At 43.3% G+C, this 144,179-nt stretch overlaps 5 protein-coding genes across 9 annotated transcripts; 2 read left to right on the forward strand and 3 right to left on the reverse strand.

Moving 5' to 3' along the window:
* Positions 1 to 10,905: 10,905 nt before the first annotated feature.
* On the forward strand, positions 10,906 to 48,710 carry LOC311128699 (exportin-7). 4 transcript variants are annotated; one of them, XM_084160933.1, is made up of 29 exons: positions 10,906 to 10,972; positions 16,852 to 16,998; positions 17,151 to 17,244; positions 17,335 to 17,416; positions 17,510 to 17,594; positions 17,709 to 17,777; positions 17,902 to 18,006; positions 18,156 to 18,321; positions 18,412 to 18,485; positions 18,571 to 18,690; positions 18,828 to 18,974; positions 19,159 to 19,331; positions 19,415 to 19,608; positions 19,733 to 19,838; positions 22,620 to 22,755; positions 26,105 to 26,178; positions 26,259 to 26,339; positions 26,438 to 26,501; positions 26,609 to 26,717; positions 26,818 to 27,013; positions 27,281 to 27,388; positions 31,929 to 32,011; positions 32,126 to 32,340; positions 32,503 to 32,641; positions 35,040 to 35,104; positions 35,211 to 35,303; positions 45,242 to 45,346; positions 47,002 to 47,129; positions 47,233 to 48,710. In XM_084160933.1, the coding sequence occupies exons 1-29, from the start codon at positions 10,955 to 10,957 to the stop codon at positions 47,324 to 47,326; spliced, it is 3,270 nt and encodes a 1,089-aa protein (XP_084017059.1). In that variant the 5' UTR covers positions 10,906 to 10,954; the 3' UTR covers positions 47,327 to 48,710. The 4 variants fall into 4 exon arrangements, with proteins under 4 accessions (XP_084017059.1, XP_084017057.1, XP_084017056.1 ...); XM_084160931.1 differs by having other exon boundaries at positions 10,929 to 10,972; positions 45,242 to 45,340; XM_084160930.1 differs by having other exon boundaries at positions 10,929 to 10,972; positions 17,712 to 17,777.
* A 1,558-nt stretch (positions 48,711 to 50,268) lies between these two features.
* On the reverse strand, positions 50,269 to 58,580 carry LOC311128701 (protein PBDC1-like). The gene is made up of 6 exons (XM_084160935.1): positions 58,530 to 58,580; positions 58,138 to 58,203; positions 57,895 to 57,954; positions 51,191 to 51,331; positions 50,985 to 51,096; positions 50,269 to 50,890 (listed from the first exon to the last, which is right to left on the reverse strand). Exons 1-6 carry the CDS (start codon positions 58,557 to 58,559, stop codon positions 50,799 to 50,801), a joined length of 501 nt encoding a protein of 166 aa, XP_084017061.1. The 5' UTR covers positions 58,560 to 58,580; the 3' UTR covers positions 50,269 to 50,798.
* Positions 58,581 to 78,354: 19,774 nt separating this feature from the next.
* LOC311128110 (dematin-like) lies at positions 78,355 to 87,686 on the forward strand. The gene is made up of 16 exons (XM_084160082.1): positions 78,355 to 78,466; positions 83,641 to 83,686; positions 83,791 to 83,868; positions 83,960 to 84,031; positions 84,157 to 84,237; positions 84,335 to 84,379; positions 84,730 to 84,826; positions 84,895 to 84,939; positions 85,024 to 85,158; positions 85,241 to 85,344; positions 85,557 to 85,677; positions 85,756 to 85,796; positions 85,886 to 85,927; positions 86,399 to 86,464; positions 86,604 to 86,684; positions 86,802 to 87,686. Exons 2-16 carry the CDS (start codon positions 83,678 to 83,680, stop codon positions 86,913 to 86,915), a joined length of 1,131 nt encoding a protein of 376 aa, XP_084016208.1. The 5' UTR covers positions 78,355 to 78,466; positions 83,641 to 83,677; the 3' UTR covers positions 86,916 to 87,686.
* Positions 87,687 to 87,810: 124 nt separating this feature from the next.
* On the reverse strand, positions 87,811 to 107,819 carry LOC311127356 (serine/threonine-protein phosphatase 2B catalytic subunit gamma isoform-like). Of its 2 annotated transcripts, XM_084159194.1 has the most exons (13): positions 107,205 to 107,819; positions 104,478 to 104,675; positions 104,281 to 104,405; positions 103,370 to 103,481; positions 103,100 to 103,245; positions 102,689 to 102,906; positions 102,460 to 102,554; positions 102,135 to 102,260; positions 101,900 to 101,977; positions 93,582 to 93,666; positions 93,291 to 93,388; positions 91,313 to 91,339; positions 87,811 to 89,668 (listed from the first exon to the last, which is right to left on the reverse strand). In XM_084159194.1, the coding sequence occupies exons 1-13, from the start codon at positions 107,263 to 107,265 to the stop codon at positions 89,502 to 89,504; spliced, it is 1,536 nt and encodes a 511-aa protein (XP_084015320.1). In that variant the 5' UTR covers positions 107,266 to 107,819; the 3' UTR covers positions 87,811 to 89,501. The 2 variants fall into 2 exon arrangements, with proteins under 2 accessions (XP_084015320.1, XP_084015321.1); XM_084159195.1 differs by lacking the exon at positions 91,313 to 91,339 and having other exon boundaries at positions 87,820 to 89,668; positions 107,205 to 107,803.
* Positions 107,820 to 134,460: 26,641 nt separating this feature from the next.
* LOC311127120 (uncharacterized protein) lies at positions 134,461 to 136,565 on the reverse strand. Its single transcript, XM_084158884.1, has 6 exons — positions 136,458 to 136,565; positions 136,293 to 136,355; positions 136,110 to 136,163; positions 135,882 to 135,974; positions 135,333 to 135,641; positions 134,461 to 135,218 (listed from the first exon to the last, which is right to left on the reverse strand). Exons 1-6 carry the CDS (start codon positions 136,554 to 136,556, stop codon positions 134,763 to 134,765), a joined length of 1,074 nt encoding a protein of 357 aa, XP_084015010.1. The 5' UTR covers positions 136,557 to 136,565; the 3' UTR covers positions 134,461 to 134,762.
* Positions 136,566 to 144,179: the final 7,614 nt, after the last annotated feature.

A 144,179-nucleotide genomic window follows, 5' to 3' on the forward strand; every position in this document is an offset into this window, starting at 1 on the left:
CAAACGGGTTTAATCCGGCCCGCGAGATGATTTTTTTGGGGGGGGGTTAAATTCAATAAAATAAACTGCTGTTCCAATTGCGTCCACTGGATGGCGCAATAGCAATTGTGTTAAGCAAGCAAACTGTTTATACCGGGGCAGAGCAAGTAGGTCAAGCACGTGCAGCCAATGAACTACTTTGTTTTGCCCGCGATATTTATTACGGCTTCTACTTTTAACATTATGTGCTTTGGCACCCTCATTGCCCCAATATGTCTCTGTCAAAAAAGAGAAAAGTGGACACAGAGTGCAGAGTGTTCCAAGAAAAATGGTTATCCTATTTAATCACGGAATTGAATGGGAAAGCTGTATGTTTGGTGTGTTCAGAGCATGTTGCAGTGCTGAAAGAATATAACCTTCGTCGCCACTATGTGAGTCTTCATGCCGACAAATATGACAACTTTCAAGGACCACGGAGATGAGAGAAGGTGAAGGAACTGTTGGCGGGTCTGAAGAAACAGCAGTCTGTGTTTACTCACAGCCGAGACATCAGTGACACTGCAGTGAAAGCTAGCTACCTCATTGCTAATGAAATCGCAGTGGCTTCAAAACCATTTAGTGAGGGTGAATTTGTAAAAACATGCATGATGAAGGCAGCAGAGATTGTGTGCCCTGAAAAGCGGCAGGCTTTTGCAAATATCAGCCTGACAAGAAACACAGTTGCAGACAGGATTTCCGATCTTTCAGTGGATTTGGACAGCCAGTTGAAGCAAAAAGTAAAGTCATTTATTGCGTTTTCGGTTGCAATTGATGAAAGCACGGACATTACAGATGTTGCACAACTGGCCATTTTTTCATCCGCGGAGTTGATGACACATTGACCGTCACCGAGGAGTTCGTGGAGTTGGTGCCGATGACAGATACAACGACAGCAGCTGATATTTTTACCGCACTCGTCGGCGCGCTGGACAGGGTCGGAGTGGACTGGCCCGCGCTGTCAGCCTGGCTACAGATGGTGCGCCCTCAATGATCGGGAAAAAAGCAGGCGTTGTGACAAAGTTCAGAGAGAAAGTGCAATCTGCAAATGGAGGACGTGATTTTTTGACTTTTCACTGTATTTTGCACCAGGAGGCTTTGTGTTGCAAGTCATTAAAGATGGATAACGTCATGAAGGTGGTCATCCAAACTGTTAATTTCATCCGATCCAGAAGCCTGAATCACCGTCAGTTTGACAGCCTTCTCAGAGAGAAAGACCACATCTATGGCCTGCCATACCACACTGAGGTAAGATGGTTAAGCCGAGGTGCTGTGCTGAGGCGTTTCTTTGATTTACGAGAAGAAATTGAACAGTTCATGGAAGAAAAGGGCAAACCAGTGTTAGAATTTCATTCCGCAGAATGGATGCCGGACCTTGCATTTATGGTGGATGTTACAGAGCACGTGAATAACTTGAACAAACAGCTGCAAGGGCGCAACAAAGTTGTCACGCAGTATTATGACAGCATACGTTCTTTCAAGTTGAAGCTGTCATTGTGGGAGACGCAACTTGCCGGTGGTGATGCAGCTCACTTCCCCTGTCTGAAAAATGTGTGCGCGACCCAACATGTGGCAGACATGAAGCGGTTCAAAGATAAAATAACGGGACTGTTACGGGAGTTTGAGCAACGCTTTCAGATTTATGTTTATATGTTTTTATGTTGATGTGCTATTGTTTTTAATTGTTTTTATTTTATTTGTATATTTAACCTATTCTTGACTCTGTGGTTCTTGCACTTGTTTGGGGAACAGGATTTCATTATTTTTATCTACATTTCTGCCTGAGAAATGACACCCTGATATAGTTCTGTGATCTGTGATATACTTCTGTGAATCACTGAGGCATTGTGTGTTTGTGTGTTCTTTGTCCTCAGAACTTTCAAATAACTTGGTGTTTTATGATTAATAGTGATGTTGTGCTTTTGGACACTGTCCTCAGGCTCCAGCTTTATGTTTATATGTTTTTATGTTGATGTGCTATTGTTTTTAATTTATTTTATTTTATTTGTATATTTAACCTATTCTTGACTCTGTGGTTCTTGCACTTGTTTGGGGAACAGGATTTCATTATTTTTATCTACATTTCTGCCTGAGAAATGACACCCTGATATAGTTCTGTGATCTGTGAAACAGTTCTGTTAATCACGGAGCCATTGTGTGTTTGTGTTCTTTTTCTTTAGAATTTTCAAATAAACTTGACGTGTTTTATGATTAATAGTGATGTTGTGCTTGTACTATTTTGGACACACTGTCCTCAGGCTCCAGCTTTATGTTGTATGTTGATCGTATTAAAACAAAGAAAACAATCTGAAGTTGTTGTTTTTAAGTTATATATACCATGATTTTTCCGGTCCGGCCCACTTGGGAATAGATTTTCCTCCATGTGGCCCCTGAGCTAAAATGAGTTTGACACCCCTGCTTTAAACAGTTTGGAAAATCATGGCTTTAGAAGCTTCTGATAGGCTAATTGACATAATTTGAGTCAATTGGAGGTGTACCTGTGGATGTATTTCAAGGCCTGCCTTCAAACTCAGTGCCTCTTTGCTTGACATCATGGGAAAATCAAAAGAAATCAGCCAAGACCTCAGAATTTTTTTTTAGACCACCACAAGTCTGGTTCATCCTTGGGAGCAATTTCCAAACGCCTGAAGGTACCACGTTCATCTGTACAAACAATAGTATGCAAGTATAAATACCATGGGACCACGCAGCCATCATACCGCTCAGGAAGGAGACGCGTTCTGTCTCCTAGAGATGAACGTACTTTGGTGCGAAAAGTGCAAATCAATCCCAGAACAACAGCAAAGAACCTTGTGAAGATGCTGGAGGAAACAGGTACAAAAGTATCTATATCCACAGTAAAACGAGTCCTATATCGACATAACCTGAAAGGCCGCTCAGCAAGGAAGAAGCCACTGCTCCAAAACTGCCATAAAAAAGCCAGACTACGGTTTGCAACTGCACATGGGGACAAAGATTGTACTTTTTGGAGAAATGTCCTCTGGTCTGATGAAACAAAAATAGAACTGTTTGGCCATAATGACCATCGTTATGTTAGGAGGAAAAAGGGGAATGCTTGCAAGCCGAAGAACACCATCCCAACCGTGAAGCACGGGGTGGCAGAATCATGCTGTGGGAGTGCTTTGCTGCAGGAGGGACTGGTGCACTTCACAAAATTGATGGCATCATGAGGAAGGAAAATTATGTGGATATATTGACGCAACATCTCAAGACATCAGTCAGGAAGTTAAAGCTTGGTTGCAAATGGGTCTTCCAAATGGACAATGACCCCAAGCATCCTTCCAAAGTTGTGGCAAAATGGCTTAAGGACAACAAAGTCAAGGTATTCGAGTGGCCATCACAAAGCAATGACCACAATCCTATAGAAAATGTGTGGGCAGAACTGAAAAGGCGTGTGCGAGCAAGGAGGCCTACAAACCTGACTCAGTTACACCAGCTCTGTCAGAAGGAATGGGCCAAAATTCACCCAACTTATTGTGGGAAGCTTGTGGAAGGCTACTCGAAACGTTTGACCCAAGTTAAACAATTTAAAGGCAATGCTACCAAATACTAATTGAGTGTATGTAAACTTCTGACCCACTGGGAATGTGATGAAATAAATAAAAGCTGAAATAAATCATTCTCTCTACTATTATTCTGACATTTCACATTCTTCAAATAAAGTGGTGATCCTAACTGACCTAAGACAGGGATTTTTTACTAGGATTAAATGTCAGGAATTGTGAAAAACTGAGTTTAAATGTATTTGGCTAAGTTGTATGTAAACTTCCGACTTCAGCTGTATATATAGCTATTAAAAATACATATATATTCAAATATCTTGCATATCTTAATTTCCATCATTATCAATTAATATGCATAATAATGTTGGCAGTTCATGCGAAGGATTGTTACCTATAACCCGGATTGCCATTGTATTATATTACATTTTTGTCAAGCAATTCTTATTTTAGCAAACAATTATTGTGGTTCATCCTATATTCTCCCTAACGTCCTTACCCCCTTGCAACAGATGTGGGATACACACACACACACACACACATACTCTAACACACTCAACCCCTTTCCTCCACAATCAACCATAAGCTCAGATGCTCAACAGTTGTTACATCCCAGAACCCAACTCAAGAAAATACCTGATTTACGAATGCATATACAGTTATAGCTGTTTGAGAAAGCATGCAAGATTGGCCACACCTGATATTAATTAGTGCTTGTTTCCTTTCAATTGGGGTCTGTTAGAATATACTAAAATGTACAGCTTTGTATGAGGAACAAAAAAAATCCTGGTGGCTCATTGGACTAATTTCATGGCTAGAGAACTGAAGGTCATAGGTTAGAATCTCACTGATGCCGTGTCACAATAAAAAATAAATGTGTTTCCATGATTAATGCCTAAGCAAATTACATTTGTGTGTCCTATTTGTGCTTGGAGTTCAAAACAGTTAACCCAAACTAAGCATTCTCAGAACATTAAAACGTCCTAGAAAATTGTTCAGGGAACCATAGTAAAACGTTCTCAGAACCTACCTGCAATCTAAAAATGAAAGTTCCCCGAACAGGTGAAATGTTCATTTCCGTTTAACAAACGTTCAGTTTTACTGGTCAGGAAACTTAAGGCTTCGTTCCCAGAACCAATGGGAAACCAAAAACATATGTTCCTACAACTTCCAAGGAACCAAATGTGCTAGCTGGGTATATTGACCAGTAAGCGTGTGGAAAAGCGTAGTGCATAAGGGAAGTACCAAAACATCTTGATAGGGGAGGTGCACGCAAGCGAATTAGGAAATGTGGCTATATGGAATACATTATATAGTCAAACCTGCAAAATGGCGAATGTTAATCAGGGACAAAACGCACTACCCTCCCCTGTGCCAAATAAAAACACACACAACCCTCACCAAAGCAAAAAAAAAGTTAGACAGCCCTCCCCTTTTGTGGACCAGCCTCCCCACCCCAGTAAATTTCGAACTATCCCTTAGAAGAGGGGAGAGACATAGATAGTGGTCCTGTAGGGGTATTAAAAACCTATCTCTCTCCTCAGTGGACAGAGGCAGCACTGAAGGATTATGGGGGATTACCAATACTGTATGTCCGTCAATCCTAAAATAACCCTCACCCAGGCCATAAGTCCCTAAAATGACCATACCACAATCGGTTTTGTTGATGTTTGGAGTGTAAACAAACACTTAACGGCAACAGCGAGAGAGGGATGGCGAGAAAGAAAGATTATTTCCCTGTCATCTATTTTATACGTTCATATATGTTTACTTTGGAGAGAGACAGAGATATATATATATATATATATATATATATATATATATATATATATATATATATACACACACAGTGCATTTGGAAAGTATTCAGACCCCTTGACTTTTTCCACATTTTGTTACGTTACAGTCTTATTCTAAAATTGATTAAATAATTGTTTTCCCTCATCAATCTACACACAATACCCCATAATGACAAAGCGAAACAGGTTAAGAAATTCTTGCAAATGTAGTAAAAATAAAAAACTGAAATACCTTATTTACATAAGAATTCAGACCCTTTGCTATGAGATTCAAAATTGAGCTCATGAGGGGGAAAAAACAATTTTGTTACGTTAGAGCCTTATTCTAAAATTGATTAAATTGTTTCCCCCCGTCATTACTCTACACACAATACCCCATAATGACAAAGGAAAAACAGGTTTTTAGAAATTTTTGCAAATGTATTAAAAATAAAAAACGGAAATATCACATTTACATCAGTATTCAGACCCTTTCCTCAGTACTTTGTTGAAGCACCTTTGGCAGCGATTATAGCCTCGAGTCTTCTTGGGAATGACGCTATAAGCTTTTTTGGTTACTACATGATTCCATATGTGTTATTTCATAGTTTTGATGTCTTCACTATTATTCTACAATGTCGAAAATAGTAAAAATAAAGAAAAACCCTTGAATGAGTAGGTGTTTCTCAAATGACTGCCTCGCCTGGTTCACCAACTACTTCTCAGATAGAGTTCAATGTGTCAAATCGGAGGGCCTGTTATCTGGACCTATGGCAGTCTCTATGGGGGTGCCACAGGGTTCAATTCTTGGGCCGACTCTTTTCTCTGTGTATATCAATGACGTCGCTCTTGCTGCTGGTGACTCTCAGATCCACCTCTACGCAGACAACACCATTTTGTATACATCTGGCCCTTCATTGGACACTGTGTTAACAAACCTCCAAACGAGCTTCAATGCCATACAACACTCCTTCAGTAGCCTCCAACTGCTCTTAAACACTAGTAAAACTAAATGCATGCTCTTCAACCGAACGCTGCTTGCACCCGCCCACCCGACTAGAATCACTACTCTTGACGGGTCTGACCTAGAGTATGTGGACAACTACAAATATCTAGGTGTCTGGTTAGACTGTAAACTCTCCTTCCAGACTCACATTAAGAATCTCCAATCCAAAGTTAAATCTAGAATCGGTTTCCTATTTCGCAACAAAGCCTCCTTCACTCATGCTGCCAAACATGCCCTCGTAAAACTGACTATCCTACCGATCCTTGACTTCGGCGATGTCATTTACAAAATAGCCTCCAACACTCTACTCAGCAAATTGGATGTAGTCTATCACAGTGCCATCCGTTTTGTCTCCAAAGCCCCATATAATACCCACCACTGTGACCTGTACGCTCTTGTTGGCTGGTCCTCACTACATATTCGTCGCCAAACCCACTGGCTCCAGGCCATCTATAAATCACTGCTAGGCAAATCCCCGCCTTATCTTAGCTCATTGGTCACCATAGCAACACCCACCCGTAGTCTGCGCTCCAGCAGGTATATCTCACTGGTCATCCCCAAAGCCAACACCTCCTTTGGCCGCAATTCCTTCCAGTTCTCTGCTGCCAATGACTGGAACGAAATGCAAAAATCTCTGAAGCTGGAGACACTTATCTCCCTCACTAACTTTAAGCATCAGCTGTCAGAGCACCTTACCGATCACTGCACCTGTACACAGCCCATCTGAAATTAGCCCGCCCAACTACCTCATCCCTATATTGTTATTTATTTTGCTCATTTGTACCCCAGTATCTCTATTTGCACATCATCTCTTGCACATCTATCATTCCAGTGTTAATACTAATTGTAATTATTTTGCACTATAGCCTATTTATTGCCTTACCTCCATAACTTGCTACATTTGCACACACTGTATATATATGTATTTCTGTTGTATTTTTGACTTTGTTTTGTTTTACACCATATGTAACTCTGTGTTGTTGTTTTTATCGCACTGCTTTGCTTTGTCTTGGCCAGGTCGCAGTTGTAAATGAGAACTTGTTCTCAACTGGTTTACCTGGTTAAATAAAGGTGAAAAAAAAAATAATAATAATAATAAGAAGAAGAAATAAAACAAAAATAAAAAACTAACAAAAATAAAAAAAATATATAGTGTTCTAAAACTTTTGACCGGTAGTGTATATATACAGTGGGGAGAACAAGTATTTGATACACTGCCGATTTTGCAGGTTTTCCTACTTACAAAGCATGTAGAGGTCTGTAATTTTTATCATAGGTACACTTCAACTGTGAGAGACGGAATCTAAAACAAAAATCCAGAAAATCACATTGTATGATTTTTAAGTAATTAATTTGCATTTTATTGCATGACATAAGTATTTGATCACCTACCAACCAGTAAGAATTCCGGCTCTCACAAACCTGTTAGTTTTTCTTTAAGAAGCCCTCCTGTTCTCCACTCATTACCTGTATTAACTGCACCTGTTTGAACTCGTTACCTGTATAAAAGACACCTGTCCACACACTCAATCAAACAGACTCCAACCTCTCCACAATGGCCAAGACCAGAGAGCTGTGTAAGGACATCAGGGATAAAATTGTAGACCTGCACAAGGTTGGGATGGGCTACAGGACAATAGGCAAGCAGCTTGGTGAGAAGGCAACAACTGTTGGCGCAATTATTAGAAATGGAAGAATTCAAGATGACGGTCAATCATCCTTGGTCTGGGGCTCATTGCAAGATCTCACCTCGTGGGGCATCAATGATCATGAGGAAGGTGAGGGATCAGCCCAGAACTACACGGCAGGACCTGGTCAATGACCTGAAGAGAGCTGGGACCACAGTCTCAAAGAAAACCATTAGTAACACACTACGCCGTCATGGATTAAAATCCTGCAGCGCACGCAAGGTCCCCCTGCTCAAGCCAGTGCATGTTCAGGCCCGTCTGAAGTTTGCCAATGACCATCTGGATGATCCAGAGGAGGAATGGGAGAAGGTCATGTGGTATGATGAGACAAAAATAGAGCTTTTTGGTCTAAACTCCACTCGCCGTGTTTGGAGGAAGAAGAAGGATGAGTACAACCCCAAGAACACCATCCCAACCGTGAAGCATGGAGGTGGAAACATCATTCTTTGGGGATGCTTTTCTGCAAAGGGGACAGGACGACTGCACCGTATTGAAGGGAGGATGGATGGGGCCATGTATCGCGAGATCTTGGCCAACAACCTCCTTCCCTCAGTAAGAGCATTGAAGATGGGTCGTGGCTGGGTCTTCCAGCATGACAACGACCCGAAACACACAGCCAGGGCAACTAAGGAGTGGCTCCGTAAGAAGCATCTCAAGGTCCTGGAGTGGCCTAGCCAGTCTCCAGACCTGAACCCAATAGAAAATCTTTGGAGGGAGCTGAAAGTCCGTATTGCCCAGCGACAGCCGCGAAACCTGAAGGATCTGGAGATGGTCTGTATGGAGGAGTGGGCCAAAATCCCTGCTGCAGTGTGTGCAAACCTGGTCAAGACCTACAGGAAACGTATGATCTCTATAATTGCAAACAAAGGTTTCTGTACCAAATATTAAGTTCTTCTTTTCTGATGTATCAAATACTTATGTCATGCAATAAAATGCAAATTAATTACTTAAAAATCATACAATGTGATTTTCTGGATTTTTGTTTTAGATTCTGTCTCTCACAGTTGAAGTGTACCTATGATAAAAATTACAGACCTCTACATGCTTTGTAAGTAGGAAAACCTGCAAAATCGGCAGTGTATCAAATACTTGTTCTCCCCACTGTATATATATATATATATATATATATATATATATATATATATATATATATATATATATATATATATAGAGAGAGAGAGAGAGAGAGAGAGAGAGAGAGAGAGAGAGAGAGAGAGAGAGAGAGAGAGAGAGAGAGAGAGAGAGAGAGAGAGAGAGAGAGAGAGAGAGAGAGAGAGAGAGAGAAGGCAGACATGGCTCTCAAGAGAAGACAGGCTATGTGCACACTGCCCACAAAATGAGGTGGAAACTGAGCTGCACTTCCTAACCTCCTGCCAAATGTATGACCATATTAGAGACACATATTTCCCTCAGATTACAGCGATCCACAAAGAATTCGAAAACAAACCCAATTTTGATAAACTCCCTTATCTACTGGGTGAAAAACCACAGTGTGCCATCACAGCTGCAAGATTTGTGACCTGTTGCCACAAGAAAAGGGCAACCAGTGAAGAACAAACACCATTGTAAATACAACCCATATTTATGTTTATTTATTTTCCCATTTGTACTTTAACTATTTGCACATTGTTACAACACTGTATATATACATAATATGACATTTTAAATGTCTTTATTCTTTTGAAACTTCTGAGTGTAATGTTTACTGTTAATATTTATTGTTTATTTCACTTTTGTTTACTATCTACTTCACTTGCTTTGGCAATGTTAACATACATTTCCCATGCCAATAAAGCCCTTAAATTGAATTGAATTGAATTGAGAGAGAGAGCGAGCGAGCGAGAGAGACAGAGAGAGACAGAGAGAGAGAGAAGAGAGGCTAGTAATGTGGGTGAAAAATAAACATCCATAAGACCAGCCATCTCTCTCCCTCCCCAGCCAGTCTCCTGCTGCTGCAGACAGGTTAGGTCAGACTGGGACTGGACAACACCAGGGTATACCTCTCATCTCACCCACATACCTTCCCATTGAGACATGATGACATTTACCATCTATTATCCTGTAGTCATAAAGCAGGCACTTTTCTTTTTTTTAAATTCAACCAAAGGATTGAAACATAGACTGTTAGAGGGGGGTGTCATCTGGTGGTAAAACATGGAACTGTCCTGGAAATCCATATTCCTGAGAATAGCACTGGCATGACCTCACTCAGAATGATGTTGTTTAGGCCTACTGGTCCATCTGTGATAATATAATAGTGTAACAGAGGTGATCTAAGTAACCTTACCTGAGACCTGAGAACTTGTGTTGGCTCCCCATTGGTTCCCTGAGCTAATGCACAGGTTTTGGTTTAGTTGGTTTATGTGCTTTTTTGGAACCTGGAGAGCCAGGTTCAAATCCTGTCAGTCACACTGGGCACGTAACTCGAATGGATATCTGCAAGAAGAATGAGGTCAAAATGGGCTGAAGTGTAAAGGTAGTTTGAATCCATGCTTGCGTGATGTGTAACCATACCTGAGACCTGAACACTTCAGTTGGCTCTAGACTGTGAAGCAAAGCATTATTAAAGGAAGCAAAGGTTTACAACATTTATGTCCCCAATCCCCAAAGCAGACACATAGCACTGGAATACTACATATCTACGCGTATTTAACTACTATTTAGCATGCAGTGCCACAGTCATAACCCTTTATATACTGTTTGATTAAACTAATTCCAGAACAGAAACTAGCAGAATTAAGCAGTTTCCCTTTAAGAGCCATGTAAACAAAGAGCGGGTTTGCTTTATGTGAGCAGTATTTTATTTTACGCAATTTTTTATTCTGTAAAGTTGCACGGGGTTCCCAACGATTGCGCGACTCGCGAGCGTAAATCCTTAGTGAATGTGAAAATCTGCGCGCATTCACTTTGTCTGGGGGAGTGAGAGAGGAGCATGAATGGAGCAAAATGGCGGATCATGTGCAGGTAACCCCAGCTTTATGTTTTTGTAGTATATACATCCACAATAAGCCTTTGAATGAGCTGTAATAGATATTTAGATATGTTATTTCATATATAGAGTGAATGTATCCCCAAAGCATCCATAAAGCAGTCGCCGTACAGGTTGTGTGTGATATGTAGAGGATGCGGACTGCAGTGTTGACTTGTGGCCTGTCATCGTGTAACGTTAGCTTTCGCCGTTCAGCTAGCTAACTACCTAGAGATGCGGACAGAACAACACATTTGTGTTTATGAAACAGGACGGTTTCTACGGGGCGAATGTATCGCTTGTAGCAGCTAGCCATCTCGTTATTGTGTTTTATCTCGTGCCTTTTAAGGAAGTAACGTTAAACAACACCTTCAACAGATATTTTCAATGGGTAGGCCTATCTGCTAGCTAGGAGAAGATGGGGGAAATGCTTGCTAGCGACAGTAACGTTAGCTAGCACTAATTGGTTAGCAACTCTCACTACAGCCTTCGCCGTCCTGAACTAAAATGTATATAATGTGCAAATGTCATTGTTCGATTATGATTGGCTTGCTTGATCAGACCTCAATGTTGTGCTATTGGTTAGCGAACTAATTAGCTGTTGCTAGCTTACAATCAGCACAAGACATTTCTCCCGCGCTATCCCGTTCGAAATATCATTGAGTTTTTACACGCTGTGAGCTGGAATGTAGCTAGCTAGACAGCTCGTGCATTGTTGTTAGTTGGCTACTTAAACCACACCGTGCATATTTTGCAACCAGAACAATAATGTTCCATTGCGAAACTGACACGAATAGCTAACTAACTCTGGCATGGAGCATAGCATTAACAAAACAGCTAACATTTACCTTGCACAACTAGCCCACTTTCCAGCCAATTCTACATAACTAGCTTGTAGCTGGAATGCTGGCTGTGTAGAGCTGTCATGTGGACGCCTTGTACCATGGACATTAGGTAGCACTTACAGCTGACACCTCAAGCAATGAATAGATTAACTACATTGTACAATGTTTCCCTGTAAATGTACAGCATTATACTGGCACCAGAGTTGCCAGCTTAATACTTTAATTTTGCTTTACAGCAGAGATGCTGTAAAATATTTTACAGTACTATTTCCCATACTGCAAAACATATTACCTCAACCCTGCTGTACATTTAGAGGGATGCTGTAATGTTTTACAGTAAGGAAAATAGTACTGTGAAATGAATTACAGCATCTTTGCTGTAAAGCAAAATTACAGTATTAAGCTGGCAACTCTGGTGAAATTGTCCTTGAAATCAAAATGTAAGATGAACAATACATTTGTACATAAAATGTATTTATTCTAATTGGTAACAACAAATTAACAGAATTGGCAATAGAAGTAACAACAGTTAACACATGTAACCAAATAAGAGCATCATTACAACACTAATTTAAAAACTATATTGGTGAGGGAGATGGAGTTAAAATTGGGATTGGGTACAATCCTAGGTCTGTCAGGGGCAACTATATTTGGGGTAAGGGGGTTCAGAGGCGGTGAAACACAACGGGAAAGTTTGGGCAGGAGAGAGAAGTCAGCGCAGCATCAGGTGATCCTCATGGGGCTCCATAACAATCATCCTCAGTTCTGATTTGTCAGCTCTTCTCACCCCTAGGACAAGCATAGAAAAATACATTAATAGAATGACAGCACTGTGGGTATAAAGACAGGTGACAAGGGACATATCAAGTTGGTGTTGTGTGTGTACTTGCACCTCACTAGAGGTATTCATTCAAACTCAGTGAGCTCTTGGACGAATGGGGCAATGTAGTGGTTGAGAACAGCTGGCTTCCTCTGGGCCACCTTGTCATGCACATTGTCCCATCTTCAGTGTTCATCATCTTGGGTTGCTTCGAACCTACAGCATATATCCAATATAGTTTATGAAATCAATTGAGGCATTGAACAAATAAGACGGCTAGATACACCTGCTTCGAACCCTAGCTAACTAATAAAACATTGGTATAGCCTACACCAGGGCTGTCCAACCCTGTTCCTGGAGAGCTACTCTCCTGTAGTTTTTCGCTCCAACCCCAGTTGTAACTTACTTGATGCAGCTGATCAACCAGCTAATTATTCAAATCAGGTGCCAGAATTTCCGTCAGATGGTAAATGCCTGCTTTTGGCCGATTTAAAAATAAATAAATGAAAAGTCGATAAAATTGTTGCCGGCCAAATTGTCTGGCAGATGGAAATACCAGTTGATGTGCTCCAAAATTGGCGAAGATTTTGTTGATTATCCCTGTTTCCAGTGTACCTGCTGAGAGGGGTTTCTTTCTCCAAAACAGAGTAAAGACCAGAGTCAAGATCGCGCCTTATTGAGGACAAAGTAAAGAGGCTGCAAGCTGCTCCAAGGAGTTGGACAGTTTTGACTTCCCAACAGCAGCGACGCACTTTGACCAAGCCAAGGTCTGCCGCAAATGCAAGTAAATTAGAGGCAAATTATTGTGTTCGTCAGGCCCGGTCCTAGCAGGTCTGCTGCTGCCCTAGGCAAGATCAGCATATGTTGCCCCCGTGTCATGTATAAATATTTGGAATGGATTGATAGAGTCGAGTAATGATGTGTATCGTGTGCAATTGGTTAATTTCAGTTGCGCTTATTCAGTAGCACTTGGAAACGAAACATCGTTGCCAACTATTCACATCGGAGAGTTACAATGTTGCAATCACTAGGCAGCCAACTGCCTATAGTAGGAAACAGAGTTATCAATATGCCACGTATATCACACATTACACGAGTCAAGACCCCAGGATAGTTCAAATTACAATAAACATAACATTTATTAACATCACTCAGTAGAAGTGTAAAAAGAGTGAGATATCATTGGAGCATTGGAGACAAGTGCTTTCATAAATACATGGCTCTGGCTGTTTCACAGGAGCATTGTACAATAAGCTTTCTCTCAATGAACCAGCCTTAACTACATTTGTTTATTTACATATCTAATTTGATTGTCCAACCTCAGTTTTATAATTTCTTCATTTTGTGGCTGTCTAGAGTGGCCTCCTTCCACTGCTGTGGTGCTGAATCGCAGCGGGAGTGGGGCGGGCCGGCCCAGATGTTCTTAGACAGCCATGTTTTGTTATTTATTAGGCCTAATTAAAATGTTCAGGCCTAGACTAAATTAAATTGGAGAGGACTAGATTGTATTTTAAAACATCTGTGTTTTGTTCATACAAATAGCCTATAGGACAGGTCGTTTGCAAATTATATTTTACAGATATTATATTTGGACATTGTTTTATTACTGTGTAGGCAACTTGTTCTTCTAGGCTAAAGGTTTTTCTTTCAATTATATTCGTTTATGATTTATAGTAGGGATGAAGATGCAACTGGCAATGTTTTGCTTTTCAATCAAACCTGTCATGTTAGTATACTTTATTTTATCAAAACTTAACAGGTTAATTTATATTCTGTTAAGATGAATTACAATAATCTAAATGTGATTTTGAGCACTGAGTGGACGCCCTAAGGCGTTACGCACCCAATGCATATGGATGTCCGGTAAATTTCTCAAGTGTCTGGTCAATTTAAATCTTGCCGGTCACGTTGTCCGGCGCCAAATTTTCCTAAGGGAACCCTGTCAGGTGCGCTAGATTAGGGTTGGAAAATGAAAACCTATAGGACGGTAGCTCTCCGGGAACAGGGTTGGAGAGCCCTGGCCTACACAATGCCACTGATTATTTTACCAGATTCACAACCTTTTCCTTTCTTTCTGTGCCACCAAATGTTTACGTACTACTGGTAAAGTGAACAGGTTTAGCTAATACTGTAACATTATGGAACAATGTTTAAATTAACAACGTTGTTGTTGCCGTTCATGCTCTCCCCATTGAGTAGACTATATCAAGGTGACATCTAGATGGCTACCAATATGAGTTATTTATTGTTTAAGCTGCTATCCTACTTGAAATATAATCCTGGAAGAATAAAAAAAAATCCCACGTTAACTACAGCCGGCGACACTGTGATGGGCTACAGCTGCCCAGGGTCGTGAGTACGTCAATCCGAAAAACCTGTTGTGCCGGTAATATGGGTCATATCTTTTGAACTGCTAGAAACAAGGACATTTCTCTATACTAATGGCGAAAACATTATCTGCACTCGTGTGTATTCTCTATTGCACTCAGAAGCTGTTGTACAGCGAAGCCTATCATCATCACAACAATTATTATCTGGGTGATGTTTTTCTAGGTTGCTCAGCAAGATATTGACGAGCAATTTAGAGCAGACCGAAATGGCTTGTGGCAACGTTAGCCAGCTAGCTAGCTTGGTTAGCTAAGAAAACATGCAGTAATTGAAAGTCGGCTAGCAATAAAGATACTTATAAACAAGTCAATCTAGCAGCTGCTGAAAATATTATTCCACTTCACAGCCACTTCAAAAAGATATTTACTAAAAATGTCTTACCCGACAGCATGAGATTGTCACCTGAAACTGAACATTTGAATCTACAGTAGGCATAAGTTATTACTAAAAAGAAATACAGCATGTTAGAGTAATTTTTACCAGAGGCTTCCAATTAGTTAATAACAGTATTTTTCATAATTTTACCCATTATGCAGTCAGTGTTTAATACTGTAAAACACATTTACTGTATTTTACTGTGCATTCTACAGTGTTTCTGTTGAAATTACAGAAAAGTCTTACAGTTTATATCTGCCTCAAGCTCTCCATAGCTACTCTTTGGGTTTATAGTAACCTCAAGCTGTCGGTGACTACTTAACTTAGCCAGCTACACTGCTGATGCAACAGAGTACCTGGCTAATTATTTTGTTGCTAGCTAAGTCGGGCAGTTTATTATGTAGCTACCTATGTGTTGATTAAATTGTCATCACCCCTCCAATGTTGTTAATTCTGTACATAGAAATACACTATTTAGAGATCTGTGGTGTCAGTATTTAGGTAACTTTAGCTTAGCAGGCTCGTGAGATACCCGGATAGATAGCTTATCAATAATTACTACAGATGCATTCGCACTGAGGGATGCACTTGCTGGTCATGATGCCTGACCGTGTGATGTAACTGTCTCTTATTGCAAAGTCATCATGCACAGCACAGCACGACACACACACACACGTGGCACGCTCTAGACACGCACATTCTATTTTGGCCTGCCCAGAACATTAGATCTTGACAGGGTTCTCAGGAACCTGTATGACTTCATGATCTAGCTAGCCCACATCCTTAGCCAGCTATGTACTACACAGCATCAGGACTGTGTAGTCGTAGGAGCAATATTAGTAGGTGTGTGCGCACTGTGTGTGTCAGCAGCAGCAGTGTTGGGGTATTGAGCTCTTATCTATGTGTAGCAGTCCTCTTCTCCCAAGCCATGTGGCACCCACCCTGTCTATACTAGTACATCCTTTACTATATCAGTAGCTAGCATCAGACTAGCTCCGGGATTCTGCAGAATCTGCTCAATGTTACTGGTGGATTTAGTGTCAGGTAGGTGGATGGATTTAGTTAGTATGTTAGTTAGTGTGGGTCAATGGTTAGTTAACTATCTGGTGTCTGCCCCACCCAGCCCCTATAACCACTACTATGTCTGTCTGGTGTCTAGCCCCTGTGTTTCTATCTAACGAGGGGCACGTTCAATAGGGCGCTACTGAATGTTTATTTTGGTCAACTTTCTCCTCATTGTAAAAATGAGAGCGAGGCATGTCTGTTGTGTGGAATAGGCTGCAGTCTGTCTTATTTCTGTCTGAACGTTCTACATCGTTGTGCCGTACTGAACACAGCCCAATACACCTGTCGACACCTATACACCTGTCTCCTGGCTGTTGACATGGGACGTTGTTGGTGCTCTACTCACTTCATGTCTCTCTCTCCCCTGTGTGTGTGTGAGTAGAGCCTAGCCCAGCTAGAGATCCTGTGTAAGCAGCTGTACGAGACAACAGAGACGGGGGTGAGGCTGCAGGCAGAGAAAGCTCTGGTGGAGTTCACTAACAGCCCCGACTGTCTCAGCAAGTGTCAGCTACTATTGGAGAGAGGCAGCGTGAGTAGTACACACACTGACGCTATATCAATAAACTGTTGATATTTACATGATTACTTGATGGAAAAAAAGCTTAGCTGATATTGCGGTGTCTCCTTCTGTCTATGCCTGTATTCCCATATTCCCCTCTCTCTCTCGCTCTCTCTCTCTAGTCTTCCTACTCTCAGCTCCTTGCAGCTACCTGTCTGTCTAAACTGGTATCGCGCACCAGCAACCCTCTTCCCTTAGAGCAGCGCATCGACATCCGTAAGACTCAGTCGCACACATTGCAGCAGTCTATATTCATGCTCAACAAGTCAGTTCATAAGGCTCATATCTGTGTGTGTGTGCGTACAGGGAACTATGTGCTGAACTATCTGGCGACGCGGCCGAAGTTGGCAGAGTTTGTTACCCAGGCTCTGATCCAGCTGTACTCCAGGTAAACCTCTCTCCGCTCCCCTCTCGTCCTCTCTTCTCCTCATCTCTCTCTCCTCCATGTGAGTTATTCTCTCCTTGTGTTTGTCTCCTCCAGGATCACCAAGCTTGGCTGGTTCGACTGTCAGAAAGACGACTATGTCTTCAGAAACGTCATCGCAGACGTCACACGCTTCCTACAGGTACAGACGTGTGTGTCTGTGTTGCCAATAGAATGTGTTTTAGCCAATAGAATGAGTTTTCTTGAAGTAGGTAGTAGTGAGCTGATCGAATCTGCCTGTCTCTCTATCTGTCAGCAGGACAGTGTAGAACACTGCATCATAGGAGTCACCATCCTATCCCAACTGACCAACGAGATCAACCAGGTACACTACCTCTCCTCCCTCTACTCCACATCTCTCTCCTCTTATTTCCCCTTCTCTCCTCTAATCTAAAATGGTGGTGGTGTTGTGTGTGTGTGAGTAAAATCTGTGTTTGTTGTGTGTACAGGCAGACACCAGCCACCCTCTGACCAAACACAGGAAGATTGCTTCATCGTTCAGAGACTCGTCCCTCTTCGACATATTCACCCTGTCCTGCAATCTCCTCAAACAGGTGTGTGTGTTTAGTGGTGGTGGTAGGAGCAGTAGTCTTAGTAGCAGCAACAGCCTGTGTGTGTGTGAGAGAGATTGTATTAACGTGTTGACATACCTATTGACATCCATTTCCAGTCGTTCTTGGGAACTAAACGTGTGTGTGTCTAGGCGTCGGGTAAGAACCTGAACCTGAATGATGAGAGTCAGCATGGTCTGCTGATGCAGCTGCTGAAGCTCAGTCACAACTGTCTGAACTATGACTTCATCGGAACGTCCACAGACGAGTCCTCTGATGACCTCTGCACTGTTCAGATCCCCACCTCCTGGAGATCAGGTAACGCGTTCTCCCATTTCTGTAAAATAGCAGTACGGTGCCACCCATTACTGTGTAGTAAGCTAATCTGTCTGTCTCTTTCTCTCACAGCGTTTTTGGATTCTTCCACGCTCCAGCTCTTTTTTGATTTGTATCATTCCATCCCTCCCTCCCTCTCCCCGTTGGTGAGTTAAGCTGAATGTGTGTGTGTGTCTAGTATGTTCACTTCAGTACAGAATGGGTGTAGTGTTTAATGGTGTGTGTGTGTAGGTGTTGTCGTGTCTAGTCCAGATAGCGTCAGTGAGGAGGTCTCTGTTCAACAACGCAGAGCGAGCCAAGTTCCTCTCTCACCTGGTGGACGGAGTCAAGAGGATACTAGAGAACCCACAGGTATTACACACACACTATTGCATGTTACATGACCCTGTGCTGTGTCAAATGATGTTCTCCCTTTTTCTTGCTGAACCATATCTCTATGATACCACATCATGTGCCGCAACCAACAATGCTGTGCTTGTGTGTTCCAGAGCCTCTCAGACCCTAACAACTACCATGAGTTTTGTCGTCTGTTGGCGCGACTGAAGAGTAACTACCAGCTAGGAGAGCTGGTCAAAGTAGAAAACTACCCAGAAGTCATCAGGCTTATAGCCAACTTTACTGTCACCAGTCTACAGGTACTGTGTGTGTGCGCACTCACCCCGAGCTCATATGCCTTAGTCATGTCACTTGTGTGTGGGGTGGGATGGTATGTTAGATGCAAGCGTTAATGTTCTGCCGAAAACCTTTTCCTCCTTACTGATATATCAGAAAAAGATTGTCATTGTTGTATGTTAACCTTTTACATTGTGTGTGTTCCAGCACTGGGAGTTTGCCCCTAACTCTGTCCACTACCTGTTGAGCCTGTGGCAGCGCCTGGCAGCGTCGGTCCCTTATGTTAAAGCCACCGAGCCTCACCTCCTAGAGACATACACACCTGAAGTCACCAAGGCCTACATCACCTCACGCCTCGAGTCTGTCTGCATCATCCTCAGGTAACTCTCTCTCACTCTAACACTCTCACACTCACAGGTCAAATTGTGGAACTTTGAAACCATTTTCACGTGTTTGGGTGTAGGGATGGGCTTGAGGACCCTCTAGATGACGCAGGGTTAGTCCAGCAGCAGTTAGACCAGCTCTCTACAATCGGTCGCTGTGAATACGAGAAGACCTGTGCCCTATTGGTCCAGCTCTTCGACCAATCAGCACAGACCTACCAGGAACTACTGCAGTCTACCAACTCTAGTACCATCGACATCACTGTCCAGGAGGGTGAGTCTCGCTGTCTCTCTATCAATCAATCAAAGAAATATGTGAAAATATAGCGCTTTTAACAAACATTTTTTTGTTACCACGCAGGTTGCTATTGTTGCTGTATATATTTATATTTCTACAGGAAGGTTAACATGGTTGGTGTATATAATCGGGGCGGTCATTGGAGGAAGAGTGTCCTTCGCCTCCACAGATGAACAAGATGCCATGGACGGAGAACTAGTCTGTCGGTACGTCCACACACAAGTAACCTCACCCTAACCAATACCGCCACCTATATATCCTATTGTAAATATACCTCCGGATTAGGGCTGACCCCATTTAGTCGATTGGTCGATAGGCTGTAAAAAATAATGGTGCAACACTAATAAATCAAATATTATTTTATAACAAGTGCGCTTTCTCCCGCGTTGGATACGGTCGCTGTCCGCGGTCTGAAAAATAATATTCGGTGCGCCGTAGAATTGTTGCCTTTCCCTATGTTGCTATGTGCATAATTAAAAAGTTAACCAGCATATTGGGATTGAGAACAATGCGGCGGAGGCAGCAGCAGCAGAGATGGGGAAACAGCCCTTCCCTTAACCTAATTGTCTAAGAAAATTGAGGAGAGAGGAAGCCCCAATGTAATTAGGCCTAAAATCAATAGCCTAACTGTTAAATGTGGCTGGCTTTATAAATCATCCATATACAGTACCAGTCAAGTTTGGACACACCTACTCATTCGTCCACAGGGTATGGCATGGCGTTGCAAAATGGAGTGATAGCTTCCTTCTTCAAGATCCCTTTTACCCTGTAAAAATCTCCCACTTTACCACCACCAAAGCACCCCCAGACCATCACATTGCCTCCACCATGCTTGACAGATGGCATCAAGCACTCCTCCAGCATCTTTTCATTTGGTCTGCGTCTCACAAATGTTCTTCTTTGTGATCCGAACATGTTGATGTTATTTTAATGGACAAAAACATTGCTTTTCTTTCGAAAACAAGGACATTTCTAAGTGACCCCAAACTTTTGAACGGTAGTATATACACTACCGGTCCAAAGTTTTAGAACACCTACTCATTCAAAGGTTTTTCTTTATTTTTACTATTTTCTACATTGTAGAATAATAGTGAAGACATCAAAACTATGAAATAACACATGGAATCATGTAGTAACCAAAAAAGTGTTAAACAAATCAAAATAGATTTGAGGTTCTTCAAATAGCCACCCTTTGCCTTGATGACAGATTTGCACACTCTTGGCATTCTCTCAACCAGCTTCACCTGGAATGCTTTTCCAACAGTCTTGAAGGAGTTCCCACATTTGTTGGCTGCTTTTCCTTCACTCTGCCGTCCGACTCATCCCAAACCATCTCAATTGGGTTGAGGTCGGGGGATTGTGGAGGCCAGGTCATCTGATGCAGCAGTCCATCATTCTCCTTCTTGGTAAAATAGCCCTTACACAGCCTTGTTGCAGAATGTTGTGGTAGCCATGCTGGTTAAGTGTGCCTTGAATTCTAAATAAATCACAGACCGTGTCACCAGCAAAGCACCCCCGCACCATAATACCTCATCCTCCATGCTTTACGGTGGGAAATACACATGCAGAGATTAGCCGTTCACCCACACCACGTCTCACAAAGACACGGCAGTTCAAACCAAAAATCTCCAATTTGGACTCCAGACCAAAGGACACATTTCCACCGGTCTAATGTCCATTGCTCGTGTTTCTTGGCCCAAGCAGGTCTCTTCTTCTTATTGGTGTCCTTTAGTAGTTGTTTCTTTGCAGAAATTCGACCATGAAGGCCTGATTCACACAGTTCCCTCTGAACAGTTGATGTTGAGATGTGTCTGTTACCTGAACTTTGCGAAGCATTTATTTTGGCTGCAATTTCTGAGGCTGGTAACTCTATTGAACTTATCCTCTGCATGAGAGATAATTCTGGGTCTCCCATTCCTGTGGTGGTCCTCATGAGAGACAGTTTCATCATACTGCTTGATGGTGTTTTTGCGACTGCACTTGAAGAAACGTTCAAAGTTCTTGAAATGTTACGTATTGACTTTTACGTATCAAGTAATGATGGACTGTCGTTTCTCTTTGCTTATTTGAGCTGTTCTTGCCATAATATGGACTTGGTCTTTTACCAAATAGGGCTATCTTCTGTATACCCCCCCTACCTTTTCACAACACAACTGATTGGCTCAGTTTAAGAAGGAAATAAATTCCACAAATTAACTTTTAAGAAGGCACACCTGTTAATTGAAATGCATTCCAGGTGACTACCTCATGAAGCTGGTTGAGAGAATGCCAAGAGTGTGCAAAGCTGTCCTCAAGGCAAAGGGTGGCTATTTGAAGAATCTCAAATATAAAATCTATTTTGATTTGTTTAACACTTTTTTGGTTACTACATGATTCCATGTGTGTTATTTCATAGTTTTGATGTCTTCACTATTATAACCAATTTATTGATCTGATTATGATAGCCTATTGGTCACATGCATGCGATGCTTACATATTTCACGTAAAGAGAGCAAGGGTTGAGGGAATAGGGAATGTTCTTCCTAAACAAAAGAGGGATTTCAGTCAGAAACAAGTAAGAAACTAAATGGCTGAAATTATGTTGCAGCTTCAGCATGGACAGCGCAATAAACACTTGCTGTGCTGTGGTGCCTTTTCACTGCAGTAGGGAGGAGAGCGAGACACCGTGCGCCAGTCACATAGGCACTCGCATTTCTTTTAACACGGTGTGACCATCGGGCTCTTTCTTGAGTCATTTGTGTCTTATTTAATCAAACAGTGTGCTTAAAGCATCAGACAAGCTCAGTGCATATGTATTTGATTTTATTCAAACATATAGGGTGTGTCTGTCAATATATGGGAAAAATAAGTTTAAATGTTTCGACCAATTGGTTGGTCGAAAGAACAGGGCAGCTCTCGGTCGGCCAATATTTGTTGTTGTTGTGGGGGACAGCCCTACTACCGATGTTGCAGCAGATGAATCAATCACAGTGTGTGTGTTGTCTCAGGGTGCTCCAGTTGATGAACCTAACGGACTCGCGGCTGGCCCAGGCAGGTAACGAGCGGTTGGAGTTGGCCATGCTCAGCTTCTTCGAACAGTTCAGGAAAATCTACATCGGAGATCAGGTGCAAAAGTCCTCCAAGGTAAATACTTTTACTGTTACCGCGCACACACACACACTGTTATGCTTCAGACCTCAAACGTGATCTAATGTTGAGATGATCCACAGCAGTACTGTGTCTAGGACAATGTCCCCCGCCGGGGACAATACTAGGCTTGAGCGGCATACCGCATGTACCGTATACCAGGATATTTGTTTTTTCAATACCGTCAAAACTATTTATTTGCAGTTTTTCAATACATTTGAATATTTGTAGCTACTTTTTAAGTTAATACCTGCAGTCAACTTGTGCAATACGTTAGGAGATAAATCAGATTGCTTTCTTCATTTCACCTGTCACATTATTTTACATTGTGAAGCTTTACCGTAGTTCCCCAGAACAGTTGAGCCAGTCACGTGTTTGTTTGTAAATAGCACAATGGGAGAAAGCGAGCTGGTGTCCGTAGTGTTCTATATCTATCTATATCCCTTCAGAAAAGCATGCATCACAACTTTGTTCATTTGCACAATTTCTCTCATTCACCTTCGCTTGTCAATGTCCACACTCACCGAAAATGACATTCGGTAGCTATAATTGTATAACTTTATGAGCTGTATTTGCCTGTCATTGCAATTAGTTTATTTTCGTTTTCACTTGTTAGCATTTAGTTAACAGCGTCTGTGGTTTCGCTATTCGTTTGTGCTAATGTTGTTAGCATTCTGGTAATAGATGCCCAATGGGCTTTTCTTGCGTTCTTTGCGCCCCCTTGTGTGCTATGACGATATGAAAATCTGGACACCGCCCAAGCCTCGACAATACAGTTTATCCAATCCTATTAAATGTTTGACTAACTCTGTTTAATCTCTCCCTCCCTCCCTCCCTCCCTCTCTTAGACTAGTGAGAGTTATGTGTTAAATTTGAACTAGCAGCTCTTTTGTCCAAGGCTGCATTGTCTGTGGGTGTGTTAGTGCAGAAACAGCCTTTCTGCAATACAACTTGGGCTGACTGACTGACTGTTTTTTCTTTGTGCTGGGCAGAGGCTGCAAAATGTGAACAGCCCAGATAAGTGGCATCAGTAGAGCGAGCAGCCCCCCCTTACATGTCTGTTTGGTGTTATAGTAATCCTCCCTTACCCCTTCCTAGTGACATGGTCAGTGTTACTGTTAACATGGCTAGCCAGAACGGTCCCAATGGAAGTGGGGTGGAGTTCTAGAATAATTCATATGATGAGAGCTCTGGAATATCTTGATATTTCAGGGTGTGTATGTGTGAGATGGACCATATGAGTCTGAACTGTCAGAATAAAGAACAATCCAGACCAGCAGGTGATACATACCCCTCTCTATGACACCCCTCACTCTAACCCGCCCGCTACTTAGGCAAACCACCTTCAGCTCTGCTCAACTTAACTCTACTACCACACACACACACACACTCTTGAGTTCACACACTCTCTACCTCACATTTTAATTTGACATTTTAGTCATTTAGCAGACGCTCTTATCCAGAGCTACTTACAGTTAGTGATTTCATCTTAAGATAGCTAGGTTGGACAACCACATACAGTGCATTCGGAAAGTATTCAGAACCCTTCCCTTTATCCACATTTTGTTACGTTATAGCCTTATTCTAAAATGGATTAAATAAAAACATTTCCTCATCAATCTACACACAATACCCCATAATGACAAAACAGAAATACATTATTTACATAAGTATTCAGACCCTTTGCTATGTGATTTGAAATTGAGCTCAGGTGCATCCTGTTTCCATTGCTCATCCTTGAGATGTTTCTACAACTTGATTGTTTCTACAACTTGATTGGTAAATTCAATTGATTGGACATGATTTGGAAAGGCACACCTGTCTATATAAGGTCCCACAATTGACAGTACATGTCAGAGCAAAAACCAAGCCATGAGGTCAAAGGAATTGTCTGTAGAGCTCCGAGACAGGATTGTGTTGAGGCACAGATCTGGGGAAGGGTACCAACAAATGTCTGCAGCATTGAAGGTCCCCAAAAACACTGTGGAGGAAGTTTGGAACCACCAAGACTCTTCCAAGAGCTGGCCGCCCGGCTAAACTGAGCAATCGGGGGAGAAGGGCCTTGGTCAAGGAGGTGACCAAGAACCCGATGGTCACTCTGACAGAGCAGAGTTCCTCTGTGGAAATGGGAGAACCTTCCAGAAGGACAACCATCACTGCAGCACTCCACCAATCAGGCCTTTATGGTAGCGTGGCCAGTAAAAGGCACATGACAGCCCGTTTGGAGTTTGCCAAAAGGCACCTAAAGGACTCTCAGACCATGAGAAACAAGATTCTCTGGTCTGTTGAAACCAAGATTGAACTCTTTGGCCTGAATGCCACGCGTCACATCTGGAGGAAACCTGGCACCATCCCTACGGTGAAGCATGGTGGTGGCAGCATCATGCTGTGGGGATGTTTTTCAGCGGCAGGGACTGGGAGACTAGTCAGGATCGAGGGAAAGATGAACGAAGCAAAGTACAGAGAGATCCTTGATGAAAACCTGCTCCAGATCACTCAGGACCTCAGACTGGGGCGAAGGTTCACCTTCCAACAGGACAACAACCCTAAGCACAGAGCCAAGACAACGCAGGAGTGGTTTCGGGACAAGTCTCTAAATGTCCTTGAGTGGCCCAGCCAGAGCCCAGACTTGAACCCGATCAAACATCTCTGGAGAGACCGGAAAATAGCTGTGCAGTGACGCTCCCCATCCAACCTGACAGAGCATGTGAGGATCTGCAGAGAAGAATGGGAGAAACACCCCAAATACAGGTGTGCCAAGCTTGTAGCGTCATACCCAAGAAGACTCGAGGCAGTAAACGCTTTCAAAGGTGCTTCAACAAAGTACTGAGGAAATGGTCTGATTAGTTATGTAAATGTGATATTTCTGTTTTTTCTTTTATATACATTAGCAAAAATGTCTAAACTTGTTTTTGCTTTGTCATTATGGGGTATTGTGTGTAGATTGAGGGGGGAAAACAATTTAATCAATTTTATAATAAGGCTGTAATGTAACAAAAAAATCTAAGTACATTTTCCTAAATAAAGTAGCTATCAGCAAAGTCAGAGCTAGTAAGGGGGAAAAAAAGTCAAGTGCGTGTGTTAGTTCACAAAGGCATTTTCTCACCTCTACCTCACACACTAATAGACCTCAGAGCTGTGGTGGAATGTACGGCCATGCTGGGGAGATGAGAGCAGAGCTGATGGGTGCGTGTGTTTCCGTCTTTAACCCTGTGGAGATGTATGGCTGGTGTCACGCTGCTAGCAGATGATTATATCATAGTTCTCTCCTACTTTAGCTGTGTAGCTGCTCTCTCTCCAGGGGGATGTTCCAATGGTTAATGATGTGTGTCTGTGTGTGTCCCAGCTGTACCGGCGGCTGTCAGAGGTTCTGGGGCTGAATGATGAGACAATGGTACTCAGCGTCTTCATCGGAAAAATGTGAGTTTACTGCGGTATTGTTACTAGTACTGGTACTATGAAGTAACGACTGATTGATTGATTACCATTTGTGATTGCAGCATCACCAATCTGAAGTACTGGGGCCAGTGTGAACCGATCACCTCCAAGACACTTCAGTTACTCAACGACCTCTCCATAGGATATCCTTTACCGTGTGTGTGAAGGGGGGGGGGGGGGGGGGTTTGGTATTCTGTTATATTCCAGCTCCTGTGTTGTCTCCTTGACTGTGTGTGTGTACATACAGCAGTGTGAGGAAGTTGGTGAAACTCAGCGCTGTTCAGTTCATGCTGAACAACCACACAGTAAGAACCCTGACCTTTGATCCCTAACCCTAACCGCCTGAAACTCAATTTATGCTTCTTGATCCAGTTATTTTCCCGTAATGCCCTTTGCTTTTCTCCTATGTCAGAGCGAGCACTTCTCCTTCCTGGGCGTGAACAACCAATCAAACCTCAGCGACATGAGATGCCGCACCACATTCTACACCGCACTGGGACGTCTGCTGATGGTCGACCTAGGTAGACACACACACACCTATCTACACAATTATCAGTGATTTTATTTTCTTATTTGGATAATTACAAACTTTCATTCTTTTACCTTTTCATGTGTGTGTAGGTGAGGATGAGGACCAGTTTGAACAGTTCATGCTGCCCCTGACGGCGGCATTTGAAGCGGTAGCTCAGATGTTCAGCACCAACACGTTCAACGAGCAGGAGGCCAAGAGGACGTTGGTGGGGCTGGTCAGAGACCTGAGAGGAATCGCATTTGCCTTCAACGCCAAGACCAGCTTCATGATGCTCTTCGACTGGATGTATCCTTCACCTCTGGATGACCCCAGACCTCTATACACTCTCAATCCTGTCCTTTAACCTGACCTTTACTGACCAGGATTTAGGAGGTTGCAAGGTAACAGAATGTTAGGAATGCATTGTCTAGAAGAGATATGACTGTCTGTCGTAGAATAGGGAATCACTGTACCATCACTGTAGCAGAAGAGTTGTGATTGGCAAAGTGTTGTCCTTTACTAGAAGCAGGGAGTGTCATTGGTCGACAGTGTTGTCCTTAACCCCTCCCCCAGCTACCCAGCCTACATGCCCATTCTGCAGAGAGCCATAGAACTCTGGTACCACGTACCAGCATGCACCACTCCTGTCCTAAAGCTCATGGCTGAGCTCGTCCACAACAGGTACATGAACATGCACACACCTCTAACCTGATTGTCCGACCAAGTGCCTCCCCGATTTCCGAGGGGGAAAAAATTACGGGAACTAGAACAAATATATACAATTTCTATGTTGGACTAATGCAGAAATCAAAATGTGCAATGCTACCAGTACCCTGACACTTCTCCCTCGACCTCTAACCGCTGACCTCTAACCCTGTGCAGGGATTAAAGCTGGAAACCTTAATGGTGAAACTGGCATGTCCGTTTGTCATATCACAATGAAGTTACTGCAAACAACGAACAGTTTCTTCCCCTCTGACATCATTGCATGCGTGATAGAACAGCAGTATATGTACTGCACATTTTTTTATAACAATGCGCAACTCTCCCCAACTCTGCTTTGTCAACAAAACAAAAATGATAACAGCCGTAAGGGAGGGGGGAGGGGGGAGGGGGGAGGGGGGGGGGGGTGAATTGGCACTGCTTTCCCAAACTGCGGATTTCATCTTTAACGCCGGTTTCCTGACCAAGCTCCTTTCCCGATTCCTGCATTTTTTAAAATAGGAACTCTGGAACAATAATATCGATTTTCTAGAGTTAGAAAAGTGTATTATGTCACACTAATGCAAAAATACAAAATGTGCAACGCTAGAAGCCTACCTTTATTTAGGATACTCAACACAAAGTCCCCAATAGAAAGAGTCTACATGGCTTCTATAACTTCTATGTACTGCTACATGCGACCTCTCGACGCAGTCACGGTAGATAATTCCCATCCCAAATTGCTCCTCTACAGTTTGTTCATTCAAAGTACTCCCAAACTTCAGCTGTGTTGCACTACAGAGGCTCGAAAATAGAAACTGCAGTTGCTCACTGCTAACAAAATGCCTAATGCATTGTGTCTGCAAAAGTTCTCAAGAAAATAGACATTCACAAAATGTTTCCATGTCCATGTTACACTAACACAAGCGATAGCACTGGCTTGACTATAAGGTCAGATTCACTGGGAATTGATCGACAGCTGTCCATGGTGCTGATTTTATGCTATTGGTACTATTTGACACTTTGCTTGTCTGTCACAGGGAACATGCACTACATTAACTTCTCATTCCAAAATCATGGGCATTAATATGGAGTTGGTCCCCCCCCCCCCCCCTATGCTGCTATAACAGCCTCCACTCTTCTGGGAAGGCTTTAAACTAGATGTCAGCCACAAGCATTAGTGAGGTCGGGCACTGATGTTGGCCGATTAGGCCTGGCTCGCAGTCGGTGTTCTAATTAATCCCAAAGGTGTTCGATGGGGTTGAGGTCAGGGCTCTGTGCAGTCCGGTCAAGTTCTCGACAAACCATTTCTGTATGGACCTCGCTTTGTGCACGGGGGCATTATCATTCTGAAACAGGAACGGGCCGTCCCAACTTTGTGGCAACTGTATGGGAAGCACAGAATCATCTAGAATGACATTGTATGCTGTGGCATTAAGATTTCCCTTCACTGGAACTAAGGGACCTATCCTGAACCATGAAAAACCCCAGACCATTATTCCTCCTCCATCAACCTTACAGTTGGCACTATGCATTAGGGCAGGTAGCATTCTCCTGGCATCCGCCAAACCCAGATTTGTCAGTCGGACTGCCAGATGGTGAAGCGTGATTCATCACTCCAGACAACGCATTTCCACTGCTTCAGAGTCCAATGGTGGCGAGCTTTACACCATTCTAGCCGACGCTTGGCATTGCGCATGGTGATCTTAGGCTTGTGTGCGGCTTCTCGGCCATGGAAACACATTTTGTGAACCTCCCGACAAACAGTTATTGTGCCGACGTTGCTTCCAGAGGCAGTTTGGAACTCTGCAGTGAGTGTTGCAACCGAGGACAGACGATTTTCACGTGCTACGTGCTTCAGCGATCCCATTCTGTGAGCTTGTGGGGCCTACCACTTTGCGGCTGAGCCGTTGTTGCTCCTAGATGTTTCCACTTCACAATAAAAGCACTTACAGTTGAGTGGGGCAGCTCTTGCAGGGCAGAGATTTGATAAACTGACTTGTTGGAAAGGTGGCATCCTATGATGGTGCCACGTTGAAAGTCACTGAGCTCTTCAGTAAGGCCATTCTACACCTGTCAGCAACGGGTGTGGCTGAAATGGCTGAATCCGCTCATTTGAAGGGGTGTCCACATACGTGTGTGTGTGTGTGTGTGTGTGTGTGTGTATATATATATATATACATACATACATATACATACATATACATACATACATACATACATACATACATACATACAGTGGGGGGAAAAAAGTATTTAGTCAGCCACCAATTGTGCAAGTTCTCCCACTTAAAAAGATGAGAGAGGCCTGTAATTTTCATCATAGGTACACGTCAACTATGACAGACAAAATTAGAAAAAAAAATCCAGAAAATCGCATTGTAGGATTTTTAATGAATTTATTTGCAAATTATGGTGGAAAATAAGTATTTGGTCAATAACAAAAGTTTCTCAATACTTTGTTATATACCCTTTGTTGGCAATGACACAGGTCAAACGTTTTCTGTAAGTCTTCACAAGGTTTTCACACACTGTTGCTGGTATTTTGGCCCATTCCTCCATGCAGATCTCTAGAGCAGTGATGTTTTGGGGCTGTCGCTGGGCCACACAGACTTTCAACTCCCTCCAAAGATTTTCTATGGGGTTGAGATCTGGACACTGGCTAGGCCACTCCAGGACCTTGAAATGCTTCTTACGAAGCCACTCCTTCATTGCCCGGGCGGTGTGTTTGGGATCATTGTCATGCTGAAAGACCCAGCCACGTTTCATCTTCAATGCCCTTGCTGATGGAAGGAGGTTTTCACTCAAAATCTCACGATACATGGCCCCATTCATTCTTTCCTTTACACGGATCAGTCGTCCTGGTCCCTTTGCAGAAAAACAGCCCCAAAGCATGATGTTTCCACCCCCATGCTTCACAGTAGGTATGGTGTTCTTTGGATGCAACTCAGCATTCTTTGTCCTCCAAACACGACGAGTTGAGTTTTTACCAAAAAGGTCTATTTTGGTTTCATCTGACCATATGACATTCTCCCAATCCTCTTCTGGATCATCCAAATGCACTCTAGCAAACTTCAGACGGGCCTGGACATGTACTGGCTTAAGCAGGGGGACACGTCTGGCACTGCAGGATTTGAGTCCCTGGCGGCGTAGTGTGTTACTGATGGTAGGCTTTGTTACTTTGGTCCCAGCTCTCTGCAGGTCATTCACTAGGTCCCCCCGTGTGGTTCTGGGATTTTTGCTCACCGTTCTTGTGATCATTTTGACCCCACAGGGTGAGATCTTGCGTGGAGCCCCAGATCGAGGGAGATTATCAGTGGTCTTGTATGTCTTCCATTTCCTAATAATTGCTCCCACAGTTGATTTCTTCAAACCAAGCTGCTTACCTATTGCAGATTCAGTCTTCCCAGCCTGGTGCAGGTCTACAATTTTGTTTCTGGTGTCCTTTGACAGCTCTTTGGTCTTGGCCATAGTGGAGTTTGGAGTGTGACTGTTTGAGGTTGTGGACAGGTGTCTTTTATACTGATAACAAGTTCAAACAGGTGCCATTAATACAGGTAACGAGTGGAGGACAGAGGAGCCTCTTAAAGAAGAAGTTACAAGTCTGTGAGAGCCAGAAATCTTGCTTGTTTGTAGGTGACCAAATACTTATTTTCCACCATAATTTGCAAATAAATTCATAAAAAATCCTACAATGTGATTTTCTGGATTGTTTTTTCTCTCAATTTGTCTGTCATAGTTGACGTGTACCTATGATGAAAATTACAGGCCTCTCTCATCTTTTTAAGTGGGAGAACTTGCACAATTGGTGGCTGACTAAATACTTTTTCCCCCCACTGTGTGTGTGTGTGTGTGTGTGTGTGTGTGTGTGTGTGTGTGTGTGTGTGTGTGTGTGTGTGTGTGTGTGTGTGTGTGTGTGTGTGTGTGTGTGTGTGTGTGTGTGTGTGTGTGTGTGTGTGTGTGTGTGTGTGTGTGTGTGTGTGTGTGTGTGTGTGTGTGTGTATCTAATGCTGCGCTAAACAAAGTCACTACATAAGCAAGTTATCATAGTAAAAACAGTCAATGTTCCCCATTCCCCTGATAGCCAGGCAGCTGCTCTGCAAGGGGAGAGGAGAGCATTCAAGCTGGGTGATATCTTTCAGTCAACGGTAAAATGACACTGTCATTTTCACTAGCTGTAATAACCTCAAAATATTTTACCAGTTGGCCAACAGTGCTTCATAGGCCTACATTTAAAACTATAAGCTACATCAACGAAATAGTAGGATGACTTTGAAATAACTTTGAGTTGATTCAATTGCAACATACAACAAAATACTGTTCGATTCCTGCGTTTATTTCTCAATTTACAGTGGTATAATTGTCAATTTTCCCTCTGCTGATATTATATGCTTTTAGATACCATTTCCGGTTTGATCTAGAATCTCGGGATACCCGGGAAAGGCTTGCAATTTTCTGGGGATTGTTTTTTTTTTTTGGGTGGGGGGGAACATGAATCCCTAACTCTGTTTGTTTCCAGGTCACAGAGGTTACAATTTGACGTGTCGTCGCCCAATGGTATCCTGCTGTTCAGAGAAACCAGCAAGATGATCACCACCTATGGTAAAACATTTGTGTCCTATTGCAACAGTTGCTATTCACAGGAGCATTGTGATTGGCTGGTCAGCCACACAATTTTATGTTCATTTCCTTGGTTCTCCCTCTCCCCTCCTCCAGGTAATCGTATCCTGACCATTGGGGAGGTGCCTAAGGACCAGGTGTACAGTGTGAAGCTGAAAGGTGTCAGTGTATGTTTCTCCATGCTGAAGGCTGTGCTCTCTGGGAACTACGTCAATTTCGGGGTGTTCCGTCTCTATGGAGATGACGCACTGGACAACGCACTACAAACCTTCATCAAACTGCTGCTGTCAATACCACACAGTGACCTGCTGGTAGATACATACACACACACACACACTCGCTCACTCAATCCCTCACAGCTACCTTTTTCTCTGTATATTTACAATGTTCAATCTGACAATGGTTGTTCCAGCACACTTACACCATCTCTCCTGTCTTTTTCTCTCCCTCCCTCCCTCCCTCCCTCCCTCCAGGACTATCCCAAGTTGAGCCAGTCGTTCTACAGTCTGTTGGAGGTGTTGACTCAGGATCACATGAACTTCATTGCTTCTCTAGAGCCGCATGTCGTCATGTACATACTGTCATCTATCTCCGAGGGACTCACTGCACTGGGTAATATATATACACACTGCACCACACAGCATTGGGTAATAATATACAGTGCCTTCAGAAAATATTTACACCCCTTGACTTTTTCCACATTTTCTTGTTACAGCCTGAATTTAAAATGGATTAAATAGAGATTTTTGGTCACTGGCCTACACACAATACCCCCATAATGTCAAAGTGGATGATGTTTTTGAAATGTTAACAAATTAATCAAAAATGAAAAGCTGAAATGTATTGAGTCAATAAGTATTCAAACCTTTATGGCAAGCCTAAATAAGTTCAGGAGTAGAAATGTGCTTAACAAGTCACAATCATTTGCATGATTTGAATGACTACCTCATCTCTGTACCCCACACATACAATTATCTGTAAGGTCCCTCAGTCGAGCACTGTATTTCAAACACAGATTCAACCACAAACACCAGGGAGGTTTTCCAATGTCTTGCAAAGAAGGGCACATATTGGTAGATGGGTAAAAAAAAAAAAAGCTGACATTGAATATTCCTTTTGAGCATGGTGAAGTTATTAATTACACTTTGGCTGGTGTATCAATACACCAAGGCACTACAAAGATACAGGCGTCCTTCCTAACTTACAGAGTTTAATGGCTGTGATAGAACTGAGGATGGGCCAACAACAGTCAGTTACTCCACAATACTAACCTAGTTGACAGCGTGAAAAGAAGGATGCCTGTACAGAATAAATATATTCCAAAACATGCATCCTGTGTGCAACAAGGCACTTAAGTAATACTGCAAAAGATGTAGCAAAGCAATTAACTTTATGTCCTGAATACGAAGTGTAATGTTTGGGGCAAATCCAATACAACACATTACTGTGTACCACTCTCCATATTTTCAAGTATAGTGGTGGCTGCGTTATGGGTATGCTTGTAATCGTTAAGGACTGGGGAGATTTTCAGGATAAAAAATAAACCTAATGGAGCTACGCACAGGCAAAATCCTAGAGGAAAACCTGTTTCAGTCTGCTTTCCACCAGACACTGGTAGATGAATTCACCTTTCAACAGGACAATAACCTAAAACACAAGGCCAAATCTACGCTGGAGTTTCTTACCAAGACAGTGAATGTTCCTGAGTGACCAAGTTAGTTTTGACTTAAATCTAATTGAAAATCTATGGCAAGACCTGAACGGTTGTCTAGCAATGATCAACAACCAATTTGATAGAGTTTGAAGAATAGAATAATGGGGCAAATGTTGCACAATCCAGGTGTGGAAAGCTCTTAGGGACTTACCCAGAAAGACTCAGCTGTAATCGCTGCCAAAGGTGCTTCTACAAAGTATTGACTCGGGTCTGAATACTTCCGTAAATTAGATATTTCAGTATTTCATTTTCTTTACATTTGCTAAAAAATCTGAACATGTTTTTCACTTTGTCATTATAGGGTATTGTGTGTAGATATGTATATGTGTGTGTATCTAATGCTGCGCTAAACTACATAACTCGCTAATCATAGTAAAAACAGTCAATCTTCCCCATTCCCCTGATAGCCAGGCATCTGCTCTGCAAGGGGAGAGGAGAGCCTTCAAGCTGGGTGATATCTTTCAGTCGAAATTGAGTTCAGGTGCATCCTGTTTCCATTCATCATCCTTCAGATGTCTCTACAACTTGATTGGAGTCCACCTGTGTCTCGGAGCTCTACGGACAATTCCTTCGACCTCATGGCTTGGGTTTTGCTCTGACATGCACTGTCAACTGTGGGACCTTATATAGACAGGTGTGTGCCTTTCCAAACCATGTCCAATCAATTGAATTTACCACAGGTGGACTCCAATCAAGTTGTAGAAACATCTCAAGGATGATAAATGGAAACAGGATGCACCTGAACTCAATTTCGAGTCTCATAGCAAAGGGTCTGAATACTTATGTAAATAAGGTATTTATGTTTTTTATTTGTAATACATTTACAAAAATTTCTAAAAACCTGTTTTCACTTTGTCATTATCGGGTATTGTGTGTAGATTGATTAAATTATTTATTTTTTCATCAATTTTAGAATAAGGCTGTAACGTAATAAAATGTGGAAATAGAGAAGGGGTCTGAATACTTTCCGAGTGCACTGTGTGTGTGTGTGTGTGTGTGTGTGTGTGTGTGTACACACAGTACCAGTCAAAAGTTTGGACACCTATTCATTCAAGGGTTTTTCTTTATTTTTTACTATTTTCTACATTGTAGAATAATAGTGAAGACATCAAAACTATAAAATAACACATGGAATCATGTAGTAACCAAAAAAGTGTTAAACAAATCAGAATAGATTTTATGTTATAGAACTTAGAAAAAATACACACATATGCCACATTGGGTCACAAACAAAACATGGTTAAATATTGTATTTTCTATGGAAGTAAGAATGTGTGACTAACGTTTGTGTTATAGATACCATGGTGTGTACTGGGTGTTGTTCCAGTCTGGACCACATTGTCACCTACCTATTCAAACAGGTAACAACTGCCTCCATGTATATCTATAATCTATTCATATGATCTTATACCTGTATGTTCTGTATTGATATGAATGTGAATCAAATGTATTGTTATTTCTATTCAGCTGTCTCGCTCCACTAAGAAACGACCTGCAGCTATGGCAACAGATGACCGCTTCCTACACATCATGCAGCAACACCCAGAGATGATCCAACAGGTACATACACACACACACATTTACATACATACATACATACAGTGCATTCGGAAAGTATTCAGACCCCTTCACTTTTTCCACATTTTGTTACGTTACAGCCTTATTCTAAAATGGATTAAGTAATTTAAAAATCCTAATCAATCTACACACAATACCCCATAATGACAAAATGAAACAGGTTTTTAGACATGTTTGCTAATTTATTCACACACAAAAAAAAAGATCCCTTATTTACATAATTATTCAGACCATTTGCTATGAGACTCGAAATTGAGGTCATGTGCATCCTGTTTCCATTGATCATCCTTGAGATGTTTCTACAACTTGATTGGAGTCCACCTGTGGTAAATTCAATTGATTGGACATGATTTTGGAAAGGCACACACCTGTCTATATAAGGTCCCACAGTTGACAGTGCATGTCAGAGCAAAAACCAAGCCATGAGGTCGAAGGAATTGTCCGTAGAGCTCCGAGACAGGATACCAACACGTTTCTGCAGCATTGAAGGTCCCCAAGAACACTGTGGCCTCCATCATTCTTAAATGGAAGAAGTTTGGAACAACCAAGACTCTTCTGAGAGCTGGCGCCCAGACAAACTGAGCAATCGGGGGAGAAGGGCCTTGGTCAGGGAGGTGACCAAGAACCCAATGGTCACTGACAGAGCTCCAGAGTACCTCTGTGGAGATGGGAGAACCTTCCAGAAGGACAACCATCTCTGCAGCACTCCACCAGTCAGGCCTTTATGGTAGAACCACTCCTCAGTAAAAGGCACATGACAGCCCGCTTGGAGTTTGCCAAAAGGCACCTAAAGGACTCTCAGACCATGAAACCAGATTCTCTGGTCTGATGAAACCAATATTGAACTCTTTGGCCCGAATGTAAAGCGTCACGTCTGAAGGGAACCTGGCACCATCCCTACGGTGAAGTATGGTGGTGGCAGCATCGTGCTGTGGGGATGTTTTTCAGCGGCAGGGACTGGGAGACTAGTCAGGATCGAGGGAAAGATGAATGGAGCAAATTACAGAGAGATCCTTGATGAAAACCTACTCCAGAGCGCTCAGGACCTCAGACTGGGGTGAAGGGTCACCTTCCAACAGGACAACGACTCTAAGCACACAGCCAAGACAACGCAGGAGTGGCTTCGGGACAAGTCTCTGAATGTCCTTGAACGGCCCAGCCAGAGCCTGGACTTGAACCCCATCTAACATATCTGGAGAGACCTGAAAATAGCTGTGCAGCGACGCTCCCCATCCAATCTGACAGAGCTTGAGAGGATCTGCAGAGAAGAATATGAGAAACTCCCCAAATACAGGTGTGCCAAGCTTGTAGCGTCATACCCAAGAAGACTCGAGGCTGTAATCGCTGCCAAAGGTGCTTCAACAAAGTACTGCGTAAATGGTCTGAATACTTATGTAAATGGCATATTTAGTTTTTTTTTATATACATTTACAAAAATGTCTAAAAACCTGTTTTTGCTTTGTCATGATGGGATATTGTGTGTATAGATAATTTTTTTTATTTTATTTTTTTTATAAATAACTCAATTTGGAAAAAGTCAAGGGGTCTGAATACTTTCCGACTGCACTGTAAGTAGGCCAGTTGTAAAATAAATGTAATTAGCCTATTGCTGTCATTTGTTGGGTAGCCTACAGTATAGGCACTCACCTTTTTGTTGGTGTAATATAGGCTGTTCAAAACTTTTGTGACGGTTTAAAACAGTTTCTTTAAATATGCAACACGTATTTTTTTCATTCTGTTGAGCCATTTGCTTTGGCCAAATTAAGTTCCAACTGTAATGTTTGCCGCAATATAATGGAATTACTATGTTACTCGCACTCAAACCATGAAAAGGAAAAACCAAGTAGACCGAGATGAAAAAATAAACGTAATGTAATGCCGCAATATACAGTGAGGGGAAAAATGTATTTGATACCCTGCTGATTTTGTACGTTTGCCCACTGACAAAGAAATGATCAGTCTATAATTGTAATGGTAGGTTTATTTGAAAAGTGAGAGACAGAATAACAACAAAAAAATCCAGAAAAACGCATGTCAAAAATTTTATGAATTGATTTGCATTTTATTTGGGGAAATAAGTATTTGACCTCTCTGCAGATGTTCTCCAAGTCATTAAGGTTTCGAGGCTGACGTTTGGCAACTTGAACCTTCAGCTCCCTCCACAGATGTTCTATGGGATTAAGGTCTGGAGACTGGCTAGGCCACTCCAGGACCTTAATGTGCTTCTTCTTGAGCCACTCCTTTGTTGCCATGGCCGTGTGTTTTGGGTCATTGTCATGCTGGAATACCCATCCATGACCCATTTTCAATGCCCTGGCTGAGGGAAGGAGGTTCTCACCCAAGATTTGACGGTACATGGCCCCGTCCATCGTCCCTTTTGATGTGGTGAAGTTGTCCTGTCCCCTTAGCAGAAAAACACCCCCAAAGCATAATGTTTCCACCTCCACGTTTGACGGTGGGGATGGTGTTCTTGGGGTCATAGGCAGCATTCCTCCTCCTCCAAAGACGGCGAGTTGAGTTGATGCCAAAGAGCTCCATTTTGGTCTCATCTGACCACACCACTTTCACCCAGTTCTCCTCTGAATCATTCAATGTTCATTGGCAAACTTCAGACGGGCCTGTAAATGTGCTTTCTTGAGCAAGGGGACCTTGCGGGCGCTGCAGGATTTCAGTCCTTCACGGCGTAGTGTGTTACCAATTGTTTTCTTGGTGACTATGGTCCCAGCTGCCTAGAGATCATTGACAAGATCCTCCCATGTAGTTCTGGGCTGATTCCTCACCGTTCTCATGGTCATTGCAACTCCACAAGGTGAGATCTTGCATGGAGCCCCAGGCCGAGGGAGATTGACAGTTCTTTTGTGTTTCTTCCATTTGCGAATAATCACACCAACTGTTGTCACCTTCTCACCAAGCTGCTTGGCGATGGTCTTGTAGCCCATTCCAGCCTTGTGTAGGTCTACAATCTTGTCCCTGACATCCTTGGAGAGCTCTTTGGTCTTGGCCATGGTTGAGAGTTTGGAATCTGATTGATTGCTTCTGTAGACAGGTGTCTTTTATACAGGTAACAAACTGAGATTAGGAGCACTCCCTTTAAAAGTGTGCTCCTAATCTCAGCTCGTTACCTGTATAAAAGACACCTGGGAGCCAGAAATCTTTCTGATTGAGAGGGGGTCAAATACTTATTTTACCTAATTTAAATGCAAATCAATTTATAACATTTTTGACATGCATTTTTCTGGATTTTGTTGTTGTTGTTCTGTCTCTCACTGTTCAAATAAACATACCATTACAATTATAGACTGATGATTTCTTTGTCAGTGGGCAATTGTACAAATACTTTTTTCCCTCACTGTAATATCCTGTTCATATTTTCCCTATAAACAATGGGTGTACTTACTTTTGATATTAATAAAGTTTAGGAACTTTTGTGAATGTTTGGTGTGTTTTGGCTATGATAGGCTTTAGCTACTGCAGGCCGGTGCAAACCGGTGCTCCAACTGACTCTGACAGTTACATTTGAGGTGAGGAAGAATGTTTTAGGCCTATCAGAGTAACTCCTTTAATCTAACAATATAATGCTCATCTTTATCAAAAATATTCTGATCGAAATTAACGATTTAGCCTCCTTCTGTACGCCAATATCTGTATAGCAGTAGTAGACTATCAGGGTCAGTTTGGGTCTGTGTTTCCACAGTCCTTTTTCTGAACGGGTCTGACTGTCCTCGGGTCCATTCGGAACGGCTCTCCATAAAAAAATTACAATGTTTTTATGCATATCGGGTTGGGTGGGAAAGCCACGGGTCCAACTTTTTGGACCTGTGAAGACCTCTAGTGGGCACTATTTTGTTTATGAACTGTGCTGCAAAAGAAAGATAGACAAAGTAGGCAAATAGCCTCATCACTGGACAGTGGGTAGCCTACTTTGATTTTCTTTATTTTGTAAGCCTTTTTTTATGTCATTCGATTTTTTGTTTAATATGCATTAGCCCACACAGGCAGTCGGCCTACAAGATGTCCATTTGTTTCACATTTTGTTTTGTTTAAGCAAAACGATAGGCTACAGTTCAATAAGCCTTTTCAAATGAATAGGCCTAAATGCTCAAGAAAAAAGTAATTGTTCAATAAATTGTTGAAGTTCAAAATACCTTAATTGTACAGTGTATTTTCACAAAAGTATGTGCAAGGTGTCAGTTTAGGCCAGTGATGGGCAACTTTGATGGGGGTGGGGGCCACAGAGTTAATTTCGTGCAATTCTACCGATTATGACAGTGTTGGAGAGGAAAATGTGCTGTTTTACAGTAATTTCCTGCAATTCTACAAATTGTTCCAAAGGGTGGTGAGCGACGTTTGCAGGTTGTAATGTAATGTAATGTAATATATATATATATATATATATATATATACATACATACATACATACATACATACATACATACATACATACATACATACATACATACAGTGGGGAAAAAAAGTATTTAGTCAACCACCAATTGTGCAAGTTCTCCCACTTAAAAAGATGAGAGGCCTGTAATTTTCATCATAGGTACACGTCAACTATGACAGACAAATTGAGGAAAAAAAATCAAGAAAATCACATTGTAGGATTTTTTATGAATTTATTTGCAAATTATGGTGGAAAATAAGTATTTGGTCACCTACAAACAAGCAAGAGTTCTGGCTCTCACAGACCTGTAACTTCTTCTTTAAGAGGCTCCTCTGTCCTCCACTCGTTACCTGTATTAATGGCACCTGTTTGAACTTGTTATCAGTATAAAAGACACCTGTCCACAACCTCAAACAGTCACACTCCAAACTCCACTATGGCCAAGACCAAAGAGCTGTCAAAGGACACCAGAAATACAATTGTAGACCTGCACCAGGCTGGGAAGACTGAATCTGCAATAGGTAAGCAGCTTGGTTTGAAGAAATCAACTGTGGGAGCAATTATTAGGAAATGGAAGACATATAAGACCACTGATAATCTCCCTCGATCTGGGGCTCCACGCAAGATCTCACCCCGTGGGGTCAAAATGATCACAAGAACGGTGAGCAAAAATCCCAGAACCACACGGGGGGACCTAGTGAATGACCTGCAGAGAGCTGGGACCAAAGTAACAAAGCCTACCATCAGTAACACACTACGCCGCCAGGGACTCAAATCCTGCAGTGCCAGACGTGTCCCCCTGCTTAAGCCTGTACATGTCCAGGCCCGTCTGAAGTTTGCTAGAGTGCATTTGGATGATCCAGAAGAGGATTGGGAGAATGTCAGATGAAACCAAAATAGAACTTTTTGGTAAAAACTCAACTCGTCGTGTTTGGAGGACAAAGAATGCTGAGTTGCATCCAAAGAACACCATACCTACTGTGAAGCATGGGGGTGGAAACATCATGCTTTGGGGCTGTTTTTCTGCAAAGGGACCAGGACGACTGATCCGTGTAAAGGAAAGAATTAATGGGGCCATGTGTCGTGAGATTTTGAGTGAAAACCTCCTTCCATCAGCAAGGGCATTGAAGATGAAACGTGGCTGGGTCTTTCAACATGACAATGATCCCAAACACACCGCCCGGGCAACGAAGGAGTGGCTTCGTAAGAAGCATTTCAAGGTCCTGGAGTGGCCTAGCCAGTGTCCAGATCTCAACCCCATAGAAAATCTTTGGAGGGAGTTGAAAGTCCGTGTTGCCCAGCGACAGCCCCAAAACATCACTGCTCTAGAGGAGATCTGCATGGAGGAATGGGCCAAAATACCAGCAACAGTGTGTGAAAACCTTGTGAAGACTTACAGAAAACGTTTGACCTGTGTCATTGCCAACAAAGGGTATATAACAAAGTATTGAGAAACTTTTGTTATTGACCAAATACTTATTTTCCACCATAATTTGCAAATAAATTCATAAAAAATCCTACAATGTGATTTTCTGGATTTTTTTTTCTAATTTTGTCTGTCATAGTTGACGTGTACCTATGATGAAAATTACAGGCCTCTCTCATCTTTTTAAGTGGGAGAACTTGCACAATTGGTGGCTGACTAAATACTTTTTTCCCCCACTGTACATACAGTGGGGAGAACAAGTATTTGATACACTGCCGATTTTGCAAGTTTTCCTACTTACAAAGCATGTAGAGGTCTGTAATTTTTATCATAGGTACACTTCAACTGTGAGAGACGGAATTTTTTAAAATATTTTATTTATTTAACCAGGTAAGCCAGTTGAGAACAAGTTCTCATTTACAACTGCGACCTGGCCAAGATAAAGCAAAGCAGTGCGATTTAAAAACAACAACACAGAGTTACATATGGGGTAAACAAAACAAAGTCAAAAATACAACAGAAAATATATATACAGTGTGTGCGAATGTAGTAAGTAATGGAGGTAAGGCAATAAATAGGCCATAGTGCAAAATAGTTACAATTTTGTATAACACTGGAATGATAGATGTGCAAAAGATGATGTGCAAATAGAGATACTGGGGTGCAAATTAGCAAAATAAATAACAATATGGGGATGAGGTAGTTGGGTGGGCTAATTTCAGAAAGGCTGTGTACAGGTGCAGTGATCGGTAAGCTGCTCTGACAACTGATGCTTAAAGTTAGTGAGGGAGATAAGTGTCTCCAGCTTCAGAGATTTTTGCAGTTCGTTCCAGTCATTGGCAGCAGAGAACTGGAAGGAATGGCGGCCAAAGGAGGTGTTTGCTTTGGGGATGACCAGTGAGATATACCTGCTGGAGCGCAGACTACGGGTGGGTGTTGCTATGGTGACCAGTGAGCTAAGATAAGACAGGGATTTGCCTAGCAGTGATTTATAGATGACCTGGAGCCAGTGGGTTTGGCGACGAATATGTAGTGAGGGCCAGCCAACAAGAGCGTACAGGTCACAATGGTGGGTAGTATATGGGGCTTTGACAAAACGGATGGCACTGTGATAGACTACATCCAATTTGCTGAGTAGAGTGTTGGAGGCTATTCTGTAAATGACATCGCCGAAGTCAAGGATCGGTAGGATAGTCAGTTTTATGAGGGCATGTTTGGCAGCATGAGTGAAGGAGGCTTTGTTGCAAAATAGGAATAAGATTCTAGATCTAACTTTTGATTGGAGATGTTTAATGTGAGTCTGGAAGGAGAGTTTACAGTCTAACCAGACACCTAGGTATTTGTAGTTGTCCACATACTCTAGGTCAGACCAGCCGAGAGTAGTGATTCTAGTCGGGTGTGCGGGTGCAAGCAGCGTTCGGTTGAAGAGCATGCATTTAGTTTTACTAGTGTTTTTAAGAGCAGTTGGAGGCTACGGAAGGAGTGTTGTATGGCGTTGAAGCTCGTTTGGAGGTTTGTTAACACAGTGTCCAATGAAGGGCCAGATGGTGTCGTCCGCATAGAGGTGGATCCGAGCGTCACCAGCAGCAAGAGCGACATCATTGATATACACAGAGAATAGAGTCGGCCCGAGAATTAAACCCTGTGGCACCCCCATAGAGACGGCCAGAGGTCCAGACAACAGGCCCTCCGATTTGACACATTGAACTCTATCTGAGAAGTAGTTGGTGAACCAGGCGAGGCAGTCATTAGAGAAACCAAAGCATGGGCAAGTTGCAGCGGAGGGTGCAGAGCTGGTGGCCGGGGTAGTGGTAGCCAGGTGGAAAGCATGGCCAGCCGTAGCAAAATGCTTGTTGAAATTCTCGATTATTGTAGTTTTATCGGTGGTGACAGTGTTTCCTAGCCTCAGTTCAGTGGGCAGTTGGGAGGAGGTGCTCTTATTTTCCATGGACTTTAGAGTGTCCCAAAAGCTAGCCTTTGCTTTCCTAACTGATTGTTTATATTGGTTCCTGACTTCCCTAAAAAGTTGCATATCGCGGGGGCTGTTCGATGCTAATGCAGTACGCCACAGGATGTTTTTGTGCTGGTCAAGGGCAGTCAAGTCTGAGGAGAACCAGGGGCTATCTAAAACAAAAGTCCAGAAAATCACATTGTATGATTTTTAAGTAATTCATTTGCATTTTATTGCATGACATAAGTATTTGTACCAACCAGTAAGAATTCCGGCTCTCACAGACCTGTTAGTTTTTCTTTAAGAAGCCCTCCTGTTCTCCACTCATTACCTGTATTAACTGCACCTGTTTGAACTCGTTACCTGTATAAAAGACACCTGTCCACACACTCAATCAAACAGACTCCAACCTCTCCACAATGGCCAAAAAGACCAGAGAGCTGTGTAAGGACATCAGGAATGGGCTACAGGACAATAGGCAAGCAGCTTGGTGAGAAGGCAACAACTGTTGGCGCAATTATTAGAAAATGGAAGAAGTTCAAGATGACGGTCAATCACCCTCGGTCTGGGGCTCCATGCAAGATCTCACCTCGTGGGGCATCAATGATCATGAGGAAGGTGAGGGATCAGCCCAGAACTACACGGCAGGACCTGGTCAATGACCTGAAGAGAGCTGGGACCACAGTCTCAAAGAAAACCATTAGTAACACACTACGCCGTCATGGATTAAAATCCTGCAGCGCACGCAAGGTCCCCCTGCTCAAGCCATCGCATGTCCAGGCCCGTCTGAAGTTTGCCAATGACCATCTGGATGAGCCAGAGGAGGAATGGGAGAAGGTCATGTGGTCTGATGAGACAAAAATACAGCTTTTTGGTCTAAACTCCACTCGCCGTGTTTGGAGGAAGAAGAAGGATGAGTACAACCCCAAGAACACCATCCCAACCGTGAAGCATGGAGGTGGAAACATCATTCTTTGCGGATGCTTTTCTGCAAAGGGGACAGGACGACTGCACCGTATTGAGGGGAGGATGGATGGGGCCATGTATCGCGAGATCTTGGCCAACAACCGCCTTCCCTCAGTAAGAGCATTGAAGATGGGTCGTGGCTGGGTCTTCCAGCATGACAACGACCCGAAACACACAGCCAGGGCAACTAAGGAGTGGCTCCGTGAGTAGCATCTCAAGGTCCTGGAGTGGCCTAGCCAGTCTCCAGACCTGAACCCAATAGAAAATCTTTGGAGGGAGCTGAAAGTCCGTATTGCCCAGCGACAGCCCCGAAACCTGAAGGATCTGGAGAAGGTCTGTATGGAGGAGTGGGCCAAAATCCCTGCTGCAGTGTGTGCAAACCTGGTCAAGACCTACAGGAAACGTATGATCTCTGTAATTGCAAACAAAGGTTTCTGTACCAAATATTAAGTTCCGCTTTTCTGATGTATCAAATACTTATGTCATGCAATAAAATGCAAATTAATTACTTAAAAATCATACAAAGTGATTCTGGATTTTTGTTTTAGATTCCGTCTCTCACAGTTGAAGTGTACCAATGATAAAAATTACAGACCTCTACATGCTTTGTAAGTAGGAAAACCTGCAAAATCGTCAGTGTATCAAATACTTGTTCTCCCCACTGTGTGTTTGTGTATGTGTGTGTGTGTGTGTGTGTGTGTATATGTATATATATATATATTTCAGCCACACCTGTTGCTGACAGGTGTATAAAATCGAGCACACCAGCCATGCAATCTTCATAGACAAACATTGGCAGTAGAATGGCCTTACTGAAGAGCTCTGTGAGTTCCTACAAAAAAAAATGATCAGAGCGGGCTGCCAGTTGCCCATCTCTGGTTTAGGCTATTGTTTGCCATTTTTTGTTTTAGCAAAACATTAGGCTACTGTTCAATAGGCATAATTATTCAATAAATACATTTTGAATAAAAACGTCATTGTTGAAGAGACAAAAAGGGAACTAACTGTACAGTGCATTTTCTATATTTGCGGGTTTGGGTCAGGTGCGTGCCTCAGAATTTCACTATCACATAGCCAGGCGGTTATGGATGGGTTATTAGTAATTGCGGCTGGGTGCTGGTGAACAAACCGCTGACCCGCGCATCACTAACACAAACAAACAATAATCAATATGTGTGTTTGTCCTACAGATGTTGTCCACGGTGTTGAACATCATCATCTTTGAGGACTGCAGGAACCAGTGGTCCATGTCCAGACCTCTACTGGGCCTCATCCTGCTCAACGAGAAGGTACAGGTACACAACCACAACCACACACCCATTATCCCACCACTCCCTGGAAGACATGTGCAGGGGTTAAAGGATTTTCGTCATATTGATTCTGGAGAGGCCATTTTTTTTAGATCCGCAATAAAAATCTCCGGGGGGCTTGTTTGAAGATTACATGGCCTAAATCAGAAGCCTGTCTGTTCTACGAAATATATTCCCATTTTCTTATCTGTTATGTTGTGTGCACTGAACTGACATGCATACACTGAGTTTACAAAACATTATGAACACCTGCTCATTCCATGAGACTGACCAGGTGATTCCTATTGATATCACCTGTTAAATCTACTTCAATCAGTGTAGATGAAGGGGAGGAGACCGGTTAAAGAATGATTTTTAAGCCTTGGGACAGTTGAGACATGGATTGTGTATGTGTGCATGGGCAAGACAAAATATTTAAGTGCCTTTGAACGGGGTATGGTAGTAGGTGCCAGGCGCACCGGTTTGAATGTGTCAAGAACTGCAACGCTGCTGGGTTTTTCACGCTCTACAGTTTCCCGTGAATCAAGAATGGTCCACCACCCAAATGACATCCAGACAACTTTGGGAAGCATTGGCGTCAATCCAGCATCCCTGTGGGCCAGCATCCCTGTGGAACGCTTTCGACACCTTGTAGAGGCATGCCCCGATGAATTGAGGCTGTTCTGAGGGCAAAAGGGGGTGCAACTAAATATTAGGAAGGGGTTTCTAATGTTTTGGCCTTTGTTTAAAAAAATGGGGATCCCAGTTCTCCATTGCTACCACCATACTACGTTTATTTCTCTACTCCTTCAATTGCGCGAGTGGAATCGTTTTATAAATGCAGTTGCAACCAGAGTTTCAAGCATGATTTAGGTGCAGCTGCACAACAGAGCTCTTAAAGGGACAATGGCTTCTTAAAATTGCAATCACGTACTTTGTAATAGAAACCCCCCTAAAAACATTTTAGGAAGGGAATCATATAATTATTTATAATAAATAATAAATCAGGAGGTTGTGTCCAATGGGGTAAATGCAGAAGGACAAACCCATGCTTCAGCCTATGTACATTTTATAGCCACTATGCTGCATCAGTTGGGCTACAGGTGATCATGCTTATTGCTAATAGCACATCTGATAATATAGACCAGGCTGTATGTATGGTCCAAAATGTTAAAGTAATTGTTTTAATGTTTACCAATATGTTATTTGGCTCATTTCTGGAGGTGGAAATTATATTTTAGATGGTGTCATTATTCTTCATTCATTTTGGAGTAGAATGTATTTTTAAAAAGTCTAAGCTTCTGTCCTACATAAAAAATTATCCCGGGGAAGACCCCAGACCCCCTAAGCAAGTTTAATACATGTTCAAAATTAACCCCTTTCCCTAAAAGCATGATCCCCTAAAAGCATGATGCTAATGACTTTCTTACATGAAAGGGGAGGTTAACCTGGCCCCAAACAATCAATCTGAAATCGACTTAAATTTCAGTCATGGGATTTTTTTTGTTGCTTTAATCCCTGCATGTGGCAATTGTTACTGAGTGGACTGTCCTGGCTAAAAAAGGAAAAAAACCTGACACAGCCTCTACCTGTGTGTATATATCTCAATTTATGCAGTATTTTGCAGATCAGAGAAACTGAATTTTTGTCTGTGTGTGTAGTATTTTGCAGACCTGAGAAACAGTATTGTGAACAGCCAGCCTCCAGAGAAGCAGCAGGCCATGCATCTCTGCTTTGAGAACCTGATGGAGGGGATAGAACGCAACCTGCTAACCAAGAACAGAGACAGGTACACACAATCCCAGCCACCCTCTATCCACACATGATAACTGTGTGCGCTGACTGTGTGTGCAGTAACTGTGTGTTAACTCTCTCTGTATTAATTTGTGCAGGTTCACCCAGAATCTGTCGGTGTTCCGGAGGGAGGTGAACGACAGCATGAAGAACTCTTCTTACGGAGTCAACAGCAATGACATGATGAGCTGACATTCCACACAAACACACACACACCTGCTCCACACAGAGCAGCTTCCCCCAAACTCAACTCCTCCTCTCACCCCTCCTCCCCCTTTTGGTTCCCCCCCTCCTTTTTATAGAAGCCTATATAAATATACAGATCTATTTTAAAGCCAGTTTGTAGAGGTCACCGGAGGTCGCTCTGCTGCTCGCTGGGAGGAGAGGGAGAGAAGGAGGATGGACGGAGGATACCTCTACACATTCTGGAGGGAGAGAATCTGCAGGAGAGGAGGAGTGAGGGGATGAACGAGGAGAGCGGGTGAAAAGGGGGAAGCTGGTAAATGTAGTTCTCTGCTTCTGCCTGCCTTGTATAGAAACACAACAAAACAAGTGTACATTTTTTTTCATAACATTTTGAACAATGTTTATATTGATTGAATTTAAAACAAAATGAGAAACGTGTGATTGAACTTTTTACAGTGTAGTGAGTCAGTGCACCTGTTTGTCTGTGTGGGGAGCAAACTTTCTACAGGGATGAGAGGGAGGAGAGAGCACTAGAGCTGCAAAGGGGCAGAGAAAGTGTGTGAGACGGAGTGGCTGTGTTGTACATGTTCCTCTGGCCCTCTAATTTGAGCGATGTAAATACCCACCTCCCTTACTCCCTAGGCACTGCCCCTAGACACTTACCCTAGCACCGAGACACTTTGCCTAAAAAATGATTGCTTGTTCCATTAGGATTGGGTGTAGGTGGGGGGCAGGGTTATATGGGTTAAAGTTATGCTCCACTTTACCCTCTGGTAGGCTGGTTGGAGCTGACACTAACTTTTTGGGGGTAAGTTGGGTTAGGGGAGGGGTGAAGTGTCTGAGCAGGCTAGTGTGTAGGGGTCACAGATCTGATAACTCAACGGAAAGGAGCGTCGCTGCAGTGACTGAGTGTGTGACCTCCCAGGGTGCTGTGAAGGAGCTGTGAGCTCCAGCCAGAACCTACCTGGACATTCTAGAACATTCAGCACTCGTCTCCAAACTCCCTGAAGGATTGTTTATTTCTAAATGAGAAAATGAAGAATAATGCAACCTTTAGTAGAACAGAGCTGTGTATTATGGATATGGATGATAGGAATAAGAATACAGAACTCTGTATTAGAGGAGATGGGGGTTCAGAGTTCATTAGCAACTTGTGCTACTCTACAGATGTTGCTGCTAACTGTTTGTGACGACTAGCTCATCTCTAACCATGTTGATTTGACTTCCTGGTTTCTATTGTTTTGGTTCCCTGAAGTTTGTGTGTGTTGGATCAGTAGCTTGGTTCTCTGATGTGAGTGTGTTGGATCGGTAGCTTGGTTGAGTTGTGTGGATGTCGGCTACATTATTATAGTGTCAGCATTGACTGCAAATAAACGTCATTTGGTTTGTATACCACGCTGTCACAGAGTTCTTCCACTGCACAACATGGGTCAAGTCTTTAGTGTGGTGCAGACTAGCAAGGTAATATCTTCATAAGGATTTAACAAACATGTTGATTCCAGACTTCCATTTATTCATATTTATGTATTTTTACAATTCACGAGACTAGTCAGTGAATGCAGTCGGATACACACCGGCAAATAAAAAAGGACACCCTATTTCCTATATAGTGCACCACTTTTAGCCAGCGCTCTGGTCAAAAGTGGTTCACTATAAAGAATGTCATTTGAAACAAACTTTGTACAAAAACAAGAACCTAGTCATACCCAGAAATTATTGCCACAAATACGAGGAAACCTAATTACATATACAATGCCTTCAAAGTATTCACACCTTGACCTTTTCCACATTGTTCACCCCAAAAATGACAAATCCATTTTATCCCACTAACAATCTACACAATAAAAAAAAAAAAATTTTGTTGAATAAAACCTAATCTTGATTAGATAAGTATTCAACCCCCTGAGTCAATACATGTTAGAATAATCTTTGGCAGCGATAACAGCTGTGAGTCTTTCTGGGTAAGTCTAAGAGCTTTGCACACCTGGATTGTATAATATTTGCACACTCTTTTCAAAATTCTTCAAGCTCTGTCAAATTGGTTGTTGATCATTGCTAGACAGCCATTTAAGTCTTGCCATAGGTTTTCAACCCGGTTTAAGTCAACTGGAACATTCAATGTCGTCTTGGTAAGCAACTTGTGTATATTTAGCCTTGTGTTTTAGGTTATTGTCCTGCTGAAAGGTGATTGTCTTCCAGTGTCTGTTGGAAAGCAGACAACCAGGTTTTCGCCTGTGCTTAGCTCTATTCCATTAATTTTTATCCCCCAAAAACTCCCTAGTCCTTGCTGATGACGAGCATAACCATAACATGATGCAGCCACCACCGTGCTTGAAAATATTAAGTGGTGATCAGGGATGTTGGATTTTCCTCAAACATAACGTTTTGTATTCAGGACAAAGTTAATTTATTTGCCAATTGTTTGCAGTTTTACTTTGGTGCCTTATTGCAAACAGGATGCATGTTTTGGAATATTTGTATTCTGTACAGGCTTCGTTCTTTTCACGCTGTCATTTAAGTTATTATAGTGGAGTAACTACAATGTTGATCTATCCTCAATTTTCTCCTATCACAGCCATTCAACTCACCATTGGCCTCATGGTGAAATTCCTGAGCGGTTTCCTTCCTCTCCGGCAACTGAGTTAGGAAGGACGCCTGTATCCTTGTAGTGACTAGGTGTATTGCTACACCATCCAAAGGGATATTCAATGTGTTTTTTTATTTTTTATCTACCAATAGGTGCCCTTTGCGAGACATTGGAAATTCACTGCTCAACTGAGGGACTTTACAGATAATTGTATGTGTGGGGTACAGAGATGAGGTAGTCGTTAAAATAATGTTATACACTTATTGCACACAGTGAGTCCATGCAACTTATGTTACTTGTTTAACACATTTTTACTCCTGAACTTATTTAGGCTGGCCATATAAGGGGTTGAATACTTGACTCAAGGTTTTTCATTTTTTATTGATTTTCCAAAATTTCTAAAAACATAATTCCACTTTGACATTATGGGGTATTGTGTAGACCAGTGACACAATTGCAACTAAACTCATTTTAAATTCAGGCTGTAACAACAAAATGTGGAAAAAGTCAAGGGGTGTGAATACTTTGAAGCCACTGTAGCTACCATGATCAGTTTGGACATCAGTACACGCACTCATACACACAGTGGGATGCAGGCTGGTGTGTGGGGGGTGGACCTCTGGGCCACGTTCAGTAAGAAAACGTTGTAGACAGAAATGTCATGAATTGTTTGTTCTACATAATATCTATGAACATTCCACAACGTGGTGCCCTGCTGAACGTGCCACTGGTCTAGTATCTAGTAGACCTGATATGTGGACGATCACAGGAAAAGTGTAAGGAGATGGATGTTAAGCCTGGTAACCAGGGCTGTTGAAACATCTGTTCCTGGGATAGAGGAGGTTGGGTTTATAGGGGTGTTAGACTAGGCTAAAGAGGTTAAGGTATGGGTTAAGAAGGCTGTTTTTTTGCCTGGAATACAGGGGTGTTGAATCCTTCTCTGTTCCTAGCGATCTCGATGGCAAAGAACTGGATCCTGGTGGCTGCAGGAACAACATGATCACAGTTAACACTGATGTAGCCACCTTTAAACAGTGACAACGTTTTGTGTGTGTAATAGTGACTGACTGAACATACCAAATATGGTGTTTTCCTCTGTGTAGTCCCTCTCACAGTCAAGTCGTAGCAAAGTCCCGTAGTTAAAGTCCTCCACCACCCCGTCAAACTGGTTACAGAACGGACGCCACTTCTATAGACGCCAACACAGACAAGGTTAGTTTCTCTCTCACACTCTTCCTCCGTCCCTTTTTTCTGACTCCTGTAACACACACCCAGTCCCCTACCTCTTTGGCATCTGCGGTTTTGAGCATGTCTGGGTCCAAGTTCTTGATGTTGAGGTCTGAGAAGGATTCTCTGAAGGACGTATAGATCCGGTCATCCACCTTGGTCAGCTTCAGATTACTAGGGTCTACCGACGAGATCAGCTACACACACACACACACACACACACACACACACAATTAGCTGGAGGGGAGAAGGACTAGATCAGTGCAATGTGGCTGCTAGTATTGGTATTATGCTCCACCTACCCATATAAAAAAAAATACATACTATGGTCTAAATCAGGGGTGTCAAACTCATTTTAGCTCAGGGGCCACATGGAGGAAAATCTATTCCCAAGTGGGCCGGACCAGAAAAATCATGGTATATATATATATAACTTAAAACAAACAACTTCAGATTGTTTTCTTTGTTTTAATACGATCAACATAAAGCTGGAGCCTGAGGACAGTGTGTCCAAAATAGTACAAGCACAACATCACTATTAATCATAAAACACGTCAAGTTTATTTGAAAACTCTAAAGAAAAATAACACAAACACACAATGCCTCCGTGATTAACAGAACTGTTTCACAGATCACAGAACTATATCAGGGTGTCATTTCTCAGGCAGAAATGTAGATAAAAATAATGAAATCCTGTTCCCCAAACAAGTGCAAGAACCACAGAGTCAAGAATAGGTTAAATATACAAATAAAATAAAATAAATTAAAAACAATAGCACATCAACATAAAAACATAAACATAAAGCTGGAGCCTGAGGACAGTGTCCAAAAGCACAACATCACTATTAATCATAAAACACCAAGTTATTTGAAAGTTCTGAGGACAAAGAACACACAAACACACAATGCCTCAGTGATTCACAGAAGTATATCACAGATCACAGAACTATATCAGGGTGTCATTTCTCAGGCAGAAATGTAGATAAAAATAATGAAATCCTGTTCCCCAAACAAGTGCAAGAACCACAGAGTCAAGAATAGGTTAAATATACAAATAAAATAAAAACAATTAAAAACAATAGCACATCAACATAAAAACATATAAACATAAATCTGAAAGCGTTGCTCAAACTCCCGTAACAGTCCCGTTATTTTATCTTTGAACCGCTTCATGTCTGCCACATGTTGGGTCGCGCACACATTTTTCAGACAGGGGAAGTGAGCTGCATCACCACCGGCAAGTTGCGTCTCCCACAATGACAGCTTCAACTTGAAAGAACGTATGCTGTCATAATACTGCGTGACAACTTTGTTGCGCCCTTGCAGCTGTTTGTTCAAGTTATTCACGTGCTCTGTAACATCCACCATAAATGCAAGGTCCGGCATCCATTCTGCGGAATGAAATTCTAACACTGGTTTGCCCTTTTCTTCCATGAACTGTTTAATTTCTTCTCGTAAATCAAAGAAACGCCTCAGCACAGCACCTCGGCTTAACCATCTTACCTCAGTGTGGTATGGCAGGCCATAGATGTGGTCTTTCTCTCTGAGAAGGCTGTCAAACTGACGGTGATTCAGGCTTCTGGATCGGATGAAATTAACAGTTTGGATGACCACCTTCATGACGTTATCCATCTTTAATGACTTGCAACACAAAGCCTCCTGGTGCAAAATACAGTGAAAAGTCAAAAAATCACGTCCTTCATTTGCAGATTGCACTTTCTCTCTGAACTTTGTCACAACGCCTGCTTTTTTCCCGATCATTGAGGGCGCACCATCTGTAGCCAGGCTGACAGCGCGGGCCAGTCCACTCCGACCCTGTCCAGCGCGCCGACGAGTGCGGTAAAAATATCAGCTGCTGTCGTTGTATCTGTCATCGGCACCAACTCCACGAACTCCTCGGTGACGGTCAATGTGTCATCAACTCCGCGGATGAAAAAATGGCCAGTTGTGCAACATCTGTAATGTCCGTGCTTTCATCAATTGCAACCGAAAACGCAATAAATGACTTTACTTTTTGCTTCAACTGGCTGTCCAAATCCACTGAAAGATCGGAAATCCTGTCTGCAACTGTGTTTCTTGTCAGGCTGATATTTGCAAAAGCCTGCCGCTTTTCAGGGCACACAATCTCTGCTGCCTTCATCATGCATGTTTTTACAAATTCACCCTCACTAAATGGTTTTGAAGCCACTGCGATTTCATTAGCAATGAGGTAGCTAGCTTTCACTGCAGTGTCACTGATGTCTCGGCTGTGAGTAAACACAGACTGCTGTTTCTTCAGACCCGCCAACAGTTCCTTCACCTTCTCTCATCTCCGTGGTCCTTGAAAGTTGTCATATTTGTCGGCATGAAGACTCACATAGTGGCGACGAAGGTTATATTCTTTCAGCACTGCAACATGCTCTGAACACACCAAACATACAGCTTTCCCATTCAATTCCGTGATTAAATAGGATAACCAATTTTCTTGGAACACTCTGCACTCTGTGTCCACTTTTCTCTTTTTTGACAGAGACATATTGGGGCAATGAGGGTGCCAAAGCACATAATGTTAAAAGTAGAAGCCGTAATAAATATCGCGGGCAAAACAAAGTAGTTCATTGGCTGCACGTGCTTGACCTACTTGCTCTGCCCCGGTATAAACAGTTTGCTTGCTTAACACAATTGCTATTGCGCCATCCAGTGGACGCAATTGGAACAGCAGTTTATTTTATTGAATTTAAAAAATAAAAAAAATCCCCCCCCCCAAAAAAAAAAAAATCATCTCGCGGGCCGGATTAAACCCGTTTGCGGGCCTGATCCGGCCCGCGGGCCGTACGTTTGACACCCCTGGTCTAAATACTGTAGTATTAGTGTTTTTGCAGACATTACTGTAGTATTTACTGTTAACTATAGTAATTAATGTAGTGTTTCTGCGAACTGTAGTACAGGTATTCAACTGGTGGGTCGCGACCCAAATTCGGGTCTCGGGAGGTTTTGAATGAATATCTATATGTACAGTGCCTTGCAAAAGTATTCATCCTCCTTGGCGTTTTTCCTATTTTGTTGCATTACAACCTGCAATTTAAATGGATTTTTATTTGGATTTCATGTAATGGACATACACAAAATAGTCCAAATTGGTGAAGTGAAAAAAATAACAGAAGTGGTGCGTATTCACCCCCTTTGCTATGAAGCCCCTAAATAAGATCTGGTGCAACCAATTACCTTCAGATGTCACATAATTAGTTAAATAAAGTCCACCTGTGCGCAATCTAAGTGTCACATGATCTCAGTGTATATAAACACCTATTCTGAAAGGCCCCAAATTCTGCAACACCACTAAGCAGCTCTCCAAACAGGTCAGGGACAAAGTTGTGGAGAAGTACAGATCAGGGTTGGGTTGTAAAAAAATATCAGAAACTTTGAACATCCTACCCATTATAAAAAAATTGAAAGAAAATGGCGCCAAGAGGGCTGCCCACCAAAACTCACGGACCAGGCAAGGAGGACATTAATCAGAGAGGCAACAAAGAGACCAAAGATAACCCTGAAGGAGCTGCAAAGCTCTACAGCGGAGATCGGAGTATCTGTCCATAGGACCACTTTAAGCCGTACACTCCACAGAGCTGGGCTTTACGAAAGAGTGGCCAGAAAAAAAGCCATTGCTTAAAGAAAAAAATAAGCAAACACGTTTGGTGTTCGCCAAAAGGCATGTGGGAGACTCCCCAAACATATGGAAGAAGGTACTCTGGTCAAATGAGACTAAAATTTAGCTTTTTGGCCATCAAGGAAAATGCTGTGTCTGGCACAAACCCAACACCTCTCATCACCCCGAGAACACCATCCCCACAGTGAAGCATGGTGGTGTCAGCATCATGCTGTGGGGATGTTTTTCATCGGCAGGGATTGGGAAACTGATCAGAATTGAAGGAATGATGGATGCCGCTAAATACAGGGAAATTCTTGAGGGGAACCTGTTTCAGTCTTCCAGAAATTTAGACTGGGACGGAGGTTCACCTTCCAGCAGGAAGTATATTTTATATTTGATAATCTTCAAATAGCCACCCTTTGCCTTTGACAGCTTTGCAAACTCTTTGCATTCTCTCAACCAGCTTCAACTGGAATGCTTTTCCAACAGTTCCCACATATGCTGAGCACTTGTTGGCTGCTTTTCCTTCACTCTGCGGTCCGACTCATCCCAAACCATCTCAATTGGGTTGAGGTCGGGGGATTGCGGAGGCCAGGTCATCTGATGCAGCACTCAATCACTCTCCTTCTTGGTAAAATAGCCCTTGCACAGCCTGGAGGTGTGTTGGGTCATTGTCCTGTTGAAAAACAAATGATCATCCCATCTGGTTTTGGGCTCAGTGGGACTGCGTATCGCTGTAGAATGCTGTGGTAGCCATGCTGGTGAAACAGCAAAGCACCCCCACACCATAACAGCTCCTCCATGCTTTACGGAAATACACATGCAGAGATCTGTTCACCCACATTGCGTCTCACAATGACATGGCGGTTGGAACCCAAAATCTCCAATTTGGACTCCAGACCAAAGGACAAATTTCCACCGGTCTAATGTCCATTGCTCGTGTTTCTTGGCCCAAGCAGGTTTCTTCTTCTTATTGGTGTCCTTTAGTAGTGGTTTCTTTGCAGCAATTCAACCATGAAGGCCTGATTCACACAGTCCCCTCTGAACAGTTGATGTGTCTGTTACTTGAACTGAAGCATTTATCTGCAATTTCTAAGGCTGGTAACTCTAATGAACAACTTATCCTCTGCAGCAGCGTTAACTCTGGGTCTTCCATTCCTGTCGCAGTCCTCATGGGAGCCAGTTTTATCATAGAGGTTGATGGTTTTTGCGACTGCACTTGAAGAAACTTCTAAGTTCTTAATTTTCTGTATTGACTGACCTTCACGTTTTAAAGTAATGATGGACTGTCGTTTCTTTTTGCTTATTTTAGCTGTTCTTGCCATAATATGGACTTGGTATTTCACCAAATAGGGCTATCTTCTGTATACCCCCCCCCCCCCACACTTCCACCCAGTTCTCCTCTAAATCATTCAGATGTTCATTGGCAAACTTCAGACGGCCCTGTATATGTGCTTTCTTGAGCAGGGGGACCTTGCGGGCGCTGCAGGATTTCAGTCCTTCACGGCGTAGTGTGTTACCAATTGTTTTCTTGGTGACTATGGTCCCAGCTGCCTTGAGATCATTGACAAGATCCTCCCGTGTAGTTCTGGGCTGATTCCTCACCGTTCTCATGATCATTGCAACTCCACGTGGTGAGATCTTGCATGGAGCCCCAGGCCGAGGGAGATTATAATAATAATAAATAATAATAATAATATGCCATTTAGCAGACGCTTTTATCCAAAGCGACTTACAGTCATGCGTGCATACATTATTTTTTTTTTGTGTATGGGTGGTCCCGGGGTTCGAACCCACTACCTTGGCGTTACAAGCGCCGTGCTCTACCAGCTGAGCTACAGAGGACCACAAGACCTGGGATTGATAGGATTGATAGTTCTTTTGTGTTTCTTCCATTTGCGAATAATCACACCAACTGTTGTCACCTTCTCACCAAGCTGCTTGGCGATGGTCTTGTAGCCCATTCCAGCCTTGTGTAGGTCTACAATCTTGTCCCTGACATCCTTGGAGAGCTCTTTGGTCTTGGCCATGGTGGAGAGTTTGGAATCTGATTGATTGATTGCTTCTGTGGACGTGTCTTTTATACAGTTAACAAGCTGAGATTAGGAGCACTCCCTTTAAGAGTGTGCTCCTAATCTCAGCTCGTTACCTGTATAAAAGACACCTGGGAGCCAGAAATCTTTCTGATTGAGAGGGGGTCAAATACTTATTTCCATCATTAAAATGCAAATCAATTTCTAACATTTTTGACATTCGTTTTTCTTGATTTTTTTGTTGTTATTCTGTCTCTCGCTGTTCAAATAAACCTACCATTAAAATTATAGACGGATCATTTCTTTTCAGTGGGCAAACGTACAAAATCAGCAGGGAATCAAATACTTTTTCCCCTCACAGTATGTTTATTTTTATTTTAAAAAAATACTCCGATATGAACTTAAACCTGGTAGAAACTGTAGAGATTACAATGAACTTTTTCAAAAATAATTTCATCTAAAAAAGTATTAAATCACAGTATTTTCAATATAGAGCTATTAGCAGCACTATTTGTATTGATTTTTGTCGTCTCAAGCCAGTGAGTTTATTAACATTCTTCAAGAACGTATTTATTGACAAAGCGGTGGGAATGTTGTTCCCTTGTCATAATTGCTACATTTACTATCAATATAGCATGAAAAATAGTTTTCCAGATTGTATTTTGGCGATTGTTTTTCATGATGTGAATATTGGGTCACGACAGACAACCTGGTTCAATTTGGGTCCTGAGGCAAAACCTGTTGATCCACTGCTGTAGTATTTACTGTAGTGTTTTTGTTTTATCTTTGACATAGAAGTGGAGGATTTCTCCTTGAGGAAACCTACTGGAGAAATACTAAGAGCACATTTTCCATAACCTGTAGTAGGTAGGTAGGACTGGGATCTGAACGGATAGTTCAGAGCTTCTGTTCTTCTCTATAACCTGTATGGAACACAATATGGTCTATACTTGGCATGTAGGTTTCTCACTTATGGGTGGCACAAATTGGGATATGGGGCAGGGTATATGCAAATTAAATACTATAGTATTTACTATAGTAAACTAGTATTTTTTTCATGTGAGTAGTTTGCAGGTGCTTGTGAGAAAGAGATACTCACATTAAAGTAGATCTCTGCATGATTGTAAGCCTTCATCGCCCACATCACCTCCAGTTGAGGCTGACACACACACACACACACAAAGGTTAGCTGCAATGTTGGGAAAGAGTTCTCAAGGTACTGTTTTACACCTGTTGTATCCTGTGCACGTGGCGAATAAACTTTGAAACTAACACACACTAGAATACTATTGTGTAGTGAGCTTGTCAGAGACGAAATCTAAACAGACCGTGTGTTACTCACATCGTTCCCATAAGCCTCAGCTGGTAGAGACAGAGCCTGTGCGGCTGCTGTAACTCCCTCCACGCCCTGAATAACATAACAGAATCATTAACAAAATGTAAGTATTACAATTGATATCACACCCTAAATAACACGACGAAATGTTGTCATTGGCATTAGTAATTCAATATTACTGTTATTGCTACAGTAATGGTAAGCACATGTTTAGCTCAATCAATGTTGTCCTCGTTTACCGTTTAGCCAGCGACATTTTAAACAGCAGGCCGGCTTCAATCCAAATAAAACATGCATCATATACTTTAACACTTCACTTACATATGCAGCTACAATATACCCGTATATGACATGTACATTAAGTTCAAATACTGTTATTTAATCGTGTGGATTCTCACCAAAGAAGCAAATCCATTTCCTGACGCCATAGCTGTAAACTTTGACCCGATGACGTCACGTCGTTCTGTTTAAAGGGCCCAGGTCTTGCGTCCTTACACTTTTTTTGTTTTTTTGACCATTTAGAGCAGGGGTGTCAAACTAATTTTTCAACATTTGAAAAAGATATTACTTTATCCATCGTTTTTGCCATTTTCGATACTCCCTGTCTGTTTATCTTTCATTTCGATGATTAATAGAGAGCTGTATACAGTCAAGAAACTGTATAAGTGTAGGTCCATTATCATTTCTACACAGTTTTGATTTGCTTTGACGTTTTAGTCATTTAGCAAACTCTCTTATCCAGAGCGACCTAAGTGCCTTGCTCAAGGGCACAGACAGATGTTTCACCTAGTCTGATCTGGGATTCGAACCATCGACCTTTCAGTTACTCTTAACCGCTTTAGGCTACTTGCCACCCCGTTAGTCATTTTAAAGTACAGTCAATTTAGTTCGTTTCCCCCCCACAAGACGTGATAAAGATACCCTATATGTAGATAATTGGAGTCCTATTACATGATTAAATACAGATTATACATCGATAGCTTTAGCATAAGCTAGACATATTATTAGTTCCATTTGATTAATCGTAACACACCTAAAATATTTAATATTCATCGTACGCTAGGGTTCCGCTGTTTCTGTGTTCTTATTCCTTTTGTTGTAGAATTACTATATTAGCATTTTAAACAACCCTGATTTAAAAGGTATTTCTAAATTTGGAAAAGAAAACTCTGTTTTTAAAAGACAAGGATCAAGTTGCTATAGAGTGCCACAAGGATGTCATCGTAATACCAATAAAACCTAGTGGTCAAACACGGAAATGGTTCCAATCATTTTTTCCATAGGGGATTTTTCAAACACTTCAAAGGCTTGTTTCGTGTAGGCTTACCCTGGCATGATGTTTTGATAACCGTGTAAATCTCTCTTGGACAAGGTGACATTTATCAATATATTCGGCTTTATTTACTGTCATATTCGAAAATGCTAATTAACATCAAATTAGACCATGCAAGACTTCAAATCCCTGCAAGCTCCTGCGTGTCATCTCTAGTCGATGCCTTGCTGTCAGTAAGCTAGCTAGTAGCTACCTTGATTCAAAACGAAATTGAACATTTTCATTAACTGTTCCATATTTTATTTAACTAATATTTGTTGACTTATTTATGCATTTGGTCTTGTCTTGTACAGAATACTTTCCTAGTAGCAGTCAGATATTTACAATGTGCAATGAATAGGCTAGTTTTCTGAAAAAAAGCTTGGTAACTAGCTAACAACAGGCCCTAGTTTTGTCACACCTAGACTAATGTTCAGTAGTGTGGTCAGGTGCCACAAAGAGGGACTTGGGAAAATTGCAGTTGGCTCAGAACAGGGCAGCACGGCTGGCCCTTAAAAGCACATGGAGAGCTAACATTGATGACATGCATGTCAGTCTCTCCTGACTTCATCACTGCTTGTTTTTGTGAGAGGTGTCGATGAGCTGAATGTACCGAGCTGTCTGTTTGGAATACGGACGCCCATGCATGCCCCACAATACATGCCACCAGAGGTCTCTTCACAGTCCCCAAGTCCAGAACGGAATATGGGAGGCGCACAGTACTACATAGAGCCATGACTACGTGGAACTCTATTCCACATCAGGTAACTGATGCAAGCAGTAGAATCAGATTTTAAAAAATAGGTAAAAATACACCTTGTGGAACAGCGGGGACTGTGAAGAGACACACACACAGGTACATACACACATACATATAGACACTCACTCTACACACACGTACACATGGATGTTGTATTGTAAATATGTGATAGTGGAGTAGTGGCCTGAGGGAACACACTAAATGTATTGGGTAAAGTGTTATGAAATATAATGTCATGTAATATTTTTAATTGTATATAACTGCCTTAATGTTGCAGGACCCCATTAAGAGTATGGGGATCCTTAATAACTACAAATACAAATACAAACAACCAAGATGATATTAGCAACAAACCCTTATTTTAACAGATCCTCTTCTCCTTCAGCGGGTGGAGGTCTAATATTGAATCCCTTACAACTATATGAACGAGGTGAAATCTACATCAATTCATGGTCAGAATGCACTGCTGTATTGAAGCATTTCAGAAGTAACTTGTTGGCATGCTCTGTTGCTGATTCAAAGCCAGAAACTCATTGCAGAATGTATCCATAATCATGAATGAATAAGCATATTTATTTGACAAGAATGCACCTAGTCACCCATCAATCACGTCAAACACATGAACTCCAACAATTGCATTGTTTTAAAGAAATCAAAATATTAAATAATGCATACATATGCCTTTTATACATAACATACAAACATCTGACTTGAAGTAAAGATTAAATTATTTATTCATCAATGCCACAAACCTGGGACATTGAAGAACACTATATCAACTATAATTGCAATCCGAGAGCGCACAGATTCTTCTGCTTTTGCATTTTAGAAATTAGACCAGCACAAATAACACAATGTAAAAGAGCATATTGTTATTTTTGGTGGGTGAGTTACAAATTGAGAAAGTGGATGCGTAAGGTAGGTTTAATATCAAATACTAGGTCAACTCCAGCAGAATGAGAAACAGAAATACACACTTAACAGACTTAAAACAAGGAAGCCATGCCTAGACGCAGCTATACCAACAGCCTTCTTGTCAATTTAACAGGCCCATGTAGCTGCTGTCAATTATAAGCCACACATTTACCACTGCATTTAGTCTGAACCCCAGAATAAGCAGGGGGACAACATTACACAGGTGAAGAAATTGTAGAAAAAACAGTACATCACAATACTTTTAAGTGTGTAATGGAGTTTGCCCAGGGCTCTCCAACCCTGTTCTTGGAGAGCTACCGTCCTGTAGGTTTTCGCTCCAACCCTGATCTAGCGCACGTGATTCTAATAATTCGCTGGTTGATAAGCTGAATCAGGTTAGTTAAATCTGGGGATGGAGCAAAAACCTACAGGAGGGTAGCGCTCCAGGAACAGGGTTGGAGAGCCCGGATGTATATGCTATCAAATCAGGAGAAGAACAAGTGAAGGAAGCAGCATAGGGAAAATGGGTGAAGGTAGGGTGAGTTTATAGAGATAACATGTAGAGTTCCAAAGTGTCTGAAGTTGAGGAACCATGGGGCATAGAAGGCATAATGTGGAATAAGGGGCAGCTAGAGAGGTGGTTGGCCATTGACTTTTCACTGAACCAAAATATAAATGCAACATGCAACAATTTCAATTATTTTACTCAGTTACAGTTCATATATAAGGAAATCAGTCAATTGAAATAAACTAATTAAGCCCTAATCTATGGATTTCACATGACTAGGAATACAGATATGCATCTGTTTGTCACAGATCCCTTAAAAAAAAAAGGTAGGGGCGTGGATCAGAACCAGTCAGTACCTGGTGTGACCACCAGTTGCCTCATGCAGCGCGACACAGTTGATCAGGCTGTTGATTGTGGCCTGTGGAATGTTGTCCCACTCCTCTTCGATGGCTGTGCGAAGTTGCTGGATATTGGCGGGAACTGGAGCACACTGTCGTACACGTCAAACCAGAGCATCCCAAACATGCTCAATGTGTGACATGTCTGGGGAGTATGCAGGCCATGGAAGAACTGGGACATTTTCTGCTTCCAGGAATTGTGTACAGATCCTTGAGACATGGGGCTGTGTATTGTCATGCTGAAACATCAGGTGATGGTGGCAGAAGAATGGCACTACAATGGGCCTCCTGATCTTGTCACGTTATCTCTGTGCATTTAAATTGCCATCGATAAAATGCAATTGTGTTCATTATCCGTAGCTTATGCCTGCCCATACCATAACCCCACTGCCACCATGGGGTACTCTGTTCACAACGTTGACATCAGCAAACCCGCTCGCCCACACTACGCCTACCATCTGCCCAGTACAGTTGAAAGCGGGATTCATCCATGAAGAGCACACTTCTCCAGCGTGCCAGTGGCCATCGAAGGTGAGCATTTGCCCACTGAAGTCAGTTACGAGGCTGAACTGCAGTCAGGTCAAGACCCTGGTGAGGACGACGAGCATGCAGATGAGCTTCCCTGAGACGGATTCTGACAGTTTGTGCAGAAATAATGTGGTTGTGCAAAAGCCACAGTTTCATCAGCTGTCCAGGTGGCTGGTCTCAGACAATCCCGCAGGTCAAGATGCCGGAGTGGAGGTCCTGGGCTGGCGTGGTTACATGTGGTCTGCGGTTGTGAGGCCGGTTGGACGTACTGCCAAATTCTCTAAAACGACATTTGAGGCGGTTTATGGGAGAGAAATTGCCATTAAATTATCTGCCAACAGCTCTGGTGTACATTCCTGCAGTCAGCATGCCAATTGCACGCTCCCTCAAAACTTGAGACATCTGTGGCATTGTGTTGTGTGCCAAAACTACACATTTTAGCGTGGCCTTTTATTGTCCCCAGCACAAGGTGCACCTGTATAATGATCATGCTGTTTAATCAGCTTCTTGAAATGCCACACCTGTCAGGTGGCTGATTATCTTGGCAAAGGAGAAATGTTCACTAAGAGGGATGTAAAGAAATTTGGGCACCAAATTTGAGAGAACTAAGCTTTTTGTGCGTATGGAACATTTCCAGGATCTTTTATTTCAGCTCATGAAACATGGGACCAACACTTTACATGTTGCGTTTATATTTTTGTTCAGTATATATTTTTGCTCAGTATAGTTGACTGCTGTGGCTAGCCATAAAGGACTCGTTTTGAAAGTTGGATCATCTTATCCATTGAGGCTTTAAGTTCTTACACTATGATTTGGAACATTTAAAGCAACTGGGAAACTTCAATGGTAGGCGTTGTCACCTTAGCCTGCTACATAACTTCTGAGTGATAGGAAGCACCACTACCAATCAGCCTACACCACTGCAAACACCCGTCGTTACTATGACAACTAGTGTAGCCATGTCAGCAAATGACTGCTGTCTGAACACACATCCAATTTTGTCACTTGTGGACAGTCAGTATTCCAAAACGGATTTGAAAAACATTAAGGCCTGCAGTGTGAAAAAGGCATTAAGGCCTGCAGTGTGAACAAGGCTATAGTGCTGCTTGAATGTCTTCGGGACTGGGTCTATAGGTCAGGTAAAAAATTGAGGACATTAACAATCTGTGGCTTAGATTGAATTCAAAGTTGACAAATGATAAACTAAGCAATACGATGCAAACAAACTACTACACATATGAAAGACTGTACCACACAGGCCAGTACAATAGCCTACACAGGGAGAGGAACCTAAAGGCTCATACAGTACCAACCAATACCACTCACCCGGCAGACAGGGCAGGTGTGGACTAGTGCTGCCTTGGCTGCAGTCTTCTGCTCCCTCCTTAGAAGCCGCTGCCTTTGCATCAGTCAACAAATTCAACTTAAACATGAGAGTGGTGCATGCGTTATATATCAAGACCATCGAAATGACAATGTACAAATATAAAGTGGGCAGGGCTGGATTACCGAACGGGCACGCAGGGCACGTGCCCCGGCTCCCCTGAGCTCCAGGGGGCCCCCAACCAAATATAAATGTATGTTTTATTACATTTTTGGTTTGGGGGCCCCCGACCCAGATAGCATATGATAGCAAAATGTGAAGAATTGCAGGAAATTAGCTCAAAAACTGCAACATTTTCTCTCTGACCATTACAAAAAGTGTAGAATTGTTGGAAATTAGCTTTAAAACTGCTATTTTCTCAGCCTCATGACAAAATGTCTAGAATAGCATTATAAAACAGCAAAAATTTTCTATGCATGAAGTTAGCTGTTTTCCTCCCAAAAAGATGTTCCTTAAAAAAAACAGAGTTTGGTGCCCCGAGGCCCCAAATGCAGTAGTCTGGTCCTGAAAGTGGGTAGTGGAATCAATAGTATATACAGTTGAAGTCGGAAGTTTACATACACCTTAGACAAATACATTTAAACTCAGTTTTTCACAATTCCTGACATTTAATCCTAGTAAATATTCCCTGTTTTAGGTCAGTTAGGATCACCACTTTATTTTAAGAATGTGAAATGTCAGAATAATAGTAGAGATAATTATTTTTATTTCTTTCATCACATTCCCAGTGGGTCAGAAGTTTACATACACTCAATTAGTATTTGGTAGCATTGCCTTTAAATTGTTTAACTTGGGTCAAACGTTTCGGGTAGCCTTCCACAAGCTTCCCACAATAAGTTGAGTGAATTTTGGCCCATTCCTCCTGACAGAGCTGGTGTAACTGAGTCAGGTTTGTAGGCCTCCTTGCTCACTCACGCTTTTTCAGTTCTGCCCACAAATGTTCTATAGGATTGAGGTCAGGGCTTTGTGATGGCCACTTCAATACCTTGACTTTGTTGTCCTTAAGCCATTTTGCCACAACTTTGGAAGTTTGCTTGGGGTCATTGTCCATTTGGAAGACCCATTTGCGACCAAGCTTTAACTTCCTGACTGATGTCTTGAGATGTTGCTTCAATATATCCACATCATTTTCCCTCCTCATGATGCCATCTATTTTGTGAAGTGCACCAGTCCATCCTGCAGCAAAGCACCCCCACAGCATGATGCTACCACCCCCGTGCTTAACGGTTGGGATGGTGTTTTTCGGCTTGCAAGCGCTCCCCTTTTTCCTCCAAACATAACGATGGTCATTATGGCCAAACAGTTCTATTTTTGTTTCATCAGACCAGAGAACATTTCTCCAAAAAGTACGATCTTTGCCCCCATGTGCAGTTGCAAACCGTAGTCTGGCTTTTTTATGGCGGTTTTGGAGCAGTGGCTTCTTCCTTGCTGAGCGGCCTTTCAGGTTATGTCGATATACAGTGAGGGAAAAAGGTATTTGATCCCCTGCTGATTTTGTACGTTTGCCTACTGACAATGAAATGATCAGTCTATCATTTTAATGGTAGGTTTATTTGAACAGTGAGAGACAGAATAACAACAACAAAATCCAGAAAAACACATGTCAAAAATGTTATAAATAGATTTGCATTTTAATGAGGGAAATAAGTATTTGACCCCTCTGCAAAACATGACTTAGTACTTGGTGGCAAAACCCTTGTTGGAAATCACAGAGGTCAGACGTTTCTTGTAGTTGGCCACCAGGTTTGCACACATCTCAGGAGGGATTTTGTCCCACTCCTCTTTGCAGATCTTCTCCAAGGCATTAAGGTTTCGAGGATGACGCTTGGCAACTCGAACCTTCAGCTCCCTCCACAGATTTTCTATGGGATTAAGGTCTGGAGACTGGCTAGGCCACTCCAGGACCTTAATGTGCTTCTTCTTGAGCCACTCCTTTGTTGCCTTGGCCATGTGTTTTGGGTCATTGTCATGCTGGAATACCCATCCACGACCCATTTTCAATGCCCTGGCTGAGGGAAGGAGGTTCTCACGCAAGATTTGACGGTACATGGCCCCGTCCATCGTCCCTTTGATGCAGTGAAGTTGTCCTGTCCCCTTAGCAGAAAAACACCCCCAAAGCATGTTTCCACCTCCATGTTTGACGGTGGGGATGGTGTTCTTGGAGTCATAGGCAGCATTCCTCCTCCTCCAAACACGGCGAGTTGAGTTGATGGCAAAGAGCTCCATTTTGGTCTCATCTGACCACAACACTTTAACCCAGTTCTCCTCTGAATCATTCAGATGTTCATTGGCAAACTTCAGACGGGCATGTATATGTGCTTTCTTGAGCAGGGGGACCTTGCGGGCGCTGCAGGATTTCAGTCCTTCATGGCGTAGTGTGTTACCAATTGTTTTCTTGGTGACTATGGTCCCAGCTGCCTGTTTCTTTCATTTGCGAATAATCGCACCAACTGTTGTCACCTTCTCACCAAGCTGCTTGGCGATGGTCTTGTAGCCCATTCCAGCCTTGTGTAGGTCTACAATCTTGTCCCTGACATCCTTGGAGAGCTCTTTGGTCTTGGCCATGGTGGAGAGTTTGGAATCTGATTGATTGATTGCTTCTGTGGACGTGTCTTTTATACAGTTAACAAGCTGAGATTAGGAGCACTCCCTTTAAGAGTGTGCTCCTAATCTCAGCTCGTTACCTGTATAAAAGACACCTGGGAGCCAGAAATCTTTCTGATTGAGAGGGGGTCAAATACTTATTTCCCTCATTAAAATGCAAATCAATTTATAAAATTTTTGACATGCGTTTTTCTGGATTTCTTTGTTGTTATTCTGTCTCTCACTGTTCAAATAAACCTACCATTAAAATTATAGACTGATCATTTCTTTGTCAGTGGGCAAACGTACAAAATCAGCAGGGGATCAAATACTTTTTTCCCTCACTGTAGGACTCGTTTTACTGTGGATATAGATACTTTTGTACCTGTTTCCTCCAGCATCTTCACAAGGTTCTTTGTTGTTGTTCTGGGATTGATTTGTCTCTAGGATACAGAACGCGTCTCCTTCCTGAGCGGTATGATGGCTGCGTGGTCCCATGGTGTTTATACTTGCATACTATTGTTTGTACAGATGAACATGGTACCTTCAGGCGTTTGGAAATTGCTCCCAAGGATGAACCAGACTTGTGGAGGTATACACATTTTTTTCTGAGGTCTTGGCTGATTTCTTTTGATTTTCCCATGATGTCAGGCAAAGAGGCACTGAGTTTGAAGGTAGGCCTTGAAATACATCCACAGGTACATCTCCAATTTACTCAAATGATGTCAATTAGCCTATCAGAAGCTTCTAAAGCCATGACATCATTTTCTGGAATTTTCCAAGCTGTTTAAAAGGCACAGTCAACTTAGTGTATGTAAACTTCTGACCCACTGGAATTGTGATACAGTGAATTATAAGTGAAATAATCTGTCTGTAAACAATTGTTGGAAAAATTACTTGTGTCATGCACAAAGTAGATGTCCTAACCGACTTGCCAAAACTATAGTTTGTTAACAAGAAATTTGTGGAGTGGTTGAAAAAATGAGTTTTAATGACTCCAAACTTCCGACTTCAACTGTATTACTGTGCTTGTGTGTGTGTTTATGGGTGTTTTGTGTGTGTGTGTTTGTTTAAGTTTGTGTGTTAAGGTTGTATGTGTGGGTAGTCAGTGCATACAATGCATTCGGTAAGTATTCAGACCCCTTGACTTTTTCCACATTGTTACGTTACAGCCTTATTCTAAAATGGATTAAATTGTTTTTGTGACTCAATCTACACACAATATCCCATAATGACAAAGCAAAAAAACGTTTTTTAGATTTTTTCCAAATGTATAAAGAATAAAAACTGAAATATCACATTTACATAAGTATTCAGACCCTTTACTCAGTACTTTGTTGAAGCGCCTTTGGCAGTGATTATAGCCTCGAGTCTTCTTGGGTATGACTCTACAAGCTAGCTTGGCACACCTGTATTTGGGGAGTTTCTCCCATTCTTCTCTGCAGATCCTCTCAAGCTCTGTTAGGTTGGATGGGGAGCATCGCTGCACAGCTATTTTCAGGTCTCTCCAGAGATGTTCGATGGGGCTCAAGTCCGGGCTCTGGCTGGGCCACTCAAGGACATTCAGAGATTTGTCCCGAAGCCACTCCTGCGTTGTCTTGGCTGTGTGCTTAGGGTCGTTGTCTTGTTGGAAGGTGACCCTTCACCCCAGTCTGAGGTCCTGAGCGCTCTGGAGCAGGTTTTCATCAAGGATCTCTCTGTACTTTGCTCCATTAATCTTTCACTCGATCCTGACTAGTCTTCCAGTTCCTGCTGCTGAAAAACATTACCACTGCATGATGCTGCCACCACCATGCTTCACCGTAGGGATAGTGCCAGGTTTCCTCCAAACGTGATGCTTGGCATTCAGGCCAAAGCGTTCAATCTTGGTTTCATCGGACCAGAGAATCTTGTTTCTCATGGTCTGAGAGTCCTGTAGGTGCCTTTTGGCAAACTCCAAGCGGGCTGTCATGTGCCTTTTACAGAGGAGTGGCTTCCGTCTGGCCACCCTACCATAAAGGCCTGATTGGTGGAGTGCTGAAGAGATGGTTGTCCTTCTGGAAGGTTCTCCCATCTCCACAGAGGAACTCTGGAGCTCTGTCAGAGTGACCATTGGGTTCTTGGTCACCTCCCTGACCAAGGCCCTTCTCCTCCGATTGCTCAGTTTGGCCAGGCGGCAAGCTCTAGGAAGAGTCTTGGTTGTTCATAAGTTATTCCATTTAAGAATGATGGAGGCCACTGCGTTCTTGGGACCTTCAATGCTGCAGAAATGTGTTGGTACCCTTCCCTAGATCTGTGCCTCGACACAATCATGTCTCGGAGCTCTACAGACAATTCTTTCGACCTCATGGCTTGGTTTTTGCTCTGACATGCACTGTCAACTGTGGGACCTTATATAGACAGGTGTGTGCCTTCCAAATCATGTCCAATCAATTGAATTTACAACAGGTGGACTCCAATCAATTTGTAGAAACAACTCAAGGATGAGCAATGGAAACAGGATGCACCTGAGCTCAATTTCGAGTCTCATAGCAAAGGGGCTGAATTCTTATGTAAATTCGATATTTCTGTTTTTTATTTTTAATACATTTGCAAAAATGTCAAAAAATCTTTGTCATTATGGGGTATCTACTGTAGATTTATAAGATTTTTTTGTTTTTTTAAATCAATTTTAGAATAAGGTTGTAACATAACAAAATGTGGAAAAAGGGAAGGGGTCTGAATGCTTTCCGAATGCACTGTATAATCTCTCCGGTGCAAATAAATAGTATCTAAGGTGTAGGTCTGTGCAGGGAGACAGCTAGGTTGAGCTTTTCAGCAGTCTGATGGCCTGGTGGTAGAAGATGTCTCTGAGCCTCCGATACTGCTTGCCAGATGGTAACAGAGTGAACAGTCCGTGGCTTGGGTGATTGGAGTCCTTGACAATCTTTCAGGCCTTCCTTAGACACCGCCTGGTGTAGATGTCCTGGAGGGCAGGGAGCTCAGCCCCACTGATGTATTTGGTTGGCCGCACCACCCTCTGTAGGGCCTTCCGGTTGAGGGTGAGGCAGTTGCCATACCAGGCGGTGATGCAGCCGGTCAAGATGATCTCGATTGTGCTGCTGTAGAACTTCTTTAGACCCAAGCGCCCATGACAAATTTCTTCAGGCGCCTGAGGTTGAAGAAACGCTGCTACGATAGTGATGTGATTGGACCATGTCAGGTTCTCTGTGATGTGCACGCCGAGGAACTTGAAGCCTTTTACCCTCTCCTCTGCAGCCCCGTCCATGACAATAGGGGCGTGCTTCTCCCCCTGTTACCTGTAGTCTACGATCAGCTCCTTGGTTTTGCTGACATTAAGGTAGAGGCTGTTTCCCTGGCACGGCTCCCTACTCCTCCCTGTACACTGTCAGGCCCACCACAGTCATGTAGACGGCAAACTTAATGATAGTGTTGGAGTCATGTGTGGTCACGCAGTCATGGGTGTACAGGGAGTACAGGAGGGAGCTGAGCATGCACCCCTGGGGGGCCCCCGGGTTGAGAGACAGCGTGGCGGAGGTGTTGTTTGATTAGTAAGTTGATTAGACTTAGAGCTGGGCTGGGACAAAACCCTAAAACCCTAACTTAGAGTTACCAGACTCAGAAATTACAGCCCAAATAAATGTTTAACAGAGTTCAAGTAACACACATCTCAACATCAACTGTTCAGAGGAGACTGCGTGAATCAGGCCTTCATGGTCGAATAGCTGCAAAGAAACCACTACTAAAGGACAGCAATACTAAGAAGAGACTTGCTTGGGCCAAGAAACACGAGCAATGGATATTAGACAGGTGGAAATCTGTCCCTTGGTCTGATGAGTCCAAATTTGAGATTTTTGGTTCCAACCGCCGTGTCTTTGTGAGACGTAGAGTAGGTGAACGGATGATCTCCGCATGTGTGGTTCCCACCGTGAAGCATGGAGTAGGTGTGATGGTGTGGGGGTGCTTTGAGGGTGACACTGTCTGTGATTTATTTAGAATTCATGGCACATTTAACCAGCATGGCTACCACAGCATTCTGCAGCGATACACCATCCCATCTGGTTTGCGCTTAGTGGGACTATCATTTGTTTTTCAACAGGACAATGACCCAAAACACACCTCCAGGCTGTGTAAGGGCTATTTGACCAAGAAGGAGAGTGATGGAGTGCTGCATCAGATGACCTGGCCTCCACAATCACCCGACCTTTGGGATGAGTTGGACCGCAGAGTGAAGGAAAAGCAGCCAACAAGTGCTCAGCATATGTGGAAACTCCTTTAAGACTGTTGGAAAAGCATTCCAGCTGAAGCCGGTTGAGAGAATGCCAAGAGTGTGCAAAGCTGTCATCAAGGCAAAGGGTGGCTACTTTGAAGAATCTAAAATCTATTTTGATTTGTTTAACACTTTTTTGGTTACTACATGATTCCATATGTGTTATTTCATAGTTGTGATGTCTTCACTATTATTCTACAATGTAGGAAATAGTAAAAAATAAAGAAAAACCCTGGAATGAGTAGGTGTGTCCACAACCTTTGACTGGTACTGTATATTCAGAAAATGCACCTTGTACGAGAAAGATTCACACAGTTATCAAAACGTCACGCCAGGATAAGCCTACACGAAACACAGACCTTATTTAAAAGTGGTTCTAAAATACCCTATGGGAAAAATGAATGGTAAAAAAACAATTGGAATCATCCTGTGTTTGACCACTAGGTTTTATGGGTATTATGACTAATAATATGGTACTCTATGAAAAAGTTCCCATATTAATTTGTTGTTACATTTGACGTTTTGATAACTGTGTAAATCTCTCTTGGACAAGATTACTTTTATCAATATATTCGCCTGTATTTACCTTCAAAAAAGGAAATGCTAATTAGCTGCTAATGTGGCTACACATCACTCACCAGGGCCATGATGATCTGGACAAGACTGATGAATCGAGGCAAAGGTAAGAATCTCTGGATTAACTATCTAATGTTAGCAACATTTTGTAATAAATAAATTGGCTAAATTAGTTTAAATTGACAATTCTGTGAACTGTCTTGGGCAAGATTTACATTTACACAATATCTGTTGTCTGGATAGCTAGCTCATTGTTAGCTAGTTAGCAACATTAGCCTGGCTAGATGGCTACATTAGCCATCTATTTGTTTAGCCATTTAAATGCATGAGAAATTCATATAAATTAGTTTAGCTTGCTTTGACTTTTATAAACGAACAGTCTAGCTGGCTAGCTAACTAGCATTGATAATGTTTGTTTGTGTCTGTGGGTGAGGGGTGGGGTGGGGTGGGTAGCCTACTTCAAGTAGCTATTGATTTGTAGCTATCTTAGCTAGCTGTATTATTTTGGTCTGGCTTTTTGAGATGTTTCAGAGATGCTGATTTAGCATCCTCATTTGAGTCAACATTGGTGCCTCAAACAGAGCATCATAACGTCATCAGAGTGCGATGAATGCTGAACGCTCGGTTTGTTGTTTCTGAAAAAGTGTTTTCTTGTGAAAAAAAAAAAGTTTACTAGCCTACCTGTTTAATTTGGATCCAGCGACGCGGTTAGCCTCAGTTGCTGGGACCAGCTACTATCTGTCCCGGGATACTGCAAAAGCTCCAACCCAACTTTGCTATTTTGTGATTATTTTGTTATTTATTTTTACTTTATTATCTGGATATGTATCCACTATGCATTCTTACCACCGGCAATAACTTTTGAACCTCAGATCGGCAGTTACTTACCTCAATTCCGCCTTCAACTTCGACTCATCTGCCCTGGGCTCTTTCTGTAATTGTTTTCTCATCAATCTACACACAATACCCCATAATGACAAAGCAAAAACAGTTTTTTTTAATTATTATCAAATGTATAAAATAAAACAAACTGAAATACCTTATTTACATAAGTATTCAGACCCTTTGCTATGAGACTCGAAATTGAGCTCAGGTGCATCCTGTTTCTATTGATCATCCTTGAGATGTTTCTTCAACTTGATTGGAGTCCACCTGTGGTAAATTCAATTGATTGGACATGATTTGGAAAGGCACACACCTGTCTATATAAGGTCCCACAGTTGACAGTGCATGTCAGAGCAAAAACCAAGCCATGAGGTGGAAGGAATTGTTCGTAGAGCGCCAAGACAGGATTGTGTCGAGGCACAGCTCTGGGGAAGGGTACCAAAAGATTTCTCCAGCATCGAAGGTCCCCAAGAACACAGTGGCCTCCATCATTCTTAAATGGAAGAAGTTTGGAACCGCCAGGACTTTTCCTAGAGTTGGCCGCCCGGCCAAATTGAGCAATTGGGGGTGAAGGGCCTTGGTCATGGAGGTGACCAAGAACCCGATAGTCACTCTGACAGAGCTCCAGAGTTCCTCTGTAGAGATGGGAGAATCTTCCAGAAGGACAACCATCTCTGAAGCACTCCACAAATCAGGCCTTTATGGTAGCATGGCCAGACGGAAGCCACTCCTCAGTAAAAGGCACATGACAGCCCGCTTGGAGTTTGCCGAAAGTCACCTAAAGGACTCTCAGATCATGAAAAACAAGATTCTATGGTCCGATGAAACTAAGATTGAAGTATTTTGGCCTGAATACCAAGCGTCACGTCTGGAGGAAACCTGGCACCATCCCTCTGGTGAAGCATGGTGGTGGCAGCATCATGCTGTGGGGGTGTTTTTCAGTGGCAGGGACTGGGAGACTAGTCAGGATCGAGGGAAAGATGAACGGCGCAAAGTACAGAGAGATCCTTGATGAAAACCTGCTCCAGAGCGCTCAGAACCTCAGACTGGGACGAAGGTTCACCTTACAACAAGACAACGACCCTAAGCACAAAGCCAAGACAATGCAGGAGTGGCTTCGGGACAAGTCTCTGAATGTCCTTGAGTGGCCCAGCCAGAGCCCGGACTTGAACCCAATCGAACATCTCTGGAGAGGCCTGAAAATAGCTGTGCTGCAACGCTCACCATCCAACTTGACAGAGCTCCTCAAATACAGGTGTGCCAAGCTTATAGCGTCATACCCAATAATACTCAAGGCTGTAATTGCTGCCAAAGGTGCTTCAACAAAGTACTGAGTAAAGGGTCTGAATACTTACACTACCGGTAGTGAATGTCAATGTGATATTTCAGCTTTTTATTTTTAATAAATTAGCAAACATTTCTAAAAACCTGTTTTTTCTTTGTCATTATGGGGTGATGAGGGGAAAAAACAATATAATCAATTTTAGAATAAGGCTGTAACCTAACAAAATGTGGAAAAAATCAAGGGGTCTGAATACTTTATCGATCCATTATCCCTGCACATTGTAAATATGGTACTGGAACTGACACTTACCATGTTTTTCTTATTTTTATATCTAGTGTGTTTTTGTTCTACCTTGTTATTTGTAGTATTACATTGTTATTGATTACTGCATTGTTGGGGTTAGGGCTTGCAAGAAAGGCATTTCACTGTACTTGTGCATGTGACATTAAAACTTGAAACTTGACACCCCAACACACACACACATACAATTTACGCCCACACACACATAACATGCTCACACATGCATACAGATGCCACACACATTCACACACGCACACACACACCACATACGCTGCTGCTACTGTCTATTCTCTACTGTTGCCTAGTCACTTTTTAAAAACCTAGAGTCGATGTCCCCGCCCCCGTGGAAATCTAATTAGCATAATATAAAAATCCCCATAAAAATCTGTCTGTTTAAGCTAGAGATATGGGCTGTGTCTCAATCCACCGCATCCGCCGATGTAGACCTTCCGCATTTGCGGTAAAAGGTGGCGGAGCGATGTTTGTCAGACCAGGAGACATCCCGAAAATCAGTCTCCTCTCGAAAACGTCTGTAGCATCCGAACTATTATGAACCCTCTATGGAAAGAGGAAAGATGAGACTCTCATGAAGACAATGGTGTTTTCTGTTTTGCTCTACGACCCCAACAAGCGTCACGGGACTCATCTGATATTGGTACAGCCGATCTGCCAACTTCTGTCTGTAGCGTCAGAACAGTTTGGGCTACACACTAATATGACCCCTCTATGGAAAGCTGAGACTCTCATGAACACATACCTGTTGTTTTGCTCTAGGACACCCACAAGCCTCACAAGACTCGTCTGAAGGTAGCCCGGTACCAGTAAAACATTTTTATGGAAGTATATAGGGAAGTAGTTTAGTGCCTAAAAAAAATGATTAAATATGTCTCTATTTAGAAAATAAAAACATTCTAATCTTTCTTATATCTCTCAGATATAGGACAGACACTTCAAAGCAAACTTTGTTTTGATAAATGTTTTGACTATCTGTTTTTCCATGTATGAATCTGTTATTCATTGCGTTTCTATAGGCTAATAGCAGTAAGGCCAAATTCAGTGTTTCATAAAATAAAATAAATGTGATACCTAAAGGTGTCCTACAATTCAAAATCAAATATCTAAATGATCCTTGGTATTACCATCTTAAAACAATTCCTTATGCAGTGGCGTAAATTGCTTAAGTAGAAAAACTTTACAATTCTACTTAAGAAAGTTTTTTGGGGGATCTGTACTTTACTTTACTATTTATATTTTTACTTTTACTTTTACTTCACTACATTCCTAAAGACAATAATGTACTTTTTACTCCATACATTTTCCCTGACACCCAAAAGTACAGGACAGGAAAATGGTCCAATTCACACTTATCAAGAGAACACGTGGTCATCCCTACTGCCTCTGATCTGGCAGACTCACTAAATACAAATACATCGTTTGTAAAAGTATAGATGTCTGTTGGCCTCTGGCTATCCGTAAAAAAATGGAACAAGAAAATGGTGCCGTCTGCTTTGCTTAATATAAGGAATTATAAATTATTTTTACTTTTGATAATTAAGTATATTTGAGCAATTACATTTACTTTTGATACTTAAGTATATTTATAACCAAATACTTTTAGACTTTTACTCAAGTAGTATTTTACTTGGTATTTATTCCTCCTGTCACTATTTCTATTTTTTTGTTGTTGTCTTTTTTATATTTGATTTAAAAAATATTTGATTTGATTTTTTTACCCCCTTTACTCCCCAATTGGTAGTTACAGTCTTGTCCCATCGCTGCAACTCCCGTACGGAATTGGGAGAGGCGAAGGTCGAGAGCTGTGCGTCCTCCCAAACACAACCCCGCCAAGCCGCACTGCTTCTTGACACAATGCACGCTTAACCCGGAAGTCAGCCGCACCAATGTGTCGGAGGAAACACTGTACACCTGGCGACCGTGTCAGCGTGCATGCGCCCGGCCCGCCACAGGAGTCGCTACAGCGCGATGGGACAAGGACATCCCGGACGGCCTAACCCGGACAACGCTGGGCCAATTGTGCGTCGCCTCATGGGTCTCCCGATCGTGGCCAGCTGCGACACAGTGCCTTAGACCGCTGCGCCACTCGGAAGGCTATATTTGATCTTTAACTCTACATTGTTGGAAAAGGACCCATAAGTAAGCATTTCATTTTTGTTTACGAAACGTGAGAAATCAAATTTCACTTGTTTTTATTTCATTTGATTTGAAAATGTTGCAGTTTTACAGCTAATTTCCTGTAATTACTTTTTTTAAATGTGCAATGGCGTATGACGTGTTCATATGCTATCTGGGGACCTGCAGGGATGTGTGGTAAGCCAGTGATTTGTAGTCTTGCATGATGTCTACTTTGATGTTAATTAGCATTTTTTAATCTGAATATATTGATAAAAGTCACCTTGTCCGTGAGAGATTTATATAGTTATCAAAAAATTAAGCCAGAGAAAGCCTACATGAAAACACAGACCTTGTTTGAAGTGGTTCTAAAATCCCCCATGGGAGAAATGGATGGTGAAAAAATGATTTGAACCCTTTCCATGTTTGACCGCTAGGGAAATTATTCTGGAATGCACATATTGCTGAAATTGAATGGACCTAAGGGTCCCAGAGATAAAATGTAGCATAGTTTTGTTTGATAAAATCAATTTTAATATTCAAATGTAGGAACTGGGTTCTACAGTTTGAACCACTGCTGTCTCTGGCTCCACACCCACCCCGCCCGGCCATCTAGATGTGTGAAAGTTAGTGTATAAGCTAATGATCCATCATGTATGACAGTCCTGGGAGTGTGTAAAGTGACATTTTGAATTACCATATAATTTTTGTATGTTCTCTATAGTTATGTACTTGAAATTGTATCAATTGACCAATTCGGCACATTTGGGCAGACTTGATACAAAATAGTCCAGTATTGCAATGCTTCACTGGATCAATCTGAAACTTTGCACACACACTGCTCCCATCTAGTGGACAAAATCTAAATTGCACATAACTGCAATATTATATTGTAGCCTTTCTCTTGCATTTCAAAGATGATAACAAAAAAACGTTTTTTTTGTGTGTTTTTTTTAAATTATCTTTTACCAGATCTAATGTGTTATTCTCCTACATTAATTTCACATTTCCACAAACTTTAAAGTGTTTCCTTCAAATGGTATCAAGAATAGGCATATCCTTGCTTCAGGTCCTGAGCTGCAGGAAGTTAGATTTGGGTATGTCATTTTAGGCGAAAATTGAAAAAAAGGGTCTGATCCTTAAGAGGTTAATTCTTCATACACAAACACAAATATTTTAACTCTGTGCCTAAATGCTATATTTTTATACTTGAGCTTGAATATCTATTAAAGTCTATAGAATTCCCCTACCCTCCTCTCCTTTCCTCCTCCCTTGTCTCCCTGCAATAATATTCTGACAACAAGTGGATAAGAAGAAGTAACATGGAGAGAGGGATACTATGTTAGCTAGCTGGCTATGGCTATCCAACACTGGAACTCTTCCAAGTCAAGGTAAGCTTTTGGTTCTATTAATTTATTGCCACCGGGCCCATCGGTGTAACTGCTAAACTGCTTTCTGACTTAACACTGTACTGCATAATAGTAGCTAGTGGGTTTACTAACACGTTAGTTCTAGTAGCTATGTTGACTATGACGTGACAACGATGTAGGCTGTGTGTAGCGGTTAGCGGTCATAATATGAAGGTTTGGCTTGGAAAGGTTTTTTCGCCTGGTCACAGACAGCTGATGTGTTGTGCACTGAAGTCCACAAGCGAAGGGAAAAGGTGAGAGGAGGAGAGAGCTTATATACTTGCGATAAGGAATTATATATACAACGAGCAACGTGATCACGCTGTTTTTATGTGGCTGCTATGAAAGTGAACTACTGTGTTTGCGTGTGATCATGGGTGTATTCATTCCGCCAATTCTGTTGAAAAACATTTCTTAAATGGAACAAAACAGAGATAAAAATACCTGAATTCGTCCAATAGAAATTCACATTTGCAACTGTTGGACTAATGATTACTCCCTAGATCAGCTAGATGCAGGCAAGAGTGTGCAAGGCGGTATTGAATGTGGCACTGTCTGTACTGTCTGTCACCTTGAGTACTCAAAATTCTCTACACTGTAAACGTTCATTCATATGCTAGGTTGTAGTAACCTCATGATGGGTACAGGGGAAATTCGAGTATCATGTAGTAGCCTAAACCTGTCGATGTTCCATTGAGCTGGGTGAATGGAATAGGAATGACTGTCATCCAATATGCTGTAATAGAAATAAGGCCATGATCATAACAAAAATAATAATCCTCCCTAATCTGAAATGGCACCAACCGCCACTGGTTGGGAGGGGATGAGGGAAGACTAGAGAAGAGAAGAAGAGAGGAGAGGAGGAGGATACAAGATTGAGACGCAGCCCAGGGGCAGTCTCTTTGCAGCCCAAGCCCCGTTTTAAAACACGCACTCACGCACGCGCACATCCTCCCTTCCTCCAGTCTCCTCCGTGTCTAGAAGCGCCGTTAAACCGACAGGCTCCCGCCCATGGCACGCGACGGATGGGATTTTTGCATGCTTGATCTGTTCCCATCATTATAGCTGGTGTTATTTTGTTGATTACGGCAGATCGATCGCTTTGATTGGCAGGTAAAATCGGATTATTTGATTTCATTTTATGATAGACACGTTTATAAAAACATTGCATTTGAAAATCAACTACGGCTATAGGCCTGAGTGTTAAGGTCGTCCGGGAAGGATAAATAATAATGTATATCCTATAGGGGCTGATAAGCACATTTCATGTAAATAATTCAAGCACATTGTTTTGCTACGGGCGCTCTTTGTCTCATTCCCCTTCGTGCGTATTTATCGACGGAAAGCCGTATGACGTGATTATTATAGTCTTATTGGATAGAGAGCCTATAATATGATAGGCTTACATGATGTATTACTAATACACTATAACCTAAATGAGCCTATGTTCATCTGGTGCGTCGAACATGTTTATCTATTTTGAGGCTATATTGTTATAAAGCTTTATCATAGCAAATATGACTCCATGAAAGCGACACCATACTGTATCTTTAATCAGACAAGGGCACCAGCCAGCCCACTCGGTGATGATGCATGCTGCGCATGTTTACGCGGCCCCTCTATGGCGAGCTCCACGCGTTCAAACCAGGCCAGCCATCTGACCGTGCCTAATTAGACCTTGTGTGTGTTTGTGCGCTCGCGCGCGTGTGTGTGTGTGAGAGAGAGAGCGAGAGAGAGAGTAATGTTTACTGTTAATTTCTGATTGTTTATTTCACTTTTGTTTATTATCTATTTCACTTGCTTTGGCAATGTAAACATATGTTTCCCATGCCAATAAAGCACAGAGAGAGAGAGAGAGAGAGAGAGAGAGAGAGAGAGAGAGAGAGAGAGAGAGAGAGAGAGAGAGAGAGAGAGAGAGGTTTTGGGAAGTGGCCATGTAGGATGTGGTTTTAAAGGAAATTCCTCTGTGAGCAGGGTTGGGAACTTGAGTCTGTCAACAAGGGCACTGTCCACAAACAAACAACCCTTAACCCCTAACCTGTAAGCACTTATGTAGATCTGAACAGATTGGATAGGTATAAGCAATGTAGCAAAAACAATCTAACTTGCCTATAAGAGGGCAAGGTGGAGCTATTACCCTCTAGACTAGACCCCATCTATAGTTTACTGTAGCGTCTGCGGCCTGCCTGCTCCCTATAGATCTCTTAACCCGGATCCATTCTCAGAGCAACAGATCCCAGGCCCAATCCCAATAGATCAATATTAATCTGCTCACACAGTTGGCAGAGAGCTCAGAGCTGCCACACACTGCTGGTTACACACTGTATCAATGTATGTGTCTGTGTGTGTGTTTGTGTGAGAAAGGCGGAAGGAGGGAATGGAAGAGAAAGAGGGGAAGAGACAAAGGGAGAGGGAGAGAGAAAGCGAGAGGGAGAGAGAAAGCGAGAGGGAGAGAGAAAGCGAGAGGGAGAGAGAAAGCAGGAGGGAGAGAGAAAGCGAGAGGGAGAGAGAAAGCAGGAGGGAGAGAGAAAGCAGGAGGGAGAGAGAAAGCAGGAGGGAGAGAGAAAGCGAAAGAAAGGCCTCTCCAAAGTGATGTTCCCCAGTGAGGGGAGTGTAACCGTGGTGATGGCTGGCTGGGCGTCGGCCTGACTGGCAGGACTGATAAACAATTCAGTTAGAGAGAGAGAGAGAGAGAGAGAGAGAGCGGGAGGAGGCAGGAGAGGGGGAGGGGGTGGGTGAAGGATGGAGGTGGGTGCCTGAATCTTTAAGGAATGTACTGGTGTAAGAAATATGGCAAACAAGTGCACTTCAGAGAGAAGGTGGGGCAAACCAGAACCTAGCCGGGGAGAGGGAGAGAAAGGGAGGAGGGGGGAGTAAGAGATGGAGGGGGAGGGAGAGTAAGAGGAAGAATAGATCCTTCAGCAGAGGATTTTATCCCTCTAACCCCCACTCTCCTCCTTCACTCTCTCTCCCTCTTTCTCCCTCCTCTCTCTCTCTCTCTCTCTCTCGATCTTTCTCTCTTTCTTTAACCCCTAGAGCCAATGTCCGATCCCCAGTGCAAATCGAATTAACATAATACAAAAATCCCCATCAAAATCCGTCTGTTTAAGTTAGAGATATCTGTTTTGTTGCATTGGATGCGTCTCAATTTACCGCATCTGCCGATGTTGCCCTTTCGCATCTGCGGTGAAAGGTGGCAGAGCTACAGCGGTGTTTGACAGACCATGAGACATCACGAAAATTGGTCATCTCACGAAAACGTCTGTAGCGCCCAAACGGTTTGGCCTACAAAATATTATGACCCCTCTATGGAGTCTCTCAAGAACACGTACAGTACCAGTCAAAAGTTTTGACACACCTACTCATTCAAGGGTTTTTCTTTATTTGTACTATTTTCTACATTGTAGAATAATAGTGAAGACATCAAAACTATGAATAACACATATGGAATCATGTAGTAACCAAACAAGTGTTAAACAAATCAAAATATATTTTAGATTTTAGATTCTTCAAAGTAGCCACGCTTTGCCTTGATGACAGCTTTGCACACTCTTGGCATTCTCTCAACCGGCTTCAGCTGGAATGCTTTTCCAACAGTCTTGAAGGGTTCCCACATATGCTGAGCACTTGTTGGCTGCTTTTCCTTCACTCTGCGGTCCAACTCATCCCAAAAGTCGGGGGATTGTGGAGGCCAGGTCATCTGATACAGCACTCCATCACTCTCCTTCTTGGTCAAATAGCCCTTACACAGCCTGGAGGTGTGTTGGGTCATTGTCCTGTTGAAAAACAAATTATAGTCCCACTAAGCGCAAACCAGATGGGATGGCGTATCGCTGCAGAATGCTGTGGTAGCTATGCTGGTTAAGTGTGCCTTGAATTCTAAATAAATCACAGACAGTGTCACCAGCAAAGCACCCCCACACCATCACACCTCCTCCTCCATGCTTCACGGTGGGAACCACACATGCAGAGATCATCCGTTCACCTACTATGCGTCTCACAAAGACACGGCGGGATTGGAACCAAAAATCTCAAATTTGGACTCATCAGACCAAAGGACAAATTTCCACCGGTCTAATGTCCATTGCTCATGTTTCTTGGCCCAAGCAAGTCTCTTCTTCTTATTGGTGTCCTTTAGTAGTGGTTTCTTTGCAGCAATTCGACCATGAAGGCCTGATTCACACAGTCTCCTCTGAACAGTTGATGTTGAGATGTGTCTATTACTTGAACTTTGTGAAGCATTTATTTGGGCTGCAATCTCTGAGGCTGGTAACTCTAATGTACTTATCCTCTGCAGCAGAGGTAACTCTTGGTCTTCCTTTCCTGTGGCGGTCCTCAGGAGAGCCAGTTTCATCATAGCGCTTGATGGTTTTTGTGACTGCACTTGAAGAAACTTTCAAAGTTCTTGAAATGTTCTGTATTGACTGACCTTCATGTCTTAAAGTAATGATGGGCTGTCGTTTCTCTTTGCTTATTTGAGCTGTTCTTGCCATAATATGGACTTGGTCTTTTACCAAATAGGGCTATCTTCTGTATACCTTGTCACAACACAACTGATTGGCTCAAACGCATTAATTAACTTTTAATAAGGCACACCTGTTAATTGAAATGCATTCCAGGTGACTACATCATGAAGTTGGTTGAGAGAATGCCAAGAGTGTGCAAAGCTGTCATCAAGGCAAAGGGTGGCTACTTTGAAGGATCTCAAATCTATTTGGATTTGTTTAACACTTTTTTGGTTACTACATGATTCCATATGTGTTATTTCATAGTTTTGATGTCTTCACTATTATTCTACAATGTAGAAAATAGTACAAATAAATAAAAACCCTTGAATGAGTAGGTGTGTCCAAACTTTTGACTGGTACTGTACATGTTGGTTGTTTGGCTCTAGGACGAACACAAGCCTCACAAGACTCGTCTGAAGGTACCCCGGTACAAGTTGAAAAAATGAATGGAAGTATATATGGAAGTATATATGGAAGTAGTTTAGTGCCTAAAATAAAGGGTTAAATAGGTGTAAAAAAATATATTGTTTCCTGATCTTTCTTATATCTCTCAGATATAGGACAGACACTTCACAACAAACTTCCTTTCTATTTTTTTCTGGACTATCTGTTGTTCCATGTAGTGAATCTGTTATTCAATAAGTTTCTATGGGCTAATAGCAGTAAGGCCAAATTCAATGTTTCATCAAATACTTTTTGAATATATATTTTGTTATACCTTAAGGGATCTTAAAATAAAAAATATCCTTGGTATGACCATCTTAAAACAATTCCATATGTTAGCTTTGCATGCCAAGGGAAGCCAGGCTTCCCCAAAAAATTGACAAAGAAAAATATTGAAAGAATCATATAAAATAATTTACCTTTTGTCTCTCTGTGTTTCATAATTTTCCTTCAGTTCGCAGGAGGTTGAATGTTTCTCACCGTAGAAAGCATCTGAGCGAGCGAAACAGCACCCCTCTGTCTCTGTATGTGTAGGCCATCTATCTGATGCTATCTGGTCAAAAAGAGTATGACATTGTTGCTGCCGGTAGCATTGAATGCAAGGGAAGCCAGTGAGCATTTGGCCTCCCTTAATTAAAAAAGTATAGAATAATTGCCAATCAGCGTTGAGCTAAACTGAATGAGCTCAACTGTGAATGGTCCTGGCGCACCAAAAAAAGGGTCAAGGGAAGCCAGTTTGGATTTGGCTTCACTCCAATCACATTACATCAACAGCAGTACGTCATTGACAGAAACATCTTGAATTGTTGCATCTCGTTATGCTTTGTGGACTTCACTGGACAGAAGTTGCTCTCCGGTTTTGTGATGAAACAAAGGTGTGGTTGAATTTATTCTGCCACTGTGTCTTCTTATTGTCTCGGCCTTAGGCCTATATATCACGGTCGATAGGCATATGAACTAACAGGTTATAGAGTAAACAACCCAATTATGACAACACATAGGTTGTAATATGGCTTTTTTTTCTGGCTAGACTTCCCCAGTGATTTTACCCACGCAACGCTACTGAAGATAATCTTTGTTTTCATCACATACAGCCAGAGGGTGTGTGTGTGTGTCACACACTATGTCGAGTGACTATTGAGGGCACTGGTTTTGGGCAGTGTGAGTTGGATGTTGTTGTGAGGAGCTTGTGGGACGCAGTTCACAGTGGCAACAATATCCTCCATCAGAAAGAAGGGCTTTATGAATCTTGGTCCTTATCTACATCACTTCTACTTCTGAGTTGTTCTGAGTTGTTCCTCTCCTCCTAAACCTCCTCTCTTTTCTCTCTCAAAGCCATCTGGTTTAAACCACAGGAGGGATTTTCGCCATCATGCAGAAGGTAACACGTACACACACACACACGCACACACACACACATACGTCTTCCTCTGTGTAGTTCGAGGGAGGGGTTAGGTATGACTTATAATGTGTGTGTTTGTGTAGGTGGAGGGACGGCCAGCCCCAGGCAGCATATCCTCCTCCTTGCGGGGTCCAAGTGCTCCTGGCTCACCCAGCATCATGGTAAGACGAACACTCTCTCTCTCTCACACACACACACACACACACACACACACACACTGCACCAACACACTCTTTCTTGCTATCCTTCCAGGCCCGTGTGAATGACGAAGTGGTGGAGTACAGGGATCTTGCTGCTCTGCCCAGAGACAAAAGTATTCTACAGGTAGGGTCTGTGTGTGTTTGTGTGTGTGTGTGTATGTGTTTTTTGTGGGGTGTGTGTGTGTGTGGTTTATTGGTGCATGTGTGCATGCGTGTTTGAGATTCACCGCTGTCTGTGCTATTCTGCAGGTGGAGAGACCAGATTTGATGACCTACCAACCCCACCTCACCTTCTCACCGCTAGAAGCGCTGCGTACGCCCCGTAGAGAGGTACACACACACTTCGTGTTAGAGTAAGTAACTCATACAGGCTGTATAAAAAGGGAGGAGAGTGTGATGTGACTGTGTTCTCCTCTTCCTTCTTCAGAGATCCCTCTCTCCTTCCTCCATCTCTCCTCCTCCCTCTCCTGAGGTAAGACACTTCTGCGAACCCTCTCTCCTCTCCTTCTCTCCTCTCCTTCTCTCCCTCCCTTTATTTATCTTGTTGGGTAGGTCTTTCTTTTCATCCAGTTACCCAGCAGTAGTAACTCTCTCTCTCTCTCTCTCTCTCTCTCTCTCTCTCTCTCTCTCTCTCTCTCTCTCTCTCTCTCTCTCTCTCTCTCTCTCTCTCTCTCTCTCTCTCTCTCTCTCTCTCTCTCTCTCTCTCTCTCTCTCTCTCTCTCTCTCTCTCTCTCTCTCTCTCTCTCTCTCTCTCTCTCTCTCTCTCTCTCTCTCTCTCTCTCTCTCTCTCACTCTCACTCTCACTCTCACTCTCACTCTCAGCTGAAGGAGTATAGAGAGGGGAGAGAGTCTCCAGGAGGCTCCACACTGCAGCTCCGAAAGACAGCCACCCCCCTACAGCAACACTTCCACAGGCCAGGTACACACTTGCACACACACACACATGCACACACACATCTACTTTTCTAATTCTGTGTTTTATTTTAGATAATGGTGCCAACATCTACAAGAAGCTGCCTAATTTTAAACAGGGTATGGTATATTTGTGTGAGTGTGTTTGATGTGTCTAAGAGTGTGTGTGTGTGTGTGTCTAATTTTTTCTCTGCCTGTCTGTAGAGGTCAGCAAGCAGCACGTGATGGGCAGCATCATCCAGTCGTCTATGTTCCCAGCAGCTCAGAAACCAGACCCCAACCTGCCCTCAAAGATAGAGACAGAGTACTGGCCCTGTCCTCCCTCACTGGCTGCTATGGGTAACACATACACACACACACACACACCTGATTGGAGAGGTACTGGTAGTGTGTGGTCTGATCTCTCCTGTTGTTGCCACAGAGATCGAGTGGAGGAGGAAGAAGGAGGAAGAGGAAGAGGGGAAGGATGAGTTTGAAGACCTGACTGATGACGCCAAGACACTGCAGGAGCAGGAGCTCCATAAGGTAACTCTTCCCATTGATACCGTCTTCGTAATGTATTATGTAAGTGCTTTTATAACGCCTTTTCAGGTATGTATAATGCATTATAATGCACAACATATTATCATAGGAAGTGTAACCGTCTTCAATAATCAATATTTGTTGATTGATGGTATGTATGTCTGCATGCATGTGTTTGCTTGTGTGTGTGTGTGTGTGTGGCGTTGGTGTGCCAGATCAAGTCTAACCTGGGCAGGCTGATCCTGAAGGAGGAGAAGGAGGAGAAGGAGAAGGCTCTACTTGGCATTGGACGCAGGAAGACTCAGTCACTGCCAGACAGAACACACATGCACACCAGTAAGTTACAGTCCAATGTGAGTGTGAGTAAGAACCTGATTCTGATTGGTTGCTGATTGGTTGCTCTGATTACTACAGGTTCCTCCTTGAAGTCCTCCTCCCGCTCAGGTCTGACCAGGGTGAGTATGTGTCTTTGCGTGCGTTGCAGTAGGTCAACGTGTGTGTGTGTTTGTGTGCGTGATGACTTATGCGTGTTACCTCTGTGCAGATGCAGTCAGCAGAGTTCGAGGGAGATCAGGGCAGAACAGGTAAGCTAGTAGCATGTGTTACAAAAGCACTTGTTGTAGTGAAGTAGGGCCCACACAATAAATTTCGCCAAAATATATATATTTAAGTCTATATTTATGGCCTTTTATATGTATGAATATAACTATTTCCCTCTCTCCTTTTTCTTGTCTCTCCCTGTCGTGTTATGCAGCTGAAGAGGTAAGGGTAGTGTTAGGCCGAGATTCATTCCGATATGCGCTAGATCTGCGTTATAGCATGCTTGACCTTTTAAAGGCAATTTCTAATTGAGCCAACGACTGCAGCGGTTACCTTGAATGCGATCTCCAGGAACGCAGGCGGTAACATTGCTTTTAAAAGCTGCATTGTTTCCAAGCACGATCGGATTGAATCCCGGACGTATTTTCAAAGCGACTCTTCCCTCTGCTCAAGTCATATCTATCTACCTACAATGCATTTTTGATTTCACTAACGGTGTGTGTGTCTGTGTGTCTAGAATGGAGAGGCACCACGGGAAAGGATGGACAGAGGAAACTCACTGCCAAGTATGCTGGAACAGATGGTGAGCACTGGTGAACACGCATCACGCACGCATGCAAAGACAAAACCCCACTAAAATCACAGTGAGATTTCTTTAAGATACTAAATGCTCTATTGCATGTTTAAAAAACAATACCCAGCCAGCACTGTTTTCTCCTCAGATCTATCCATATGAAATGCTCATAGTCACCCATAGAGGGCGCTGCAAGCTGCCGCCGGGCGTGGACCGTACCAGACTGGAGGTGTGTGTGTGTGTGTATGTACATATGATGTCATATGTGTGTTACTACTGAAATGTGTGTGTTAGTTTGTGTGTGTGTGAATATGTGTTACTAAGTGTTTGTGTGTTCTCTCCTCAGAGACACCTGTCTCCTGAAGACTTTGAGCGTCTGTTCGGAATGCCCATCGCCGAGTTCGACCGCCTGTCGCTATGGAAACGAAATAATCTGAAGAAAAACGTTCAACTTTTCTAGCAGGAAGTGACCTTATCCGTCAGACAGGAAACGGGAACCGCTGCACTGCCTAACGAAGAATACCCCACAACACCAAACTATCACGCCCTAGCTAACCATATATCCATGTCACATTCTAACTCTAATCCTATATCATATTGTAGACATATTATTCTATCGGTATGTTATTTCGTATCCTCTAGTCGCCACTGACAAGCCTGACCCTGACTCTAACCCTAACCAACCCTATCATATGCAATGAGAATCTCCTAGTATCTACTGCCTCCCCACCCCCATACACACAGACACAAACGCCTACACATACAATAATTATCACTGCTTTTAATACACCCAGAAACTGGAAATATTATTTTCATGATAAATCATTATCAGTGATTTTTTTAAATGTGATTTATGATTGACCGATTGGGATCTTTGTCTTCTGTAATGTATTAGTTGTTTTATTCATGTTAATGTATTCCTGGTGTTAACCATGATTGAGGTTGACTCAGAGATTATTTATTTGAAAATGATTGATTTTATTTATTTGAATATGATTACATCTCTTAGTCCCGCAAAACAGTAGAGCCTTCTTTTTTTTTCTGTGGTTCTTCTCAAATAAAAAAAAAAAAGGTTCTAAAAGGTTGTGACCAGCAGGACATGCATGGCGTCAAGCACATCAGAAATTACTAACATTCCAATCCCACATCGAACCCAAGACCAGACCCATAACCCCTACCTCCCAACCCTACAGTGTATATGCTGAATTTAGAAAATGAATAAAATATATGAATAAAATAGTTGTTGTATTTTGTTTTAAATACAGCTAGGTTTTTTTGTAGTATGCTAAATGTATATAAAAAATGTTTTTCAACAAATTCTACGAGGTAACAAAATCGTTTCTTTTCAGTTTTTTATTGAATGGAGTGATACATCTACAGAAATCAGAGGCCTCGCAGTACAAGTACTTGACAAAAAACATATATTTTTTATTCAGCTATTAAGAAAAACCTTGATTAAACAATCTCTGTACATTCTGTGAGATATGTTGAGGAGCTGGAACAGAAGTCAGAAACAAAATGAGGCCCCGGTCCCCCTCTCCCACCCCCTCCACACCACGTCAACACCATTCTCTATTAACGCCCCCTCCACCCCCAATACCTCCACCCCCATCCAAAAACCCACACACTCCAAACAACCACTCGTCTCGCCTCTACTTAGTCATCATCCACCTACCACCATCCTCTCCACACACACACACACCTTTCACTCATACCTCTCTCTCTCTCACACACACACAATCTATTTTCTACTCCTCCACTGGTAACTGATTGACATCCTCAAAAAGAGACAACTCTCATCTTTACCTCACCCCTCCCCCTGGCTGATCTAGATATGACGCCTAATTCTACTTTTCGTAAAAATAAAAAATAATAAAAACAAAATCACATTGAGAGAAGGGAACATTTATAATGTACATATATAATATAAATGTAAATACTCTGTCACACTATCATTGGCATAAGAAAGGATGGATTTAACGCAATAGAGGTTCCAATCGATTTTTCTCGTTTTTTTTATTCAAGTGCTCTTGCTTGCTCTTTTTGGGTGGGACACGAACAGACACAGCAAATGTACTTTTAAACTTTATATCTTAGGCACCATAGCGTAGGTACTTCATATCTTAGATGAGTAAAGACCTTTATATGAGTTACAGCACAGGTCTTCCTTTGCCAAGCACACAAAGTAGTAACAGATAAAAATGTGATCTGAATATTATCCCAAATATCAACTCAAAATTACAAAATGGATTTGCCTTTTATTTAATATGGCAGTGATGCCCCAGCCTAGGGCCAGTCCACATAGCAATGTACATTGTAGATTGAATCGTCATGTATCATTTATAGAAATGTACACTGTAGATTTAATCATCATGTGTCATTTGTTCAGAGCCACTTTTAAACTGATGACATTAGATTCATTCTAGATGAAATAAATAAACATGGATGTTGGACTGATTCTCTGGAGGCCAAGTAAGAAAGACCCATCCTACTGCCCCTCAAAGAGAGAAGAGAGGGAGAGAAGGAGAAGAAGAGGGAGAAAAGAGAGGAGAGAAAGAAGAGATGAGGAGGAGAAGAAGAGAGAAGGGGAGAGAAGAGAGCAGAGGGAGGGAGAAGAGAGTGGAGAGCAGAGAGAGGGAGAAGAGAGAGGAGAGCAGAGAGGGGGAGGAGAGAGGGAGAGGAGAGCGGAGAGGAGAGAGGGAGAGGAGAGCAGAGAGGGGGAGAGGAGAGCAGAGAGGGGGAGAAGAGAGGAGAGCAGAGAGGGGGAGAAGAGAGGAGAGCAGAGAGGGGGAGAAGAGAGGAGAGCAGAGAGGGAGAGGAGAGAGAGGAGAGCAGAGAGGGAGAGGAGAGAGAGAGAGGAGAGCAGAGGAGGAGAGAGAGGAGAGCAAAGAGAGGAGAGCAGTGAGAGGAGAGCAAAGAGAGGAGAGCAGAGAGAGGAGAGCAGAGAGAGGAGAGCAGAGAGAGGAGAGCAGAGAGAGGGAGAAAAGGCACAAGAGAAAGGGAGAAGAGGGAAAAACAGAGGGAGACAGAGAGGTGGGCCAGGTGTCTAGGCCTGTGTGTTGGTCCCGTTCTTGTCGGGTGGGCCGCTGGCTGTAAGGTTGTTGGAAGGAGGATGAGCGTCTTGGCGGGGGGGCATCCTCTCATTGACCCTGTCCAGACCTCGGGCCTCCTCAAAGGACTGGATCTTATGCTGCGGGTTGAACCCTTGGATGGCTGGAGGAGAGAGATGTAGAGTTTAGCTTCAGTGCAGGAACCCAACACACACCACAGTTACAGGGTATAAGGAGGGTAAGGGGGATAAAACTCTAGGTTTGGTATGATGCTGGGTAAGGGTGGTATAGGGGTAAAGAGGAAGGATTAGGCTCCAGTTTAGAAGATACTAGGTAGTGGTTGGTAGGGGTCATAAGTAGTCTAATATGGTCATGTTTAGTCTCTAATACATGGACAACTAGTATAGTCTGATATTCTAGACTAGAGGGGTTTAAAATGCAAAAGGCACGCGCACATCTGAGCTATCTTTGTTGCAGGTGCATGGTAACAATTAAATAACATGAGGAAAAAGAAGAAACCCGCACTCTGCTCTTGCTAGTATCACTGTGATACTTTGACAGGGTTATCACTGTGATACTAGCAAGAGCAGTGTGCGGGTTTCTTCTTTTTACTCAGACTAGAGGGGTTTAGTTGTTAGATTTGGTGGTTAGAGGTAAGACACTTACTTCAAGAACATCAAGGCAGCATCGGCAAACAAACGAGAGAGAGAGAGATTGAGACCAGGTGGAGGAGAGAGAAAAAGAGGGAGTGGAGAGGAGCGAACTGGCATAAACAGTCTGATACTTTAAAGGTCAATAGCCTGATATTTTGTGTTACTAGTTAAGCTAACAAAAAATCTAGCATATGTTCCTATATGCTTATGAGAAACCCTGTTTACATGGTGGTTATGTAGATCAATACTGACTAAATGGGCAACATTTTACAAAACTGCACTTAACCCTGTCAAAAATACCAACACCCCCTAGCACCCCCGCCGAAATCGAATTAGCATAATAAAAAAGTTTACGCTAGAGATATGTTTTTTTTTGTGCATTGGATACAACTCAAACCACCGCATCTGCCGACGTCGCACTTCCGCATCTGCAGTGAAAGGTGACAGCGCTAGAGCGGTGTTTGTCAGACCATGAGATATCCCGAAAATCTGTATTTTGGGCTACACACTAATATGACCCCTCTGTGCAAAGGTGAGACTCTCACGAAGATGTAAATGTAGGTTGTTTTGCTCAGGGATGCCCACAGGCCTCACAAGACTCATCTGAAGGTCCCGGTACCAGTTGTAAAAATTAATGGAAGTACAGTATATATGGAGACTGTTTAATGCCAAAAATATGGGGTTAAATAAATGTAAAAATAAAACTAAAAAAAACTTTCCTGATCTTTCTTCTGTCTCTCAGATATAGGAGAGACACTTCAGAACAAACTTCATTTTGATATTTTTTTGGGACAATCTGTTGTTCCATGTAGTGAATCTGTTATTCAATGCGTTTGTATGGGCTAATAGCAGTAAGGCCCAAAATAATTATTAATCAAATCATATTTTACATATTTTTGGGGGATACTTCAAGGGGTCTTAAAACTCAAAATCAAATAGCTAAATTATCCTTGGTATGACCTTCTTAAAACAATTCCATATAGCTTAGTAGAACCACCCCCCCTCCCCCAGCTTAGACAGGGCTTAGTCTCTGATGGGTTAAAGGTAGACTTGGTAATATGTATATAAACAACAATAATAAGCTCAAACTTTGGGGAGGGAGGAGGGGAGACAGAAAGAGAGCGAGAAAGAGAGATGAGAAATGACTTGCGTACCTCGTGCCTCTTCTGCCTCTACGGTAGCTGTGTAAGCGTGAGTAGTAGAGCCATGCCAAAAACATACAGAGAGAGAGTTAACATTACCAACAGAACCAGATCAGTGAGTAATCAATGCATTCAGTGTGTTAAACATCATCTATAGTCAGTGAATTATGTTATCAATGCATTCAGAGTGTTAAACATAATCTATAGTGAGTTACACTACATGGCCAAAGGTATGTGGACACCTCTTCAAATTTGTAGATTCGGCTATTTCAGCCACACCCTTTGCTGACAATTGTATAAAATTGAGCACACCGCCATGCAATCTCCATAGACAAACACTGCCAGTAGAATGGCCCGTATTGAAGAGCTTAGTGACTTTCATCGTGGCACAGTCATAGGATGCCACCTTTCCAACAAGTCAGTTTGTCAAATTTCTGCCCTGCTAGAGCTGCCCCGGTCAACTGTAAGTGCTGTTATTGTGAAGTGGAAACGTCTAGGAGCAACAACAGCTCAGACGCGAAGTGGTAGGCCACACAAGCTTACAGAACGGGTCCACCAAGTGCTGAAGCGTGTAAAAATCGTCTGTCCTCGGTTGCAACACTCACTACAGAGTTCCAAACTGCCTCTGGAAGCAACGTCAGTACAAGAACTGTTCATTGGGAGCTTCATGAAATGGGTTTCCATGGCCGAGCAGCTGCACACAAGCCTAAGATCACCATGTGCAATGCCAAGCGTGGGTTGGAGTGGTGTAAAGCTTGCCGCCATTGTACTCTGGAGCAGTGGAAACGCGTTCTCTGGAGTGATGAATCACGCTTCACCATCTGGCAGTCCGACGGACGAATCTGGGTTTGGCAGATGCCAGGAGAACGCTACCTACCCGAATGCATAGTGCCAACTGTAAAGTTTGGTGGAGGAGGAATAATGGTCTGGGGCTGTTTTCCATGGTTCGGGCTAGGCCCCTTAGTTCCAGTGAATGGAAATCTTAACGCTACAGCATACAAAAATCAAAACAAATCTATATGATTCTGTGCTTCCAAATTTGTGGCAACAGTTTGGGGAAGGCCCGTTCCTGTTTCAGCATGACAATGCCCCCATGCACAAAGCGAGGTCCATACAGAAATGGTTTGTCCAGATCGGTGTGGAAGAACTTGACTGGCCTGCACAGAACCCTGACCTCAACCACATCAAACACCTTTGGGATGAATTGGAACACCGACTGCGAGTCAGACCTAATCGCCCATCATCAGTGCCCGACCTCATTAATGCTGTTGTGGCTGAATGGAAGCATGTCCCCGCAGCAATGTTCCAACATCTAGTGGAAAGCCTTTCCAGAAGAGTGGAGACTGTTATAGCAGAAAAGGGGGGACCAACTCCATATTAATGCCCATGATTTTGGAATGAGATGTTCGACGAGCAAGTGTCCACATAATGGCCATGTAGTGTATGTTATCAATACATTTAGAGTGTTAAACATCATCTATAGTCAGTGAGTTATGTTATCAATACATTTAGAGTGTTAAACATAATCTATAGTCAGTGAGTTATGTTATCAATGCAGTCAGTCAGTCAAAGATCATTCAACCCCATCCCCAACCTCCCCCAGCCCTCTCCCCTCTCAACCCCGACACAGGAGTAACAGGATTTACACATGACCATCCCAGTCACAGTGGTTAGTGCAGAAGGAGTGCAGGAATGTTCTGGGTTTAAGAGCTTGATCGAGGTTTAAAGATAACTTTGTAGGTTAAAGGAGAATGTGGATTAGGGATAGGTGTGTGTGTGAGTGAGTGAGAGGTAGTGTGTGTTCTGTGAGAGGGAGGGAGAGAGCGATTTAGTAGTGTGGGTGTATGAGTGTGTGTGTGAGTCAGAGAGAACGAGAGAGGGGGGGTGTGAGGAGGGTTTAGTCGGTTTGAGTGCAGGCAAAGGAGAAAACATGATGCCATAGTAATTCAGGTTAGAGTGTGTGAGTGTAGGTGTATGTTTGTATACGTACCGCTCTCCAGGGTCTGCCGTCCTCCAGACAGAACTCCCACAGGCAAGGCCCCAGTGGGGGTCAGCCCCTTCAGCTGTAACACACTCTCATTCTCCTCTCTGTCAACACACACAAATTCCATTTTCAAATTCAAAAGCATGGTTGTTACAAGGGAGGCGCCATACAAAGATTGAAAGCTGAACATAACCACGGCCAGATAGAATCTGTATGCAGGCCTTCTTATCAATACCTTTACAGAGGTTGATTACATCATCAATAAAGCCGTAGAGTCAAACACACACAAACACGTACCGGAGTACAGAAAAGACACGGGCCATTTTCCCGATCGCTCGGATCTTATTCCTGATCACCTCCTTCCTCACAGCAGAAGTTCCAGCTGAGAGAGAGACAGAGAGAGGGATGGAGAGAGAGAGAGAGAGGGGGAAGAGGTAAGGGACTGGTGAACTAAACTACCCTTCATAGTCATACGCACACAACGACACACACGCACACACTGGCAGTGTTCGAGAGCATCAAAACGCATGGGTAAATTGTGACGACTGATCTATAAATATTATTGAGTAGTTATTTATGATGCAAGATGATATGTAGATCAGTCAGTCAGTCTCGACTCACCTTTAAAGTCGGCCGCAATGTCGAACATGCGTGCACCCGCACAAACACGCACACAGCTCAGCTGATACTCAGCTGGCATGTGGCATCAATAGAAACTTTGATAAATTTCTGTTGTTGCACAATATCTTAAGAATGAATAGTGTTTATAGGGCGACTGCACTTCCTGATTTGGCCTCATTTTAGATTTGGTTCATTAAGAAATGCTAGTGGCCATGACTGAATTAAAACGGGAGTTGGTTTCGGGGTGTGGTTTGACGTGGGCGTTTCATGTGTACGTTCGCAGGTGGGAAAAGTTAGCCAAATTATTTTGCCAATTAGCTTCAGCAGGCTGGTGTGCGACCGTGGCAAAGCTGGTTTGATTTTGGATAGCCTACAGTGCCTTCAGGAAGTGTTCACACCCCTTGACTTTTCCCACATTTTGTTGTTACTGCCTGAATTTAAAATGGATTACATTTTTATGTTTTGTCACTGGCCTACACACACACACAATACCCCATAATGTTAAAGTAGAATTATGTTTTTCAAAATGTTTACAAATTAATAAGAAATGAAAAGCTAAAATGTCTTGAGTCAATTAGTATTCAACCCCTTTGTTGTGGAAAGCCTAAATAAAAAGTTCAGGAGTACAAAATGTGATTAACAAGTCACATAATAAGGTGCATGAACTCACTCTGTGTGCAATAGTGTTTAACATGATTTTTGAATGACTACCTTGTCTCTGTACCCCACACATACAATTATCTGTAAGGTCCCTCAGTCGAGCAGTGAATTTCAAACACAGATTCAACCACAAAGACCAGCGAGGTTTGCCAATGCCTCACAAAGAAGGGTACCTATTGGTAGATGGGTAAAAAAAAAAAAAAGAAGACTGAATATCACTTTGAGCATAGTGAAGCTATTAATTACACTTTGTACAGCCTTCATTCTTAGTAGTGAGCATTTTAATTCGTTGTCATGTCAAACACTGTATTAAAAGTGCTCACTATTATATTCTAACTATAGAATTAGAATAATAATTATATTTCCATGATTCCAATAGTTCACCCAAGTGTTTTGCTCTAAATCGCAAGTCAAATCGCAATTGCAACATTTGGTAAAAAATAAGGCCTAGATTGTTTGCCCATATCGTGCATCCCTACGTAGCAATGTGGAAATGATCTCAAATGAGTGCAGGAAATGCAGAAATATATGAAAATGCTGAATTGAACAGCATAAAACAATCATAATGTAGAAAGACCCATTGAAATCACTTAGAATATATGTGTTGCCACCCTAGGGTCACTAACTACTTATGTTTTTTTTTAAACGTTTATTTTATATTTTTGTAATATCGCCCAGCCCTAAACCTATCCACGCATTTCAAGGCTGCGTTGAGCTAATGACTTATCAGTGACCCTGAATGTCTCTGTCAATCCTGTTAGCACTGAGGCGGTTTGTCCTAGTAGGAAGTCCACTGTGTGCAGCTCACCCTGCACCATCAGCTCAAACATAAATATCAGTCATGTCTACCTATAATAAGCCTCTCAGTAAAGCAATAAAAACAATCAAGAAACCCAGAAAAGTGCTAAAAATAGCCCACATTAACATACATTATGTAAGAAACAAGGTTCATGAAATCGATAACTTGCTAGTAACAGATAATATTCATATACTGACTATCTCTGAAACTCACTTAGATAATACCTTTGATGATACAGTAGTAGCAATACATGGTTTCAACATCTTCAGAAAAGGCAGGAATGCCAATGGTGGAGGTGTTGCCGTGTATGTTCAGAGTCATATTCCTGTAAAGCTTAGAGACGATCTCATGTCAAATGCTAATATGGCTACAGGTTCACGTGCCTCACCTAAAGCCCATTCTTGTGGGACGCTGCTATAGACCCCCAACTGCTAACAGTCAGTATCTGGATAATATGTGTGAAATGTTTGATAATGTATGTGATATCAACAGAGAGGTATTTTCTGGGTGACCTAAATATTGACTGGCTTTCATCAAGCTGCCCACTCAAGAAAAAGCTTCAAACTGTAACCAGTGCATGCAACCTGGTTCAGGTTCAGTCAACCTACCAGGCTATTTACAAACAGCACAGGAATGAAATCATGCACATGTATTGATCACATCTTTACTAATGCTGCAGAAATCTGTTTAAAGCAGTATCCAAATCCATCAGATGTAGTGATCACAATATAGTAGCCATACCTAGGAAAACCGAAGTTCCAAAGGCTGGGCCTAATATAGTGTATAAGAGGTCATACAAGACATTTTGTAGTGATTCCTATGTTGAAGATGTAAAGAATATTAGCTGGTCTGTGGTGTGTAATGAGGAGCAACCTGACGCTACACTTGACACATTTATGAATTTGCTTATTCCAGTTAGTAAATAAGCATGCACCCATTAAGAAAATGACTGTAAAAATGGTTTAATCCCCATGGCTTGATGAGGAATTGAAAAATTGTATGGTTGAGAGGGATGAGGCAAAAGGAACGGCAAATAAGTCTGGCTGCACAGCCGATTGGCAAACATACTGTACATTGAGAAATCATGTGACTAAACTGAACAAAAAGAAGAAACTTTACTTTGAAACAAAGATAAATTATATAAAGAATGATAGTAAAAAGCTTTGGAGCACCTTATATGACATTTTGGGCAAAAAGGCAAACTCGGCACCATCATTCATTGAATCAGATGGCTCATTCATCACAAAACCCACTGATATTGCCAACTACTTTAATGATTTTTTTCATTGGCAAGGTTAGCAAACTTAGGCATGACATGCCAATAACACATTCTGAACCTACACATCCATGCATAACTGACCAAAGTATGAAAGACAAGCATTGTAATTTTAAATTCCGTAAAGTAAGTGTGGAAGAGGTGAAAAAAATATTTTTGTCTATCAACAATGACAAGCCATCGGGGTCTGACAACTTGGATGGAAAATGACTGAGGATGATAGTGGACGATATTGCCACTCCTAATTGCAATCTCTTCAATCTAAGCCTACAGGAAAGTGTGTGCATACAGGAAAGTGTGTGCCCTCAGGCCTGGAGGGAAGCAAAAGTCACAGTAAATAGATTAATAGATTTTCAGCATGCTTATAGGGAAGGGCATTCAACATGTACGGCACTTACACAAATGACTGATGATTGGCTGAGAGAAATTGATAATACAAAATATTGTGGGAGCTGTTTTGTTAGACTTCAGTGCAGCTTGACAATATCGATCATAATCTGCTGCTGGAAAAAAAACTTGTGTTATGGCTTTACATCCCCTGCTATATTGTGAATTGCGAGTTATCTGTCTAACAGAACACAAAGGGTGTTCTTTAAAGGAAGCCTCGCCAACATAATCTATGTAGAGTCAGGCATTTCCCTGGGCAGCTGTCTAGGCCCCTTACTTTTTTCAATCTTTACTAATGACGTGCCACTGGCTCTGAGTAAAGCATGTGTGTCTATGTATGCTGATATGTATGCTGATGACTCAACACTATACTTGCTACCACAGCAAGTGAAATCACTGCAACACTTAACAAAGAGCTGCAGTCAGTTTCAGAAAAGGAGTCCTAAATATTTCAAAACTAAAAGCATTGTATTTGGGACAAATCATTTACTAAACTCTAAACCTCAACTAAGTCTTGTAATGAATAATGTGGAAATTGAGCAAGTTGAGGAGACTAAACTGCTTGGAGTAACCCTGGAATGTAAACTGTCTTGGTCAAAACACATTGATGCAACAGTAGCTAAGATGGGGAGAGGTCTGTCCATAATAAAGCACTGCTCTGCCTTCCTAACAACAAGGCAGGTCTTACATGCCCTAGTTTTGTCACACCTGGATTAATGTCCAGTCGTGTGGTCAGTTGTCACAAAGAGGAATTTAGGAAAATTACAATTGGCCCAGATAAGGGCAGCACGGCTGGCCCTTAAATGTACACGGAGAGCTAACATTAATAATATGCATGTCAATCTCTCCTGGCTCAAAGTAGAGGAGAGATTGACTTCATCATTACTTGTATTTGTGAGAGGTATTGACATGTAGAATGCACCGAGCTGTCCATTTAAACTACTAGCACACAGCACGGCCACCCATGCATACCCCACAAGACATGCTACGAGGCGCACAGTACTACATAGAGCCATGACTACATGGAACTCTATTCCACATCAAGTAACTCATGCAAGCAGTAAAATTAGATTTAAAAAAAACAAACAGATAAAAATACACCTTATGGAACAGCGCAGTGTGAAGAGACACACACGATAACATACGAACTATACACATCGATTTTGTGTTGTATATACAGTGAGGGAAAAAAGTATTTGATCCCCTGCTGATTTTGTACGTTTGCCCACTGACAAAGAAATGATCAGTCTATAATTTTAATGGTAGGTTTATTTGAACAGTGAGAGACAGAATAACAACAAAAATATCCAGAAAAACTAATGTCAAAAATTTTATAAATTGATTTGCATTTTAATGATGGAAATAAGTATTTGACCCCCTCTCAATCAGAAATATTTCTGGCTCCCAGGTGTCTTTTATACAGGTAACGAGCTGAGATTAGGAGCACACTCTTAAAGAGAGTGCTCCTAATCTCAGTTTGTTACCTGTATAAAAGACAACTGTCCAAAGAAGCAATCTATCAATCAGATTCCAAACTCTCCACCATGGCCAAGACCAAAGAGCTCTCCAAGGATGTCAGGGACAAGATTGTAGACCTACACAAGGCTGGAATGGCCTACAAGACCATCGCCAAGCAGCTTGGTGAGAAGGTGACAACAGTTGGTGCGATTATTCGCAAATGGAAGAAACACAAAATAACTGTCAATCTCCCTCGGCCTGGGGCTCCATGCAAGATCTCACCTCGTGGAGTTGCAATGATCATGAGAACGGTGAGGAATCAGCCCAGAACTACAAGGGAGGATCTTGTCAATGAAAACAATTGGTAACACACTACGCCGTGAAGGACTGAAATCCTGCAGCGCCCGCAAGGTCCCCCTGCTCAAGAAAGCACAAATACATGCCCGTCAGAAAGTTTGCCAATGAACATCTGAATGATTCAGAGGAAAACTGGGTGAAAGTGTTGTGGTCAGATGAGACCAAAATGGAGCTCTTTGGCATCAACTCAACTCGCCGTGTTTGGAGGAGGAGGAATGCTGCCTATGACTCCAAGAACACCATCCCCACCGTCAAACATGGAGGTGGAAACATTATGCTTTGGGGGTGTTTTTCTGCTAAGGGGACAGGACAACTTTACCGCATCAAAGGGACGATGGATGGGGCCATGTACCGTCAAATCTTGGGTGAGAACCTCCTTCCCTCAGCCAGGGCATTGAAAATGGGTCGTGGATGGGTATTCCAGCATGACAATGACCCAAAACACACGGCCAAGGCAACAAAGGAGTGGCTCAAGAAGAAGCACATTAAGGTCCTGGAGTGGCCTAGCCAGTCTCCAGACCTTAATCCCATAGAAAATCTGTGGAGGGAGCTGAAGGTTCGAGTTGCCAAACGTCAGCCTCGAAACCTTAATGACTTGGAGATCTGCAAAGAGGAGTGGGACAAAATCCCTCCTGAGATGTGTGCAAACCTGGTGGCCAACTACAAGAAACGTCTGACCTCTGTGATTGCCAACAAGGGTTTTGCCACCAAGTACTAAGTCATGTTTTGCAGAGGGGTCAAATACTTATTTCCCTCATTAAAATGCAAATCAATTTATAACATTTTTGACATGCGTTTTTCTGGATTTTTTTGTTGTTATTCTGTCTCTCACTGTTCAAATAAACCTACCATTAAAATAATAGACTGCCCACTGACAGAGAAATGATCAAACGTACAAAATCTGCAGGGGATCAAATACTTTTTTCCCTCACTGTATGTGGTAGTAGAGTAGTGGCCTGAGGGCATACACTTAATGTGTTGTGAAATATGTTGTGTAATGTATTGTAATGTTTTTAAAATGGTATAACTGCCTTAATTTTGCTGTACCCCAGGAAGAGTAGCTGCAATGGGGATCCATAATAAATACAAATACAAATACTGAAACCCTGGTTCAGTCTGCTTTCCACCAGACACTGGGAGATGAATTCACCTTTCAGCAGGACAATAACCTAAAACACAAGGCCAAATCTACACTGGAGTGGCTTACCAAGAAGAAAGTGAATGTTCCTGAGTGGCAGAGTTACAGTTTTGACTTATATCTACTTGGAATTATATGGCAAGTGTGTAAATGGGTGAAATGTTTTATTTGATTTTATTCAGGCTGTAACACAACAAAATGTGGAATAAGTCAACAGTTATGAATACTTTCTGAAGGCACTACATCTCCGGGGCTAGTTAGGGACCGTCAATAGATTACACAATGTAAATGAGACAATATTTTCACGTTGGAACACCTTTCAGTTCTCATTAAATGCTTTCAAAATGTGTATATGAATTTCTAAAATATATAGTTGGTTTGAGGTTTTTAAGTCATTGTGTAATTTACCGATGGTCCCTAGGCTAAATTTACCACAGGCATTACGATAGGGTCGCGTGCAGCTGCACTCCGAATTGATCATTACTTGTGTGCTGCCAGCTGGGGGCATATGGCCAGGGTTGAAACAAACCCAACTTTCATTTATCTTGTGATACTGTCACGTCCACAAATCTCACAACACTCCGTTTTGGACGAGACTGACTTTATGACCAACATTTTCCTATTTAAACTTTGTAGTCAATTCTGACAGTAGAATAAATGTTTCTGACTCATATCAACATCACATAGGACGTTTTCTAAATGAGAAGTTGGTTTTTAGGGGCAGTTGCTCGTTAAAAGCAGACCTTCAGTCTCAAACTTACAATGCTTGTAACCAGAGGAAGAGGCGAAGCGAGAGGTTTCACTCTCGCCAAAATCTGTCCAAAATAAGCCCAATTCGTTTCTATGGGCTTATCTTGGACATAAGCTTGTCGCCTGCCTTCCCGCCTTTGAGACAACGACTCAAGGGCAGAGTCATGAGCATCTCGTCAATTTTAGGGATGTGCACGGTTCTTTGAATATTTGAACGGATGCTAGTATTCGAATACTTGTGTGAGTATACATTTTAGCAAGAAAAAAAATGATAGGCCTATTTAAATACTGAAAATAATTTTTCTAATAAAAATGTTAATATTCATGTGACATAGTACATGAAAAAATTTAGTTTTTACAATGTGCACGGTGCGCCCCATAAAAAGACTGATGACCGGTAGCCTTCACGTATGTAGCTTGTTTTTGTTGGCCAATCAAGGGGGCAAAGAGGCTCAATGTGTAGCAAGTGGAGTGAGAGTTTACTAATGCAATGCAATGCAAGATGGAATAGAATTACAGAATTAAAAGTTACAGAAATTAGAAGGAGTAGGCTACAACAAGCAACCAACAGGTAGGCTGTTGTTTTATCTGATTGGGGTTGGGGAGAAAGTGCAGCATGTGGCCTCAATTAGCCTAGCTAACTAGCTGAGCTAGCTTCTCTAGGCTACTCCAGCCAAGACAGGCACTGTTAAATGGGATTATAAATTACATTGTGGCTGCTACAAGTTAGCTAGTCTAGGCTGTAGCAGAGTTGCGCTCTCGCTTTCTCTCTCATAAGCTACAAACCGGCCCAGCTGCAGCGCGCTAGCCTTTATCCCTCGGCAGCAGAGCTCAGGTTAAAAACGTACGTTTAAAAGAGTCACATGTATTTCGAATATCCGGCAAAAAATGAATGATTCTATTCCAATAGTGAAATGATTTAAAACCCCCATCCCTAGTCATTATATACAGATCTTTATTTTAACTACCCTAGATCTGTCTATTTACCTTCACATCTATTGTTGCTCTGTGATGAGCAATAATGCACTTCAGTCAAAAACAACTTAACTTCCTTAAGTTTCAGTTCCTCTTTGAAGAAACATGTTGCTGCTATATCAGCCTTTCTTCATAATTTACTTACATTGAAAGTCAATATAAAAGAGTTCTTAATAGTGTGTGTGTTTTTTTACCCTCGCAGGTGTCGTCTCCTTCAGACATGAGCTCGTCGTCAGAGCAAATGTTGAGCACGTTAACCAGCATCTCTGTCACTGTAGGAACATACACAAGGTTACCACACACACCATTATTACACACACACCCCATTATCTCACAGGTCAGTTTTGCAAAGGTAACATGGAGCCCAAAGTTATCACATACACACAAAATAATCTCACACACACACACAAGGTTTTCACACACACTGACCTTTCTCGCCTACGAAGGGCAGGGACCAGGTGAAGACGTCCATGAAGTTGGGCAGCCAGTAGGGGTGGGGGGAGCAGTTGAACTGGCGGATGTTCATCACATTGTTCTCATATTTCAGCACCGCCGCTACAAGGACACACACATTATCCATCTACCCTGTGTTGCCATCGTTTCTACTCTGTTGTCATGGTTTCTACCCTGTTATCATGGCTTCTACTGTGTTGTCATGGTTTCTACCATGTTGTCATGGTTTCTACCCTTTTGTCATGGTTTCTACCCTTTTGTCATGGTTTGAAATGGAGTGTGGACTTGGTCATTTGTTTACCTTTGTTGTTGTACACGTCCAGGTAATTCGGAGCAGAGAAGATCGTGATCAGAGAAGGAAAACCTGTCGTCTGGCTTTTCCTGTACATTCTATACCTGAAATACACATTCAACAGGAAATATAAAGTTTATATCACAAAACAGTATTATATTACTACTACTACTACTACTAATAATAATAATAATAATAATATTATAATTAATTCATTAATATTATGGATAATACTCACCCAGCGTCCTGGGCTTCATGTGCTCTTATTACTGACAACAGATTATTGTTCATCAGAAAGTCACATACTGCTGGGTAACTGTAGAAGTAGGAGCAGCCTCTAACAGAGTTATGAGCAAAGTGTTCCTGGGACTTCTCAGAGCCGTAGTCTTCTCCAGGGTCCGACCACAGCAGGTCACACATGGGTCCGAACGCAGGGGGCTCCTTAAACCGATCCAGCTGGTCAACACAGAGTTAAACAAAGTTTATCTACAGGGTTAATCCAGTTAAACACAGTTAAATAACACAGGGGGATCATTAGACCAGTCAAAACACTTAATAACATAGCCAGCTAAACCAATTAAAATGATTAAGACAGAGTTAGACAGAGTTAACCCAGAGCAGGCCAGGAGTTAGAGGTCAGGGGTCATACCTTGCGTATGTCGTCCAGGCAGGTGATTTCGGGGCTCAGGCCTCCGTGGACACATAGGAACTGCTGGTTGAGGAGCGCAGCCAAGGGAAGGCAGTCAAACGCCTCCATACACGCATCATACACACTCTCAGAGTACTTTATCTTACCTACAACACAACAAAGAGGACATTATTACTATTACACCCATGCCCCCAACCACACAGGCGCACACACACACACAGAACCACCCACAACAGGCGCACACACACTAAATACACAAGGACCACTCACACTCCTGTTTAAAGGTGAAGTACTCTGTGAGATGTCGGCACTCATGGTTTCCTCTGAGTAGGAACAGAGTGGTGGGGTGGTTGATCTTCAGAGTCCACAGGAACAACACACACTGAAGATAGAAAGAGTGTGTGTGAGATCCCTCTCATTATGCTAACGTTAGTATCATAATAAGAATCATAGCTATATTGCTAACGATTGCATAATAAGAATCATAGCTATATTGCTAACGATTGCTATGATTCCTATCGTAATGCTAAGTTGCTAACATTAGCTATGATTCCTATCATTATGCTAATGTTAACCATGATTCCTATCATGATGCTACCGTTAGCTATGATTCCTATCATGATGCTAACGTTAGATATGATCACCACAGTTAGGATAAAGGCCAACTTTCCCTACATTTTCCTCCACGTGGGCCAGCCCCCTAGAAGTTAGAGTTCTAGACAACGAGCTTCAGTTCCTCGCCATTTGAGTGACAGCTAGCAAGATGCACACAGAGCAGAACGAAAGAGAGCGCAATGACGTGGTGCGCATATCTTTACATACAGTATGTGACGTAGCACGCAATTTTCAGGGACCACTTGTCTCTAAAGCGCTACTTTCAGAACTACTAGCTTAAAGGATTACAAAAGTACCCGAGTATCTCTTTAATTCATTAGAATACATGCTATTTACAGCCTTCCCACAATATGTTTTAAAGTGGGACACAAAACCCAACAGTGTGTGTTAGGTTGGGGAGGGTAGTGTGTGTTTGTGTTTGTCTGTGTGGGGGAGGGCGGTGGTACTAGCTAGTGTGCTTCCTGTCTATTTAAAGACATGCTCCTAAGCCCTGCGACTCAAGGCTGTGTAACAGGCCACGACTCTAAATGTCAGATGAAACAGCAGATGCTGAAACACAAACTGACCTCGATGCTGAAGTATCCTCGATCGACATAGTCCCCCAGGAACAGGTAGCGGGTGCTGCTGGGCGAGCCGCCCACCTCAAACAGCTTCATCAGGTCAAAGAACTGGCCATGGACATCCCCACACACTGCAACAGACACACACGTTAGAGGTCAGTCTGTCGGAAGATGTTAGGGGTTAATTAGAGGTTAGGGGTTACCTGTAATAGGTGCTTCCACCTCCAGCATGCATTTCTCTTGTCGCAGGATGTTGGCTCCATCAGTGATGATGCGTAGAGCTGCTTCCTCCTCCAGGCGGCCCTCCTTAACCAGATGGCTCTTCAGCACTTCAACACTGGGCTTCCCGTCTACATACAAGTCCTTTACAGTCAGCCTTGAGCCAGGGGGGTAGGGCACCGCTACAACACAATACAACAACATTAACATACAGAACACACACTACTAACACTAACTAGCTAACTACTGTAACTAATTGGTGCACCCTCTAGCATCTATTGGTCAATTGACCTCAGGACCCCCTCCATCCACCCTCTAATGTATCTATTGGTCTATTGAACCCCAGGACACACCCTCTGGAGATCTCAGGGTGCCCATCCTTTCACATGAAGATGTTTTGGCTCTAGAGAAAGACAGAGAGCGTTTATGATTGTGTTGCATGGCTGAGTGAGTGGGTAAGAATAGAGCTTTGCATTTGCATTAGGACTGGTAGAAATGAGGAAGCTCAGGTTTGACTGGCAAATAACCATCTCTATCTGTCTATCTCTTCTGTCTGTCTCCGGGCTATATTAAGGTGTTAAATCCTAGCCACATGAATAATCTACCATTCATTCATTCACTAGAACCCAGTCTTTTATGTTACCGTTGGCGTGGCACCAGGTATTGCATCCATAATTTCCGCTATGAAAATAGCAAACTATAATATTTATTCCCTTCGGCCCAGTGATCTAGTTAGTGTAAAACTTCAAAAACAGAAGCAGGTCACACAGACAGACTGAGCAATCATGTCATACTAAACTAGTTCATCATATCTAACCCATACACCACATACTCTACACTGGTTCATCAAATCCAGAGTGACTCCACACTAACACACTAGTCCCGGGCAGAGCTACTATACATGATAGGGCCCAGGGCAGAACTCCGTGTCAGGGCCCAGGGCAGAACTCCGTGTCAGGGCCCAGGGCAGAACTCCGTGTCAGGGCCCATATCCATACATACATGTATGAAGACAGCGTCATTACACAGGCAGAGCAATGCAGCTGGCTGGCCTGATCAGGTTACCATCGGTAAATAAACCAAAAGGTCAAAACGTCAACCCTCACACACCTCTGACCAAAACTGATTATTGATCGCAGCCAATTATTTTAAAATGTCTGTCACTAATCAAAATATTAGCATGAGAGATGCCAACTTACTATTTTATTTTCCGTGCTATAAAATATATTTAAAACTACTGGTAACATCATCAGATTAAGCACATTTTGATTTACACAAGTGAATCAAGTATGTGTTTATCATTATTTTATTATTTTTTTTACATGTAATTGAAATTGTACTATGACAGCTAAAAGCTGAATTAGAGTAGACTAACACATACAAGAAACATTTCAATTAATAAGATGAAATACAACAAAATCAAAACATAAGGGGTTTGAATGGAGGTAGAACGTTCTGAGCGGTGGAGGGAGGGGGGAACATCTTGGTCACATTCACAGCCAGGGAGGTCAGTGGTCATATCAGAGTCATGCCATAGACCTATGTATGAGTGTGTGAGGGCTAGCAATGTGATCGTGTGTGTAGCCTAGAGCTGTCTGTAGGATGATGGTTAGCCTGGCAGCGTCTGAGAGATGCAGGTATAATGACCTCATCAGCTTTATGCTCCTAAGCGCCACTTACCCATTGAGCCTATCACTCACTCACACACTCTTTGGGTCCACAACAAAGGACATTGTCATAAAGCCAGAGGTCACAGTTGTTGGAGCTCCTCAGTCCACTACTTACTCCTCATCACTCCCTGTGGCCTAACCCCAAGTCCATGAGTCCTGTTGTTATTTTCATAATATAGATCAAGGTTACAATTAGGGTTAGATCATGCTACACACAGTACCTGCTACCATCCATAAATATACCTGCTACAGCTGAGACAGAGCATTATCTATGCACTGTTAGGCCTGCCATCTGCATGCTGTACCATTCAAGTCCATTACAAATAGAAGCAGATACTTCAAAAGCAAATGTTGCAATTTGATAGCAATTCCACCCCCCCTAATAGGCCGCCCAGGCTGTAAATCAAAAGACCCGCTCCATGGCACTCAATCCACTGACAGTCATTCAGCATATGCTGCAGGAACCCTGTGTGTTTGTGTGTGTAGACCATCACGCACACACACCTCACCGGTCTACTGAACCAGACATACATCAAACAGACAGACACTTGCGAGAACACACACACGCTTCCTCCAGTTCAGTCAGATACAACAAAAATATAATCAAGCTAGGACTAGGAGGCTCAAAAACATTTGACTACCTAGTTTGTTACTCCAAGATTGGTGGCCAAATTAAGTTATTTGGTGTCAAATATTTACTAGCTAGCTGCTTGACATTATATCATAACATGACATGTCCTCTTACTATTACTGCAGGCTAACAAACTAGCAAGGGATGCTAGGAAATAAACAGATGCCATATTATCCCACTTGCTCCAACCAAGCCAAATACAGTGAACAACAATGATCTAACTAACTAGTAAACACGAAGCATATTTTCCTTACTGGTGCATCGACTACAGCCAAGCTAGCTAGCTAAATTAGTTAGCTTGATTGCTAGTTAACTAGCTAGCTGTATTAATCGTGTAGATAGCTAGCTAGCCAACGTTAAATTCCCTGCAACCACTTGCTGAATTAAAAGAGATACGATTGCATGCATACCTTTAATGGGCCGCTCCGTGGTGGACAGTTTGATTGGCGTTTGGTCTTTCGTCACCGACATCTCGGCGTATCTGCCCCAGCAGGAAACAGCTAGCTAATGGTGTGAATTCCTCGGCGTAGCTAGCAGGCTAGCTGGTGAAATGAGCTAGCCGTGCTGCTAGCTAGCTAGCTCGAACAGCACCTCCGGATCCGCAGCCTTCCTCTACGGCAGCGGGCTAGCAGACTGGGGCAGTGCAGATCAACTAGGCAGGAGCGTAATTTAGTTAGCTAGCTATATATGTGGCGGGGGGAGGGAAAGGGGAAGATCACTTTAACCACTAAATTAAAGCTTTTTTCCTGCCTTGTCTCTCTGCCCTGCGCTGCGGAGGTAGCTACTAGTCAGATGCTGTCAATTTCTGTCAGATGAATCGACCGCTCCAGTCCAGGAAACGATTTCCAACCAATCTCACTGTCAGCCAATTTGCTCAGGTTTACACACCGCGCATCAGTTCATGTCTTAATTTCATCTGTTTGTTCTTGGCTGTACCTCATTTGGTCCAGGCCTCTAGGTTTGGGTTTCAGTCGTGATCAAATGTATCGTCCAGACTCTGCTGTCGGATTACTGTAATCCACCACAAACGGATTTCCTACAACATGGCTGTGTCTGTCTAACGCATGGTGTTGTGGGTAGTGTAGTATTATTGTCATGCCGGGACACACCTATGGGACACACCTATGGGACACACCTATGGGACACACCTATGGGACACACCTATGGGACACACCTATCTGCATGTAGGCCGCCCACACACACACACACACACACACACTGGTTTTCCTTCAATACCAACATATTATTGTTTACTTGAGGTCAAGTTTCTTGAAAATTTACCTTCGTGCACGCTGTTAAGGTTGTTTGGACATTTTGCTCTGATGGTATGTATACACTCTTTTTTATGCATGGGGTGGACATGCTATTGGAGACTATATGTTTTTGGACATACCGTACCTACATACCTAACCTGCTGTGTCACTGTCCCTTCACCTCTTTTCTTCACCAGACAATTCACCTCTCAGAACAGTTGTGTTTTAGTGAATATACTCCTCGAACACTAGATGTCGCTAGCCACTAGTGATGTAGGCTACAGTACAATTACATTTACCTGACTCATAATAATAATAATATGATAATATGCCATTTAGCAGACGCTTTTATCCAAAGCGACTTACAGTCATGTGTGCATACATTTTTACGTATGGGTGGTCCCGGGGATCGAACCCACTACCCTGGCATTACAAGCGTCATAATCTACCAATTGAGCTACAGAGGACCACATGCAAGAAACTGCTCTCTAGTGTCAGTTTTTTACTATTTAAAAACACATTTAAATCCACCCTGCCCCTAGAAAGAGAAAAACGACATGTATGATGTTGATTGAAGTCTTTATTGTATTGGCTCAAATTACACATAGAGGTCCCAAGTGATCGGCCCCAGGCGCTGCACAGCTCATGAGACCTCCACATGACCATGAGTAGGCCTATTACTCTCCCCTCAGCGGGTTAGCTTGGGCAGACTGATGACAATGGGGGGCAGAGTGTAGGCACTGAAGAGAGGGTTGTTTATACTAGGGTTCAAGCCGTAGTTATACATGTTGAACATGTTGTAAGGGTTGTAGTAGTTGGGGTATGTGTTTTGGGGGTCGTAGGGGTTGTTGAAGACAGTCCCTGGTCTGGGCACAGGGAAGTAGATGGTCTGGGTGGTAGCTGTAGTGCCAGGGGTTTGGGCCAATGGAGCTCCAATAAGGGTCGGACTCTGGGAGAGAAGCCATCATCAACGATATGATAAATAAATAATGAGCAAGACTTTTCCCAACACCCCCTCCTCCTAAAATATAATACAACTACTCCACTTTGGCCATGTAACTATAGAAATGCTTTACAGTATGAAGAAGAAGACATGGCAATGTTCTCTTACCTCAACATGTCCACTCTTTTCAGGTTCTTGTTGATCCACCTATAATATTATAAACAGAATATGTATTTTATACACTTGTGTCCCCTGGTATCAGACAGATAGCAATACTCAAGTGATTAGTTATTAGTCAAAATCCATTAGATTTACTGGAGCAGCAAGACATATACTGAGAAGACCCAGCACCAAAGCTAGTGTCCTCATGTTGTTTCTTCAGTGAGTTTGTTCTGTGAGAAGCACAATGACATACAGACTTACTGACAATGATCTGTTGTTGATTACTATACACCTTTACGATTTTGTGAGAAGTATATATGAAAAGTAATTTATAGAGAAGATAGGGTATCTTACCTCTGCTGGATAAGTTAGCTGCATAATTACCTGGATATCAACAACAGTATGTTTGAGTCTTCTCAACATAAGTCAATATAAATGCTTCAGTGGCACAATAACATCCAATCAGCTGCGACCCCAACCTCATCAGGAATGATGGTTTCACTAACCACAGCACAACAGTGTGATGAAACACTAAACCGATCGATGTAATAAACAAAAGACAAATAAAGTGTACACATAAAGTATAATATCTTCTCCTCACAGCTTAATGATTTGAGGTTATTGTTTGTAATCCTGTCATTACCAAAATATTGAATCTCAGTATGGAGTTAATATGGGCTACAGTTGTTCCTCTATATCAGTGGTTCCCAACCTTTTTCGGTTACTGTACCACCAAGTACATTTTGCTCTGCCCAGAGTACCCCTGAAGTACCCCCTCATGTGCATTTGACCAGGAAGCCTATGGTCTCATGAGTCTTCTCAAGGAGCCCCTGTGGATAGGCCAAGTACTCCCAAGGGTCCTAGTACCCCTGGTTGGGAAACACTGCTCTATTGGGAATCCAATGGTGTCTACTCTATAGGATTAGCTAAATATTTTTAGCATAAAGCACTTGGTAAAAGATTATGAGGGCTTTGAGGGGTATGATTAGAGGTTCGATAAAAGCAGAATAGTATACTTGTACTATATTGAAAAATAGAAACCACTATGAAATCCACCAACATGATCCAATCCAAATGTCAACATTTATAATGAAACATATAAAGCCGCTACCTAGACATTATGAAAGTGAGGTGGACTTCAAACCAACCTCATTTATTTTTTCCACAATCCCACATTACAATTGAACCCACCAGAATCAAGTCTAGACTTTACCATCACAGCATTGCTCCACCCTTTCTATGATACGCTCACCTCAGAAAATACATCAATACTGTGTGTTATTACATGTCCTACACTATTGGAAACCCCCCAAAAAACAATTAACATTTCAAAAACATGAATCAAGGGGAGACATCTTTAATTTCATAATAACTGATCAGTGACTCATATTGAATTAAACGATGGTGGGACTTTGTTTTTGTGGTGAAACTAATTAAACAGATAACAGGGCAGTGATCTGATTGAATAGCTCAGAATAGGTGAACCATTTATATAAGCCCACTAAGATGTCAAATTGGAACTTCAAGTTGTAGGATACACAGTCATCTAACGGTAAGCTTGGATTCATACTCTTTGAACATTTTGTAGATTAACTTTATTCATTGTAAATGGCATGTCAGGTAATTCTGTCAGGTAATTGTGATAGGTGAGTTGAAGGAGTCAGGCGCAGGAGGGTAAATCACAGAATAACAGGATTTATTCCGGAAAACAGAGTTACGCAGTAATGCGTCAAAACAGTCCAGTGCGCAAAACAGGCGCACTGGAACCAATGAGGCACACGGGAAATTAACTATACGATACAAAATACAAGGAGCTCCACCGAGATACACGATCCTCACAATAAACAATCACACACAAAGACAAGGGGGCAGAGGGAACACTTATACGGGTACTAATGAGGAGATATGAACCAGGTGTGTGTAATGAACAAGACAAAACCAATGGAATGATGAAATGAGGAGCGGCAGTGGCTAGAAGGCCAGTGACGACGAACGCCGAAGCCTGCCCGAACAAGGAGAGGTGGCAGCTTCGGAGGGAGTCGTGACAGTACCCCCACCCCCTTGACGAGCAGCTCCAGCAGCGCGCCAACACCTGCCTCGGGGACGGCAAGGAGGACGTGGAGCAGGGCGAGACGGATGGCGACGGTGGAAATCCCGCAATAGGGAGGGATCGAGGATATCCCTCACCGGAACCCAGCACCACTCTTCCGGACCGTACCCCTCCCACTCCATGAGGTACTGAAGGGCCCCCACCCAACGCCTCGAATTCAGGATGGAAAGGACAGAGTATGTTGGGGCCCACTCGATGTCCAGAGGGGGCGGAGTAACCTCCCACACCTCAGACTCCTGGAGCGGACCAGCCACCACCGGCCTGAGGAGAGACACATGAAATGAGGGGTTAATACGATAATCTGGAGGGAGTAATAACCTATATGTCACCTCGTTTATCCTCCTGAGGACTGAACGGCCCCACAAACCACGGGCTCAGCTTCCGGCAGGGCAGGCGGAGGGGCAGATTCCGGGTCGAGAGCCAGACCTGATCACCTGATACCAAGACCGTGGCCTCACTGCGGTGGCGGTCAGCTTTGGCCTTCTGGCGACGCACGGCGCACTCGAGTTGGACGTGAGCAGCGTTCCACATCTCCTTCGCGCACCGAAACCAGTCATCCACCGCAGGAGCTTCGGTCTGGCTCTGATGTCACGGTGCCAGAACCGGCTGATAACCTAAAACACATTGAAAGGGCGATAGGTTAGTGCAGGAGTGGCGAAGAGAGTTCTGAGCATATTCTGCCCATGGCAAGAACACTGACCACTCCCCCGGCCGGTCCTGGCAGTAGGACTGCAGGAACCTACTCACATCCTGATTCACCCGTTCCACCTGCCCATTACTCTCGGGGTGAAAACCAGAGGTCAGGCTGACCGAGACCCCCAAACGTTCCATGAACGCCTTCCAGACCCTGGATGTAAACTGGGGACCCCGGTCAGACACTATGTCCTCTGGCACCCCGTAGTGCCGGAAGACATGAGTAAACAGGGCCTCCGCAGTCTGCAGGGCCATGGGGAGACTGGACAGAGGAAGGAGGCGGCAGGTTTTTGAAAAGCGGTCCACAACGACCAGGATGGTGGTGTTACCCTGAGAGAGGGGAAGATCAGTGAGAAAGTCAATACACAGGTGGGACCATGGCCATTGTGGAACTGGTAAGGGCTGTAACTTACCCTCTGGGAGGTGCCTAGGTGCCTTACTCTGGGCGCACACCGAGCAGGAGGAGACATACACCCTCACGTCCTTAGCCAAGGTAGGCCACCAGTACTTTCCGGTCAGGCAGCGCACTGTACGCTGGAGGGGGACATGTGTGCCCAATAGATCAGACGGTCACAGACAAGAGACGGCACGTACTGCAGCCCAGCGGGACACTGAGGTGGAGATGGATCTGTGCGTAACACCCGCTCTATGTCCGTGTCCATCGCCCATACTACCGGCGCCACAATACAGGAGGCCGGGAGTATGGGGGTGTTGTCTATGGGCCTCTCCTCTGTGTCGTACAGCCGTGACAGTGTGTCTGCCTTCACGTTCTTCGTACCCGGGATGTATGATAGAGTAAAACCAAACCGGGTGAAGAATAGGGCCCACCTGGCCTTGCGAGGGTTCAGCCTCCTCGCTGCCTTAGCAACACTCTTAGCCTTAGCAACTCTATGGGAGCCTATGTGTCCACACACTATCCATACCTCAGTGGCACCAACATGCCTCCCTTTGTTATCAACCTTGGGTCTGGGAAGAAACTCTCATAAAGATAGATGATTGGTGTAGCATCTCTTTAGAAACACACGGTCCGAAGGGATTGGAGTTCACTTTGTAGTGCTGATCTCGGTTTTATTTATCAGTATCTCATTTAGAATGCTCAACTGTTTTTGTTGTAAGGCAATATCCCTGAATCTCTCTCCCTGAGTTTTGTATCCTCAAAATATATAAAAGAAGAGTAATCTGTTAAGTAAAATAAGTATGAATTGAAAATATATCCCCCGCATTTGAGTGTATGATTTTGTAATGCTATGCATTGTACGTCTCTGTGTTACTGTGTTTCTGTGTAACAAGAGGGTGTAGAATCACAGAGCATCAATATTACACTATATCTTAACATTGTATTAACCCCTGGCCAATCATTGTGTTGATCTTAACATGTCATTAGTTGTTTGTACATCTAATCAGGATTTCCTTCATGATTGTAATCTTCAATCATCATCTATAGATGTAGGCTACTACAGATTTCAACCCGCAGACTAAATTAAACAAAATGGAGGATAATATTGTGTTTTTACCCAAATATGATCTATTATTTTGACAAGATAGCCGAGTGACCGCTCTAACAATGGAAATGTCCTCAGTTATTGAAGGCAGGCGAGGTTAGGTGGGACCATTCTAGCCAATGAGTGGGCAGATATGCGTGAACAACAGGCATAGCTAAGTGTTTTACTCAAATATCAGTACATTGTAACAGCCTAAACATTACGAAACCTCTATTTGATCAAATAAGCGTAATGTAATTCAACACTCTCTCATAGACCATACACAAAAGGGCTTATCTCACGTGGACAGATTTTGGGCAGAGTAAATCCTCTCACTTCGCCTCTTCCTCTCTGTTTTACCTTAGACTTACTAGTACATTACCATACTGTGAACCACCCTGGATGCAACAGGTTGGGCAAGATTAAACTTGTTAGTCAATGTATCTGACATTATAAAATGAAATTGCTCAACCAACCATGATTCTTCATTACATAGATTTCCCTAGATCTTTTAAGCTCTATTTTAGATTGCTACCTTTTTGACTGCTCCTTGCATGAGATTATGGGAAGATTACAGCAACTATGACTGGACTTAATTGACTATTAGTCATTCAGTCTCAATACAATACATGTTTTTATGGTTGACAGGATACTGACAAGGCATGTCAGTTCAACGTCTAGTTTTGATTTACATTTGGTTGAGTTGTCCTAATGTTTTGTACACTCAGTGTATATCAGCCTCATTTGAGTGTATGATTTTGTTACGCTATACGTGTGTGTGTGTAGTCAGAGGGTCTGTAGGACCACCAAGCAACCACAGCATTACCCTGTATCATGTTTTCCTAGCCCCAACCCTGGCCTAGCATTGAGTTGATCTGATGTCATCAGTTGTTTGTTCGGATTCAATTATTGATTAGTACTCCAGATTTCAACGCACAGACCAAATCAAACAAAATGGAGGAGAATATTGTTGTGTGCTTACCACATTATCATACTGAGTATCACATTGGATGCATGTCACAATCGTTGAGAGACAGGTCAGACCAAGGTGCAGCGCGGTATGCGTACATGTTTATTAATAAGGATAGACACTAGACAAAATCAACGAAAACGTGAAGTCCTATGGGCTATACACGAAACAAGCCAAAAAGGAACACAAACAAGATCCCACAACCCAGGCAGAAAAACTGGCTGCCTAAGTATGATCCCCAATCAGAGACAACGAGCGACAGCTGCTGGGAACCACACCCGGCCAAACATAGATATACAAAACATAGAGTTTCACACCCTGACCAAACTACCTAGAGAATAACAGTCTCTCCAGGTCAGGGCGTGACAGTACCCCCCCCCCCCCCCCCAAAGGTGCGTACTCCGGCCGCACCAACCTGACTCATTAGGGTAGGGTCCGCATTCAGCCGCGGAGGCAGCTCCGGGCGTGACGACCTCTCCCTCTCTGCCTCCCCGTTGCACCCCTGGTCTGGTCTGGACCTCGGTGCGATGCTTCCCCTCTCCTTCCTCCCACAATGCACCAAGCCCTGTCTGGACCCTGGTGTGGGAGGCCCCGAACCTGGAGAGGGGCTGACGTCTGGGCCTGGATCAGCAATCCTCTCGCAATGCACCAAGCCCTGTCTGGACCCTGGTGTGGGAGACCCCGACCCTGGAGAGGGACCGACGTCAGGGCCTGGAGTGGAGCCGCTGATCGGAGCTGAACTGGACCCCGGTGGAGCAGACTGCTCTGGCTCCGGAGTGGAGCCGCTGACCGGAGCTGGAATAGGCACCGGTGGAGTGGAGCCGCTGACCGGAGCTAGACTGGGCACCGGACTGGATACGCGCACCACTGGTTTGGTGCGGAGAGCAGGTACGGGGCGTACTGGACTGTGGAGGCGCACTGGAGGTCTGGAGCGTAGAGCTGGCACAACCCGTCCTGGCTGGATGCCCACTTCCACACAGTACGTGCGTGGCGTTAGCACAGGACGCACTGGGCTGTGCACGCGCACTGGCGACACAGTACGTAGAACCGGCGCAGGATATGCTGGACCGAGGAGGCGTACTGGAGACCAGGGTCCTCTACCAGCCAATATCTCCTCCCAAGTCCAAAATGACTTCCCCACCTGTGTCCAGGGTGTCTGCTGCTCCTGGGCACGCTGCTTGGTCCGTTTTTGGTGGGATCTTCTGTCACGATCGTTGCGAGACGGGTCAGACCAAGGTGCAGCGTGGTATGCGTACATGTTTATTAATAAGGATAAACACTAGTCAAAATCAACTAAACAAGCCAAACATGAACACAAACAAGATCCCACAACCCAGGCAGGAAAACTGGCTGCCTAAGTATGGTCCCCAATCAGAGACAACGAGCGACAGCTGCCTCTGATTGGGAACCACACCCGGCCAAACATAGAAATACAAAACATAGAGTTTCACACCCTGACCAAACTACCAAGAGAATAACAGTCAGGGCGTGACAATGCAACAGTCAGGTTGGGCAAGATTGAACTTTTTAGACAATCTTACAAAATCAAATTGCTCAACCAACCATGATTCAAATGTACATTAGTAAGAGGTTTGAACTATTAGTGAATTTATAGATACAGGACAGCTACCTAACTACCTTATTTGGCAGCAATACACATTATGATCTTGTTGCCATTTACAGGTAGGCCTACAATTTTTACTTTTTCTGAAACTATAACTGTACTTAATTGACCATTCAGTCATCAGTCTCTATCACACAACAAATTCGTTTGATTATAGTTGACAGGATATTTTAATATGCCATTTAGCAGACGCTTTTATCCAAAGCGACTTACAGTCATGTGCGCATACATTTTTACGTATGGGTGGTCCCGGGGATCGAACCCACTACCCTGGCGTTAGAAGCGCCATGCTCTACCAATTGAGCTACAGAGGACCACAAACAAATATTGCTACAGAGGATATGACAAACAAATATGTTTCATTGTCACACATACCAGGGTGCAGTGAAATGTGTTGTTTTATTATCATCACTAGTTTGAGCTAGTTAAGAACCTTCAGGCTGGAACCTGACAAATCAAATAGTTGAAACTATGTCAAATAAAACCACAGTGTTGTTTTTAGCAAATATATAAATCCTTCTAGTGACAGACATGGTAGCAGCTTTTCCCATTTTCAGTTGTTTCAACACATTGGATCTCTTCAACATAGGCGGGGCTGCCTAGCTGATTTATTATGTTGTTTACACTGGTGTTTTTTCCATTTTGGAGTTCAGAGAGGAACATTTTCAGTGATGAAATGACAGACGGGTGTTACACACAGTCAGAAAGCCTATCCTACTGTATTCGGAAATGTCCGGCCAAGTCATCCTCCTGCAACATTCCTAGGATTAGATAGCTGCCCAACCCTTGGTTTACTCATTGGCACTGGCTATATTAGCACCAGTTTTGGATGTCTGTCCATTTTATGGTCTCCTCCACAGTAGGCTCATACAGGACAGGAACTCAGAACATAATTGTAAAAGAGATGGAGCTACTGAGGACTGCACTTCTTGTTGTGTTTATCACAACAGCATTCACAAAACCGGTAAGTGGGTGAACATTTGATATTTTCCTTCTTTTTCCAGAATTAGTAGTAGTAGTGGCTAGGGGCGCAACTTTCCCTGGGAAATTGAATCCCCCCCCCCCCCCCCCCCCAGTTTTATAATTTTATAATTGGAATGTGATACAGAACGAGGAAAAGGTGTGCTTTAGGACCATGCGGACGAGTCCGAGCGGTCGGGTAGGCTGTTTGGAGTGTTTATCTGACTGGATATAAGAAAGAAATAAAAAACTATTATGTCCCCCCCACTTCTAAAACCAAAGTTGCGCCCCTGTTAGTGGCTATCATTACAGTATTTTCAGGTGCTGTTGTCTTGTGTTTTGTTCACTCCACAGTTTGGCAGGCCTGGACACCACAATGGCCATAAAGCATCAAATTCATTGCAATGGTTGAAATGGTATGAGCGGGGCCACTCTTCTGAGGATGTCATCAGACACAGAAATGAAAGAGGCCTTGAATCACCAAAGTTATTTGATTCTTCAGAATCAATGGAGTCTTCCTCGGAATCCAATGAATCTTCAGAATCCAACCAGTCCTCGGAATCCAACGAGTCCTCAGAATCTGATCAATCAAGTTCAGAGGAGATCTTCCCTGAGAGGACGACACCTGTACCAACTGCTTCAACCACAGTGAACCCACCCACTGCTGCCATGTCAACTATCCCACCAGTGACAGAAATGTCCACGAATGGGCCAATCATCAATGAAACAACACCTTCACCAGGGGACATTACTGCATGTGTCACTGAGGACATTATAACTCCCACTCCAGCGACTCCCCCTCCAGAAACTCCCCCTCCAGTCACAGAGAACAGAGGAGACAGTCTTTAAATGTTTATACATATTAGTCAGAATTCAAACAAAATTATTCCAAAGAATTTATATCATTGTTTGTTTTATGGACCATTTACTTGAAGAATATATTTAAACCTTTGAATGCATTTATAGCTTTTGTTATCAGCTTCAGAATAGTACTATAGGTAAATTCCCAAATGGAAAAGGATAATGAAAAACAAATAAGAATCTTGTATGGCAAAATAAGATTTTTTATCTGGTAAGATTTTGTATGTTTTGTCAGTACATGTCAGTAGTGTATTTGTATGTCTTAACTTATATTACTAATATGACATACACAATTCACTACATGATTGTGGTGAATTTTCTACATCAGGGGTCTCCAACCTTTTCTAGTATGAGAGCAACTTTCTTTTATAGCTTTCAAATAGGCACATTCTTCTCTTTTCCTCCACCCTGCAATTCTTTCCTAGGTCCTTGGTGTACAACATATGTTTTCTGTCAATATACCAGGTAAAAGAATGGTTAATAAACAACTCTAAAGGAGCTCCATAAAATGCTATTTCGTATTTTCCTGAATTCTGTTTTCTCTGTTAGTTTTTTCCTAGTTTGGGATTTCCTTCATTTTTTAAAACTTTCAATATTACAATTATTTATAGAGAAACAACGAACATTGATGTTCTGAGTCCATAACAATTCTTAAATCACATTAGAAGATCATTTTTTAGTTATAAAAACAACAAACAAATTTCGATTTTTTGTGTAATTACCCTTTAGTTGCGCAACTAGCAAGAGTTGGGATATTGGGAGAGCTGGAAGAGAACGGGCCTAAGGTATTCTGGGCAGAGCAACATTTTGAGCCAGGCTCCTTTCACGAGATCGTAGACGCACAGTTCTTTTTAAAGGGCTCCGAAGTTTATCAACAAATATTCAACCAGGAGACAATTGAACTTTGCTATTGGGGGGTTCCCCAGGTAGCGAGGGGAATGGCGTCCCTTGAGAGGGCAAGAACGAGATGTCTGTCAGGAGAAGTACAATATAATCATAGGAGCCGTATACTTGGAATACAGAGTAGAAATGGAGGGAAAAAGAGAGGCAGAGGAGTTCGAAGAGAAAGAGGGAGGAAGAGGGTGAGCTTAAGAATGGTGGAAAAAAGGGAGATGGTTTGTTAAAGAAGAATGGTAGAAAGTGTTAGAAGAGTGAGCTGTACGCCGGATCGAAGACAGGAGGAGAAATGGAAGTGAGTGAGGGCGAATTATCGGAGGTGGTAGGTGTGGTGAAGTTCTCGGAGCCCGAGGCTTGCACCGAGGGTCAGTCAGTGGCGACCCGTCATTCAGGGCAGGTGGGGCAGAGCGTAAGGGTTGGTAATGTTCTCTAGTTGATCCCTGATTATAATATCTTATGTTTCACCGAGTCGTGGCTGAACGACGACACGGATAATGTAGAGCTGGCGAGATTTTCCATGCATCGGCAGGACAGAGAAGCTACGTCTGGTAAGACGAGGGGCGGGGGTGTGTGTCTATTTGTCAATAACAGCTGGTGCGCAATGTCTAATATTAAAGAAGTCTTGAGGTATTGCTCGCCTGAGGTAGAGTACCTTATGATAAGCAGTAGACCACACTATCTACCAAGAGAGTTCTCATCTATATTATACGTAGCTGTCTATTTACTACCACAAACCTATGCTGGCACTAAGACCGCACTCAACGAGCTGTATAAGGCCATAAGCAAACAAGAAAATACTAATCCAGAAGCGGCGCTCCTAGTGGCCGGGGACTTTTAATGCAGGCAAACTTAAATCCGTTTTGCCTAATTTCTACCAGCATATCACATGTGCAACCAGAGGGAAAAAAACACTGGACCACCTTTACTCCACACACAGAGACGCATACACATCTCTCCCTCGCAAATCTGACCATAATTCTATACTCCTGATTCCTGCTTACAAGCAAAAACTAAAGCAGGAAGTACCAGTGACTCGTTCAATACGGAAGTGGTCAGATGATGTGGATACTACGCTACAGGACTGTTTTGCTAGCACAGACTGGAATATGTTCCGGGATTCATCCAATGGTATGGAGTAGTATACCACCTCAGTCATCGGCTTCATAAATAAGTGCATCGACGACGTCGTCCCCAGAGTGACCGTATGTACATATCCCAGCCAGAATCCATGGATTACAGGCAACATCCGCATCGAGCTAAAGGCTAGAGCTGCCGCTTTCAAGGAGCAGGACACTAATCCGGACGCTTATAAGAAATCCCTCTACGCCCTCAGACGAACCATCAAACAGGTAAACCATCAATACAGGATTCAGATTGAATCCTACTACACTGGCTCTGATGCTCATCGGATGTGGCAGGGCTTGAAAACTATTACTGTCTACGAAGGGAAACGCGTGCTGCCCAGTGACTTGAGCCTACCAGACGAGTTAAATGCCTTTCATGCTCGCTTTGAGGCAAGCAACACTGAAGCATGCATGAGAGCACCAGCTGTTCCGGACAACTGTGTGATAACGCTCTCGGTAGCTGATGTGAGCAAGACCTTTAAACAGGTCAACATTCACAAAGCTGCGGGGCCAGACGGAATACCAGGACGTGTACTCAAAGCAAGCGCGGACCAACTGGCAAGTGTCTTCACTGACATTTTCAACCTCTCCCTGACTGAGTCTGTAATACCTACATGTTTCAAGCAGACCACCATGGTCCCTGTGCCCAAGGAAGTGAAGGTAACCTGCCTAAATGATTACCGTAGCACTCACGTCTGTAGCCATGAAGTACTTTGAAAGGCTGGTCATGGCTCACATCAACAGCATCATCCCGGATACCATAGACCCACTCCAATTCGCATACCGCCCCAACAGATCCACAGATGACGCAATCTCATTCGCACGCCACACTGCCCTTTCCTATCTGGACAAAAGGAACACCTATGTGAGAATGCTGTTCATTGACTACAGCTCAGCGTTCAACACCATAGTGCCCACAAAGCTCATCACGAAGCTAATGATCCTGGGACTAAACACCTCCCTCTGCAACTGGATCCTGGACATCCTGACTTGCCGCCCCCAGGTGGTAAGGGTAGGCAACAACACGTCTGCCACTCAGATCCTCAACACTGGGGACCTCCGTGGTGCGTGCTTATTCCCCTCCTGTACTCCATGTTCACCTACAGCTGCGTGGCCAAACACGACTCCAACACCATCATTAAGTTTGCTGATGACACAACAGTGGTAGGCCTGATCACCGACAATGATGAGACAGCCTACAGGGAGGAGGTCAGAGACCTGGCAGTGCGGTGCCAGGAAAACAACCTTTCCCTCAATGTGAGCAAGACAAAGGAGCTGATCGTGGACTACAGGAAAAGGCGGGCCGAACAGGCCCTCATTAACATCAACAGGGCTGTAGTGCAGCAGGTCGAGAGTTTCAAGTTCCTTCGTGTACACATCACCAACGAACTATCATGGTCCAAACACACCAAGACAGTCGTGAAGGGCACGACAACACCTTTTCCCCCTCAGGAGACTAAAAAGATTTGGCATGGGTCCCCAGATCCTCAAATTATTTTATTGTGTTACTTTTTATAATTGTTTTATAAAATGTTTTGTTTTTTCTTTTTTTAACTTTAGTTTATTTGGTCAATATTTTCTTAACTGTAAGTAAGCATTTCAGGGTAAGGTCTACACCTGTTGTATTCGGCACATGTGACAAATAAAGTTTGATTTGATTTGATTGGGTAATGTTCTCTGGTTGTGCCGTGATTGGCTCAGTGTTCTGTCACTCATGGGGACACTACATCACTGCCAAATCTAAGGGTAGACCTTGAATATTCAAGCCCATTGGGTGCTGCCATAGAGTTACATTAGAAGTGCCCAACCAAGAAGGCTCAAGGTCATTGGCCACAGATAAAATGACGTCAAATCACATTATATCTACAGTAGCTTTGATTGGACTGATCATGTCAACATCATACTTTCAAAATCTTAGCTAGCCAGCTAGCAGTCATCATCATGAATCAAGTCGACAATCTACTGGCAAATGCTTTTTCCTTGTCATATGAAGAGAAATAATGAAGAGAAATTATAGATAAAACGTATCGGTTCTCATCGGCCATTGGACCTAAACATTACACAACAAGTTGGAAATCGCAAATTCAACAATGAGTGGTTGGGAAGGAATAAGTGGCTAACTGCAAAGCAATCACTAGCCTGCTATTCATTGGAGTGAGTTTGTGGTTCCAAGTATGGGTTTAAGGGTCTCTTTTCCAAGCTTAAAAGGATAAACATTCTACATTGGCCATGTTGTCAATCCAGCATGACTTCTGCTGCGCTCAAAACAACTGGAAACTCAGAACTGGGAAATATGACTTCAGTGAGTTCAAGACAACTGGGAGCTCTGAAGAAAAAACTAGCTTTGACTGGGAAAATACGTTTTGAACGGTCATCCAACTCAGAATTGCAAGTCGGGAACTCGGGCCTCTTTCTAGAGCTCTGACCTGAAGATCACAGACGTTATCATGATTCGACCTTGTTTTTTTCAGTGTTCCCAGTTGTCTTGAAAGCACCATAAATCCAGAGAATGCCAGACTTTGATGACAAAATTTGCCCACGAAGGACCGCCACGCCATCTTCCTGTTCAAATGAGCACAGCACAACAAGGTGAGTCCAAAAATGTCTTGTATGCTGCTACATAAATTATGTAATATGCCAGGGAGATATGTACAGTATACTGTAGCTAAGAAAGTAACACTAAGTGTATGTTGTGTAGTAAGCTGTTAGTAGCCCATGTGCCTCACTCTAATAATTTGGTCCCTTTCCCCCCTCTTAATTTCGCCTACTGTTCTGATTTGGTGGTGCACAGGTAGCCTATAGCCTGTTTTAGAGAAATGTAATCATCGAAAATTTCATTGTCTGCTTTATTTATCCTACGGTTCTGACTTGGTGTACAGGGAGAATACTGTAAGAACGGCCCATGTTCTGAATTCTGTCGCTGTACATTTCAAAAGTGCTGAACAAATAGTTATATTGACTACCTCCATCCTAGCTCGCTCATTAATGTCTTAATCGAAATTACGGATTGCCTCTGATCCGCTCGTCGTCCCCTTATGCCATAGTTTGTACATCTCAATTGTCAGTACAGTGCCATGCAAAAGTATTCATCCCCCTTGGCGTTTTTCCTATTTTGTTGCATTACAACCTGTAATTTAAATGGCTTTTTATTTGGATTTCATGTAATGGACATACACAAAATAGTCCAAATTGGTGAAGTGAAATGAAAAAAATTACAGAAAAGTGGTGCGTGCATATGTTTCACCCCCTTTGCTATGAAGCCCCTAAATAAGATCTGGTGCAACCAATTACCTTCAGAAGTCACATAATTAGTTAAATAAAGTCCACATGTGTGCAATCTAAGTGTCACATGATCTGTCACATGATCTCAGTATATATACACCTGTTCTGAAAGGCCCCAGAGTCTGCAGCGCAACTAAGCAAGGGGCACCACCAAGCAAGCGGCACCATGAAGACCAAGGAGCTCTCCAAACAGGTCAGCGACAAAGTTGTGGAGAAGTACAGATCAGGGTTGGGTTATAAAAATATATCCAAAACTTTGAACATCCCACAGAGCACCATTAAATCCATTATTAAAAAATTGAAAGAATATGGCACCACAACAAACCTGCCAAGAGAGGGCTGCCCACCAAAACTCACAGACCAGGCAAGGAGGGCATTAATCAGAGAGGTAACAAAGAGACCAAAAATAACCCTGAAGGAGCTGCAAAGCTCCACAGCGGAGATTGGAGTATCTGTCCATAGGACCACTTTAAGCCATACACTCCACAGAGCTGGGCTTTACAGAAGAGTGGCCAGAAAAAAAGCCATTGCTTAAAGAAAAAAATAAGCAAACACGTTTGGTGTTCGCCAAAAGGCATGTGGGAGACTCCCCAAACATATGGAAGAAGGTACTCTGGTCAGATGAGACTAAAATTGAGCTTTTTGGCCATCAAGGAAAACCCTATGTCTGGCGCAAACCCAACACCTCTCATCACCCTGAGAACACCATGAAGCATGGTGGTAGCAGCATCATTGTCAGAGTGTTGAGTGTGGATGTAGTGCAGGAATCAAGCGCAGGGACAAGGAGGTTCTTCAACGGACTTTAGTAGATATATGTAACCCAACACGGGAAATGAGTCGCCAACCCAACCGGGCGGCACGAACAATTACGCACAACACACAGTGCGGAAAAACAAGAAAAGGCGCACGCAGTGCGAACTCTCGAAAATACTAAATAAACGAGAGAGAGAACTACTCGGAGGCAAACTGACAATAACAATCACGCATAACACCTGCCCCAAACAAACCAACTAAATAAGGAGAATAATCAAGACACAAATAAGGGACAGGTGTTATGCACAGACAAAACCAAAAGAACAAAAAACATCGAACGGTGGCAGCTAGTACTCCGGAGACGACGACCGCCGAAGTCCGCCCGAACAAGGAAGAGGAGCAGCCTCGGCCGAAACCGTGACAGTACCCCCCCCTTGACGCGCGGCTCCAGCCGTGCGCCGACCCGGAGCTCGAGGACGACCCGGACGACGCGGAGCAGGGCGCGCAGGATGACCCCGATGGAAATCGGTCAGTAGGGACTGGTCTAGCACGTCCCTCCTTGGCACCCAGCACCGCTCCTCCGGACCGTACCCCTCCCACTCCACGAGATATTGAAGACCCCCCATCCGGCGTCTAGAATCCAGAATGGACCTCACGGTGTACGCCGGAGCCCCCTCGATGTCCAACGGGGGCGGAGGAGTCTCCTCAATCTCAAAGTCCTGGAGTGGACCAGCTACCACCGGCCTGAGGAGAGACACATGGAACGAGGGGTTAATATTTTTGTAGTCAACAGGTAGTTCTAACCTATAACTCACCTCGTTCAATCTCCTCAGGACTTTAAACGGCCCCACAAACCGCCGACCCAGCTTCCGGCAGGGCAGGCGGAGGGGCAGGTTTCTGGTTGAGAGCCAGACTCGATCTCCAGGTGCGTACACTGGCCCCTCACTGCGGTGTAGGTCGGCGCTCGTCTTCTGTCGACGTATGGCACGCTGCAGATGGACGTGTGCAGCGTCCCACGTCTCCTCCGAGCGCCTTACCCACTCATCCACAGCGGGGGCCTCGATCTGGCTCTCATGCCATGGTGCCAGCACCGGCTGGTACCCCAACACACACTGAAACGGGGTTAGTTGGGTGGAGGAGTGGCGAAGAGAGTTCTGTGCCATCTCCGCCCAGGGCACATATCTCGCCCACTCCTCCGGCCGGCCCTGACAGTATGACCTCAGAAACCTACCCACATCCTGGTTGACACGTTCAACCTGCCCATTACTTTCCGGGTGGTAACCCGAGGTAAGGCTTACCGACACCCCCAACCGTTCCATAAATGCCCTCCACACTCTCGAGGTGAACTGGGGGCCTCGGTCAGACACTATATCCTCGGGTACCCCGTAATGCCGGAAGACATGGGTGAACAGAGCCTCCGCGGTCTGCAGGGCAGTGGGTAGACCCGGCATGGGAAGGAGACGACAGGCCTTCGAGAACCTATCCACAACGACCAGGATGGTAGTGTTTCCCTGTGAGGGGGGAAGGTCGGTAACAAAATCCACCGAGAGGTGGGACCAGGGTCGTTGTGGAATAGGCAGGGGTTGTAACTTACCCCTGGGCAAATGTCTGGGCGCCTTACACTGGGCACACACCGAACAGGAGGAAACATAAATCCTCACATCCCTAGCTAACGTTGGCCACCAGTACTTCGTGCTAAGGCAGTGCACTGTCCGGCCGATACCCGGATGACCAGAGGAGGGAGACGTGTGAGCCCAACAAATGAGGCGATCGCGTATCTCGAGCGGAACGTACGTCCGACCCACAGGACACTGAGGAGGACTCGGGTCGGTGCGTAACGCCCGCTCGATCTCACCATCAACCTCCCACACCACCGGAGCAACCAGACAAGACTCCGGTAGTATGGGCGTGAACTCAACTGACCTCTCCTCCGCGTCATACCGCCGGGACAGAGCATCTGCCTTCCCGTTCTGGGACCCAGGGATGTATGTGATCTTAAACACAAACCGGGCCAGGAACATAGTCCAACGAGCCTGGCGAGGATTCAGTCTCCTAGCTGCCCGGATGTACTCCAGGTTACGATGGTCAGTTTGAATGAGGAAAGGGTGTTGAGCCCCCTCGAGCCAATGCCGCCACACCTTTAGGGCCTGTACCACGGCTAACAGCTCCCTGTCCCCTACGTCATAATTCCGCTCCGCCGGACTGAGCTTCTTAGAGTAGAACGCACAGGGACGGAGTTTAGGTGGAGTACCAGAACGCTGGGAAAGAACGGCCCCTATTCCGGCCTCTGACGCGTCCACCTCTACTTGGAACGGTAAAGAGGGATCCGGATGCGCCAACACCGGCGCCGAGGTAAACAGGTCCTTCAGTCTCCCAAATGCCCTGTCCGCCTCAGCTGACCACCGCAAGCGCACCGGACCCCCCTTTAACAGAGACGTTATGGGAGCTGCCACCTGTCCAAAACCCCGGATAAACCTCCGGTAGTAATTCGCAAAACCCAAGAACCGTTGCACCTCCTTCACAGTGGTTGGGGTTTGCCAATTACGCACAGCTGACACCCGGTCTACCTCCATCTTCACCCCTGACGCAGATAACTGGTAACCCAGAAAGGAGACCGACTTCTGAAAAAACAGACATTTCTCTGCCTTGACATATAGGTCATGCTCCAACAGCCTCCGCAATACTCGGCGCACCAGGGCTACATGCTCAGCACGGGTAGGACTATACACCAGAATGTCGTCGATGTACACAACCACTCCCTGTCCCTGCATGTCCCGGAAAATCTCATCAACGAAGGATTGGAAGACTGAGGGAGCATTCATCAACCCATATGGCATGACTAGATACTCGTAGTGCCCTGAAGTCGTGCTAAACGCTGTCTTCCATTCATCGCCCTTACGGATGCGCACCAAGTTATATGCGCTCCTAAGATCCAATTTTGTAAAGAACCGCGCGCCGTGCAGTGACTCCGTCATAGTCGCAATCAGAGGAAGTGGATAGCTGTACTTCACTGTGATCTGATTGAGACCGCGGTAATCAATACACGGCCGCAGACCTCCATCCTTCTTCTTCACAAAAAAGAAACTTGAGGAAACGGGTGAAACGGAGGGCCGTATGTACCCCTGTCTAAGAGACTCAGAGATGTACGTCTCCATCGATTTTTTCTCCTCTTGAGACAAGGGATACACATGGCTCCGCGGGAGAGCTGCGCCTGACTGGAGATCTATCGCACAATCCCCCCGTCTATGAGGCGGCAGCTGCGCAGCCCTAGTCTTACTGAACGCCAGTGCCAAATCCTCATACTCGGGGGGAATCTGCAGTGCTGGCATTAGATTCGGACTCTCCACCGAGGTCGCCCCTATGGAAACACCCAGACACCGCCCCTCACATTGAGCAGACCACCCTTTAAGAGCTTTCTCTCGCCACCCAATAATAGGGTCATGAGTCATCAACCAGGGAAGACCCAGCACCACCGGATACGCAGGAGAGTCAATCAGATAAAGCTGAATACTCTCCTCATGACCCTCCTGCGCCATCATCTGAAGTGGTGCTGTGACCTCCCTAATCAACCCAGACCCTAACGGACGGCTATCTAGGGCATGGACGGGGAAAGGCTTATCAACAGGAAGGAGGGGAATCCCTAACTCTAAACAGAACTGGCGATCTATAAAATTCCCAGCTGCGCCTGAATCTACCAGCGCCTTATGCTGGGAACGAGGTGCAACCTGTGGGAAACAAACAGGCAAGGTTAGGTGCGCGACAGAAAGCTCTGGGTAAGCAGGGCGCCTACTCACCTGGGGGGACCCCCCAATGCTAGACCTGCCATCTCCTCCCCTGGAGGACCCGCCCCAGCACCTAGCCGCAGTGTGCCCTCCACGACCACAGTTGGTGCAAGGGCCGGGCCCCCTCGGGCTCCTCCTCCTGCGTTCCCTAGCGCCAGCACCTCCGAGCTCCATAGGGCTAGGCTCAGAGGTGCTGGAGAGTGGAATGGGCAGACCCCCCCCTCCGGGACGCCCACGGGTGGCGAGCAGGGTATCCAGCCGGATGGCCATGTCGACCAGCTGGTCGAACGTCAACGACGTGTCCCTGCACGCCAACTCTCGCTGGACGTCCTCCCGGAGGCTGCAGCGGAAATGGTCGATATGGGCCCGCTCATTCCACCCTGCGTCAGCCGCTAGGGTCCGGAACTCCAAGGCAAAGTCCTGTGCGCTCCTCATCCCCTGTCGGAGGTAGAACAGACGCTCCCCCGCCGCCTTCCCCTCTGGTGGATGGTCGAATACAGCACGGAAGCGGCGGGAGAACTCCGCATAGTTCGTGGTTGCGGCGTCCATTCTCCTCCACTCGGCGTTGGCCCACTCCAACGCCTTGCCGGTGAGACAGGAGATGAGGGCTGAGACGCTCTCGTGTCCCGAGGGCGCCGGGTGGACGGTGGCGAGGTAGAGCTCCACCTGCAGCAGGAACCCTTGACACCCGGCGGTGGAGCCGTCGTACGCCCTCGGGAGCGAGAGCCGAATCCCACTGGGTTCCGGAGATGTACCCGGAGGGCTGACCGCTGGAGCTGGGTCGGTGGTTGGAGGTGTGGGCACCCCGCTGGTCTCCCATCGGTGTAGGGTGGTCATCACCCTATCCAGGGCGTGACACACCTGGTTCATACGGTCCTCCTGACCACGAAGCCGTTCGTCCAGATCGGCGGTCGGCGCGGTCGCTCCTGCTGATTCCATGAGGATGCGTGATTCTGTCAGAGTGTTGAGTGTGGATGTAGTGCAGGAATCAAGCGCAGGGACAAGGAGGTTCTTCAACGGACTTTAGTAGATATATGTAACCCAACACGGGAAATGAGTCGCCAACCCAACCGGGCGGCACGAACAATTACGCACAACACACAGTGCGGAAAAACAAGAAAAGGCGCACGCAGTGCGAACTCTCGAAAATACTAAATAAACGAGAGAGAGAACTACTCGGAGGCAAACTGACAATAACAATCACGCATAACACCTGCCCCAAACAAACCAACTAAATAAGGAGAATAATCAAGACACAAATAAGGGACAGGTGTTATGCACAGACAAAACCAAAAGAACAAAAAACATCGAACGGTGGCAGCTAGTACTCCGGAGACGACGACCGCCGAAGTCCGCCCGAACAAGGAAGAGGAGCAGCCTCGGCCGAAACCGTGACAATCATGCTGTGGGGATGTTTTTCATCGGCAGGGACTGGGAAGCTGGTCAGAAATGAAGGAATGATGGATGGCGCTAAATACAGGGAAATTCTTGAGGGAAACCTGTTTCAGTCTTCCAGAGATTTGAGACTGGGACGGAGGTTCACCTTCCAGCAGGACAATGACCCTAAGCATACTGCTAAAGCAACACTTGAGTGGTTTAAGGCGAAACATTTAAATGTCTTGGAATGGCCTAGTCAAAGCCCAGACCTCAATTTGTGGTATGACTTAAAGATTGCTGTACACCAGTGGAACCCATCCAACTTGAAGGAGCTGGAGCAGTTTTGCCTTGAAGAATGGGCAAAAATCAGAGTGGCTAGATGTGCCAAGATAATAGAGAGACATGCCCCAAGAGACTTGCAGCTGTAATTGCTGCAAAAGGTGGCTCTACAAAGTCTTGACTTTGGGGGGGGTGAATAGTTATGCACGCTCAAGTTTTCTGTTTTTTTTTCTTATTATTTATTGTTTGTTTCACAATAAAAAATATTTTGCATCTTCAAAGTGGTAGGCATGTTGTGTAAATCAAATGATACAACCCTCCCAAAAATCTATTTTAATTCCAGGTTGTAAGGCAACAATGAAAAATGCCAATGGGGGTGAATAATTTCGCAAGCCACTGTAGAAACCACATTCGTTTAAGCAAGTCAGCCATATCAGCTATGTTTTTTTTTAAAGGCAGTAAATGAGGCTGAATTAACTGTTTCGCTGTCAGACAAGGCTCCACTGATAGCCAGGTGTAGCAGTGGTAAGGTGTTGGGACTGCTGTTGGGACAGTTTTATGTAGGCCCTAACAGTTTGCGGGCACCGTTTGTCACCGTTATAGTTCAATTAATGTATTGTTTAGTGTTGTGTTGTGTAGTGGCTTTCCTGGCATGCATCCCCCCCCCCAAAAAAAAAAATGGTTTGCCCCACCAACATTTACATGCTAAAATCGCCACTGGTCAGGATAAAGATGAGTCTGTGACGGTAGGAGTGAAATATTTTGAAATAGTGGACCCTTGCCTTTTGGCTGATTCATTTGTGGTTTCAGTGTGGGTGAAAACAGAGTAGGGTGCTGTGGAATCGGTGAAAGTAACCAGAAGTGGTCTTGTGATAATTATTTATGTTTCAGCAGGCGCTCCGCGTCAAACGAATGGGGACAAGAGATGTCAATTGTTTTGCCCTCAAGAAAAGGGCGCCATTGAAAGGAGTGATTACTGGGGTAGCGGTAAATGTGAAAGTTGACCAACTGAAGGGAAAGATTCCCGGTGTTTGTGATGCTCGTCGTTTGGTGCGACGCAGACAGGATGGCATGAGTGGTGACACAGACGAGTCGTTGTCTGTTCTTTTGAGTTTTGATGTTGAGTCTTTGCCATACAAAGTGATGTTAGGACATACTGTATAAATTATCCCATACAAGCTTTTGTGCCGAATACATTACGTTGTTACAGGTGTCAAGCTTATGGGCATGTGGCATAAGTGTGTAGGAGGGAGGTTCCTAGGTGTGAGAAGTGTACAGAAGGGCATGAGACAAAGGAATGTGTAGCAATGGGGAAAGAAGTGGTATGTGTTAAAATGTAGGGGTGCCAATGGGGCTGGGGATCAGAAATGTCCGGTGCAACAGAGGCAGGTTTCCAGGGTTAGAGTAGTGCAGAAGTTGTGAAGAATGTAGAGGAAGATGGGTCAAGGTGGAGGGATCCTGAGAGGAGTGGTGTGAGTAGAAGATCTGTACCAGTACAGAGGGATAGGCCAACAAGTGATATATGCTTCAGTAAGATTAGATTTTTAGCATTTATAGCAATGGTTATCAACTGTACTGCAGGGATGGAATGTAAGTCACAGAAAATTGAGGTTGTGGTGGCAGCTGCAGAGAAGTATTTGGGTGTACGAGACTTTACGTCGGAAGGGTTACACGGTGTGTTGAGTGGTGGTGTCCCGTCCTTTCAAGCTGTTGGCTTGAGGTAGGACTAGATAGATTTAAATAGTGGAGTAGGGTGGTGGGTTTTTAATTGAAAGTAGGGTTAGATGGTAGGGTATTTGTTGATTTTTGTTTTTTTGTTGTTGTTTTTTAAAGCAAAGTATAAGGGAGTTATACTCCAGTCTAGTGTGTGGCGGTAATGCAACATTTATTGGATGCCAACCGCCATTAAACCTCATCGAAGAAGAAGAAGACGAAGAAAAATAATGTGTTGGTCTAGCAATGTTTCTGCTGTTCGGTCTACTGCTGCAGCACATGTCATGACAAAGTTTGCAAAACAATCGCCACCCAATTGATACAAATTAGCATGATATAGTTCTGTCAGGTAAGCCTACTTTGCAGTTAACATTTATCTGAGAAGGTTTTTGGGAAAGTCTTTCTGTCATGTCTACCCATAAGAGTCAGACGGTTGTCATTAGCATCGCTATCTGGCTACATACAGAGTGGTAGACAAACAGGAGCACCAAACAGACAGATAGGAAATGAATTGGCAGATATGGTGTTACGTTTGGCTTTTTAAGGCAATAGTGGCAAACCAGGGGTGGGATAATGTCAACGTGGCTTTGATTGTATAGTAGCCGGGAGCTTTATGTTTATGACAGTTTGCGATGGAACACATTAAGAAATGCATGTACTTTCAGAATTGATTGGTGAGATACTCATAGGTGGGCTGTGAGCTACTGCTAGATCACGATCTATTTGTTGGAGACCAACTGTCCTACATAGATATGGTATGACATATTTGAGGCAAAATATATTAATTATGAGTAATATATGAATATTATAATAAAAGTGTTATGTACAAAGTAAATGTTTTCCTTATAGCTTTCACATTGTTTTTATAAGTCAACATACTGTAGAAAGACTATGACAATTACTATATTTGTATATACATTTTCATGTATGAGTTAACATTATGTGGGGTTATATCCTTCCTGTTTGGCCCTGTCCGGGGGTTTCTTCGGATGGGGCCACAGTGTCTCCGGACCGCTCCTGTCTCAGCCTCCAGTATTTATGCTGCAGTAGTTTATGTGTCGGGGGGCTGGGGTTAGTTGGTTATACCTGGAGTACTTCTCCTGTCTTATCCAGTGTCCTGTGTGAATTTAAGTATGCTCTCTCTAATTCTCTCGTTCTCTCTTTCTCTCTGAGAACCTGAGCCCTAGGACCATACGTCAGGACTACCGGGCATGCTGACACCTTGCTGTCCCCAGTCCGCCTGGCCTTGCTGCTATTCCAGTTTCAACTGTTCTGCCTGCGGTTACGAAACCCCTACCTGTCCCAGACCTGCTGTTTTCAACTCTTAATGATCGGCTATGAAAAGCCAACTGAGAGACCTGAGCCCTAGGACCATACGTCGGGACTACCGGCCGTGGTGACTCCTTGCTGTCCCCAGTCCGCCTGGCCTTGCTGCTATTCCAGTTTCAACTGTTCTGCCTGCGGTTATGGAACCCCTACCTGTCCCAGACCTGCTGTTTTCAACTCTTAATGATCGGCTATGAAAAGCCAACTGAGATTTATTCCTGATTATTATTTGACCATGCTTGTCACTTATGAACATTTTTGAACATCTTGGCATGGTTCTGTTATAACCTCCACCCGGCACAGCCAGAAGAGGACTGGCCACCCCTCATAGCCTGGTTCCTCTCTAGGTTTCTTCCTAGGTTTTGGCCTTTCTAGGGAGTTTTTCCTAGCCACCGTGCTTCTACACCTGCATTACTAGCTGTTTGGGGTTTTAGGCTGGGTTTCTGTACAGCACTTCGAGATATTAGCTGATGTACGAAGGGCTATATAAAATAAAATTGATTGATTGATTGATTGATTGAACATGGGTAAGGCTAGGCAGCACCTCCTACTGGACAGTTGATTTATCTACAGCTATGCCTTTGGTCTCCTATCCAGGGTTTTAAGCAGTGGTGGAAAAAGTACCCAATTGTCATACAGTGGCTTGCGAAAGTATTCACCCCCCTTGGCATTTTTGCTATTTCGCTGCCTTACAACCTGGAATTTAAATGGATGTTTTGGGGGTTTGTATGATTTGATTTACACAACATGCTTACCACTTTGAAGATGCAAAATATTTTTTATTGTGAAACAAACAAGAAATAAGACAAAAAAACAGAAAACTTGAGCATCATAATCTAGTGGGTATGATATAGACAATTGCCTTTTTATAATGATTTATTTGTATGATTGTGTTAAGATCCAGTATGTCTTTACATGTGTTGTCCTTTGAGGAAGGCCCTCAAAATTGTCAAAGACTCCAGCCACCCTAGTCATAGACTGTTCTCTCTGCTACCGCACGGCAAGCGGTACCGGAGTGCCAAGTCTAGGTCCAAAAGACTTCTCAACAGCTTCTACCCCCAAGCCATAAGACTCCTGAACAGCTATTCATGGCTACCCGGACTATTTGCACGGCCCCCCCACCCCATCCTTTTTACGCTGCTGCTACTCTGTTAATTATTTATGCATAATCACTTTAACTCTACCCACATGTACATATTACTTCAACTACCTCAACTAGCCGGTGCCCCCGCACATTGACTCTGCACCGGTACCCCCCTGTATATATAGCCTCCCTACTGTTATTTTATTTTACTTCTGCTCTTTTTTTCACAACACTTTTTTTGTTGTTGTTTTATTTTTACTTTTTTTGTTAAAAATAAATGCACTGTTGGTTAAGGGCTGTAAGTAAGCATTTCACTGTAATGTCTGCACCTGTTGTATTCGGCGCATGTGACCAATAAAATTTGATTTGATTTGATTTGTACCCAATAAAGAGAGAGAAGAATATTGGAATTGAGAAAATATTTGTCTCTTTACTTTTTATTGTAATGCAATCAAGTTTTTGTTATGTATGATAACTCTAAATAGATTATTAGTGTATGTTTGCACTCTTGGAATGGAGTATTATTACACACTTGGATTGAGTGTATCTTTGGGATTTTGTTTTACTTTGACTGTGGTGTGATCCACTCCTACAGCACTCTCTTGTGGTTATCTGCTGCACTACACTGCTAAGAGTTCATAGCTTCATTTGAACTCTATCTTCCTCCTGACTGAGGCAACAGCTCATCAGATGAGACATTTGTGTAAGGAATGAGACGTTGACTGTGACAGGACCTTTTGTTCATATTTGAGCTCAGAATGAACTGAATGATGGTGTGTGATGGAGTATGGTCTAGGAGGGCCCTCATCATAAAGCCATAAATCATACTGTGTGTCTAGTCACTTTCTCTGGTGAACACAATTATGAATACTGAGTCTGTAATTTAGCTCATAATGTACGAGTCTCTGCATAGTGCTATACACAGAGATTAATTGCTCAGTAGATTCAACAAAGTATATCAATGTGAAATAACAGACCCACCATGCGTTTTTATGAAAAAATGAATTTATTTAGAAACGATACAACATTATACCTACAGTAAAAATGGGACAAACAACATGTAGTGTAAATAATTGTGCAATTGAACAAAATGGACTGTTCCTTATGTCCTGATGAGATGGCTAGTATTGCTCTTATCAGGTATTATTGTCGTACTGTATTAGACCTTAAGGGCCCTCTGTTTGTTATTCTCTGTTCTGACCTCTCCTCCTAAGGCTGGGTCATAGAGCACCTTCCTGGTCCTGGTAGCATTCTTCACTGTCGACAGCAGCAGGATGAGAAAGACAGGCCTTTACTAGGCATTGATGACGACGGGAGCGTCGGTAGTGATGGCAGCCTCTGTGACCGCCTCCTCAGCCGAGTCGCTGTCACTCTCCTGGCTCTCGTCGCTCCCGGCTGAGTCGCTGTCTGCTGCCCCGGGCGTGGCTGTAGCCTCCTCACTGCTGTTGCTGCTGTCAGTCTCATCACTGGCGCTGGTGCTCTCGCTGGTGCCGTTGCTGCTAGCGCTACTGGTGCTCTCACTTGTCGCATCACTGGCGCTAGTGCTGGCACTCTCTGCCTCTTCCTCCTCCAGGCTCTCAGCTCCCTGGCTCTCGGGGCTCTCATGGGGGCCGCTGTCCTGGCTGGCTTTGTCGATGTGCGCTTGGCGCAGGCTGGGCTCCTGGGCTGTCCCGCTGGAGGCATCCAAACCCTGGCTCTCCACCTCGGGGGTGCTGGTGTCCTCTTCCATAAAATCATGCACCTGCAGGGCCTGGAGAGAGGTGATGGAAGGATGTTTAGAGACAATTCTTACAACTAAATGGAAGGGAATAATGCTTGTGAGTTTGAGATGGAGAATTCTAACACAGAGGAAAGACAAATGGACCTTGAACACCTTCAGCGTCTTCTCAATCTCGTTTCCTAGCCCGGTGTTGTAGACGGACACCTTCTTGCCAGCATACATGCCCTCGTCCATCTTTCCATAGGATTTGTATGTGGAGGGTCCCTTCTCGATGTTGTTGGTATCTACATAGATGATGGACTTCTTGTAGTCGCCGGGGTAGCCCATGCTGTCTCCGCGTCCGTCGTCGTAGATGGGGGCCTCGGTGGGAGCCAGGGTGGGCTCAACAGTGGGCTCAGCGGTGGGAGGGGCAGCGGTTGTGTCTGCCTCCCCAGACTCTGACTCCTCTGTTTCCTGAAAACACATCACAACAACATCTTTAGTCTTACGTCACCTTTATAAGATGTGAATTTAAAATAAGAGCTTAGTGAACGCTCCTGTCTGTCGAGATTAGCTAGACGTCTTCATTGAACTATAAACTATAGACTGTGTGGTCCTGTAGACTTACTGGAGCCATAACTACACGTACATCTACGAATGAAAATGTGACTCAATATATCCTACACATGAATAGTTTTATACATTGTGTATTACATCACTGTCTGTGCTGTCCTTGCTTTCATCACTGTCTGCACTGTCTGTTGATGCTGTGCTGTCCGCTGTTGGGTCTGATGTAGGATCAGCTCCCTGGATAATAGAAAAACAGGACCCATCAGCATGTCAACATCCATCAACAACATCCATCAAAAGCACAGATATGGTTGTCTCTATCAGGTGTAAGAGTGATTTAGCGTCTTATGCTACGACAGAATGATGTTTTACTTCTGTTTCATCTTCGTCGGAGCTCTCGTCTGATGCTGTACCAGCACCCACATTCTAAAAGAAAACCGCAGCATTAAGAAGAGTCCAATAAAAACGGTATAGGACAAATGTATACATTTCAATGCCAATACACATACAGAATAGAAAGTAATGTTCCCTGAAAGAAGGTGAACACGCTCTTACCTGTACAGATGCAACCTGGGGGAGTTCTGCTGGGGCTTTCCGAAGCACCGGAGCTGGTTTTACCTGCCAACATGAACATGAATTGAAGTTGATACCAAGCACACGTCTGTCTGTCCGTCTGCCTGTCTGTCAATATATATGTTCTCATATGAGAGGAACACTCACCACTTCCTCTGAGCTCTCTGAACTGCTGCTGGACGAGCGTTTCACTGGGCGACAGAGGACCGTTGCAAAGAGCAGGACGAAAACAATTGCAGCCTTCATTGTCACAATGTGTATCTGAAACGAGAGCCAATCCACCAAAATGATGTGAACTGAAGATACAAACTCTGTTGAAAGCTGTACAGTATGTTGGCTACATTTAACACCCTTTTAAACTGAAAATGTGATACATTATTTTCAATTACAGCCAAAATGCCTGGATGGGAGGCAATTAGACTGAGTTTAACTGCAAAGTGCCTGTGAAGTCCTGCTTTGTAATGGTTAAAGAATTAAAGCCTTGATTAGTATACAGGGAGAACTAACCATGGGCTATTATGAGTCTCCACCATAGCTAAGTGGAGGGACTCTGGCCGGAAGTGCACTCCTTTTAAAGTCCCTAACCGTTGGCAGACAACATGGGCTTCCCTCCCAGCTAATGACATCCAGCCTACCCTAGCTATCCTACCCCCATGCATGAACGTCTCCCTTGTTTTCCAGCTCAGCTACTCTCAGCTAGAACAACACTACATAAAGTATAACTCTGAGCAGGCAGTGTTTTAGCTATACCTATAATGATCCCTGCACAGTGTATAATTCCCCAAGTTAAAAGTGGAAGTCTGGAAGACCACAGTCAGTCCAGGGAGGCAGGGAACATGATGAACGCCCCTCAGCTTTATTTTGGAAGCCAACTCTACTTTGTCATTTGGTCCTTGGGTTCTAGAATGATGAGCCCTTAAATTTGTGGTGTCGACAGATGGAAGTGTGACGGAGGCAAGGCGAGAGAAACTACTAGGGATGTTGAGTGGATGTTGCGTGTAGATGAGGTCTGACTTCAGAAGTAATCAATCCAGCCTTTCAGTTTTGCTGTTATTATTATTTGTCCTCACAGCAGCACTTAAATGCGGTGGTTTATTCTTGGAACATAGGAGTCAGTTAGTTGACAATAAATTAGCTGTGAATTTGAGAGCTGAGCCCAGAGCTTCCTCTTCCTGCTGTCACGTTCACATTCATCACTCCAACACTACAAAACCTAGTTTATGATTGAGCTCACCCTATCAGGTTACCAGAAGTATCCGGTGTATAGAGAGCATGTGTAATAGCACAAACTAATTGTTACAACAGATCACCAAGCTCTCTTTTCTGGTAAATTATGAATTTGCTACTAACCATAATGCATGTATTCTTGTTTACATAAAAAGCCCCAAATGTACAAAGCATTTAGGCATTAAAAGGGTGCTATTTTAGTTTCTAACTGCTGAAATTTGTCTCCTAGCTTTGTCATTCTTTGCACAAACTGTAAAAACATTCACTGCGATTTTCTTTGAGCTTTTACAGGAGAGGATTATACATGTAGAAGGGCTAAACTTAAATTACTTATCGTTCACAAAGCACATGCATAGCATGTCAGTATCAGAATTTACTCTGCTATATTTACATTGTCTATGTGATATCTCCTTCAATTTCCCAAAGAATCACCAAAATCTATGACAGAGTTTGCACCTGAGCACCAATACGAGAGAGAAGCCATTCTTTACCTGGACTTGATCCTCAGAGAATCCACAGGATAGCACTAAATTAGTTAGTCAGGATGAGTGGAGAGCTGCTCAGTATTCTCTTGGATGCCAGAGGAGGAACAGCACAGTTCAGTTTGGATGTGGATGGATGCTGCTGAACGGAGGCTGCTGGTTGGCTTATAAACCCGGCTGCCTCCAGCTCCAGCCAATAGAAGCAGGGCTTGTGTCTTGTGATGTCATGAGGTTTACCACTTCTGGCCCACCTATCCTCTCCCACTCTTCCTGTGGTTAGTGTGGCCACTCAATGCAAACATTCATCAATCGACAAGACAGAGGAAGAAAAAAAACACATATCCTGTATTGTTACAGAAATAAACTGAGGACACAAGCCCTGTGAAATTGAGATCAAATACATGACAGTGCTTACAGTCATATGATGTTAGAAAACACCAAATGAAGAGATACTGGCTTTATTACTAATTAAGGATTTTTCAGCATCTGAACCAGGGTTGAAGTACCAAAACATTACTGTGGGTCTGTAAGGTAATACATATGATCATCACTTCATCATTAAGCCAAGGTCAAAGAAGAGCCAAGGTCAAAGAGGAGATGGATGTGTCATGTACATTTACAGTGTAGACAGTACAGCTTTTTTGTTAAGAGAGCATTCATATTCTCCCATCTCCATTGGCCTCAATGCAAGACATCATTAGCCAGCATTAACATCACAATTCTACACCCCACTCAGCATGTTTCGTGGGAAGATAAGTTTGGACTCATTTTGCCCCTCAGTCATCTTTTTACTGGGTGACTGCGACTCAGTGTCATTATCTGTGAAGCTAGACTAGATCTACTTATATTGCCATTTTTATCTGATAAATGAAAGGTTGTAAATAAGATAATACATACTGAACAAAAATATAAATGCAACATGCAACAATTTCAAAGATTTTACTGAGTTACAGTTCATATAACCAAATCAGTCAACTGAAATAAATAAATTAGGCCCTAATCTATGGATTTCACATGACTGGGCAGGGGCGCAGCCGCTGGGAAGCCAGGCCCAGCCAATCAGAATGAGTTTTTCCCCACAAAACGGCTTCATTACAGACTGAAATACTCCTCAGCACTCCCTCAGATGATCCTGCAGGTGAAGAAGCCGGATGTGGAGGTCCTGGGCTGGCGTGGTCTGTGGTTGTGAGGTTGGTTGGACGTACCGCCAAATTTTCTAAAATGACGTTGGAGGCGGTTTATGGTAGAGAAATTAACATTCAATTCTCTGGCAACAGCTCTGGTGGACGTTGCTGCTGTCAGCATGCCAATTGCACGCTCCCTCAAAACTTGAGACATCTGTGGTATTGTGTTGTGTGACAAAACTGCACATTTTAGAGTGGCCTTTTATTGTCCCCAGCACAAGGTGCACCTGTGTAATTATCATGCTGTTTAATCAGCGGTTTCACACCTATCAGGTGGATTTGTGGTCAACATTTTAGATAAATACGCTTTTTGTGCGTATGGAACATTTCTGTGATCTTTTATTTCAGCTCACCAAAACGTTACATGTTGCGTTTATATTTTTGGAGAGTGCAAGGATATGGAGGAAGAGAACTTCCAGACACCTACGCATTCTCTGAATTCTAGAATATGATTACTTCTCATAAAAGTTGGAGAGCATTGAAATAATGACCCACTAAAGTAGTAGGTATGAAACTAAGGTAGCACCCCTGACTGTTTTCTTTGTCAAACTATCTATCCGAACCATGCAATTAACTTGTCAGGATTCCTGTGTTAATGTTTGACAGGTGTCTGACGTACTCACTGGAGTATGCATTGCTACATGTTGAGTCTGCCATAGTACTTTGAATATAATCCACTATAGCTTGATTTCTTACTATATGATCATAATAAAATAGCCTCTAGTGGCTTTGGTGTTCAGTGGAATGATTTAGGGTGTATTCGTGTATAACTAAATGTTGTAAAAAGGTAGACAAGACACAACATCAGACATGTACAGTGAAACTCCCAGACAGATGTCTGGAAAGCTTGATAGTTGATGCATCAAGTCGAAACATGTTGCATTTGCTACGTTTTCAACTCGTTTGATGTCAAGTCACAACAGTTCAATCTTCTTCAGGTTGTGTCTGGAATTCTCACTGAGATGTCTGATATCCCGGGCTGTCAAATCAACCAGTGGTTCACCAGGAGCTGAACACCAAGACACCTCTAACACCACAACAAGATTACACACTTTCTCCCATTTCTGTCTGATTCAATCATTACCCCAACACCTTGAGTGTATACTTCACATTTTTATCAATAAACAAGGATATTCAAATGAAGTGATTCCAACCAACACCACAAATAATGACATTAACATTTTAGAACTTCACCATTATGTGACACACAAGGAAAATCATTATCTGATGAACTGCACAGTGTGGATATCAAATCACTGGACCACACAGCCCGTATTCTTTATATACTTTGCTTTGTGGAAAGTCTGCAGTAGAATTAGGAGACCCACTTTTATGATCTCCGTAGAGCATGTTGAGGACCTTACTGTAATCCTAGTCTGGTCAATGCAGAGCTGGCAGTTTGGCTGCCTTAAAGCAAAGCTGAAATCAGGGAAAACACATGACTCCAATTGAGCCATGATCCACAACATTAGTTTATGAAGCTGATGTCATTCGTTAAAGTGGAACCCATGTTCAATGACATGCAGCAATGTCGTTAAATGCATTTTAGGCCCGGACCATCAATCTCTGTGGTCATTTAGTTTGGAAATATTATTTAAACTCATTGTAACATACAGTACAGGCATTATGCAGATTGTGTAGTGTTTTAATGGAATATTTAATTAAGCCATCAACTTTCGTTATCGTAAAAAACTATACAAGAGTGTTAATAGTAAGCTAAGATCAGATGTGGTCTCTATCGGCCTGATTCACAGTGAGGAATATCCTGCTGTTGACCCAAAGCATGTACAGTGGGGAAAAAAAGTATTTAGTCAGCCACCAATTGTGCAAGTTCTCCCACTTAAAAAGATGAGAGAGGCCTGTAATTTTCATCATAGGTACACGTCAACTATGACAGACAAAATGAGAAAAGAAAATCCAGAAAATCACATTGTAGGATTTTTAATGAATTTATTTGCAAATTATGGTGGAAAATAAGTATTTGGTCAATAACAAAAGTTTCTCAATACTTTGTTATATACCCTTTGTTGGCAATGACACAGGTCAAACGTTTTCTGTAAGTCTTCACAAGGTTTTCACACACTGTTGCTGGTATTTTGGCCCATTCCTCCATGCAGATCTCCTCTAGAGCAGTGATGTTTTGGGGCTGTCGCTGGGCAACACGGACTTTCAACTCCCTCCAAAGATTTTCTATGGGGTTGAGATATGGAGACTGGCTAGGCCACTCCAGGACCTTGAAATGCTTCTTACGAAGCCACTCCTTCGTTGCCCGGGCGGTGTGTTTGGGATCATTGTCATGCTGAAAGACCCAGGGGTGAGATCTTGCGTGGAGCCCCAGATCGAGGGAGATTATCAGTGGTCTTGTATGTCTTCCATTTCCTAATAATTGCTCCCACAGTTGATTTCTTCAAACCAAGCTGCTTACCTATTGCAGATTCAGTCTTCCCAGCCTGGTGCAGGTCTACAATTTTGTTTCTGGTGTCCTTTGACAGCTCTTTGGTCTTGGCCATAGTGGAGTTTGGAGTGTGACTGTTTGAAAGTTGTGGACAGGTGTCTTTTATACTGATAACAAGTTCAAACAGGTGCCATTAATACAGGTAACGAGTGGAGGACAGAGGAGCCTCTTAAAGAAGAAGTTACAGGTCTGTGAGAGCCAGAAATCTTGCTTGTTTGTAGGTGACCAAATACTTATTTTCCACCATAATTTGCAAATAAATTCATTAAAAATCCTACAATGTGATTTTCTGGAGAAAAAAAATTCTCAATTTGTCTGTCATAGTTGACGTGTACCTATGATGAATATTACAGGCCTCTCTCATCTTTTTAAGTGGGAGAACTTGCACAATTGGTGGCTGACTAAATACTTTTTTCCCCACTGTAAATGTGGTATTACCCTAACTATCATACAGTGAAAGAACCTAGGGTCAAACTTTATTTGGATAGTCCAGATAGTCCATCTGTAGATGCTCTACGTACTATCAAAAAACGATCTGTTGATAAGCAACTGCTTGCTAAGGTTAGGGTTAGGTTTAGAATAAGGGTGAGGGTTAAGGTTAGGGTTAGGGCTAGGGTTAGGGTAAAGATTAAGTTTAGGGTTAGGATAAGGGTTAGGGTTAGGATAATGGTTAAGGTTAGGGTTAGTAAATAGTTACATTTAAATGCTACTGATAGTCTGTAGATAGTCTGTAGAGCATCTACAGATGGACTATCCAAATAGAGTGTTACCGAACCCAGTACAGGCCAAGTGGTGGAGGGGAGTTGGAAATCTACTACGACAAGAACTCTTCCAGACAACCCCATTTTCAATGTAGTCATTAACGGTGTGTGTGTGTTACTATACGTTAGTCTGTGTTAACCGCATAATGTCTTCATAATGTCTCTATAAACCCCCATAGGTTTATAGAAGTGTTTGGGTGGTGGAGTTTTGACAGATTCATACATGTACAGTCAGTGTGACATACTGAAAGACAGGAGATCATATTACTTTACATAACTTTCATGTTACTGTAGTTGTCTCAAACTAGTATGTGGGACTGCACCAAGAGAAAGGTTAAATCATCTATTTTATAAATGGTCAAAAATGTAACATACTGCAAGCTATATAACAAAATCAAGAGCCCTACAGAAAATGAACAGGACATGGGGAAATAAACAGACATGGACCATCTCTTTAGATTTCTACGCTAAGTATGTCCTCAGTTGTTTGTGCAAGTGGGAGAGTGTGAATGAAGTCGAAAGCAATTTATCTGAGATAGAGCTATTTGCCATAACCTACACCTGCTCGTCGAACATCCCATTCCAAAATCATGGGCATTAATATGGAGTTGGTCCCCCCTTTGCTGCTATAACAGCCTCCACTCTCCTGGGAAGGCTTTCCACTAGATGTTGGAACATTGCTGCGAGGACTTGCTTCCATTAAACCACAACCAAGAGCATTAGTGAGGGCGGGCACTGATGTTTGGTGATTAGGCCTGGCTCACAGTCAGAGTTCCAATTCATGCCAAAGGTGTTCGATGGGGTTGAGGTCAGGGCTCTGTACAGGCCAGTCAAGTTCTTCCACACCGATCTCGACAAACCATGGACCTCGCTTTGTGCACGGGGGATTTGTCATGCTGAAACAGGAAAGGGCCTTCCCCAAACTGTTGCCACAAAGTTGGAAGCACAGAATCGTGTAGAATATCAGTGTATACTGTAGCGTTGAGGTTTCCCTTCAATGTAACTAAGGGGCCTAGCCCAAACCATGAAAAACAGCCCCAGACCATTATTCCTCCTCCACTAAACTTTACAGTTGGCACTATGCATTGGGGCAGGCAGTGGTGAAAAAAGTACCCAATCGTCATACTTGAGTAAACGTAAAGATACTTTAATAGAAAATGACTCAAGTAAAAGTGAAAGTCACCCAGTAAAATACTACTTGAGAAAAGTAGTATTTGGTTTTAAATATACAGTACTCATTCAAGGGTTTTTCTTGATTTTTACAAATGTTTACATTGTAGAATAATAGTGAAGACATCAAAACTATGAAATACCACATATGGAATCATGTAGTAACCTTCAAGACTGTTGGAAAAGCATTCCAGGTGAAGCTGGTTGAGAGAATGCCAGGAGTGTGCAAAGCTGTCATCAAGGCAAAGGCTGGCTATTTGAAGAATCTAAAATCTAAAATCTATTTTTATTTGTTTAACACTTTTTTGGAGTTCTCACATATGCTGAGCACTTGTTGGCTGCTTTTCCTTCACTCTGCCGTCCGACTCATCCCAAACCATCTAAATTGGGTTGAGGTCGGGGGATTGTGGAGGCCAGGTCGTCTGATGCAGCAATCCATTGCTCTCCTTCTTGGTCAAATAGCCCTTACACAGCCTGGAGGTGTGTTGGGTCATTGTCCTGTTAAAAAACAAAAAGCACCCCCACACCATAACACCTCCTCCTCCTCCTCCATGCTTTACGGTGGGAACTACACATGCAGAGATCATCCA

Source organism: Coregonus lavaretus (genome assembly GCF_964263955.1).
Source record: "Coregonus lavaretus genome assembly, chromosome: 4".
NCBI classification, from domain to species: Eukaryota; Metazoa; Chordata; class Actinopteri; order Salmoniformes; family Salmonidae; genus Coregonus; species Coregonus lavaretus.

Coding starts and splice junctions, on each gene's coding strand:
- LOC311127120 (XM_084158884.1), bottom strand. CDS start 136,556: ATGAAGGCTGCAATTGTTTTCGTCCTGCTCTTTGCAACGGTCCTCTGT. Junction 136,356..136,457: donor CAGAGAGCTCAGAGGAAGTG/GTGAGTGTTCCT, acceptor TCATGTTGGCAG/GTAAAACCAGCTCCGGTGCT. Junction 135,975..136,109: donor CCGACGAAGATGAAACAGAA/GTAAAACATCAT, acceptor TCTATTATCCAG/GGAGCTGATCCTACATCAGA.
- LOC311127356 (XM_084159194.1), bottom strand. CDS start 107,265: ATGTCGGTGACGAAAGACCAAACGCCAATCAAACTGTCCACCACGGAG. Junction 103,482..104,280: donor GAGGATACTTCAGCATCGAG/GTCAGTTTGTGT, acceptor TTCTATCTTCAG/TGTGTGTTGTTCCTGTGGAC. Junction 102,907..103,099: donor GCCTGGACGACATACGCAAG/GTATGACCCCTG, acceptor TGTGTTGACCAG/CTGGATCGGTTTAAGGAGCC.
- LOC311128699 (XM_084160933.1), top strand. Junction 27,014..27,280: donor ATGATGCTCTTCGACTGGAT/GTATCCTTCACC, acceptor CCCCTCCCCCAG/CTACCCAGCCTACATGCCCA. Junction 45,347..47,001: donor TGCTCAACGAGAAGGTACAG/GTACACAACCAC, acceptor CTGTGTGTGTAG/TATTTTGCAGACCTGAGAAA.
- LOC311128110 (XM_084160082.1), top strand. Junction 83,869..83,959: donor CTGGCTCACCCAGCATCATG/GTAAGACGAACA, acceptor CTATCCTTCCAG/GCCCGTGTGAATGACGAAGT. Junction 86,685..86,801: donor TGGACCGTACCAGACTGGAG/GTGTGTGTGTGT, acceptor TTCTCTCCTCAG/AGACACCTGTCTCCTGAAGA.
- LOC311128701 (XM_084160935.1), bottom strand. CDS start 58,559: ATGGCGTCAGGAAATGGATTTGCTTCTTTG. Junction 58,204..58,529: donor GAAATGGATTTGCTTCTTTG/GTGAGAATCCAC, acceptor TATGTTATTCAG/GGCGTGGAGGGAGTTACAGC. Junction 51,097..51,190: donor AAACCGCAGATGCCAAAGAG/GTAGGGGACTGG, acceptor TGGCGTCTATAG/AAGTGGCGTCCGTTCTGTAA.